Raw genomic sequence first — 103,791 nt, forward strand, 5'->3', positions numbered from 1 at the left:
GGATGTTTTGCTGCCTCTCACAGCAGCTGGAGTCTGAGAAAAAATAACTTCATTCACTGGGCCGACCACCGGCAACTTTTAAGGTGGAACGTTTACTTAATGTTACTCAATGCATGAGTTGATGATATGAATCACTCACAAAGGCATTTATTGTGTAAAACTGAAAAAAAAAATCAAAAGAAATACTAATTAGACAGACTTTCTTGCCTTCTCTTCCAGGCTTTGGTGATAAAATTGGCAAACTTAAACACATTGATATTAAACAACCACTCCAGCTTTAGATCATCTGAGCACCAGAAAATGTCAACGTTTACACAAGCCATTTCATAGAATATAAACTCTTAAATCATCATATGTACAATATAAAAGAAAATGGGACTCACTTTCCATCCATCCATCCATCCATCTTCAACCACTTATCTGAAGCTGGCTCATGGGGGCAGCAGAATGAGCAAAGCACCCCAGATGCCCTTCTCTGTGGTGACACTCTCCAGCTCCTCCTGGCCTGGGAACGCCTTGGGGTTCCCAAGACGTTCCCAGGCCAGATGAGATATGTAATCCCACCAGCATGTTCTGGATCTGCCCCAGGACCTCCTACCAGTGGGACGTGCCCAAAACACCTATAACAGGAGGTGCCCAGGAGGATCCTGATCAGAAGCCTAAACCACCTCAACTGACCCCTGTCAACATATAGCTTCAAGCTCCTCCTCCTATCTCTAAGGCTTAGCCCAGACCCCCTTCAGAGGAAACTCATTTCATGCCATTGTATCGGGGATCTCATTCTAAGCTCATGACCATAAGTGAGGGTTGGGACCAGGCCCAGAGTGGCTAATCGGGAGGACCGGGACAATGTTTGGGCTGCGAGGGCCGGTGTTCAATTATTTTTTTCTATTGGGCCAGTGTTCAGTCATGGCACTGGGTATCACGTATGCTGCTACTGCTATCCCTGGGCTGCCTTCACTGGCGCCCTCCGCGGTGCTCTGCAGTGGCGGTCTGACTGCGCGCACATCTCCAACAATTTGTGGAATTGAATACCGACACGCCTCCTCATCAGAAGAGTGGACAGAGAACTCCGAAGTCTCTGTGGCACCCAAGGTCGAGACAATGGCTCCACGGAGCATACATCTCCAACCACTACCGTTCAAGTTAATTAATCATCAAGTCAATGAATTGTGTGGCGTTGTAACATATAATATAACATATATATATATATATATAATAATAGTATGATGCAACGCCACATAACTGGGAAACTTTGTCTTGTAGCCCCTCAGAAGCAAGATCCAGCCCCAAGCACCAGCCGTGAGCCCACAAGTCCAGAGTGGGCACTACATATTTGAACAGAATATAGATTCTGATATTGTTGAAAAGGATGTTGTGTTGTTAAGAATAATGTTGGAGATATGCATTCATGTTGAAATAAATCTACATTGTGAAGCAACCCTTACTTGCACTAAAGTGGAAATATTTAAAAAAAATAAATAAAACACACACTGAATTACAAGGCTTTAGAGAACAGTGTGCTATTGTAGACTTAACATGTAAGGTTATAATAGGTAGTGATCTAAAGTGGGCCGGTCTGAGGCATGCAACTCCAGGGCTGAAAATGATTCCCACTCTGGCCCTGGTTGGGACATAGATGGACCAGTAAATGGAGAGCATTGCCTTCTGGCTCAGCTCTCTCACTTTCCACTTCACCCAAATCACACAGCTCACATATTCTGTTTTCCTTCTGAATAGTGTTGAATCGCCTGATCTCAGTGTCCAGAGGTAGCAACATAAGATCTTTGGTTTCTAAATGGGATGTTACAGATGGTTTAGGGCCAAACTTCTGTTTTATATGCACATATGTCCTTAATTCAACTTTTTTGAACAGAATGATTAAAAAGTCAGACATCACGGAGAGCAGAACTCAAAAATACAAAATGAAAGACTGAAACTGAACGATAAATGGTCAGTGTACTTTTCTTGCAGACTAATTCAAATTAAATTAAAAGTTAAATGTATAAAAATGTTTAAATTAATAAATTATTTTATTATTAATAACAACAACAAGGTAAGGCAAGGCAAGGCAAGTTTATTTGTAGAGCACAATTCGTACACAAAGTAATTCAAAGTGCTTTACAGAACAAGAAAATGCATTAAAATCACAATACAAAATAAAAACATAAATAATCATTATAAAATGAACTTTAAAAGAGAAGAGTGCAGATAAGATCCTTTCAGTCATATGCACAGTGAAATAGAGCTGTTTTGAGCCTAGATTTGAACATTGTCAGAGTAGAGGCCTGTCTCACATCTTCAGAAAGACTGTTCCAGATTTTAGCTGCATAAAACTGGAATCCTGATTCCCCATGTTTAGTCCTGACTCTGGGCACCAGCAGGAGGCCGGTCCCTGAGGTCCTCAGAGTCCGAGATGGTTCATATGGCACTAACATGTCAGAGATGTACTTTGGTGCTAGGCCGTGGAGAGACTTGTACACAAGCAGAGCAGCTTTAAAGTCTATTCTCTGAGCCACAGGAAGCCAGTGTAGAGACCTGAGCACAGGACTAATGTGCTCGTACTTCCTGGTTCTGGTCAGGACCCGAGCAGCAGCATTTTGATGTACTGCAGCTGTCTTACAGCCCGTTTGGAGAGGCCAGTGAGCAGGCCGTTACAATAGTCTAACCTACTAGAGACAAATGCATGGATCAGTATCTCCAAGTCAGGTTTAGACACTATACCTTTGATTTTGGCAATGTTTTTTAGATGGTAAAAAGCTGCTGATGTTATTGACTTGATGTGGCTGTTAAAGTTCAAGTCTGAGTCCATTATTACCCCGAGATTTCTAACCTGATTTGTAGGTTTTAGAGAGAGAGACTGGAGGTGACTGCTGACACTTTCTCTTTGTTTCTGTGGACCAAATACGATGACTTCAGTCTTGTCTGAATTTAGCTGGAGAAAGTTGTTTTGCATCCACACACTGACCTGTTGGATGCAGTGACAGAGTGAATCCACTGGTCCATATTCACCTGCTGTCAGTGAGACATAGATCTGAGTGTCGTCTGCATAATTGTGGTAGGACACATTATTACTTTGTATTAACTGGCCTAAAGGCAGCATGTTGAGATTGAACAGAAGGGGTCCCAGGATTGACCCTTGGGGCACCCCACAGGTCAAGGCCATGTGGTCTGAGACACAGTTACCAATTTCAACAAAGTGCTTCCTGTCTTCTAGATAGGACTTCAACCAATTTAGGGCAGTGCCAGAGATGCCCACCCAGTCCTCTAGTCTCTGTGAAAGGATCTCATGATCGACAGTGTCAAAAGCAGCACTCAGATCTAGCAGGACTAAAACTGAGACTTTGCCTGCATCAGTGTTCAGGCGAATGTCATTTGTCACCTTAATAAGAGCGGTCTCAGTGCTGTGATGGGGTCTAAAACCTGACTGGAAAACATCAAAGGAATTGTTCTTTAGGAGAAAGTCAGTAAGCTGTTGGTAAACAACTTTCAACCACAACAACAACTATTATTATTATTATTATTATTAGTAGTAGTAGTAGTAGTATTAATACCATTATTATAATTATTATATCATAATTAAAATTGATAAATAATATTTAAAAAAAAAAAAAATCTAAAAGAAAAAAGTAATCAGGAGGATTTTTTAAAATGTATTTATCTATACTTGTGTATATGAAATGTACCCAGCAGGTTCATGAGGTTTCTTATAAAATGTAGTGAAATAACACTGACTGCTGCAGGAGCGCCTTCTCCTCCTTCTTCTTCTTCCTCTGCTTCATGACGACATGTCACGTGACCTGGCTCGACGTCACCTGCTGTTTGAGATTTTAAAGATGGCGACGGTAGGGACGCTGCAGCTCAACCGCATCTCTGCGTGTTTGACCGTTTTTCTCGGTGTATTAAACATATTAAAAACGGGGAATTGCGATGAGCAGGTGCCGCTTATTCTGTGGACCAGCGAAGGGTGAGTCCTGCTCAATTTGTTTGTTTTCTTTCGTCCCACGAAGGCGGTTTAACCGGCTAACGTTAGCGGGTTATTCCCGTCAAGCTAACAGTTAGCTGGGTGTCAGGTGATGCTCTCAGGATGGAAGCTATTACCCTCATAAGACTGCTGGTTTATTAACATCTGAATAAAGACTAACGTTACAGACTGAACAGCGGTTTGTGTAAGAGTTTAAAATAATTAAGGAAGCGTAACATGAGAATTTACTGTAATCCTCACGAATGTTTGTCAGGTGCCACCTTTTATCAGACAAGCCGTTTATTGACGGAGAGATAAGATTGATAAGGGACTGTTCGTTACTTATCAGGGCTATGGAGCACTGGCTCCATGACTAATGGGTTTGTTTAATCTTGTGTAAGGGGAGAAGCATGCAAATTTAAAAGGTAGTCATTTTTTAGTGTGGATTTAAAAGTAAAGAAAATGCAGAAATGAAACCATTTATCACAGCCAGAAGCTGTGAAAACAGAAATTATTGGTAGATTTTCACATTTCTGACGGTCCTCGGACACGTCTTGTGTGACAGATGCGCCAGAGAGTCTGGAGAGAGGACCTACATGAAAACATCAAAATTTAAGACTGGGAGAGGCCAAGTACTAAAGCACAATTACAAGCAGTCAACACACGTCTTAAATTACTGCAGTGTAACCCCAGGAAAGCTCAATAAATGCAAAACATAAATGCTCAGATAAATGTTATACCTGATTTATGTATCAAATGTGGAAGTGAAATAGGTACACTGTTTCACTGTTTTTGGCAGTGGACTCAAATAAAGAAGTTCTGAGAGATCCGGGACATATTATCCATACAAATACCTTTAGCTCCAGAGCTTTTATATAAGGTTTGTATCCAGCCAATCACAACATTAAAAGGAGTTTAATGGTCCTGTTATTGGCTAAAAGAGTTTTTGCTTTGTCATAGAGGAAAGTCAGTAGGCTGAGTATTGGTAAATGGATTTCTGAACTATCAACAACTCAGAAAAGAATTACATTTGCCATCAGAGGTAATCAACTACTCTTTCTAGGGTCCCTCCATGTGTTATCTGAAGAGGACAAACTTAGCCCACAGGGTGGAAGTACCCGAGGATACGCTATAGGTTTACCTCTGCAGTTTCTGAATCTGTCGAAGTTTTTCTTTTCCTGTTAATTGTTGTCAAAATTTGTACATTAATATAACGTGTTCTTAAACTGAAGTGTATTGTGTCGCACTAATCCTGTAAACCTGTAATTTATGACTGTGTCTCTTATTTTTATATATTTATTTTCGTCTCTCATTTATTGATTAATTTTTAATTTATTTTATCTATTTATTTACCTTTAAATTCATTGGGGTGCTGGTGGATTACACATACTTGATTTGTGTATGTGTATGTCTTTTTTTACTGTTGTTAAAACCAATCAGATCAGATACTGTTGGGGGAAAAAAATCACTTAATTCTCATCTCACTTAAAATTTGGCCCAGAATAAACTGTTTGCACAAACTAACCAGCATGCACGTCAAGAGTGGAAAACTGAGGCTTTTTTCAACTCCAGGATTTCTTCTTCAACATTGAACTTTGTTTAAATTCTTTTTTTTAAAGAATGTAAGCGACTCTTATAGAAAACATGTTTTAGTTAAAAATCTATTTTTACAAATACTTCTTTAAAAATGTAGGCACATTTTTATTTATTTTTTTAATAAAAACCCTGCCCATAATTACACAATTTATCACAGCCAGAAACCGTACAAACAGAAATCATTGTTGGACTTTCAAATCAAATCTGAGCTAAAAATTGTGATATTTTATCAACATCACGTCATTCTGCATGTCATTTAAAACATTTAACATGCTTTTTTAAAATGCTTTCTACAGGTTTAAGCAGCAAATAATACAACAGCTGCATAATGGGTACTTTTGCCTTTAAGGTAGTGGAGACATGTCCTGTACATGTGCTATAGGGTTGCTTTTACTTCAGTAAATAATCTGAATACTTGTTCCACTGCTCCTCCAGGATCTCTCTGCCCAGTCAGTCCCCTCCTACAGCAGGTCACATCGTTGGGCAACAGCAGCTGGCCTCTTACCTGGAGAAAGCTCTGAATGTGGGCCCAAGAAATGTTGTGCTGTTCCTCCAGGACAAGGTACACACACACACACACACACACACACACACACACATATTTTTAATGTTTTATTTTGAATCACCAGGGATTTACATAGATTTTATACATTATTTTAGGGTTCCCAAGGTCATGGAATTTCTGGAAAAGTTATGAAATTAGAAAAACAGTTTTCCAGGCCTGGAAATGGTTTGGAATTAAGTGAATGTTCATTAATGACCAGACTGACAACGCTTCCTGGCGGCATTGCCAAGGTCTTGCTCCCCTTTTGGGGAACGAAACATGCTGACACATCAGGAGAGAAACAGGAAAATGCAGAGAAGCTGTTGTGTGGCAGGTTATCAAGTGCACTCTGCGCTGCAAGAGTGTGTGGCTCAGTATCCGAACGGTACATATATTCCGACAGCGCTCCTAATGACCGATTCAGCTCCGAAAATAGAAACTCAAAACGTGGTGTCAGATGTTTAATCGTGGTGGGCTGCCACAAATAAATGAATGTGTGTGAAACCCTGAAAAATTGAAACTGAATATTTACAGAAGACGGGAAAGATATCTGTTGGCTGTGATTGGTTTGTAACCTGTCCCCTGTCTGACTGCTGAGCGTGGACACTTCTGTGTCTGTCTTTTCAGATTAAGGTTTTGATTTATTTTGACAAGGCAGCTACTGAGAGTTTTTGGCATTCATGAACATACACATGTGCCTACGAGCAAATCTGAGTTTTCCACTGGGTTCATGAATTATTTTATTACCAAGGTTTTTAATGTGCAAATGTACTCACAGGTTTACTTACATTTCATATGATTCATGAAGATCTATCTATCTGTCTATCTATCTATCACTTCAACTTTTCATTGTAACTGTGAGTTTCTACTTTCTTTGTGTATAATTGTTACTTGCTTTTTGTCCTTTCTTGTCTCCTCCTCAGATGAGTATTGAGGACTTCACCATGTATGGAGGGGCTTTTGGAAACAAGCAGGACAGTGTTTTTCCCAACCTTGAAGTAAGATGATGATTTTACTGACTACTGTGTAGATCAGTGCAATCTTTCAAGTCCTATTATCTATTACACTTGTCTGAGTTGCCCCTGCTCTGATTCATCCAAATAAGCAATTTCATACAGAATCTAAATTTCTTAGTTGCCCCCTGGAAACCCCTTTTGATTCTTTATTGGCACTCTACCACTGAACATCCACCAAAGAACCCTGAAGACTTTTGGGAGCAGGAATTGGGAATTATCTGACCAGATGATCAGTGGCAGCATATTTTAAGACTAGTCCACTCCTCCATCTGTGCAAGGCATGAACTCTTATCATAACAGATTGTATACAGAGTCTATTACAGTAATGCACAGCCTGCTAGGATTTATCCTGATTTAACAGACTCATGTAGTAGGTGCTGGCAGTCTCCAGCCAGTCACACTCGCATGCTCTGTTGTTGACCGAAACTTAATATATTCTGACCTGAAATCTTTTAACTCAGATAAAACTGGGTATAACTCTGCTGTTATGTCCGGCTGTTTTGAGTCCCTCTATAATCCAATAATTTTTAAAAGGCATGCACCATGTTCTGGCCTTCACCACCCTGTTGGCAAGGAGATTTATTCTTCTTACATGGAAGCAAGCAACCTCCAACTCACAGTCAGTGGGTGAAAGATATTTGTTGTCCATAAGACTGGAGAAACTTAGATTTTCCATCAAGGGTTCCTTAAAGTCTTTTGAAAAGACATGGAGACATCTCCTACACCATACTGAATCTCTGACCTCCTGCCTGGTTGTGACAACTGAACCTTCTCATTTGTTTCTTGTTTTGGTTATTGTATTTACTTACTTATTTAATCAGTATGTCCTTATCTTATGTGTGTGGTGCATTGCTTATTTACGCTGGGTTCAGAAGTGTCAGTAGATGGGCGGAGCTACATTTGATGTACCGCATGAAAACTCTGCAAGTCACTGAATCCTCCACAACAAGTTCCTGCAATTGTTTAACAATAAAAGCCTTTTTATGGAATGAAGGAATTCTCTCAGCTGAAATGATAAGGGGCTTTTAATTTGAAAAATATACAGGACGTGTTGAGTTTGAAATGACGACACTCATTGTCATTCACGATCTGAGCCAACGCCATACAGCGGCTGTGTAAGGCTGTAATCAGGCTGATATCATGTAGTCTAAAAACCAGCATTAGTTGTCGCTGCTGCGCTTAGGTCTTTTTGTTGCTGTTAGTGTGATATGTGTTCTTACTTTATTTGTGTTATGGTCTCTGGTGTGCTGCAGAGTGCTTTGACGTCCTCGTCCTCCCCTCTGGTGTTACCCGCTGTGTCTTGGCCGGCTTCCAACGCAGTGATTGGTCAGCTACAGGACCAGTTGGACACATCCCCTCTGTACATGGACCCTGAGACACTGAGTCAGCTGAGACTCAACGCCTCCTCACCCGCCCTGCTGGTGTTCAGGCTGCCGTACGGCATCGGGTATGTACACTGATGACCAGAGAGAAACAGTATTAACTGAATACTGATTTCAGTAGGTAAATGTGGCTGCTGGGGTGAACTACACTGATCAGCCAAAACATTAAAACCACTGACAGGTGAAGTGAACAACACTGATCATATTGTTACAGTGCAATGTTCTGTGAGGAAACCTTGCGTTCTGATATTTGTGTGGATGCCACCTGACACGCTCCACCCACCTAAACACCAATGCTGACCAGACACCCCCCATTATGGCAACGGCACTCCCCAGCAGGACAATACACAATGCCACACCACAAATACTGCTCAGGAATGGTCTGAGGTACCTGAGAAAGAGCTCAAGGCATTGACCTGGCATCCAAATTCCCCAAATCCCCATCTGATCAAACATCTGTGGGACATGTTGGTACCTCACCTCACAACCCACAGGACTCCAAAGATCTGAAGCTAATGCCCTGGTGCCAGACACTAAGTGACACCCCCCAGAGGTCCTGTGTCCATACCTTAACAGGTCAGAGCCAAGTCCGGTCCAAGGAGCACCCACCATGGATTGGGGGCACCTCTGAGGTACCAGCATGTCCCTCAAATGTCCGATCAGATTGGTATCTGGGGTGTTTGGAGGCCAGGTCAACACCTTGAACTCTTTGTTGCGTTCCTCCAGTCATTCCTGAGCTGTTTGTGTGATGTGGCATGGTGCATTGTCTTGCTGGGGGCCCACTGCCATCGATAAGTGCTGTTGCCTTGAGGGGGTTTATTTTGTCTGCAACGGTGTTCAAGTGGGTGGGAATCCACATGAATGCCAAGACCCAGTTTCCCAGCAGATCTTTGCACTGTAACACGACGACCAATGTTATTCACTTCACCTGTCAGTGGTTTTAATGTTTTGGCTGATCGGTGTATTACTGAGCAGATGATACTAAAGCTTGATTAACTCCTGTGAAGGGCACTCTTTAGCCCCCCCTACTGCACATAAACCAACTAACACCCCGTAACATCTGGCTTTTTTATTTAATGAGAAAAGTTACAATCTGCATTCACTCACAGGTCAAATGACTGCAGTAATCCTCTCCAGCTCTGATCTGCTTCGATCAGCAATGATGAAAATATGACACCCGGGTGAACGTGCCAATTTTAGCCTATTTGCTGGGATGATGCAATGACGGGCTGCCACAAATACCAACTGTCTCCATCCATGCAGCGCTCAAACATCATTCAGAATTAGTCAGCATAGAGTTTAAAAGAGAGACTGAAGAAGTCAGAGATATAAAAATGAGGTAACGACCAAAAGAGGTCGTACACATGCCGCGTCTTAAACTACCAGAAAACCACGAGGTTGGGTGCTGGGCGCAACTCATGTGCCTACTCTGTGCCAACTTTAAAGGGCGCTGAGACAGGTTGCATCTGAGGTTGCTATGTCACCATAACCAGCACTGTATCATAGCTTCCTTACCAGAAATCCTGAGTGCAGAGCTGATCTTCTTCCAGGCACTGTTTGAGTGTAGGTCTATTGTCCGTGGGACAGATGTGATGCTCTGACAGCTCTGCACTAATATGATCAGTCTCACCCAGCGCTATAAATTAACCAAACATACACACTTAAAATCACTGAGCTTAGTGAGAATACAATCACTCCTAGAGAAATGACTCCAGTCTGAGGTGGAGCTGTGGTGCAGTTTACGGTGGTCAGACGGAGAGGAAAAGGAAAAGGAAAAGAGATGAACGCAGAAACTCAAGTACACCTTGACAGGCAGATATCTTGTTGTGCATGAGATCCACTTCAGGGGATGTGTGGACTTTATTTACTCACTCCTTTGATTTGAGTCGTGTTTTTGTGGTTGTCTCATTGTTGCCTCGTCTGACTGTTGCAGAGCTGATCTGATGTCTGCCAAAGAGATTCTCAGTGGAAACGGTGAGTCTGTGTAACTCCTCTGACGAATATTAAACCACGTTTTTTGTTTTATTTAAATGTGATGAATTTACAGTGTAATTGCAAAATGAACCTTTGAGAAAATATATTTAAAGAAAGGTATAACTCACAACAAAAAACGGTGCATTATAAACATGATAACGATGAACCAACTTAAATATATCTACATGTAAATTAGTGATAATGACATTTATAACATTTTACTTATAAGAAACCCTTACCTATGATAAGAGTAAACATTAAATAAGTAACCACAGTTATAGGTTGTTTTTACATTAAAGTCAGTCAGTTATTTGGCATGTGATAATCTGCTCACATATGAATATGTTGTTTTCCAGATGAGGTGATTGGTCAGGTGTTGAGCACCATGAAGACTCAGTCTGTCCCATACACAGCCATTTACACAGCTCTGCAGCCATCAAGGGTGAGTCTGTTGGTGAGAAATCAAGTTTAATTAGTGGCTCTCCACACATGATGTTATGGTATTGCAGAGGTGGAGAAAGTACAGATATGTCAGTAGTTTTAACTTTGCGTGGTCATCTGTTGACGAGCTGCAGCTCAGTGCATCCAGTGTGTGCTTGGAGTGACACTTGACGTGTGTCACACGATGCACCAAGGCGGTGCCAGTGTGCTTTCAGCTTCATTCACCAACCGTTCATGAGAGGAACACAGGTGCAAACAGTTCTGGGGTTAAAGAAACAGAGACTTTTCTTCGAATCTTTCTGAAGAACAAATTTAATAAAGAACTTGAAGTGAATGATGCCCAGTGTTCGCATGTATTAGTAATGTGTCTCTGTTGTTCTGCACAGCACTTTAATTAATGTTTCCTGATTTGATTGTCTGTCTTCGTCTTGTCTCTTTGCAGGAGGCAGCGTCCCTCTCCATGGAAGCAGGTCTGGGTGGAGGACGCTCTCTGCTGCAGGCCAGAGGTGGATATCGGGAGCGGGAGAGAGAAAGGGAGAGGCAGCGCAGGATCAAGGAGAGGGCTGGGATCTATGGTCCAGTGGAGTTTAAGGTGAAATGACTGTTTCATCTGTCTGGTGCTTTTGATTTCTGCTCAGTGTTGCTTTTGTTTCACCGTAAAAGAACTGTGTGTGTATCTACAGTCTCTCTTCTTCCTCCAGACACATCAGTGAGACACACTGTGTCACTGACATGTTTCTTCATAATCACAAAGTCGTTGTAGTTTATTTTGACTTGATCCCACACACACCATCCTGTTGACACAGACACTCAGTAGAGCATCAGATGTGGATAAATCCACCGCAGGAAATAGTCCCCAAGAGAGTTACTATTTCCTCCTATTTGTTTGTTTAATAAAAACTACAGCGATCAGCTGTTTGAGGAAATTAAGAAACCTTTTTTTAAAATGATATGTTTACAGAGTTGTTTTTTTTTAAACATTAACATCTCCAGTAGGAACCAGTGGGCTGTTCAGAGTGCATCAAAGCGTTGAGAGACAAACTACCACATTGTTAGTTTTGTCCTGTCGTGTGATTTGTTAACAATACGGAACAAAAAAAGCAACAACGCCATATTTATCCTTTCATTCATATTTTCCTTGACTTCCCATCTCTCCCCTCTGCTTCTTGTTGTCTCTCTTTCTCTACAGCAAGAAGAAGAAACCTGCATCCTCCTGTGGGCAAAAAGCCTCTCAGTGCACATCCTTCGGAGTGGTCGCTGGGAAGAACATGACCTGACCCCATCTACCTTTGGGGAGGGGGTCAGCCCAAAACTCCATGGCTCAAGCTGCGACAAAACCAAATCAAGGTAGTTCAGTGTACCTATAAAACATAATATATTTTCTTATCTGTCCAAGAACAGAGGGATGTCGCATGTTGTAAAATCTTCTGACGCAAATTGTGATTTGTGATATTGGGCTTCCTAAATACAAATACCCCTTTCGACAGTCATGGTTTGGTTTGGTTTGGTTTGGTTTGGTTTGGCCCGTGAAGGTGTGTCTGGAACTGATAATGGCTTGTCTTGAGTGATGATGTTTAAAAGCAGCGGGCTTATCCACGGCTAAAGTCCGATGTTATTTTGCTGCATGTCTATTTCCATCACACCGCAGGGCAGGTAAAAGAAGTTTACCTGTTGGAGGTGAGCTGTTTGCAGAGGTTCAGTAAGCATCTGTCGTCTGCAGCTCTAAAGCAAAAGTTCAGACCAAAGATTCACAACGAGACGAGTTGAAACGTTAAAGTATTGTCAACGGTCCATTCTGCAATGTTGTAAAAACCTGCCTGTTCACATCAATGCACCACCATGAGACAGTGTATCATCTCTAGCACTCGTTATGATTCTGCACTCTATTCAGATTTTACCTTTTAATTGTAACCTGTCTGCATGTATATGTGTACATTAGCCTCAAGCTGCCTTCACACAGCAAATGCAAACAAATGATGGGATGTTTGATATAATTTATTGTCACGTCTAAAACTTGTAACACTATACAACTAACATTTATGTTAACACCAAAATCAGTCTCATTATACATCAGAGTGGATTCCTGAAAAGGTCTTAAAAGTCTTGAATTTGTCTTTGTATGAAATCCACAGAAATTTTCTTATTTCATTTTTGGTCCTCTGCAGGTTGGTTCTTAATTATGAGAATGTCCTCGGCCACAGCAGCTTCAAACTGATGTGAGTCCACACAACATACATTCTGTTACATATAATTCTGTATTTAATCTCCTGCATTTGATTTAAGCTTTTAACAGAATCAATCATTAATGCTTATAAACATGGATCAGTGTAACCTCCACTAACCCTCTGAACTCTGTGTTTGTAACCAGCTTTGCCATGAGCCAGCGTCACTACAAGGTATCTGCACGCCGCTGGTTCACACTGGACGCTGTGGAGCTGGAGTACGACGGCACCAAAGCCACATTTAACGGCAGCAGAAACATTTACGCCCCTGCTGAGTACTCATACCGCTGTGAGTCTGTCACCAGCTTCCGTTGGCCCCTGCTCGTCCCACGCACCTCTAAAGATCCAGCCAATCAGTGGAGGGTCTCTTTTGAAGACTTTCAGGTGAGAAAGTGATTTATTTTATTTTTTTAAATAATTGTATTTTCTGCTGCAGGTGTGTTCAAAGTATGATACTGTGCCCCCCACTCAGTGACTTAACTGTTGTATTTGTTTGGCACCATTTAAAGTAGAGATGTAATGGTATGAAAATTTCATATCACGGTTATCATTATTATTGTGGTATTGTTGAAATGTGCTCAGAATGTTCAGAAAGTATTTATACACACACTGAAATCATTTAACCAAGTTTGATTAAAAAAAACAAATAGAATAAAGAGCACAATGTACTTCCTGTCTAACAGAAAGTCTAGCATGTTCGACTCTTTATGTCATTCACAATTACTCCCATCACAGCCGTCACTTTGACCAGTAGAAACACAGAACGATCTGCTGCCGTAGACAACTGTACGGCAACAACACCCCAGCGTTTTTAATATTTCTCTAGGGATGTTACCACACGGAGTAAAAGGGAGAAATGATGGTGTGAAACAGCAGAGGCACTTTGTCAACCCGCTGAGTTAACGTTACTGTCATTAGCATCAAGCTAGGAAACAATGGTACATCCTCACGGTCGGACATAAAGTAATAACATTAACAAATAGCGGCTCAAGACTTCCTGAATTTGTTTCAAATTAAAAGCCCCTTATAACCTCGGCTAAGAGAATCTCTCCATTTTCTAAATAGGCTTTTATTGTGAAACATTTGTAGGAACTTGCTGTGGAGGATTCAGTAGCTTGAATGTTTCAAATGTAGCTCCTGCCACCTGCTGGCGTTTTTTACGGTACTCCAACAACATTTCGGCTGGAACATGAACAGACACAGTGACTCAAACAATAGTAAAAGTAATGAAAATAGGACAAGAATAACCTGATGACATCACACACATGTTGTGAAAGACGACTGGGGTTAATTGGTGTGGACCATCGTGTAGTGTGTGATGTCTGTTGGCCAAGTCACGGCACGATTTCATGACTCCACAATCGTGTAATGTGACATAGTGACTTTCAGAACGGGCAGAAAAGTCGTGTATTGTGTACCAGGCACACGTACACTTGCTGTATAGTCGTGGGTTGTGGTCACGGAGATGGCTCATAAAATTTGAAGTGTCACCCCCTTTGCTGAGACTTTTTTCCTTCAGACAGGGCGACTATCTTCAATTAATTTCCCCTCAGCATCCTTATAAAACCCAAAATACGTCCAGACTTCAGACTTTGTCCTTTTAGAGGGGGGAAAAAATCTCCGGAGCACTGTCCGTGCGGGTGCCTTCTGCCATGTTTTCAGAGGCCAAACACTGTAAACTGCACATGCGTGCCTGTGTCTGAGGGACTGCTGCTGCTTTTCCAGGCAATGAGCAGTATCACTGTGAGTTTTTCAAAGTGTGGTAACCAAACACGGTTTTAATGATAATTAAAATTTGAAATGCTACACCCTAATTAAAAGTACTCCAAATCAGTTTTTAGTGGTTCCAGTTTGCAGTGTACCTGTCTTTATACAGGCGATAATCACTTTATTACTCTGACACTGGAGAAAACTTGAAAAAGCAAAGATTCTCAGGCCAGTTCTGCAGTTATGAGGAGCCTCCTTTTTGTCTGTAACTTCTAAACAGATTTATGGGTTTTTATAGACATAAGGATATCCTCTGAAAGCGTGTGTCACCCTGAATTTAAAAATATGTGTATCATGTCTGTTCAGAATGAAAAACTCTCTGGCCCCTCACTGTTTGAAAAACTCTGCTCCACCATGAATATTCTGAATTTTAGTTTTTTAGCTCAACATTTTGGGAGCTTTAGATGTGCTATTAGGTTGGTCAGTGTATTTTTGAACTTGAAGTGAGAGGGCCAGGCTAGCTATTACTTTCAGTCATTATGCTAAGCTAGGCTAATGGACTCCCACCTCAAACTCCACAGTAAGGATGTCACAATAACCTATTTTATTGAATTTAATTGAAATATTTTTAATTGGAGTGAATGTTAAAGTATGTGAGATTAATTGTGAAGGGATTTCCCACACTTTTTTTTTTGTGGCAGCCTACAATACTATACTATGACAATTTTTTTTTTTTTTAAAAAATCGACATTACACTATGACAATTTTATGATATATTTTACTAAACAACCCTATCAGATACCATCTGATCAGCTCTGATCAAGCAGTGGCACAAACACAACAAACTGCTGCTGAGGAATTAAAGAGCTCGTGAAGAGTTCTGCCTGTGCTGCGTTCACAGACCTGCAAAAACCTCTGAATTTAGAGAGCAGACACAGGATGATAAAAAGGAGTAAATTACAAACAAAAATAATGACCCTGCATCATCAGCTACCACCACACATAGATTTTAAGTCTGTGGAAAACAGTGTTGTGACATACCTACTCCACAGTTACAGTACAGACAGGACCGGTATCGATCTTCTCTTCGTAACTCTGGTCTAAAATGTTGAGTAGTTTTTTCAGATTGTAAAAGTAAAGAGATTTAAATGGATATTTGAGGCTTGCAGACAAAGAAGTATCTGCAGCTGTAAACAGACATAATGTTTTTTACCTTTCCCTCCACAGATCCAGGGCTTTAACCTGACTGGCAGTGAGTTCTCGTACGCCAGTGACTGTGCAGGCTTCTTCTCTCCTGGTATCTGGATGGGGCTGATGACCAGTCTTCTCATGGTCCTGGTGCTCACCTACGGCTTGCACATGATCATGCAGCTCCGCACCATGGACCGCTTCGATGACCCCAAGGGCCCAGCTATCTCCGTGCCCCAAACAGAGTAACACACCCGGCTTCACTCATCCGTCTTTCCGCCTTTCTCCTCCTCAAACGCTTCTCTTACTGTAATGCTTCCACCCTCACCCTTTACATTCCGCTCCTGTTCATCTGTAGTTGGGCATTATACAGACTGATTAGTGGTGTTGTCAGAATAAGGGTTTAGTCATCACTGCATATGTGTCAGTTTATACTTCATGTGAATCCTGAGACTGAAGAATCGAGTTTTCAGGTAGCTCCAGTTTGTGTTTCTCATGTATCAGCATTACATTGTAGTCACAGTGGGAAGCAGCCGTCACCCAGAAGGTAGTTTAACAACACTTTAACCTGTTATGAAGGCATTTCCAGAATCCTCAGTCTTTTTTAACTTAAAATATTCATCTGAAAAGATTTTGAACTTCACGTTTTTCAAGTTGTGTCCTAATCCAAAAAAAGATGGGAGCTGTAAATTGCTCACACTGACAAACATTAATGTATAAACAAAACAATGTGAAAGAAAGAAGGTCTTTAAAAAAAAAAAAATCCAGATGGTTAGAGTGCTGTTAAATCGCCTTTATAGGTTTTTTGAACATAATGCTAATAATGACAGAAACTGGATAAATGACCCTCATTAAAGGGACATAATTGTACATAAAGGGACAGAAATAACTTATGAAAAATGAATTTAGAAATGCTATTTATTGGTGAAACTAATTTGTGTATGTGTGTGTGTTTGCAATTGTGTCAGTGAATAGATAAGTTAAATGAAGGGATCATATTTTCTGTATGGATGATAAATGATATTCATAACATATAGCTCAGTCCATTATTCTTGATCAAAGAACAAAGGGACAATTCAGATAAGCTGGTGTTTGAAAGGAGCATGAATATACAGCATTAAAAGTCAGACATTTCCAGTTGTTTGTGAATAACCTTTATGTTCGTCTTATCCAAACATGAGCTTAAGTAACTGTTTTAAGTTTTTGAACACTATTTATTTGTAAAGGCAAGCTTTCCACAACTGATGTGCACTGAAATATCCTCAATGTGAAACAATTATTTTTCTGTTTAATTTATTTTGAAGACTTGCTGTGAATATCGATGATATAAGATCCTGAATGTGGTCCTGTGTTGTGCTGCTACTGTGACCCCACCCAATAAAAAACTCTGTGGAAGTTGAGTTTTTTCTTTTTTTCTTTCCCTATTGACCCTTAAAAAGTATTTAACACCATTTTCTGAGGTATCAAATCTGTACCTTGTTTCAATGTGTGTATTTGTCCACAAACGTTCTTTATGAAGATTTGAATGAATTATTGTGTAGACGCGTGGTGGATTCTGTGTAGTTTATTTATGGACTCCTGCTAGATATTAAATAATCAAAAAAAAAACAACCTTGCACTCACTCACTGCTGCTTCATGACATTAGGCAAACATTACTGCTTAATTACATTTTTAAACATGATTTGTTTGACATACTATACTAAGACAATTCTGACATACTATACCAGGACAGTCTTTTTTTGACATACTATGGCAATTCTTTGACATTCTATACTTTTACAATTTAGATATTCTGTACCATATGCTATACTATGACAATTTTTCGACATACTATACTATGACAATTTTTCAGCATGCTACACTATGACAATTTTTCGACATACTATACTATGACAATTTTTCGACATACTATACTATGACAATTTTTCGACATGCTATACTATGACAATTTTTTGACATACTGTACTGTGACAATTTTTTGACATACAATACTATGACAATTTTTCGACATGCTATACTATGATAATTTTTCAGCATGCTATACCATGACAATTTTTCGACATACTGTACTATGACAGTTTTTCAACATGCTATACTATGACATATTTTTGACATGCTATACTGTGACAATTTTTTGACATACTGTACTGACAATATTTTGACATACAATACTGTGACAATTTTTCGACATGCTATACTATGACATATTTTTCAGCATGCTATACCATGACAATTTTTCGACATACTATACTATCACAATTTTTTGACATGCTATACTATGACAATTTTTCAGCATGCTACACTGACAATTTTTTGACATGCTACAGTATGACAATTTTTTGACATGCTGTACTATGACAATTTTTCAACATGCTATACTATGACAATTTTTCGACATACTATACTATGACAATTTTTCAGCATGCTGTACTATGACGATTTTTCGACATGCTATACTATGACAATTTTTTGACATACAATACTATGACAATTTTTCAGCATGCTGTACTATGACAATTTTTCGACATACTATACTATGACAATTTTTTGACATACAATACTATGAGAATTTTTCAGCATGCTATACCATGACAATTTTTTGAAATACTATAACTATGACAATTTTTCGACATTCTATACTATGACAATTTTTCAGCATGCTACAGTATGACAATTTTTCGACATGCTATACTGTGACAATTTTTCGACATACAATACTATGACAATTTTTCAGCATGCTATACTATGACAATTTTTCAACATGCTATACTATGACAATTTTTCGACATACAATACTATGACAATTTTTCAGCATGCTATAGTATGACAATTTTTCAACGTGCTATACTATGACAATTTTTCGGCATGCTATACTACAACAATTTCGACATGCTATACTATGACAATTTTGTGACATACAATATTATGACAATTTTTCGACATACTATACTATGACAATTTTTCAACATGCTATACTACAACAATTTTGACATACTATACTATCACAATTTTTCAATATACTATACTATGACAATTTTCGACATGCTACACTATGACAATTTTTCGATATGCCTTACTATGACATATTTCTGACATGCTATACAATGACAATTTTTTAACATACAATACTATGACAATTTTTCAGCATGCTATACTATGACATATTTCTGACATGCTATACTATGACAATTTTTCAGCATGCTAAACTATGACAATTTTTCGACATGCTATACTCAGACATATTTTTGACATGCTACACTATGACAATTTTTCAACATACTATACTATGACAATTTTTCAGCATGCTATACTATGACAATTTTTTGATATACAATACTATGACAATTTTTCGACATGCTATACTATGACATTTTTGACATGCTACACTATGACAATTTTTTGACATGCTATACCATGACAACTTTTTGACATACAATACTATGACAATTTTTCGACATGCTACACTATGACAATTTTTCAACATACTATACTATGACAATTTTTGAGCATGCTATATTATGACAATTTTTCAACAAACTATACTGTGATAATTTTTCAACATACTATACTATGACAATTTTTCAACATATTATACTATGACAATTTTTCGACATGCTATACTATGACAATTTTTCAGCATTCTACAGTATGACAATTTTTCGACATACTATACTATGACATATTTTTGACATGCTATACTATGACAATTTGTCAGCATGCTACAGTATGACAATTTTTCGATATGCTATACTATGACATATTTTTGACATGCTATACTATGACAATTTTTTGACATACTGTACTGTGACAATATTTTGACATACATTACTATGACAATTTTTCGTCATGCTATACTATGACAATTTTTCAGCATGCTATACCATGACAATTTTTCGACATACTGTACTATGACAATTTTTCGACATGCTATACTATGACATATGTTTGACATGTTATACTATGACAATTTATCAGCATTTTACAGTATGACAATTTTTTGACATGCTATACTATGACAATTTTTCAGCATGCTATACCATGACAATTTTTCGACATGCTATACTATGACATATTTTTCAACATGCTATACTATGACAATTTTTCGACATACTATACTATGACATATTTTTGACATGCTATACTATGACAATTTATCAGCATTTTATAGTATGACAATTTTTTGACATGCTATACCATGACAATTTTTCGACATGCTATACTATGACATATTTTTCGACATGCTATACTATGACAATTTTTCGACATACTCTACTATGACATATTTTTGACATGCTATACTATGACAATTTTTTGACATACTGTACCATGACAATTTTTCAACATGCTATACTATGACAATTTTTCAACATACGATACTATGACAATTTTTCAACATACTATACTATGACATATTTTTCACATGCTATATTATGACAATTTTTCAACATACTATACTGTGATAATTTTTCGACATGCTACACTATGACAGTTTTTCGACATACTATACTATGACATATTTTTGACATGCTATACTATGACAATTTTTCAGCATGCTACAGTATGACAATTTTTCGATATGCTATACTATGACATATTTTTGACATGCTATACCATGACAATTTTTTGACATACTGTACTGTGACAATATTTTGACATACAATACTATGACAATTTTTCAACATGCTATACCATGACAATTTTTCAGCATGCTATACCATGACAATTTTTCGACATACTGTACTATGACAATTTTTCGACATGCTATACTATGACATATTTTTGACATGTTATACTATGACAATTTTTCAGCATTCTACAGTATGACAATTTTTCAGCATGCTGTACTATGACAATTTTTCGACATCCTATACTATGACAATTTTTCAGCATACTATACTATGACAATTTTTCAGCATGCTGTACTATGACAATTTTTCGACATGCTGTACTATGACAATTTTTCGACATGCTATACCATGACAATTTTTCGACATGCTATACTATGACATATTTTTGACATGCTATACTATGACAATTTTTCAGCATTCTACAGTGTGATGATTTTTCGACATGCTATACTATGACAATTTTTCAGCGTGCTGTACTATGACAATTTTTCGACATGCTATACCATGACAATTTTTCGACATGCTGTACTATGACGATTTTTCGACATACTATACTATGACATATTTTTGACATGCTATACTTTGACAATGTTTCGACATACTGTACTACGACAATTTTTCAGCATTCTACAGTATGACAATTTTTCGACATGCTATACTATGACATATTTGTGACAATTTTTTGACATACAATACTATGACAATTTTTCGACATGCTATACTATGACATATTTTTGACATGCTACACTATGACAATTTTTTGACATACTGCACTGTGTCAGTTTTTTGACATACAATACTATGACAATTTTTCGACATGCTATACTATGACAATTTTTCAGCATGCTACAGTATGACAATTTTTCGACATACTATACTATGACATATTTTTGACATGCTATACTGTGACAATTTTTTGATATATTGTACTGTGACAATATTTTGACATACAATACTATGACAATTTTTCGACATTCTATACTACGACAATTTTTTGACATACAATACTATTACAATTTTTTAGCATGCTGTACTATGACAATTTTTTGACAAACAATACTATGACAATTTTTTAGCATGCTATACCATGACAATTTCTCGACATACTAAATTATGACAATTTCGACATACTATACTATGACAATTTTTCGGCATGCTATACTATGACATATTTTTGACATACTGTACTGTGACAATATTTTGATATACAATACTATGACAATTTTTCGACATGCTATACTCTATGCTCTGCTATAATTTTCAATTTCAATTTTATTTATAAAGCCCAATATCACAAATCACAATTTGCCTCACAGGGCTTTACAGCATACGACATCCCTCTGTCCTTAAGACCCTCACAGCAGATAAGGAAAAACTCCCCCAAAAAAAACCCTTTAACGGGGAAAAAAACGGTAGAAACCTCAGGAAGAGCAACTGAGGAGGGATCCCTCTTCCAGGACGGACAGACGTGCAATAGATGTCGTACAGAACAGATCAGCATAATAAATTAACAGTAATCCATATGACACAATGAGACAGAGAGAGACAGAGAGAGAGAGAGAGACAGAGAGAGAGATGCAGGTAATGACAGTAGCTTACAACAACATTAATGAAAGTAATAATATTATAGTTATAGTTCTGGCTACTGTGGTACAATATGTTGAAAGTATGTATTAATATCTGACAGTATACTTGTGTGACAATAGTCATATGTGTATAATAACAGTAGAAGTATGACTAATGACTAATGATGGCAGCAGCAGCAGGAGGCATCTGGCAGGACCACGGCAGCAGCACAACCACACACGTCACGCTGTCCAGGCACCGCTGTGATATGAGTTAATCTGAGAGACAGTGGAGCACAAAGGCTCCGGAGAAGAAGCCGAGTTAGTGACATCCAGAATGGCCGAGTTAGCAAGATGCAGTAATAGGATGAGAGAGAGAGAGAGAGAGAGAGAGAGAGAGAGAGAGAGAGAGAGAGAGAGAGAGGGAGAGAGAGGGAGCCCGGTGTATTATAGGGGGTCCTCCGGCAGACTAGGCCTAAGTCAGCCTAACTAGGGGCTGGTACAGGGCAAGCCTGAGCCAGCCCTAACTATAAGCTTTATCAAAGAGGAAAGTCTTAAGTCTAGTCTTAAATGTGGAGACGGTGTCTGCCTCCCGGACCGTAACAGGAAGATGATTCCACAGGAGAGGAGCCTGATAGCTGAAGGCTCTGGCTCCTGATCTACTTTTGGAGACTTTAGGGACCACGAGTAACCCTGCGTTCTCAGAGCGCAGTGTTCTGGTGGGATAATATGGCACTATGAGCTCACTAAGATATGACGGAGCTTGACCATTTATAGTTTCATAAGTTAACAGTAGGATTTTAAATTCAATTCTGGATTTTACAGGGAGCCAGTGCAGCAAAGCTAAAACAGGAGAAATATGATCTCGTTTCTTAGTTCCTGTTAGTACACGTGCTGCTGCATTCTGAATTAGCTGGAGAGTTTTTCAGGACTTACTAGAGCTACCTGATAATAGGGAATTACAGTAATCCAGCCTTGAGGTAACAAAAGCATGGACCAATTTTTCTGCATCTTTTCGGGTCAGGATAGGCCTAATTTTTGCAATATTACGCAGATGAAAAAATGCAGTCCATGAGGTTTGTTTTAAAGCATACTATACTCCGACAATTTCGACATATTATACTATGACAATTTTTTGACATGCTATATTAGGACAGTCTTTTTTGACAAACCATACTATGACAATTTTTCGACATACTATACTAGGGTGGTCTTTTTCGACATACTACACTATTTCAACATACTATACTATGACATACTATTTTTTGACATACTATGGCAATTCTTTGACATTCTATACATTTATACTTTTTTGACATACTGTACTCTACTGCAAATTTTTAGATATGCTATACTATGACAATTCATGAATTGTTTTATATATTCCATACTATGGCGATTTTTTTGAATTTTTTTTGACGTTCCATACAAATTTTTGACATACTATACTACGACATTTATTTTGACATGTTATGACAAATTTTAGGACATACTATATGTAGACAGTTTTTTGAGTCATGACAAGTTTTCGACATACTATACTACGACAATTTCGACATGTTATACTATGACAATTTTTTTTAAAATTCTGTACTATGACAACTTTTTGACACACTATGTCATGACAATTTTACGAAAGTTGTTTGACATTCTATACTATTATAGTATAGATAGTATACATTCTATACTATCATAGTATAGAATGTAAAAAAAAAATCATAAAATTCTCATGCTTTAGTGTGTCAAAAAGTTGTCACAGTATTATTATGACATACTATAGTAGGCCAGTTGTTTTGACATGTTATGGCATTTTTTCAACATACTATACTATTATAATTTTTGGACATCCTATACTAGGACAGTGTTTTCACTTATTATGACAATTACTTATTTACATATTTATATCTTTTTGACATACTATAGTATGACAATTTTTTTTACTTACTATACTATGGCGGTTTATGACATAGTATACCAAAAAAAATTTCTGACAATTTTTTGACATACTAAACTATTACAAATTTTGACATACTATACATTGACCATTTTTGACATACTATGACAATTTTAGACATGTTATACTATGACAATTTTATGATAATTTTATTGACATACTATACTATGACAGTTTCATGACATACTTTAATATGACTTTGACTCATTTAGGACATAGTACCAACACTTATGTTTTTTTTTTAGTATTACTATAGCTATAAGCAGATTCCATGGTTTAATCATTTAGTCATAGTCTGCATTCCACTCCCCTGCTCTCCCTGTGTTTTTACACTCAACCTGCCAGCCACTCCCACCTGATCCCCCCCATTCCACTCACCTGGCTTTCCAGCACTTCTTATCTGCCTGATCTCCTGTTTCCAACCCTGCCAGCCTCTGACCTGTCTGCATCATCTGTTTCCCGGTACACTCACCAGCCATCTGTCCCTGACCACGAGTTCTGCCTCAGCGTCTCTGGTTTCCGTCTGCCTGTGGCTGTGTGGTGTTTTTCTGCCATGACGTTTCAGCATGAGTGTTCCCACTTGCTTATCAGTTATCTGCTGTGAGACACCACACACTGCCTTGTGTGTGTGTGTGTGTGTGTGTGTCTTCCACTAACCAACCTGTCAGCTCCTCGATCGCCTGGCCGCTACTTTTGCTGCTCATCCCTCATCGGCTCTGCTGCTTTGCTGGACTGCTCTTCTGGTTCTGGACCCCTCCCTTTCTCAACCGTGCTATCAGTAAGCCGCTCTTTGTTACCTCTCCCTGCTAGCAGACTGAATTGTTCGGGTCCAAGGACGCACTTCTTTGTTTCCCTTTGGAGTTCTGCCCAGTCCATTCCCTGGCTCCTGAACCCAGAGACTGTGTGGGCTCTGAGCCCAAAGAATGAACTGTCAGCTCATGCTCCTGTTACCTTGTGTATATATAGAGCTCATTACCAACTGTCACAGAGTGCTGTATTTGGGTTCAATCACATTTGTTACACATATAATACTAAACCACATGAAAATATACCATATTTATATTTTAATGCATATTAATTTATTCATTTTACAATTTCCATCACAAAGTGATTCAGAGTGCATTACATAAGGTGAAAAAATGCATCACAACAATAATATATGAAACAAAATCAATACAGTTCAACCCAATTAAATGAAACTTGATTAGTTTAACTGCACTTGAGACATTTTGTTGATTGGGTGTTAATCTTCCTCATCAAGAAAACATTGTGATATTACTGTGATTCCAATATGTTCAGACAGGATCTGCAAAATATCAGATAACATTCATGTTAGAATGATAATTTAAGTGGATTTAGAAAACATCTCACTAATATTACTTCCTTATAAACTGTTTAATAATTGTTACCCATCTGCTAAAATTGTTGTTCCCCTTTAAATACAAATGTGGCCTCACTAAATGACTGGATGCTTTTGAATTCACAGATTCAAACCCAAAATGTAAGACTGCCTTTTCTTCTCTTTCTTTTATTTTATTTTATTTTTTTGCAGCACAGTAGTTTGCTTACAACATTATGTAAAACATTTTCTGTATTACTGTTTCTTTTTTTAACCATTATCTTCTTAGTACCACAGAGTAGCCTCAGCATAGTGAAACAGCCCAACAGGGCCTTTGAGGTACGTACATTGACAGATGTAAGCCACCTCCAGGTACTTGTAAGTGCCGACACAGGGGTCTCCAAACACTGAGTTGCTCGCTCTGATAATACAACTGTTTTTCCCATTACAGCTGTGGATGCAGAACAATGTGGGTGAATACAGGCTTAAATGATGTGGGCTGAGGTTTATGAAATCTGGGCAATGGTGGAAGGTAACTAAGTACATTTACTGAAGTACTGTTCTTGTTCAGATTTGAGGTACTTGTACTTTACTTGAGTATTTTCTTTTCACTCAGCTTTCTACTTCTGAATATCTCAGAGGGAAATAATGTGTTTTTTTTACTTCTTTTTTTAAATTTTCAGCTACATTTATCTTACAGCTTTAGTTATTTTACAAATTAAGATTTTTTCATATAAAACATGAATAGTTTGTAAAATATGTTTTGATATAAATTAACTTACCCAACAGTTTATGCATGTGGAACTGAACAATCAGTCAATTTATCAGTCGACTGAAAACAGTTAACTAACTGTGATAAATTAAACTTTTCATTTTTTCTTGGTTCCAGATTTTTTTTCTGCATTTAAGTACATTTTTCTGATAAATCTTATTTTTACTCAAGTAACATTTTCAGTGGAGGACTTTTACTTGTAACTATATTTTTACCATGTGATATTAGTACTTTCACTTAAGTAAAGGATCAGAATACTTCTTTCACCACTGTATGTGGATGGTAATTGCATCATAAATCAGTGCAGCTGTTGTCAGGTTGTAAGTCGTAAGTTAATGAGAACCATGATTTTGATTTCCACAATCTTCAACCTGGAGTCCAAATCAACAACGAATGAAGCTGTACCTTTCAGCCACTTTTCTAGTTGGACTTGAGCAGTCGATCCGTTGGAGCTGAGAGGCAGGTCGTTGGTGGGAGCATGTTGTTTGGTCACGGCGTCCATAATCAGTACCATACACAAATATGACCTGACCTACATCTGAGAAAAATAGGACAACGAGTTGGAAGAATTCAAGGGGAAGGAGAAAATATGAGCAGATACACATTTAACTGAGTGTTAAAATACAGTGAAAATATAATTATACAAAATTAATCTTACCACAATGTAGGATTGCCGAAGTGTGCTCACATATAACAAGGTGAACTGCCGAAATAACATAATCTGATTAGACATAATACGAACAAACCACAAACATGTTACATTTGTCGTGTTTCATTTGTGTACTATCAGTGTTTCTAAAATGATGTAGTATATAAGGCAAGATGCTTGCCAAGCTGCAGAACACTGAGACATAAAAACATCAAACACAGCTGTGTTTTAGCAAGTCTTTTCTCTGTTTCTGGATGCCTCTTAGGCTCCATACATGGGGGTTTAAGAGCGATATGTTGGCGGGGATAGTGTTGGGAAAAGCTGTTGTTTTTTAACAAGACATTGCTGCTTTTCCAGCGGGGATTGTGCCCCCAAAACTGGGTATTTTAAGCCAAACAGGATCTTTTCCTAACCATAACCAAGTGTTTTTCTATCTAAATTTACCCAAACATAAATCACAGCATTGTTGAAACATAAAGTTTCAACGTATCTACAACATAATAAATGTAACATATCCTTGGTTTGCAGATATGTACAATGCCAACATATATTCTGGCGATTGGGTTGGAGTGGCACCTCAGCATTTATCTTTACGTCTTTATGTAGTGGTTGGTGCCACAGCCACATAGACATAGACATAGTGACGATTTACAGGGATATTTCACCAACTGCTTGGTGAACTGTTGTAGTTTGTGAGCGAAACACTAACGATAATCAACCTATTTAAAGAACAATGAATCACTTAATGGGTATAAATGCATAACACATTAAAACAGGACTCTTGTGGAGCTCAGAATGTTGACTGTACTGATATTGGTCTTCACACTTCAGATAATGAGTAACATTAACTGTAAAATAAGAACCAAAGTATATCAGTATACAATTCTTTGAAGCATATCTATAACAGTATAATAGAATTCCTGAAATCCAGTTATGGCTATTGGTTTTGGTGCGCCACCCCAAGATTGAAAGCGGCTTCATCTGGCCACACCTGTGAGAAATCTCTGTTGATAGCGTCCTCCATTTTGAACTCTCAAAGGTTAATGCTGTCAAGACAGTTTGCTGCTGTACTGTACAAATTTGTGTGTTAAAGCTCATCTAAGGCCCCAGTCACACAGAAAGCCTTTCAGCAGCTGGAGGCAGCTTTTCTGGTCATCACAACAACAACTTTATAGTTGGTAAACAATGAAGGAGAAATTAGTGGTGCTCAGTCGCTCTGCAGGACCAATGGACTCCCTGTAGTTAGTATTCATATCTGCTATGCTAGGCTCAGTGATAGACAGCAGGTTGTCAAACTGCCCCTGAGTCGTCCTAAAATCTGCCTGTAAACGTCCATGATGGAGGAGAAGCTCCTGGACCAACTGGTGGTACTCCCCATGATCCAGCCTCTTTTTTAGGGTCTCATGTACCCACACAGATCTCTGTTTATCTGCTGACAGCCTCTCACCCTCAACCAGAGCTACAGACAGCACCCTCTGCCTCAACATGGCAGCAACTACACACTGATTACTGCAGGATAAATTAAAAAAGAGAATTGTTACACAGAAAGGTTAGGTTAAGGAGGTGATGGGGTGGTTGCCTGGCAACAATAAAAAGGCCCAGGAAGTGTTTTTTACTAGTGGCATCAAATATTTTCTGTGCGATCGCGGGCTCAGGCAACATTTCATTGGTTGTTTATCATGTTCTCCCTTGGCACTTGCCCTCGGGGAATCCCCGCTGCCATCATAAGTGCCGTTTCATTTTTCTGAAACATGAAAGTGATATCAACAATGATGGGAGTGAGTCAACAATGATGCTCACTCCAGAGATGTGTATCACCCACGATTAGGGCTGCAACTAACGATTATTTTCATTGTAAACTGTCGATTATTCCTTTGATTAGTCGACCGATCATTTTATCAAAAAATGTGTTAAAATGTTAAAAAATGTCGGTCTGTCTCTCCCAAACCCCAAAATTATGTCATCTAATGTCTTGTTTCATACTCAGGCCAAAGGGATTTAGTTCATCGTCATGGGAGAGTGTGTAAAGCTGCCAATATAGTATAGATAACAGAGTATTTTGGGGTACTTTTACAGTACTTTTCTATGAGAAATGAATCAAACCGATTAGTCAACTACTAAAATAGTCACAGATTATTTTAATAGTCGATTAGTCATCGATTAGTCGACTAATCGTGCCAGCCCTACCCACGATGCATTGCAGGTATGCAACTGATGCAAGAACATACCTCCATGGTCCTGCTGGCAGCATAGTACATAAAACTCAGGTTGCTTACCATCAAAGATGGAGAAGATGAATTAATTACAAAATAAATACAAATAAATTCACTGTCTGACATGTTGGTCAATGGTCCAAATCTGTGTCAAAGTTCACCAAAGTTTTTACTCAATGCAAAACATTTGCACAGATTTACTCTCCATGTTGAAAACAGATTGGTGGACTGATTTTGCTGTTTTAAATTCTGGCTAAGTGAACGTTTAGACCACCTCATATTAGTCACACACAGTAATGACTGACTGACCTGCAGGGAAGCAGGTGTAGTTGGTCTCCAAATATTTAAAGATGCCTCTGCAGGGATCAGAAGTCCGGACGATTTTTGTGTTCAGTTCACACACTTTCTTTCCATCGCACCTACATTAAAAAAAAACAAAACAAAAAAACAGACAGTACAAAACAGGAATACTGTGAGTTATATACAGTTGGAACTCTGACTAATATCTGAGACGTTTGGGGTGTGTACCTTTTCTTGAGGACGTCCACGACGCCCTGCTGAGAGCACTTTGTGTTGGAAAGCTGTTGTGGAGGTTTTCCTTCGCTGCAGGTCTCAGTGTCTGTACGTCCATACAGAGCTGCCTGCACACTGATCACTCCGGCGTCTGTCACAGACAGAGTCACAGTATTTATCATTCAGGTGAACTGTACAAACTAACTGACGCAATCTGTCATTAATAGATTTATTTCAATCTGCTTGTTTCAATCACATTATTACATTTATTTGTAATGGGAAGATGGATTATTGCAGCTGCAACAGAAATATTTATTTAAGTGATGGAACAAGAATTAAAATCCTTCAGTGAAGGTACAACAGCACACTGAAATATCCACTACAAGAAAAAGTACTGCGTTCAAAACCTCACTCAAGTCAAAGCATGTGTTAGCAAAACATAGTTCAGGTACTTTAAATGAAACTATGTATGTTGCAGTAAAATGTTTTCCTTTGCCATCTGATGTTTTTGGATTATTATTCCTGCTGCATTAATGTGTTATTTTTACCCTCAGAGATGCATCATATTCTATAAGATCATCATATGTTTGTAGCGTGGCTGTCCTGAAAACAGCCTGTTTTCAGCTTTGTGATGAGTTTTCCAGCTGATCCAAGAGGGTTTTTAAAGAGTTTATTTTGCTCTCAACACATAAAGGAACACTTCATCCTTCAGTTTATCACATACATTCATTCTGGACAGGAAGAGGATTAAATTTGAAATTAACTGAAGCTGTGGTGCAGTAAATGCTCCTCTAAGGTGGAGAGGAGGAGTGTGAAGTAACATAAAATGACATAAAATATTCAGTAAAATTCACATTGTGAAAACTTTGGTGTTGATTTTTACCACAACTGAGGCGTTGAACACTGAAGCCGTCATCACAGGTGATAACACTCTCTGTGGAAACACCTGAAGAGACAGATATGAAGGTGTGTGTTGGGGGCATGTATGTAGAAAATGTGTAAACATTGTACATCCCCGCAGATATTTACCTGCTGTCAGGAAGGTCGCTGCCAAGACTGAAAAAGACACATCACTGTCAAACTGTGTGTTAGACTGTTTTTTTCCCTCTATGTAAATCCAACCAGTGTCCTGTGAAATATGTCAACAGTGAATTTCCTTCGGGATCAATAAAGTATTTATCTATCTATCTAACAGTCTGAAACATTTTAATCTCTGAAGCAATGTGTCATGAGAGGCAACAGGGGAAGGACCTGTATGCAGACAGGAAGACTTCAGAGATCCATTGATCAAATAAGCTTACAGGGAGGCAGACAGCTGCAGGTTAACATGGCCGGAGAGCAGTGGCATGAAGCAACATAGAAACTATGACAATATGACGGGGTTCCCCAGAGGATGAATCCTCCTGACTTTGGTGATTCTCTGACTTTTCATCTAGCGCCATCACCAGGTCCAAATTGTTTCATCAGTGCTTTGATTTATGATTTAATACCTGCAGAACTAATGACATTCCCGTCACCCTCAGCTGTACTTTGTGCTCAGAGCGATTTAACAAATGCTAAACTACGGTGGTGACTATGGTAAACATTATACCTGCAAAGCATCAGCATGTTATATTTGTCACTGATAGATTTCATACTGTGTGTAACAATCAGATTTAATGAAAGTACTCATCCTCTTCAACAAGAAAGACAAAATCTCATCTAATCTAGATTCAAAGATGCAAACAAAACAGTCATTGTTCCAGTAGTGAGACTGCGCTGTACTCACGCAGTGTGCAGCTGAGGCTGAAGCAGAGCATGGTGTTGGTGGCAGGACGTAGTCGGTCTGATGGAGGTTTGAACAGACACACCTGACTGTATTTATTCTGTTGGATCAAGAACTGTGTTTGTTTTAGAGGAGAAAGAGTTTGACCTCCTGTCACGTCCAACACATTTAAATGCAAGCACACCAGTATTACTTACTTACAGGGTGTAGCAGACTGTGATCAAGATAAAGGAAACTTTACTGAGCTGACATGAAGTGTGTTTCCAAAGTACATTGCTCACTGAGGACCACTCCCTCTGTTCAGACACATTTCCTCAGTCTGACACTATTAAAAGCTTCATGGCTCTGTATAATCACCAGCTTCCTTAAAGGGTGGCTCCATTATTTTCTTATGTTTTTATTTCCCAGTGTGACTAAAAGGTGGCTCTCTTTTAACCTGGCTAGATCGCCATTGTAAGTTCTGCTGCTGCTCCTAACGCAGTCAGGACCAGTTTGGTTCCAAACTTTCAACTTTAAATTGTCTAAAAAGCTTCTTTCACAGCTCCTTTGACTTACATCTTGCTGAGCTGTAACGTTACATAAATGCCACTGACCGAAGCCCTGCGATTACAGTAGCACTTACTGTGTGTATCACGTTGAGTTTTGTTTTGCTTTTTGGTACGAGAACTGACAGTGTATCAATGAAGCAGAAAATCTGAGCAAGATTATTGTTGTTTTTGCTCTGAGAGGAGAAAATGGTAGAAACACAAAGAGGTCAGATAATCCATTGTAATTCCAAACAATGAGACAGTGAGTAACTGAAATGCTACAGATTAGATTGTGAAGTGATAATATTTGTGGTTGATCTCATTTGGGATATGCACACATTTCCCACCTAACAAAATAACGCTATAACACCAGAAATAAAATGATCACAACACTAAGATATCTGAAAAACTGGAGAAATGAAACTTTGGTCCGTCTCAACCTTCCATCAGCAGAGTGATCACACTAACAATGATAGCACTGTCAAGCTCATATTGTGATGCAGTTCATTTCATTTCCACTGGGTGTCCACACCTTACATGCTCACAGAAGGGTGTGTCTGTGACAACCAATTCAATTCAATTTTATTTATAAAGCCCAATATCACAAATCACAATTTGCCTCACAGGGCTTTACAGCATACGACATCCCTCTGTCCTTAAGACCCTCACAGCGGATAAGGAAAAACTCCCCAAAAAAAACCCCTTTAACGGGGGAAAAAAAAAACGGTAGAAACCTCAGGAAGAGCAACTGAGGAGGGATCCCTCTTCCAGGACGGACAGACGTGCAATAGATGTCGTACAGAACAGATCAGCATAATAAATTAACAGTAATCCATATGACACAATGAGACAGAGAGAGAGGGAGAGAGAGAGAGAGAGAGAGAGAGATGCAGGTAATGACAGTAGCTTACAACAACATTAATGAAAGTAATAATATTATAGTTATAGTTCTGGCTACTGTGGTACAATATGTTGAAAGTATGTATTAATATCAGACAGCATACTTGTGTGACAATAGTCATATGTGTATAATAACAGTAGAAGTATGACTAATGACTAATGATGGCAGCAGCAGCAGGAGGCATCTGGCAGGACCACGGCAGCAGCACAACCACACACGTCACGCTGTCCAGGCACCGCTGCGATATGAGTTAATCTGAGAGACAGTGGAGCACAAAGGCTCCGGAGAAGAAGCCGAGTTAGTGACATCCAGAATGGCCGAGTTAGCAAGATGCAGTAATAGGATGAGAGTGAGAGAGAGAGAGAGAGAGAGAGAGAGAGAGAGAGAGAGAGAGAGAGAGAGAGAGAGAGGGAGAGAGAGGGAGCCCGGTGTATTATAGGGGGTCCTCCGGCAGACTAGGCCTAAGTCAGCCTAACTAGGGGCTGGTACAGGGCAAGCCTGAGCCAGCCCTAACTATAAGCTTTATCAAAGAGGAAAGTCTTAAGTCTAGTCTTAAATGTGGAGACGGTGTCTGCCTCCCGGACCGTAACAGGAAGATGATTCCACAGGAGAGGAGCCTGATAGCTGAAGGCTCTGGCTCCTGATCTACTTTTGGAGACTTTAGGGACCACGAGTAACCCTGCGTTCTCAGAGCGCAGTGTTCTGGTGGGATAATATGGCACTATGAGCTCTCTAAGATATGACGGAGCTTGACCATTTAGAGCTTTATAAGTTAACAGTAGGATTTTAAATTCAATTCTGGATTTTACAGGGAGCCAGTGCAGAGAAGCTAAAACAGGAGAAATATGATCTCGTTTCTTAGTTCCTGTTAGTACACGAGCTGCTGCATTCTGAATTAGCTGGAGAGTTTTTAAGGACTTACTAGAGCTACCTGATAATAGAGAGTTACAGTAATCCAGCCTTGAGGTAACAAAAGCGTGGACCAATTTTTCTGCATCTTTTCGGGTCAGGATAGGCCTAATTTTCGCAATATTACGCAGATGAAAAAATGCAGTCCGTGAGGTTTGCTTTAAATGAGAATTAAAAGACAAATCTTGATCAAATATTACTCCGAGGTTTCTTACGGTAGTGCTAGAGGCCAGAGCAATGCCATCTGGAGAAACTATGTCATCAGATAAAGAGTCTCTGAGTTGTTTGGGGCCAAGAACAATAACTTCAGTTTTGTCTGAATTTAACATCAGGAAATTGGTGCTCATCCAATTTTTTATGTCTTTAAGGCAGTTATGGAGTTTAGTTAATTGATTACTTTCTTCTGGCTTCATCGATAAATACAACTGTGTATCATCCGCATAACAATGGAAATTTATAGAGTGATTTCTAATGATGTTACCTAAAGGAAGCATATATAGAGTAAATAGGATTGGTCCGAGCACAGAACCTTGCGGAACTCCAAAACAAACTTTGGTACGTAAGGATGATTCATTACGAACGTCAACAAATTGAAAACGATCAGATAAATAAGATTTAAACCAGCTTAGTGCTGAACCTTTTAGGCCAATTAAGTGATCCAGTCTCTGCAGTAGAATTTGATGGTCAATTGTGTCAAACGCCGCACTAAGATCTAATAAAACAAGAACAGAGACGAGTCCTTTGTCTGAAGCAATCAGAAGGTCATCACATCTGTTAAAAGAATGCATCACACCTAGCAACGGGGTCGACCACACCCCCTCACTGAGGTAAAGGTTTCTGTCTCTGAGTTGCTTTGAGATCTTCCTTTAATCACTCCTGAGCTCAGACTCCTTACTAAAAACTTTTAGGCTAAGTTAGGAGCTCTCTGAAAGTGTTCTCACAAAGTTTGTGAATACGGCCCCTGTAGTCTCATTTTTTTTAAACAAAGTATTTTATTGGTAATTCAGTAAAGATGTACAGAGTATTAATAAACAAACACAGAACCATTAAGGACAAAAAGATAATGTCATCCACCCATCAACCCAGGAACAAACACAAAGAGCCAGACCAGCCGAAGGAAATCTAATAGACAAAAAAAAAAAGATCAAATAAATAAAACATAAATAAAAAAGAATCCAAAAATATGTACATAAAAATAAGAAAATATGTATATTTAAAAGGGGAAAAATGAATTAACTTCTATGACATAAATAGGGGAGTATTACATGTGTCATTACAATTTTTCAGTTTCCATATTTGCCACAAATGTTACATGTTATGTGCAGTTGATCCTTTAATAAAACAACAGATTTTCTCCAACTGTAAATGATACACAACATCCTTGATCCAATGTCCATATGTTGGAGGTGAAGAGTAATGAAATAGATTCAGATATGACCAGAGCATGTGACATAAAGTGGCTGAAGACTACACCTGTCGCACGTAGGCTCAATATCACTGCTAATCTTAGCCAGCCGAGCTCTGGACCATGAGTTGGCGTACGGTCTTAAATTGAACCACAATGTGTCTCAGACAAATAGAGGATGAATCTATTTTTTGAATGCCACAGCTCGTCCGATATTTGCGCTCGTCCGATATTTTCGCCACTTGTTAGCAACCGTCTTCCTTAAGACATAAAAAGTTTCAAAATTCACGAGTGACTTCACATAATGATGTTACAGTTAGAGGAACACTGCTGCCGTTGGTGTATTTACTCATGAAGAACCACCTCTATGTTTTCAACCAGGATGTTTGAAGTTCAACAGAATCATCTTAATTAAACACTCATCTAAGATGACGACAAGTTTAAACTAGAGCTGGGGGGTATGGACATAAATTCATATCTGGGTATTTTCAGGGTGAATGGCGATACACGATAAATATCTCTGTATTTTCTGTATGTTCAGTTACAAGTCAAAGCCACATTTTAAATGTCACAAGCACTTTCATAAAAACAGACTGTGTTTAAAATAAAATGCAAAGACAGGGATTTTTTTCCCCCTGTTTGAAAATTGAAAAAACATTTGCAGAATATGTAAATGAAAAATGATATCAAATAAATAGCAGGGCTGTATGTAAACTTTGTGCACATAGCACTGGAGGTTTAAAGGTTTGCAGCACAGGACACTAAACTATAACATGAGGATAAAAGTATCAAGGAGGTCAAAATCCATTGTAATTTCGAACAATTAAAAAAATCATTGTGGGGGGAGTTAAAAAGTTGTTTACAGAGACAGAGACACTTTGTCCTCGTTATATACGTCTTGTATATGAAACATCTGTGTTGTCGGTGCATTTTTTAAACCCATCTGTCGCCTGCATCCAGGCGCTGTCTCAGTGTCACACATTAGACTACAGCTACCAAGAAGAAGATTTGCTGTGATCCACCTCACACATAAACTAGCAACCAAACACTCAGCTGACACAATCAAACAACTCTGTCTCCCACACATGCAGCGCAGCGCTGTACTGCACGTGTGCTGCTACGGTCGTTTAATTCGTCTCACAGACCAATTTAGCGTAGCATGTGCAACATACAGACCGATGTCACTAATGAACGGACAGATTAAACAGAGGAGCAGCTCTGTGTCTCTCTTATTCCCAGTTAAGACTAAAGATTTATGTGGAGACCAAACAGGCAACTACTTGCAACACGCCATTCTGCAACGTTCTAAACAGCTGCTGGTTCACACCAAGTCAGCTAGATGAGACGGAGTATCATTCGTCTCTAGTCAACAGCTCTCTGGTTTTGGTTCTGTTGAGTCAAAACCATGAAGGGTAGCTTCAGACCAAAAGTACACAAAAGTATGAGGAGATATAGGGTGAAACAAAAATCAAGTTCAACACAGCTGCTGGCCTATTTACTGATCATCTCCATATCTTCAATTAGGCTATTTGAACTTCAACAGACTCATCTTCATTAAACACCCACATGAGTAGCTATCAAAGATGATGACAACAAGTTCAAATTTCTCCCTAAAAAGAATAGTTCAGATCTTTTGAAGTTGAGTTGTATGAGGTACTAATCCATAGTCTGTGTATACGCATAGTAGATGACCCTCAGCACGTCCGCAGTTTGGAGAAGCAGGTTGGAGTAAACAGCTCACCAATGTACTGTTGTAGCAACAAAAGTATTTCAGCCACTTAGAGGTATTAATATCAGTTTAAGTGTACACCTTATTTAGAATATTATTACCGTTTTACCGCATTGTCAGACAGCAATTTCTGACAGGCAGCTGAAGCTGTTTTAACACTCACTCCAGGACTTGGTGACAATGTTAATCACTGCACCACCGATCTGCCATGTATGTGTACAGTACATGAAAAAAATGACAGCAAGTTAGTTAATCTCTACTGAAGTACATATTCTCTGAACTCTCAATATGAGAACTTAATGACACACCACAATACAGAGGGCTGTACAGTATGCAAGTATATAAAACATCATCATCATCTGTTGTAGCACTTTGAGATTTTTCGTTAAATATAAAGTGCGTTACAAATAAAATTTATTATTATTATTATTATTATCATCAGCTACAGTTTGACACTACTGCTGCACCACTGAATGAAACCAGAGATGAAGTGTTCATAAGTCCTCACAGAGTTATTGATATTAAGAAGAGCAGGTGTGGCAGTGTTGAATTCCTGTAGCAGACGCTGCAGCTGATAGCTCAGAGGCTGTGTACATATATAATATATACTTAATATAATACTGTTTAAAATTGAGCGTTGACGCCAAAAGACAACTGATGAATCATTACAATAATTAACTGTATCCTGTGATCAAACAAAGACACGTCACATGTGAGAAGGTATATAAACTGCAGGTTTCCCTCTCAAAGACACCCTGCTACCTGCTACTGCTGCAAGTGCAGCCTCACCTGATCATCACATCAAGGTAAGGCTCTCATTCCTGCCTGTCATCACTGCATCAGCTGTTTTCATTCATATCTACAGGAAAGAGTTTTTATTATTTCATTTTTACATTTGGAAACAAAACACTGTAAAACATACAAACTTTTAAAAAGAATCCGATCTTCCTGTATCATCAAACTACATCACCGTATTTTAATTTTGTAATTTAAGCTCACAGGTCACAGATTCACAAACATATCTGTGGTGCATTATTTCATTAATATACTGTGTCTTTCCACAGATGGCATCGAGTCTTCATTTGATTGCGGTCCTCTGTTTGACCAGTGGACTGTGGATTGGAAATGTGAGTGATATATACATGTATTTCAGAAAGATGTTGGTGCTTTAACACCTGATCTTTAAACACTAGTTTCATGTCTCTGAGCCCAGCATCATGTCTTTAACATATTTGTCATTTCCATATTTTGTCTTCACAATAACTACCAGTTACTGATGACTAATGATGTTTTCTTTATGTTTGCAGGCGGACTGTGATGGTTGGTACTTCTCAGAGTCTGGAGGTGGATGGTTACAATATAGCAGTCGGCACTCTGTGACTCCTGTTCAAGTTTTTTAGTTTGCAATTGATTGTTTTTAAGATTGCTGCTCTCCTGAGCAGACTAGTAAGAGTACAGCCTTATTGATTTATAATATCTATAGACCTCCACTGTCTTCAGGTCAGAACAATGGGCTGTCGGACCAATGGGCAATTCCTGTGGAGACAAGGGTAGAACAGAATTGGGAAATACCTGCTGTTTCTTGGCTGGTTTTGTTGGTGATTTTGCGTTTCTCACTCTGCATGTGGCATTTCACTGCCTTGATTCCAATCAAGCAAAATCCCAACTTAATAGCTGATTGTACCCTGTCGCCCAGGGTACGATGACATCTAGGCAGCAGTCAGTGGATTCTCTACTGTGAGAATCCCAGAAACTAAATGTGATTGTTGTTGGTTCTGCTATCCTAACATGACGTTGATGCATCCCATGTCTCAGCATTATAAAGACTTTTCAAAGAATGATTTTAAACATTTTAATACTGATTAAGGCCTTATTTTTTAAATCAATGAACTCTGTGCCTTTAAAGACTTTCTAAGGATCTGCATGAATCCTGATAGATTCGAATAGATTCCTAGGTTTCTAGTGCCAAGGCACCAGTTTGGATGAGAGGGATGATCACAGGGATCAATAAGTATGCTTAGCATTTGAGTGTTGCATTAAGACACTTGGACACAATGGATCTGAACCTGTTCTTTAAGGATTGACATTGGTCACCTTCACAAACATGAGGAATGTGACTGTAATATTTATCCTGACACTCTCGTATCAGTCTTTGTCTTATTATTTTTCTCATTATCTCCAAAGTAGGCTGGTGTCACTGTGACCACTGCCCTGATGGATGGACTCGCTTTGGACATAACTGTTACCAGTTCCATCATGAACACAAGACCTGGGCTGATGCAGAGGTACTTCATGGAACAATATCTGCTATATTGTCAAACTGTACAATAATTTCTTCCCAATGTCTTTTATCTTATCTTTTGTCACTTCACACTTTGTCTTTCTCATTAGATTGACTGCGTTGCCCACCATGGGAATCTGGCATCGATACATGGCAAAAAGGAATACGACTTTGTCAAACATCTGATCCACGAAGACTCTGGCAAAGATGAGCGAACATGGATTGGTGGCCATGATTTGGCAAAGGTGAGTGATTTAACAATAAACATGATGGGATACATCTGTCCCCTGTGAGCCTGACATTTAATATATGTTGTGTTTTTAATTTGGTAGTTGTATTGATGAGAGTCTGACAGGAGTAATGTGGACTACATGATGGAAAAATATAATTTTTGTGATTGGACTGAACTGACCTTTCAAACTTTCAGGAGGGAGTGTGGATGTGGAGTGATGGTACCCCTTTTGACTTTGAGGGTTTGTGGGGTGAAGGAGAGCCCAACAACGCTGGTCACAGTGAACACTGCCTGGAGATGAACTACAAGGGTTCGTACTGATTACCTGTTATTCATCTGTTGAATTGATAATCTTAAAAAATCACCCCCTGCAGTCCTAATTGTTTATTTGTTCCATTTTAAACTCTAGATCATCCCAACGATGTGAAGTGTGATGGGAAAAAGGCTTATGTTTGTGAAAAACACCTGTGAAGATCTCCAGTATGTGCTGCCATGGTGACGTCACTTCTACCAGGGTGCCAAGCCTCGATGACATCACTGGGAGAAGATAAACTGACAGTGTTGATTTAATATCAGCTGATTCAATAAACAGATAAATTCTGTTCAGTAGTCTGTCTCACCTCTTTATAAAAGCTTAATATTTCCATGTGTACATTTTGGGGAAAAATAGACAAAAAAATGGTTAACTTTTGGTTAAAAATCTATTCAATTAATTTTCCTCTCTGCATATTATCTCTGTGTATACTGTATAGAAGTATAAAATTTTGTATAACCCTAGACGTGAGTGCTTTTACAACCATTTAACTGCCCAAACCAGGGTCGGAAAGCTCGACTATGAAAAGAGACACTTTGGGCCAAGAAGAAAAAAAAAGTTGCAAAACATATTCAAGCCTCACAATGGTGGCAATATAGCCTGCTTAATCTAAATTACCTTATCAACACCACCAATAGGTAGACGTTTCGGGCCAAGAAGAAAAAAAAAAGAGTTATTGACTTGCAGTTTTTATGCCTCTGTGAATCACTCAACCCTTACAGTTTATATGCATGTCAGTGAAAACATGGATGCTTCACACACAGAAGATCTATACAATCAGCACAGGTTCAAGATTAGAGTCACCAATTCAGTATCTGACCAAATGTCTCCCCTTCTGTTCCTGAGATATGACGCTGGGTAATGGCCGCACAGTGTTTCTACAGAACAATATCAATATACAATATCGAAGTGAAGTTAGTCTTTGGCCTTTTGGTTACAAAATGTCATCATTTACTTTGGTCTGCAAATAAAAATAAGGACATCATGTATTAATCTACAAATTCATGTAAATAAAGTCACAGCTTCTCACAGACAAAACATGCCAAACGTTATAATAAGGTTATGTAACATAACTAAGATACATCCACAGTCTGAAAAAAGTGGAGGTTGAAGCTACAGCTTATAACACCTATCCTTTTAACAGCACGCCATATTTAGCAGTCAACAACAAAATAAACCAAAACAGGCAAACAAGACAAAATAGCAACAACAACAACAACAACAACAACAAAAGAAAACTTACAGAGGGCAACTTAAGTTCCTGTACCTAATTCTTCTACATCAGTATTACAGTCTGATCATCCATTCTCATATTTGTTCAGTACGTTATCTTTAAACTTTTGTTTAAACCTACTTGATGTTCTACATGTTTTCAGTTCCTCACTACAGCAGTTCCATAGACTCACTCCTTTAACTGAGATACAATGTAGTTTGGCATTGGTCCTCACCAAAGGTTTTTTGAACATAAAAACACCTCTCAAAGCATGTTGACTTTCTCTCTTTTGAAACAACCTTTGGATAATTTCAGGTAATAAGTGAAGAAAGTCCCTTATGGCGTTCTTGAAATAATGCGTACATGAAAATGGGTCAGACTGACATAGAGATGGACAAACCGACAGATGAAAGGATGGACAACCAAAAAACATAATGCCTCTGAACATGGCTGTTGCCGGTGCAGAGGGATAAAATATCATTCAAAACATATTTGAATCTTACAATTGTGGCAACACAGTCTATTTATACTGAATGACCATATCAACACTACCAGTACGTCTAAATTTGTTTTTACCACCATGTTTTACCACAAGGTGGCGACTCTGCAGTGATCTATTCATCATTCTTTGAAGATGGTTGTGAAGAAAAGTGAGCTTCACCTCTCAGACTACAACCTACAGAGGGTTTCGCAGGGGACACAGCATATCATTAACTACAAGGGCAGCACCAACAGCATCTTTAGTGCCGACGCCTCACTGGCAGAGGAAGTGAACCAAACACAGCACAGAGACGGCACTGGTCAGGGCTGTTAATGACCTGAGGTCAAATATGGATATGGAAAAAACACTCTATATTAGTACTACTTGATCTTACTGCAGCCTTTGATAGAGTCAACCATTCAATTCTTTTAGCTAGACTTCACAATCTGGTTGGCCTCCCTGGTACTGTTTTCAACTGGTTTCAACTGGTTTAAGTCTTATCTTTATCTTATCTGACAGAATTTTATGTAACAATGGGGGAATGTTCATAAAAAGCTATTAAAATGATTGTGGGGTCACCCATGGTTGAACTTTAGGTCCAACACTTTTTAATCTTTACATGCTGCCACTTGGGAATGTCATCAGGAAGCACAGCATCAGTTTCCATACTTATGCTGATGATACACAGCTGTACATCGCCGTGTCTCCTTATGACTCAGGGCCAACTGATGCCCTTTTAACTGTATTTTAGATATCAAGTTCTGGATGGCAGAAAACTTTCTTCAACTCAACCAGGACAAATCCGAGGTCTTAGTTATTGGTCCTGAAGCTCAGAGAGAGAAACTCAATGCAAAACTGCAAAAACTGGCACTAAAACCCTGTCAACAAGTGAAGAACTTCTGAGTTATCTTTGATTTGAATCTTAGTTTTGAACCACATGTTAGAGTTATAGCCAAAACTGGATTTTATCATCATCTTATGAACATTGCCAGAACACACTCGTTTCTCTCCCAAGCCAGGGTATTGTTTTATTGTTTTTATTGTGTGAACCACTCTGTGTTGCATTCTGTTAAATGAAAAGTGCTCTATAAATTAAGTTTGATGATTGATTGATTGATTGATTGATTGATTGATTGATTGATTGATTGATAAAAATGCCTGAGGGAGTCTCACTGCCACCAGCCTCAAGTACCCACACACCCACTCTGCAGGAACATGAAATGAGACGTTTACTGAAGTCAGTGAACCCTGATACCCAGCAACATACTCAAAGCACCTACTGACCAACTCACTGAAGATCTTCATGAAGATCTTCAATATCTCCCTGACACATGCCACCATCCCACCCTGCCCAAAATCAGCTACCATCACCCCCTGAAAAGCCAGTCATTGATGGACTCAACAACTGTAGACCAGTTGCGCTCACAGCTGTGATCATGAAGTGTTTCGAGAGGCTGGTTCTACAACACATCAAAGCCAGCCTACCTCCCACATTCGACCCACGTCAGTTTGCATACTGTGCAAACAGGTCCACAGAAGACGCCATGGCCATATATATTGCACTGAGCCACACAGAACACAGTTGAAGCTACATTACACTGCTCTTAAGAGACTGGGTTCGTCCTTCACCTTCTCAGAATGATCCCACACTTTGGATTTCCTGCCTGACATGTTATTAACTAGCCTGTGGAATAACCGCAGGTACCAGCCCTGGAATTTAGGGGCCGTTCCCATGCCACATCTAACCCAACTGGAAAACACGAGGTCAGGCGCTGGGCGTCTTTTTTGTGCCAGCTTTCAAGAGCACGGCAGCAGGTTGCTTCTGAGATTGCTAACCAACCTCAACAAGCATCATATAGCCTGTTTACCTGAAATCCTGAGGTCAGAGCTGATCTTCTTCCAGGAACTGTTTATAAGTGTGTAGGCCTATCGTCTGTGGGACAGATGTTAAGCTCTGGGTAGCCCTGCACTAACATGATCAACGTCTCTGTGTTTATCAGACTGAATATTTACAGAAAACGGGAAAGATATTGTGGCGTGGACACTTCCTGTGTCTGTCCTTTCAAATTCTTACATGCTCCAGTCATATAGGTTTGGATTTATTTTGGTGCAGCTGTAAGGAAATTGCTCAACTTCAGCAAACACTGAAGTGAAGAGACTTGGAGAACCACGGAGAAAAGTTACAGCCAACGGGATTACTTTATTTGCAAAATACAGCTCAATAGAACAAATTGTAGATCACAAACAGTATGACAGAACAGCCGAAACAGCCTTGCTTATCCAACTTCCAAAAGCCTTTATACTATTGAGTGTGTGGGCATCTGTTCGTTTGTGTGCGTGTGTGTGTGTGTGTGTGTGTGTGTGTGGACAGGTCTGGGCTTAGGACCTAGTTGTCCCTATAGGTTTGATTTCTCGGGAACCCTAAGTGTTCTGTTTGATTTCCGAGAATTGGAACTGCGCACGAATTTATCAAAACAACTCCTTTATCGTAGTTTCCCTAGCATTCTGAACATCACTTAACTCAAAAACGACTTCTTATAAGGATTCGTTCCTATTGTGAAACCTAGCCTATCTGTTCCAACGGTCAGGTCACCCTGACCCCAAAATGTTCTACTCCATTTGATTTCCCAGAGCTTGACTACGCTAAAACTACTCAACTTACCAAAACACCTCTAAGGAGTCCATTTTATTGCCAAATCTGATATTTGATCAACTGCTTCCAAAACCTTGTGTAACTGACCTTATTTTCACCTTTGGTGTAAAATGATCTACACAGCTCCTAATACAGTTTCACTTTCTTTTTGAAAATGAAATCTTGCTGACTAATGATCTTTCTGGTTGACCAAGGTTTGTTCACGTTCCTGGAAACTCCGATTTCTGACAACCTCTCCTGTCGTCTGTTGTTTGTCGAACCACAGTGACTGTCAAAAAGGCACAGCAGTGACTCAATTTGAAGACAAAGCTGCTGGTGGCCTTTTATCATGCAGCATTCCAGAGCATACTGAAAAATCATTGGCTGCTCGCTGTCCTCTTTGGAAGACATTGTCAAATCCAGCTCCATCAGCAGAGCCACTTACATCACTAAGGACTCCACACATCCTGATCACCAGCTATTTGAACTGTTGCCGTCTGGCAGGTGCTGTGGCTCTGTCAAAACATGCACATCCAGATTCAGAGACAGTTTCCCCCCCAAGGTTGTAAACACAATGAACTCAAATAAGCGCTGAAAGACTTCACTATTTATAATATCTATTTCTTCTACTTAACCATGTGCAACACCATTTCATAATGGTATGTATTTCCTTCAGTACACACCGTATTTTTTCTATGATTTTATTCATTTATTTTATGGTGGTGCAGTTTGCATGTTCTCCTTGTGTCAGCGTGGTGGAACCCACGGTCCCACAGTCCAAAGACATGCAGGTTAATTGGTGACTCTAAATTGTCCGTAGGTGTGAATGTGAGTGTGAATGTTGTCTGTCTCTATGTGTCAGCCCTGTGATAGTCTGGTGACCTGTCCGGGTTTTGCCACCAGAAGTTGAACCAGCTGCAGGGATTTGATCCTATTCAGCCACATGAGCTTTAGTGAATACAGCACTGATGTTGTCCTGTTTACACCACCATCTCCCCATTTTCAACACGGATGTTTGTATTTAATCAGAATCATCTTTATGGGTCCAGTGTCATTCTGAGGTATGTCAAATCAGCCTGCTTGACTGTGTCACCACTGATGGAAATTGGGTTCAGGGAAGTGCTGCTAATTTTGGGGGTGCTGACAACCAGCTCTTTTTCCTTATTAGCATTCAGCTGCACTGTTACACCCCTGAATGAAATAAAAGATGAAGTGTTCATAAGTCCTCACAGAGTTATTGATATTAAGAAGAGCAGGTGTGGCAGTGTTGAATTCCTGTAGCATACACTGCAGCTGATAGCTCAGAGGCTGTGTACATATATAATATATACATAATATAATACTGTTTAAAACTGAGCGTTTACGCCAAAAGACAACTGAAGAATCATTATAATAATTAACTGCAATAATTGCACTATTAGTTGCGCAACATATTTGAGCCTCTCAATGGTAGTAACACTGCCTATTTAATCCTTATTAACCCATTAACACTACCAGCAGGTCTGAATGAGTTACCATACTTTGCAGCGTTGCCAGTGAAAGCTAACAAATTTGTCTATGCACTTAGGAAAGTTGCCAGGTCATAGACGTATGCTCACATTTTAGTTTATGAAATCTTAATACAAAAAAGGGGCTGATGAGCCTCTGGTCGCCTACATCCTGACCCAGACAAGTCAGTCCTTTTGAAAAGAATAGAGATATTTCAGCCTGCCTGTTTTTGCTGATATAAAAAGTCAGATAAACTGTACCTCAATAACCTGCATGGTGTGATGAGCATAACAGTACAAAAAAGTTCTGAGTACATTTCAGGCATTTAGCATTTTTATGATGATCTATGTTGTTAAGCAGTTGTTATTTTTGCATTTCATGCTTCAGTTACAGTCATTATTCATTTTCTGTTATTTATCCTTCTCACTTTTTAAAAAGACTGTCACTGATTGTAGTAGTAACTCGTAACATTATAACTGTGCAAAATGTGAGGAAACCATGAGCGCATAACGCAGTAACATTTTTGTGCACAATGTAATAACTTATTACAATATGAGAACATAATAACATTATAAACTAAGCAAAAGATAAGTTGAATCATGTCATAAATTCAGCGCCAAGTCTAATGATTTTAAAAACATTAGTCTCTTTGTCTTCATAAAGCAAAGGAGCCTAATCATTTTTAGTGAAGCAAGTGGAGTCCTTGATTTAAAGGTTTTGTATATGTTACTCAGAGCAGAGGTGGACCCTATGGCCCAAAAATAATATCACGATATTTCATACATAAATTAGCCTTACTGGATTAGTTTGAAGATAAAAACAGATTGAAAACATATTGACTAAAAGGTGACTAAAATGTCATGAATTTTCATTGACTAAAACTATGAGGGATAAAAATGACTAAAACCAATAAAGACTTTTGTCTCAAGACTCAGACTAAATGTAAAATAGCTGTCAAAGTCAAACACTGATATCCATTTGGACTCAAAATAAATAATTATAAATAGACCACCTGACTACAGGTTGTACAGCATGATGGTAAAAACTCATTCAGACCTGTTGGTAGTGTTGATAAAATAATTAGGATTAAATAGGCGTGTTGCCACCACTGTGACACTGTGAGATGTTTTGCTATCCAGGGACTTCTTTTTAATTTATTTTTTGTCCCAAAATGTCTCTTTTGATAGTAGAGTTTTCCGACCCTGGTCTGGGCAGTTATGGAAATACAAAATCTTCATATGTCATACAGTATATGCAGAGATCAAAATTACTGAACCTTTTTTGTTTCAAAAGGTAAACATGGGAATATTGATCTTACATAAAGAGATGAGACAGATTACTGAACATAATTTATCTGTTTATTGAATCAGCAGACATGAAATCAAAACTGTCAGTATATCTCCTTCCAGTGATGTCATCGAGGCTTGGCACCCTGGTAGAAGTGACATCGCCACGGCAGATGTGTCAGCACATGCTGGGGATCTTCAGTGGTGCATTTAATGGTGATCGTGGTGATCGTGGTGATCGTGGTGATCGTGGTCATGGTGATCATGGTCATGGTGATCATGATGATCATGATGATCGTGGTGATCATGGTGATCATGGTGGTCATGGTGATCATGGTGGTCATGGTGGTCATGGTGGTCATGGTGATCATGGTCATGGTGATCATGATGATCGTGGTGATCATGGTGGTCATGGTGATCGTGGTCATGGTGATCATGATGATCGTGGTGATCATGGTGGTCATGGTGGTCATGGTGATCATGGTCATGGTGATCATGATGATCGTGGTGATCATGGTGGTCATGGTGATCGTGGTCATGGTGATCATGATGATCATGGTGATCGTGGTCATGGTGATCATGATGATCGTGGTGGTCATGGTGATCGTGGTGATCATGGTGGTCATGGTGATCATGATCGTGGTGATCGTGGTGATCATGATGATCATGGTGGTCATGGTGATCATGATCATGGTGGTCATGGTGATCATGATCGTGGTGATCATGGTGGTCATGGTGATCATGATCGTGGTGATCATGGTGGTCATGGTGATCATGGTGATCATCTACAACACAGTTGGAGATGATGAGAAGAATGATTACACACAGTGATCCATGTGGCCGACATGATACAAGAGTGTCAGGAGAAATATTACAGTCACATTCCTCATGTTTGTTTGTGAAGGTGACCAATATCAATCCTTAAAGAACAGGTTCAGATCCATTCAAGTGTCTTAATGCAACACTCAAATGCTAAGCATACAGAGACTTATTGATTCCTGTAATTATCCCTCTCATCCAAACTGGTGACCACACTATAAGAAATAAAGCTTTCAGAGTTTCAGTCATTTTAGTTCAAACTCCCTCTTTGTCTTATAAAAACTCTCCACTGCAGTTCATCCACTTGATTTGACTAACTCAGACTGCTGAGGCCTCATATTAGCTTTGGATAAACTTCTGAAGCTTTGCACAGAAGGAGGATGGCAGAACCTGTGAACCTGTCCTTTAAGTGAATAAGTGCCTGAAGACAGTGGAAGTCTATAGATATTATAAATCAATAAAGCTGTGATCCAAAAACAATCAATTTGAAACTAAAAAACTTGAACAGGAGTCACAGAGTGTCAGCTGCTGTATTGTAACCATCCACCCCCCGACTCTGAGAAGTACCAACCATTACAATCCGCCTGTGAACATAAAGAAAACATCATTAGTACTGAACTCAACTTGAGCTTTATTGTGTGTTCAACATTTTATTGCACTGGTAGTTATTGTGAAGACAAAATATGAAAATGACAAATATGTTGAAGACATGATGTTGGGCTCAGAGACATGAAACTAGTGTTTAAAGATCTGGTAAATGTATATATTACTCACCATTCCAATCCACAGTCCACTGGTCAAACAGAGGACCATGATCAAATGAAGACTTGATGCCATCTGTGGAAAGACACAGTATATTAATGAAATAATGCACCACAGATATGTATGTGAAACTGTGACCTGTGAGCTTAAATTACAAAATTAAAATTTCAAAACTATTGAAAAATTCTTCTTACAGTGATGTAGTTTGATGATACAGGAAGATTAAATTCTTTTTAAAAGTTTGCATATTTTACAGTTTTTTGCTCAAAAATGTAAAAATGAAATAATAAATCTCTTTCCTGTAGATATGAATGAAAACAGCTGATGCAGTGATGACAGGCAGGAATGAGAGCCTTACCTTGATGTGATGATCAGGTGAGGTTGCACTTGCAGCAGTAGCAGGTAGCAGGGTGTCTTTGAGAGGGAAACCTACAGTTTATATACCTTCTCACATGTGACGTGTCTTTGTTTGATCACAGGATACAGTTAATTATTGTAATGATTCATCAGTTGTCTTTTGGCGTCAACGCTCAATTTTAAACAGTATTATATTATGTATATATTATATATGTACACAGCCTCTGAGCTATCAGCTGCAGCGTCTGCTACAGAAATTCAACACTGAACAATTTTCATAGAAATAAACTTGGTCCTGTTCACCCTCCTGGGACCCAGAAGAAAAAAAGTTTTGATATCAAGATTTGTTTTATGCCATTTAAGTATTAGACTTGAAAGAAACATTTTGCATCAAAAAAAAAAAATCAAAAATATTATTTATTTATTTTTTATCACGTCCTCTGTAGAGGACATCAGGACTTAGTCGGGTTACAATGGGACTATGGGGTATTTTATGCTTTATCTCTAAATATATAAGCTACAAAGGGACTTTTACTCCCCTGGAATTATTATGTGTCTGTCTTCAATGCTTAACACTATGATGGATAGCTGTAGCAAGGTAGAGTGTATTCTTAATAGCTATACCAATGGGCCTGATGTTGCAGTCAGGGTGCAGGATTGGTACCCTGTACCACTGGGTTTAAGTGCCTAGTGGTCCAGCGGCACTCACCCCTCACTATCTATGATGTGATGAGGTGTAATGCTTGCTATGTAGTCATTCAACACTTGCCCAGGCAATAAGAAGTGATGGGGAGCCCCATAGTTTGACCCATGACCCCTATGTGACAGACCCCGAAGACCAAGTAAACTTTATTGTGTGTGGTGGCCTAGGAAGGGTAAAGAACAGTGGAGTGAAGCTTTATAGATACTGTTGTTATGTGTGAATACACTCTCAGCATGAATTGTCATTGTTTAAAGGAAACAGAGCAAGAAGTTTCTCGAAATCCTCCTTTTAGGTAATATCCTACCATAGATGCACGGGAATGTACGTTCATCTATGGTGTTCTTATTTTCCAATAAACCTCCAAATTCTTGCATACACATTACTTCAGAGTCTCACCCCAAGCCAAATTTCTGCTTTCACACTGACTCATCTTTAAAATGTATTAGAAATTATGAGAAAAAAAACGTCATTCCCTTTAATGGCCTTCTGCCGCTGAATGATGGACAGTGGTTGAAAAACAGGGGGTACTAAGTCTCGATGTCCTCTACAAAGGATACTGAATAAAAGGTGTATTTTGAAAAGGTTAAAATTACTCTGGATTTCCCACGTCTCTCTAAATTAAAGTTAAGACCCTTATATTCAGGAAACAAATTAAATATTAACAAAATAATTATAACTTTTGCCAGAAAATGATCAATTACCACTCTGGCAGCAAAAAACAAGAAAAACGTAATGGCAGCCATTTTGAAAAGGGTGTGTGTTTGCCCTGTTAACCCCACCCACATAATGTCTACATCATTAGAAAGCCCTGGATGTCCTCTTCAGAACACAATTTGACCCAAATGGATAGCATAAAGAATACTTGAGTTACACTAGTTAGACTAATGTCCTCCACAGAGGACAAAAGAATTGTCGGGACCCAGTTACAGTGCTGTATCCAGTTCTCTTTATCCTTCCATGGTTAACAATGATAGCACTGTCAGCAGTTGCTGTTGTTTTCACACTGCTTCTGGAGTTACCAACATTAGCTGGTAGTGACACCTGCCAGCTCATCCACCTCCATGTTGAGAAACGTGTCCAGGCAACTCATGAGCTCAGAATTATGCATTGTGCCATTTTTTTTAAATTTATTTTTTATTTTTTTATTTGCACAGTAAAAAAGAAAAACAAGCAAACAAAACCGACAGAATACAGCAAGCAGATTGTGCAGGTGAGATTTAAAAAACCCCGAGAGGCTTATAGAGGGAATCTCACCATATCAGCATTATGAACATATATTAATAAATCCATAGCAAAAAACAGACAAACAAATATAAAAACATGGAATCAAAAAGCAAAGACAACAACAAATAGAATTGTGAGTGAGAGCATAAGCGTATGTGTGTGTGCATGAGTGTATGTGTGTATGTGTGCTCAAGCGAGCATGGGAGTGTGCGACTGCATACGCACGTGCCAAAGCACACTTGTATTCAGACAAATCAGTCAAATCCTTACAGTGGATAGAGTATGGTCAATTATAGTTAAATGTGATCAGTTTGAAGAGTTTGGTTCATCAGACAGGACCGTAGCCTATATTTGAAACTCTTGAGTGAGGTAGACTGAGATGCAATTTAAATATGACTGTTCCAAAGCTGAGCCCCTCTATATCTGATGGAGAATTGACAAAGCCTAGTACGAAACATTGGAAGATGTAAACATTTGGCATGTTTCGTATTATACTTATGAACATCACTGTTAGTCTGGAAAAATTCTTTACAAGGTATGGAAAATGAAGCAGACGGATGCAAGATTTTGTAAATTAATATACAGGTTTGATATACATTTATTTTAAAAACTGATAAAATATTAAGCTGATTGAAGAGATGGGCTGGGTGTTCTATCCTATTGCTGAAAGTGGCAATTCTGCAGAACTTTTTTTGTAAAATATAAAGCTTATGAAGGTGAGTGGGATAGGTAGCTCCCCAAATAACATTGCAATATATAAGGTACGGATAGATTAAACTATAATGGAGGATTAATAAACACTTTTGATGAACCAAACCTTGAATTCTGCCAATGATGCCAACAGACCTAGATATTTTATTGCAAACAGACTGAATATGAGTCTTCCAGCTTAGAGTTTCATCAGTTATGACTCCAAGGAAACTTGTGAATGAAACCTGGGTAATTGAGTTATTTCCAATGGAAAGACAAGAGTTAGATCTAGAGATTTTTTTGTTTTTTTGAGTAAATACAATAAAATTAGATTTGTTAACATTTAAAGATAATTTGTTTAATAGAAACCATTTGGAAATTCTTTCTAAATCAGTGTTGACTTTGGCCATTAGTACAGAAAAATTAGAATGTGAGACAAATAAATTGGTATCATCGGCAAAAAGTACAGGAAACATGGAGGATAATGCTGCAGCCAGATCATTAATGTAAATGAGGAATAGGAGTGGTCCTAAAATAGATCCCTGTGGGACCCCACAGGTTATAGTCACCCTATCAGATGTCGATCCATAAGTGGTTTATAAGTCATTCATAAGTCCTCACAGAGTTATTGATATTAAGAAGAGCAGGTGTGGCAGTGTTGAATTCCTGTAGCATACGCTGCAGCTGATAGCTCAGAGGCTGTGTACACATTTAATATATACTTAATATAATACTGTTTAAAATTGAGCGTTGACGCCAAAAGACAACTGATGAATCATTACAATAATTAACTGTATCCTGTGATCAAACAAAGACACGTCACATGTGAGAAGGTATATAAACTGTAGGTTTCCCTCTCAAAGACACCCTGCTACCTGCTACTGCTGCAAGTGCAACCTCACCTGATCATCACATCAAGGTAAGGCTCTCATTCCTGCCTGTCATCACTGCATCAGCTGTTTTCATTCATATCTACAGGAAAGAGATTTATTATTTCATTTTTACATTTTTGAGCAAAAAACTGTAAAATATGCAAACTTTTAAAAAGAATTTAATCTTCCTGTATCATCAAACTACATCACTGTAAGAAGAATTTTTCAATAGTTTTGAAATTTTAATTTTGTAATTTAAGCTCACAGGTCACAGTTTCACATACATATCTGTGGTGCATTATTTCATTAATATACTGTGTCTTTCCACAGATGGCATCAAGTCTTCATTTGATCATGGTCCTCTGTTTGACCAGTGGACTGTGGATTGGAATGGTGAGTAATATATACATTTACCAGATCTTTAAACACTAGTTTCATGTCTCTGAGCCCAACATCATGTCTTCAACATATTTGTCATTTTCATATTTTGTCTTCACAATAACTACCAGTGCAACAAAATGTTGAACACACAATAAAGCTCAAGTTGAGTTCAGTACTAATGATGTTTTCTTTATGTTCACAGGCGGATTGTAGGCCTGATGGTTGGTACTTCTCAGAGTCGGGGGGTGGATGGTTACAATACAGCAGCTGACACTCTGTGACTCCTGTTCAAGTTTTTTAGTTTCAAATTGATTGTTTTTGGATCACAGCTTTATTGATTTATAATATCTATAGACTTCCAAATGGATATCAGTGTTTGACTTTGACAGCTATATTATATTTAGTCTGAGTCTTGAGACAAAAGTCTTTATTGGTTTTAGTCATTTTTATCCCTCATAGTTTTAGTCAATGAAAATTCATGACATTTTAGTCACCTTTTAGTCAATATGTTTTGGATCTGTTTTTATCTTTAAACTAATCCAGTAAGGCTAATTCATGAATCACAAATTAAAATCAAGGTGACAGGTTGTATAAAAATTTAATTTAGACAAATAATTTATGCAGACTTCCAAACTGACTCCTGTTCAAGTTTTTTAGTTTCAAATTGATTGTTTTTGGATCACAGCTTTATTGATTTATAATATCTATAGACTTCCACTGTCTTCAGGCACTTATTCACTTAAAGGACAGGTTCACAGGTTCTGCCATCCTCCTTCTGTGCAAAGCTTCAGAAGTTTATCCAAAGCTAATATGAGGCCTCAGCAGTCTGAGTTAGTCAAATCAAGTGGATATCTTCCTTGTTAAACTGCAGTGGAGAGTTTTTATAAGACAAAGAGGGAGTTTGAACTAAAATGACTTAAACTCTGAAAGCTTTATTTCTTATAGTGTGGTCACCAGTTTGGATGAGAGGGATGATCACAGGAATCAATAAGTCTCTGTATGCTTAGCATTTGCGTGTTGCATTAGGACACTTGAATGGATCTGAACCTGTTCTTTAAGGATTGATATTGGTCACCTTCACAAACAAACATGAGGAATGTGACTGTAATATTTCTCCTGACACTCTTGTATCATTGAATCACTCTGTGTGTAATTATTCTTCTCATCATCTCCAACTGTGTTGTAGACCATCACCATGACCACCACGATCATCTAGATCACCATGATCATCATGATCACCACGATCACCACGACCATCATGATCATCATGATCACCACGATCACCATGATCACCACGACCATCATGATCACCATGATCGCCACGATAACCACGATCACCATGACCATGATCACCATGATCACCATGACCACGATCACCATGACCATGATCACCATGATCATCATGATCACCATGATCACCACGATCACCATGACCATGATCACCATGATCACCACGATCACCATGACCATGATCACCACGATCACCATGACCATGATCACCATGATCACCATGACCATGATCACCATGATCACCATGACCACGATCACCACGATCACCACGATCACCATGATCATCATGATCACCATGATCATCATGATCACCATGATCATCATGACCACAATGATCACCACTAGGGTCACCATTAAATGCACCACTGAAGATCCCCAGCATGTGCTGACACATCTGCCGTGGCGATGTCACTTCTACCAGGGTGCCAAGCCTCGATGACATCACTGGAAGGAGATATACTGACAGTTTTGATTTCATGTCTGCTGATTCAATAAACAGATAAATTATGTTCAGTAATCTGTCTCATCTCTTTATATAAGATCAATATTTCCATGTGTACATTTTAAAACAAAAAAGGTTCAGTAATTTTGGTCTCTGCATATACTGTATAACATACGAAGATTTTGTGTTTCCATAACTGCCCAGACCAGGGTCGGAAAACTCTACTATCAAAAGAGACATTTTGGGACAAAAAATAAATTAAAAAGAAGTCCCTGGATAGCAAAACATCTCACAGTGTCACAGTGGTGGCAACACGCCTATTTAATCCTAATTATTTTATCAACACTACCAACAGGTCTGAATGAGTTTTTACCATCATGCTGTACAACCTGTAGTCAGGTGGTCTATTTGTAATTATTTATTTTGAGTCCAAATGGATATCAGTGTTTGACTTTGACAGCTATATTATATTTAGTCTGAGTCTTGAGACAAAAGTCTTTATTGGTTTTAGTCATTTTTATCCCTCATAGTTTTAGTCAATGAAAATTCATGACATTTTAGTCACCTTTTAGTCAATATGTTTTGGATCTGTTTTTATCTTTAAACTAATCCAGTAAGGCTAATTCATGAATCACAAATTAAAATCAAGGTGACAGGTTGTATAAAAATTTAATTTAGACAAATAATTTATGCAGACTTCCAAACTTTCATTTCTCCAGCAGGGTTTGACAGGTCTGATTTAGTCAGACCCAGGGTGGTGCTGTAGCACATGCCCTTTTGGTCTCTGACTGGATGAATGCCCTTTTCGCAAGAGCTATCTTTCAATTTCCATTTTCAGCTGTCCAACTTCTACTTCTTCGTATAAACCAAAATTTAATTCAAAATAATGTTTGCGTCTCCCATGTTGCAGCTCTGATTATTAGTTTAAATAAATCTGACATGTGGTTTGGTGCTGCAGGAACATTCTGTGTGCAAAGAGCGCAGGAGGAGGAGTGCTGAGCTGCAGCTACTGCACATGTCTGCTCTCTGGGATTTGTTGAGAATATTTAAAGTGTATGTAGAGGATGATTATAAGAGTTAGTGCGGTTTTCTCTTAACAAAATTTCATTATCTACAGGTTTTAGGTGGTGGATTGAATTTAAAAAACATGAATTTAATTTTATTTATGAACCAACAGGAAATAAAGCAAACGTTAACTAGATCACAGGTTAAAGTGAAGGGTTCTGATGGGAAAGTGACAACAAATGAAAATATAAAAACAAGCCTTCCAATAAGGCATGTAGAAAAAAAAAATCATGTTTGTAGGAGGATGAATTAAATGTCAATAAACCAAACTTCCCCCCAACTATTTGCTTCCAAGAACACTGTGATCATCTGCTGCTGGTTTATTGGAAGAAGATCGAGGATGCAGCCTTGTTGGTGATGGTGACGGCAGAATGCTGTACAGGATTAATCTGTTTATTGATTCAACTGAAATCAAATCATAACTGTCAAAATATCTTCCACTTCCAGCAGTGATGTCCTCAAGGCTCAACAACCTGGTAGAAGTGACATCATCAGCAGGGATGTGACATCACCGCAGCAGGTGTGACAGCACAGGGCATGGGCCTTTACAGGTATTTGACACAAATAAAGGACCTCTTCAGATTACAGGGGACGTCATTGACATAATCATCTCCTGTAGTCAAACAATAACAGCACATCAGAGGGCTCTGCTGCACAGTTTTCACACTGACATTGTTTGACTTTTATCGATTAAAACTTTCTTTATATAACACTTATAAAACCTGGGTTAGAAACTGCTTCAATGTTGCAAATGAGACCACGTACTAAAAAGACAAAAATGTAAAGAAACAACCAAGAAGCAAAACAAAATCCAAAGTGTGAATAAAAGAAAATACAACACTCACATATGGTTACACCACATGATCAGAAACAACAGATATGTTTTCTATCTGCTGTCAACAGATAATCAGTTTTTACCTCCATAGTTAATCTCCATGCAGTTTTCTTTTACTCCACCGTTGGGCTCATCTTTTCCCCAGTGTTTGAAGTCAAACTGTGGGGTTCTACAGGGATCTGTTCTGGGACCACTGCTATTTATATCATACATCAATGAAATATGTGTCATCTCCAAAATAATGAAAACAATATTATTTGCAGATGACACCAACTTATTGTGCTGTGGTAACAACTTGGAACGACTTCTGGATGATGTGGAAAATGATTTAAAAAAAACTAAAGAGTTGGTTTGACTACAATAAACTAACACTGAACTTAAGCAAAACTAAATTCATAATATTTGGAAATCGTGCAACCTCCACAAGCAAAAAACTCACAACAAATGATATAGAAATAGAAAGAGTAATAATTGACCCCCTTAGTTGGAGTAATAATTGATAATAAACTATGTTGGAAACCACACATTGATTATATTAAAAATAGAATATCACAATCAGTCGCAATCCTTTACAGAGTTAAAGATCTTGTGTGTCAAAAGTCATTATACCTTCTGTAACTGCTCATTTATACTTCCATACATAACTTGCTGTGTTGAGGTGTAGGGGAACACGTACAGTACCAACACCAAATCAGTATTTACACTACAAAAAAGAGCGATAAGAATAGTAAACAAAACCACCTACAGTGAACCGTCAAACCCACTATTTATCAAACTAAAAACACTCAAATTTAAGGATTTAGTCGACCTCAAAACTGCACAGATTATGTATAAAGCTAAAAATCAGTCATTGCCACAAAATATTCACAATTTGTTCCAAGCAAGAGACAAACACCATAACTTGAGAGGATCTGACATGTTCAATAAACCCTTGGTGAGAACCAATTCCAAATATCACAGCATCACAGTCAAAGGTGTCAAAATATGGAATGAATGTACAGATGAAATGAAAAACAGCAGCACTTTAAACAAATTTAAAAGATTGTTCAAAAACAGTAGATTGCATGAATGTGAAGCACAGCTGGCATAGTAAGTATCTTCCTTCCATGGGTATCCAATCCACATTACAACTAGGTTTTCTCATATCTTACGTATAGTCAGAACCAGAAGTATTCCAACTCGCAGTTGTGATTCTATTTCTTTGATTATGTATGTATGCATGCTAATATGCATCTCCGAATCTATATTTAATTGTAGCAACATTACGTGAAATAAGGGGTAGGTCAAGATAAGTGCATAACTTCTACCTACTCCTTTTCCAACGCTAAATATTTACCTCTGTTACATGATTGTTTCTTTTTTATTTTTTGTATGACTGATTACCTTATTGATCACCTACATTTTGTTCTATTTTATTTATGTTCAAAATAAAGATTTAAAAAAAACCCAAAAAAAAAAACCTTTGAGCTGTCACTCCACATCCACGCACCCTCCTGAAAGAAAAAAGGTTCATTTCAGCTGAGTTTTAACTGTGGTGCCTTTTTATCAAAGACTGGTTGCAGTATGTATTGTAGGTGGAATTATGCCATCTAGTGGTCCACATCACACCTGTCAGACTCTATGGAGCACTTTCCATCTCTTTATGTAACTACAGAATTACATACAGGATTTATTCAACATCAGACACACAGCTGCCACTGATGGATTAATGAATCGGCCCACTGGGAAGGAGGCTCCTTGCCTTCACCTGCAAACTGTCACTCAAATTACATGTCAGGAAGAGACACAAAACAACCAAAAAAGAAACAAAACTGCCACAAAAAGACAGAAAATACAAACAAGGAGACACAAAATGTCCAAAAAAGACAAAATCATCTCAAAGAGACACAAAACGACTACAAAGCGAGAAATAAATTATAATAAAAGAAAAGGCTAAATTGCCCCAAAGACACAAACGAGTAACAAGAACAAGTAACACTTGTGCCCCTCCACAGTCCAACCAGGAGGGCAACGTTTGCAGCAGTGATCAATAACACATTTGTAGACGATTAGAAGACAGAGGACAATTAGACAGTAAAGTAAAAAGCCTTAAAGCCACTGGAGGTCTGAGAATATTTTCCCACAGCTCCCAAAGTGCCAGCTTCAGTATTTCATCTCCATCATTCTAAAAAGTACCAACCTGAATGTGCCTCACTTGCCACCTGTGGAAATAAAGACGCAGTCTTTAGTATTATACTAACATCGGCTCACACATCACCCATACCATTATTGCTGTTTTGTTGTTGCTGCAATCAAATATATTTTGCTTTTGGTAGTTTGTTATCACTTGTATTATTTCATGTATTGTTCTTTCTGTACTTTTGAGTTCTGAATTACTCTAAATATTATTAGGTGGAGGCTTCAAAAAAGTCCTCTGAGTTTCCTGTCTCTCACTGCACTGCATCTCATTATTAAGTTTTCTTGCCTTTTTGTGTTTTAATTGTGCAAAAATGATTATTATCAAACTCACCTTGGATTTGCTCCTGTTTGTAGCTTTAGATTGAAATTTAAAAAAATACAGGTGAAATAACGCTCACTTTTATTGATCAAAATGTGTTATGTTACTTGCTTTTGTTGTAAAATGTTAATAAAAAATTCATATTTCAAGTTGAAAAGATGTTGGCCTGGAGGAGCTCTCACAGGACTGGTTTATGTTAAAGTTCAACATCTTTCTAAAATAAATGTATATTTTACTCACATTTGCTCCGATCCACTGGTGAAACAGAGGACCAATGAGAAGAGGACATGATGCCATCTGTGTGAGGACACAGTATATGAATGAAGTAATGCACCACAGAGAAGTATATATACTGTATGTTGGTCTAAATGTGAACTTCAGTTACAAATTTAAAATGGCATTTAAAAAATATATATTTTTTACAGTGATGTTATTTGGTGATAAAGACAGACAAAATACTGTACATATGTACACATACATGAAAAGGGGATTTTCCTTTAAGATGAATACTAAATGTAATAATAAAGTATCTCATCTGTGTGTTGTCATATTGATCTCTGTACATTTATTATATCGGTCTGTTCTGTGCACACAACATCTACTCCAAGTCTGTCCGTCCTGAAAGAGGGATCCCTCCTCAGTTGCACTTCCTGAGGTCTCTATTATGTTTTATTAATTATTAATTTGTTAACCTAGGTTAGGGAGCAGGGCCACGCCTCAGCCACACCTCTACTTGCCTGCCAAGCCTACTTATACCTGAGCAACCCATCCCCCACGCTGAGTCTACCTCTGCCCGATCTCCAGTACATCCTCCCAGATCAGCCTAACAGAACACATCCCTCTTCCACCTTCACCCCCACTTACATCCATTTACCAGTTCTCAACAACTAACACCTCCTGAGTTACAATGAAATATTTAAAAACCATATTGTGGTGGCGTGGTCCTTGCTAGTGAATCCCCTGTTAAAGTTTTTTTGGGGGGAGTTTTTCTTTATCTGCTGTGAGGGTCCAAGCACAGAGGGATGTCGTATACCGTAAAGCCCTGTGAGGCAACTGGTGAATTATGATATAACCATAAATTTTAAAAATAAAATTTAACTGAATTGAAAAGTCTTTTCTGTAGCTATGAATGAAAACAGCTGATGCAGTGATGAAAGGCAAGAATGAGAGCCCTATCTTGACCAGAACTCTGTTTAAACAATGTCACAAAATATGGATGAATGGCCTTTTTAGCTCTCTGCTACAGCACATGTGTAGAACATAATGCAGGGGTATCAAACATATGGCCCGTGTGCCAGAACCAGCCAGCCAAAGGGTCCAATCCGGCCCACTAGGTGACAAGACTAAGAGGTGCCAGGTTTCAGGAGCAAGTTAAACAATGTGTTGCCAACTTCATGGAATATTTTTCACCTAACCAGAGTACAGTTCTCTGATATAACAATGAATACCTACTGTAGCCATGTTTAAAGATTGTTTAAAGATACTGAACACAAAATATTGTCAATCAGCTGCTTCAATTCAAAAGAATCCGTATCAGACTGTGTCACACCTGCATCAGGAAATGTTTGGATACATGCTCATGTAATGACAGTGAGAAGCAGACTGACTGAATGTGGAACAACTGAGACATGTTGTTGAAATTTCACTTATTTTTCTTGAGACATCTCAGACTGTTCATCTGTTTTGTGAAAAGATGAACGTCTACAGAATGTACTTGTAATTCTTTACACAAAAAAGGGGAAACTGTTGGAGCTGATGGTACTTACAGGTCCTTGTGTATTCCAGGCTGTGAACATGTTTATTTCTGCAGTAAAGTTGGGCATTTTAACGGGGGGGGGGGGGAGTCTATGAAGACTGACTCACATGAGAATTCTGGGATGATTAAAGGAATACTTCCCCCACAAGATGACCATTTGTATAACACACACCTCCAAGAAAAAAACTGCAAACATCTTGATTAATTGATTGATTGATGTTAAAGAGAAGCAAAACTCTATCAAAACATCTGTTTATGAATTCTCACACAAATGAGTTTAGAAATTCTGGAAATACCTTCAGAAGAACTGTGTTTCTAAACAACCTTCGCTTGTTAAATATCTTTTGGAGAAACTGATGGTTTCGTCTGTGACTCGAGTGTATGCTGATGCATGAGAGGCACATGCTCTGTCAGTGATCTCAGCATCAGATACCGATGCACAGAGGCACTGTGGTGGTATGACGTAGTGGATGGCAGATATTTTTGATGCTGCCAGCAGCTACCATACTAGAAAGAGCAAAACGTCTGTATTAGGAGGATGAGAGAGGTCAAACAAATACCAGACTTTCAGCTGGAAACCCACTGTTTGTTTCCCGTGTGTGAACAAAAGTCAATTGAGTTATTTCCTCCAGCTGAATGAGGGCAAATCAGAAGTTGTGCTCTTGGGCCCCCTGAGGGATTTCTGACCAGCTCGGTAGCCTCTCTAACTATGTCAAACCCCATGTCAAAAATCTTGGCATGATATTTGACTCCGCCTTTCAATTTGAGAAACAAATAAATGCAGTAGTAAAAGCCAGCTTTTTCCAGCTCCAAAGTCAAGCCATTTCTCTCCCTCAAAGACCTGCAGACAGTCACCCACGCTCTCATCTCCTCCCGTTTAGACTACTGTAACTCTCTGTACACTGGTGTCAATCGGTCCTCTCTGTCCCGCCTCCAGCTGGTTCAGAACGCCGCTGCTAGGCTTCTCACAGGTACCTGGAGGAGAGACCACATCACACCTGTTTTGGCCTCTCTCCACTAGCTGCCAGTAAAGTTCAGAATTGACTTTAAAGTTCTCCTGTGTGTGTACAAGGCCCTTAATGGTCTAGCCCCATCCTACATCTCAGACCTTCTAACCCCTTATTCTATGCCGAGGTCCCTCAGGTCAGCTGTCCCACGCTCCAGACTTAAGCTCAGAGGTGATCGTGCCTTTACTGTGTCTGCCCCCAAACTGTGGAATAGCCTTCCCCTCCCAATCAGATCCACCTCCACCACTGAATCATTTAAGTCCAGGCTCAAAACCTACATTTATTCGTTAGAGTTTGATTCATTAGCGATTGATGGGGGGCAAATGAACTTGAGTTCGACTGAACCGAACCAAACAAGGCCGGTGTGAAAGTACCCTAAACTTAAGGAAGTAAACCTAAAAACAAAGTTTTACTTGCGTTGTATGTTTATTTTGAAAATATGCACATAACAAGCAGAAACTTTTAGAAACATTTCCGGTGAACATAGAAATGGATTTTGAGAAGACACAATGCATGTAACAAGCATCAGCTGAAACACCATTCGTGAACGTCTAAAACTGATGCAGGAGGGTACCTAGCGCATCAAATTTTGACGTGTATGTCCACTGACAAAGCAGCGGTTTTTGACGAGATGGGATGAGGGCGGGAGAATTACCATGCTGAACCATGAAAGAACCAAACACAAACTGCTGATACTCTTGTCTAAAATATCACTGTATGCTGCAGCATCAGGGTCGAGCCCAGACCATGAACAGTCGCCTCAGACTAAAAGTACACAGACATATGTGGACAGGGTTGTCCATGCTTTTACGACCATATAGTATAAAACAGTAATTCATGTTATGATGATGTAATAAGTATATCACTGCTGCTGGCCTATTTACTCTCAATTTTCAACCAGGATGTTTAAAATTAAACAGAATCATCTTGATTCAACACCCCTGAGAGATTTGCTCAGTACAGGTGTCTAGTTTACTTTTCCAAGCTGTATTCATAGAATCCACCCAGGGTCTGTTTCACACACTTTTCAGTACTGAACATTTATCTGCAGCGACAGAGAGGAACGTACCTGTCTGAAATGTCATGCTTGTCTCTGTATGTTGCATTTCTATACCTGACAAACTAACTGTTTCAGACTGTAGGTCCACTTACAGCAGCAGAGTCAGGGAGGTGAAGATTTGGGAGGTGATGGTCAGCTTTTTGTTGATTTTTTAAAAATTTTTTAAGTGCAAAATATGGCCTACTAAATAATTGGTATTGTGTGTGATAGTAATTATAAATAAGAGTAAAAGATTTGACAGTGCAATACGTCTCTGTCACTCTAAAGTCATAACAACATTCATTTTGCACACCTTACTGTAATTAAAAGCTAAAAGCTGCATTAAAGTCTTTACAGAAATTCTACAACTTATAAATGGCTTTGGAGCTTTGGTCATTGGAGCTGTTGTATTCTGATGAATGAATGAAAATTCTTTAAAACATGAAATGATGAGTCTTGGTAATATGTAGTCCTATAAAAAAACATGAAGGTCTGAACCTAATTTCATCCTTCCAAAAGTTGTTGAGACATTCCACTCAAAGCCACAAATGTGAAACTTGTGGGGCTGTAGACTAAAAGTCAGGAGATTACCAGCGTTTTAGGGATACAAGGTCACATGGTTCATCTGTAACCATGGACGTCTGCACCAATCCATGCAGTAGATGTTGAGATATTTCACAGAATTTGTGAAAATGTGGACCTGCTGGTGGTACTAGATGATCCATATGGGACAGTCCTGAGAATTCATCCTATTGGAAACATGCTATACATTCCAATCCCCATACTACCATACAATATAGTATGTCAGGAAAAGATTTAGTATGTTCCAATACATAGTCTGTCAAATGCAGTATGCCAAAGATAGCAGGATGTTCTACTACATCTGGTCACAATTTCCAGTTTGCAGGTCAGCATGCTTTTCTGGCTATTCTGACCCACAATCCGCAGATTTATCACATCGACTAAGCCGCACACAAACGACAGCTTGACAGCCGATGACCACAATGACAGGTGACACCGCATTCAAGTAACTGATGATCATTCATTTTCAGTAACCGCTTATCTTGTTGGAGGTCGTGGGTGCGCTGGAGCCTATCCCAACTGACACTGGGTGAGAGGCAGGGTTCACCCTGGACAGGTCTCCAGACTATCACAGGGATGACACATAGAGACAGACAACCATTCACACTCACATTCACACCTACGGACAATTTAGTCACCAATTAGCCTGCATGTCTTTGGACTGTGGGAGGAAGCTGGAGCACCTGGAGGAAACCCACGCTGACACGGGGAGAACATGCAAACTCCACACAGAAGGGCTCCCCCACCCCAGGGTGCAACCCAGGAACCTCCTTGCTGTGAGGCAACAATGCTAACCACTGCACCACTGTGCCGCCAACACTGATGTCCAATTGAATAATATTAATTGGAATATTAAATGTTTAAATGAACAGAAAGATCACCAATGAAAAAAGTACATTAATACACAAATAAGTTGAGAGAAATACGTACATATGTAATTTTACTGTATTGAATTTGTTAGAACCTACAATGTATGCAGGTAGAACTTCAGACTTACATACATTGCAAAGCAACAACAGCAGAGCTATCCGGGTTGACCTCCATCTCTGGCGAGCTCAGCAAATGGTGTTTTGTTTTATATTCAAGGTAATGAATATATGAGCAAGTGGGTCACCCCAGTGCACGCTATTATGTTGGGCCCTGCGGCATGCTAGTTACTTATGTGCCTTAACTAGCTACTGTATAATCTTATCCTGACATGATCAAATAGAGACTTGACACTGGATAACACCAGCATCCATATCCCCCAGAAATCATCATCGCATATATGTACAGGACAAAAGTACCTCAGAAAATAAGGAATTATTTGTTCAATTGAATAGTTTTTAGCATATAAGCATATATTTCATATTTTACAACATTTTTTGTTAAAGATCACTACTGGCTATTTTACCAAAGAAAAAAAGAAAACCATGATGCAGATGGGTTTCTCTTTTCAAAGGCATGTAAAGAACACAGCACCATTTGTAATAAAATGTGAGTTTTTCTTTGAACACAGGCATATTTCTAAGGTGCCAATATAACCTACTCAAAGGGTCTTCTGCCTAAGCTATGGGCACCCTCACCCAATGGGCCCCAGTGTAACTGCCCTGCCTGCACTGTCTATATTTACGCCCCTGGTCATATTACTTTTTATGAGACAGTAATATGTCCCAACTGGTTGCGTACTGCATGCAGCAGTAAGTCGTTTTTAATTGCAGCTGCACTGGCTCCTAAAAGTAAAAAAGAAAAAGCACCCCTGAATGTCTGAACTAAATGTAACTGCAATCCATGCTGTCGAGATGTTTCACTAAAAACAAAGATGTAAACTTGCTGATGTCAGTAGGTTTAATCCTCTCCTGAATATAAATGTCTGTACCCGACTGACCAACAGTCAGACAGAACCTAATTCTCATGAGGCGACACAGGACAGGGTGATCAACTCATAGGACAGACTCAAAAAGGCAGAGAGTAAAACATTTGGCATTGGATATTTTCAGGTGCAAAACAACTGCTCCACAGTGCTTGGCCAAAAACAAACTGAAATGAAAGAACAGGGTGCAATACATTCTTATTATCTTATTTAATCTCCTGTCCATGCTGTAGCTGCAATAACTGTTATTACTAAACATGACATAGGCCTATGCAGCTGCCTTGGGCGGTGCTATACAGCTAAGAGCTAAAAAGGCAATAAATCCATCATTTCTAACTTTCTTTGAAGAATAGTTTTTCCTCAAGCCTCAGCCAAGCGACTACTCATTTTTGATTACAATAATCAAACAGTATCATGTGATCAAACAAAGACATGTCTCATGGGAGAAGGTATATAAACTGTAGGTTTCCCTCTCAAAGACACCCTGCTACCTGCTACTGCTGCAAGTGCAACCTCACCTGATCATCACATCAAGGTAAGGCTCTCATTCCTGCCTGTCATCACTGCATCAGCTGTTTTCATTCATATCTACAGAGAAGACTTTTTATCTGTTTATTAGGGGTGGGGAAAAATCGATTCAACATAGTGTGGCAATATTGAACAAATACGAATGAAACTTTAGGTGTCCTACTTGAATAATAAAATCAGTGGTGTTTTTAGTCCACTAGATACATTTAGCAGCAAATACAATGATTAAAATGAGATGAACAGACTGCAAAACTTTATTTTATTAGATAACACAGATGCTGACAAAGTTTTCCTTCAGGGACATAATTTACAGTATTAAAAAGGTAATAAATCACAATATATTTTATCACAACCCGTTTAGAATCACATTCACATTGTATCATGACTTAAGGATGGTGATAATATCATATCATGGAGCCTCTGGTGTTTTCCACCCCGACTGTTCATTATTATTTTATCACCTCGTAAGCCTGGGAGGGATCATGTGTTTGGTTGTGTTTGTGAATGTGTATGTGAGTGTGTGTATCTGTCTATTTTCACAAACTACTGGACCAATCAGCCTCATGTTTTGTGTGCAGACTTATGACTGTATGCTCAAGGATCTCTCATGGTTGTGGTGTTTATTCACAGTTGAAAAACCTATTTAATTGACAGTTATACACTGACTGCTGACGCCTCACTCCTCTTAACCAGCCGGTGGGGGCAGCAAGTTTTCCGGTAAACTGCCATCCCTTGAAAAGTTTGGTCTTATTTTGAACTGCAGTACCTGCAGATTATTTCCAAACCTGATGTGTTATAATCCACCAAATTAGGCACAACATGAAATTAATAATACCTCCTGGCAGAGATCTGCATACTCTTCTAGTCTAATTAAGTGCTCACATCAAGGGTGAATGCCCTTTTCATATGTAGTTCTTGTATTTTTAATCTTCCTTAATCAAAAAAAATAACAGCGCTGTAAAAACAATTTTTCAAATTTTAATTTTGTCATTTAACAGTTAGACAATTTATTTACGTATCTGTGGTGTATTATTTCATTAATATACTGTGTCTTTCCACAGATGGCATCAAGTCTTCATTTGATTGCGGTCCTCTGTTTGACCAGTGGTTTGTGGATTGGAGCAAATGTAAGTAATATATACATGTATTTTAGAAAGATGTTGGTGCTTTAACACTCGATCTTTAAACACTCTCTGAGCCCAACATCATGTCTTCAACACATTCTGTCATTTCTATATTTTGTCTTCACAATAACTACCAGTGCAATAAAATGTAGTGAGTAAAGCTGTGGATAAAACACAGTAAAACACACAATAAAGTTGAGTTAAGTAATATCTATTTTTCTTTTTTTATGTTCACAGGCGTACTATGAAGGTTGGTACTTTGGGAGGTGGACGGTTATAATACAGCAGCCAGCTCTTTGTGACTCCTGTTCAAGTTTTTTTAGTTTGCAAATTGATGATTTTTAAGATTGCTGCTCTCCTGAGCAGACAAATAAAGCTTTATTCTCTTTATTATTATTATCTATAATATCCATAGACCTCCACTTGAGGCAGTGGAGGGCCTGAAAAATGAAGCCAACACAGAAGCAACAAAACCTGCAGTTCCTCTAATGTCCACTTGGCTCCATGAGTGAGTCAATACCAAATGACACCAATATTAAAATGTTCAACTTTAGAACAGAAATAAACATGTTTACGTACCTGGTGTAAAAACAGCTTTTGTCTTTATAGCTGATTTCAACATTCTTGACAACTGTACAAAAATAACTCACCTCATCTATGTTTTATTAAGTCCTTGAGTTATGCATATTTCAGGGTGGGACTGCTTGAGTGACAGGCAGTCTGCTGATAGCGTCCTCGGCTTCTCAGTCAGATCCACCCCTCACTCCTCCACAGCTCCACCCTCTCGCCCAAATATGCTCACTTCTGACTCCAAAAATTTGAGATAGCCCCTGCCAAAATTCCAAACTTAAGGCTTCACAATGGGAGTCCACAAACCAATGGGTGACATCACGGTGGCTACATCCATTGTTTTTTTTACAGTCTATGGAGACTGACTCGTTCTTGGAGCCAGCCTCAATCGGCCATTAGAGGAGCTACATTTTTTGGTACCTCAGTGTTGACTTCATTTTTTTAGCCCCAGACGTTGCTGCTTGGTAGCCTGGAAATCCAGACTCAAATCTAGAAAGGTTTTGAGTCTGGCCCTCACCGATACACCCTTCCTACCCAAGGGGTGGCACTAACTGAGGCATATTAAATGCCGCCGAATGCAGTTGGATAGCACGATGGCCAATCAGAGCAAAAAAACAAGGTGACGTATTCACTAAGCCCCATTTGTTTGCTGACCAGTGGGGCTAACTGATATATTATCCTTTTGCCGTATCCCGTCAGCAAAACGTCAAAAACGTCCTTCCTGGAAGCGAAGGCCTCTATGGCAGTCTTCTGTTCCTCTCTCATGGAAAAAGATAAGTGTAGTTGGCTCAGCGTTTCTTCCAAAGCTAAATTGAATGGACGTGGTCCTTCAGCAGCTGCCATCTTGGCTGTTTACTGTCCGACTCCTGCGGCGCAGCGCTGTCTTCATCATGTTACGCCCGCCCAGAGCCCGCCTCTGTCAGATAGACTGATCCGATTGGTCTGATAGGCGATTCAGTGGGCTCTGCTCGTCGGGGCCAGATCCCCGTGCAGTGCAAATTAGAATTTGCTGGGGGCGGGGCATCTGGATTTCCAGGTTAGCTGCGTGGTTCATTCTGACCATTAAAAGATTCCTTCTTACTGCACTTACAGTCAGTGATGGTAGATAAAATCCACTTTCCTCCTTCTGTGCAAAGATTTATTATGTTCATTATATTAATAATTCTAAATAATGAGGTCTGTAGATTTCCTCCCATTCTTTTCACTGGACATCCTCTCAGATCAGACAGATGACTATAGCAAACAACTCTCAGTGTACATTTGAGTTTTGTATCAAAACACTGGAATAAATCTGAACCTATGACTTAAATCATGCCAGCCAGATGAACCAGTCATAGTGTTTCTATTTCTCTAATCATCTTCAACTGTGTTGTAGATGTATGCTGTGACCCCTGTAAGGTCTGCCCTCCTGGTTGGACTCTGTTTGAAGATCACTGTTATGTGTACGAGCATACTGCAAAGACCTGGGGTGATGCAGAGGTACTTTGTGGAACAATATGAGTTAGAACTGCCAAACCCATTTCATTACTACTTTAAACCAGCTCATTCTTACAAGAGTCATTCAGTAAAGGAAGCCAATACCTCTTTATGTCCTCATTTAACTCATTCCATCTCTCAATGACTTTCTCTTACTCCCTTTATCTTTTTTACCTTCACACTCTGTCTTTGTCATTAGGCTTCCTGTATTGACCAAGGTGGGAATCTGGCATCGATCCCTGACAAACACGCGTTCGAATTCATAAAAAAGATAATCCACAGAGCGACAGGCAAACATTCTCGTGCTTGGATTGGAGGACATGATGCACCACAGGTGAGTGACTTAACAATTAATGTGATGCAATGCAATGATCCCCTGTGAGCGTGATACTGGTTAGATATTTTGTTTTTAATTTGTTGTCTTGTTGATGAGAGTCTGACAGGACAAACCAATGATCAACAGCAACTGTTTTCTAAAGACAGTTTGCTTTTATTTGATACCACATAGTAAAGATGCAATGGGAAATTTTCTATGCTCCATACCGCTGGAATAATCTACAGGAGTCACTGAAACTTAACAAACTCATTTCAATAGAGGCTTTCAAAGCTCTACTTAATGTCGCGGTCCCGAGCACTCAGTCATGTTCTTGTTATTCCTAGTCTGGCTGTCTATTTTATTCGGCATTTTATATTACTGTACTCGTTTACTGCATTATGTGTTGTGATATGTATTCGGGGGGGGAGGGGGGGGGGGGGGGTCAATTTATTGACCAAAGTATGTCCAGGTCAACGCCCGGGATGGAAACTGTGGAGCATGCTCAGAGCATCTCGGCCAGTTTGGGTCTGATTGACTGTATACATGCAGGAGGAATTCAACTCCCAATCACATTATCTGGGTGTGTTAGTCTGACTTTGAGAAATTCGATTAAATACGGTTTCAGTCAAACTAACATGTTTACATGAATTTCAAAAGTCCCATTTTAGTCAGACTAACATGATAAATCGTTTTTCTCTGATGTAATGTAACTGTGTAATAGCCCTAGACCAACAGGACACCGAGTCTGTGCATCATCTCAACAGAATGAGACATTCATTTTTTGTTTCAGTTGGACAAACAAAATTATGTTCTGCCTCATCGTGTTAGAGTGATGGCTGGTGTCTCAGCTGCAGATATTTCTTCACTATCGGTATGGTGAGATGCCACTGGAGGTAAAACTATATTTTTGTGATTAGACTGAACTGACCCTTAAAATTTCTCCTTTCAGGAAGGCAATTGGCTTTGGAGTGATGGTACCAAGTTTGGCTTTACATCCTGGAATGCCGGGCAGCCCGACAACTATCAACAAAAAGAACACTGCGCCGAGATAAACCCTGCGAGTATGTGCTCAGTTGTTGAACTGAAAATGTTATCTTTTGTAACTGATTATCGGATATAACCTGGAGTATGAAAAGTTGTGGCAGATAGCGCTAAAGCAGTGGTCCCCAACTGGTCCAGCCACAGGTTTCAGGTTTCCAGATTTCTCCATGGTCATTAGTTGAAAGTTGAAACGTCGACGCGCGTCAAGCCGCCGCCGGTGTGGGTTTGTAAATAGAAAATAATGAGGGCGGCTGTTTTGACACTCGTCGTACGCCGCTGGTGTGTTTTGGCTTTTAGAGTTTGTTGTGTGTAAAGCCAAAACTATGAGTTAAGTAATCTTCAACTTCTTTGACAGAAACTGAATATTTTGGACTTTATGAGCAAAAGGTCCAGTGAAATGGAATGGAATATAATCAGTGTGTTTCTTTAGTGTTTAATCACCTGAAAATGAGTATTGCTGTGTTTTCATAACCTCAGAATGAACTGTTAATATTTACATGGGGAGCAAGTCCTCATCTACAGAGATTGCCATGTTTACCACCATGTTTTACAGTAACCCAGAATGGACAAACCAAACACTGCTGTCGAGGGGCAATCACGTTTTCATGTTTTTGCGTCGGCTATCGTAGTTAGCAGCCCCTGTAGTTCGAGTGAAACTGTTTAATTCAGTGTTTTTACTGGTTTTAATCCAACTCAGTCTGACTCCAAAGTTGCTGAAATCCAGCACTTGGTCAGTGATTTCTGGTGTGAGACACCAGTGAAAAAGTCATCTTTTCACATCTACATGATACCCGTCTGGTTGCCGTTATCGTTGAACAGGGCCTGGTGGCATCAGGGTGAAAGGCAGCAGGACAATAACAAAAGTTAAAGCGGTGAAAATCCGAGTAAGGTGGCCGGGACAGTGCTTAATGGGTCCAACAACCACCGACCTTTACCTGGGAGGGTGGTGTTCGCTTCCTGTAAGATTGTAAAAACCCTGTTCTTTTTCCCTAAACCCAACCACATGTGTGTGTTGGCAAAACGTAACGTGCATTTGCTGTTGAAGGAAAAAAAAATCATCAAATTGCGGTGTTGTACCGATGTAGGACATTTATTTTGAAAGAGATTGTATGTTAATGGTAGCCTGGTTCCAGACCATAGACCCCGCCCACTCAACTGAGTAGGCTTGCATCTCTGGTCTGGCATACTGCAATGAATTTGCAATTTATCTCGTCCAAACGATGGACGGACCAATGAACGCCGGGGGTGGGGACGAATTTAGCGATTAGCCAATCAGCGCCACGCTGATGTCAAGCTGTGTGCCGGTGGGTAACTGGTGAGGATAGCAACAATGGCGACCGCTACAGATCCTACAGACCACATTAACGATGCTATCGAGGTATTTCGCCACTACTCATGTTAATGGAGGACCAAATTAAGGAAGCTGCTAAACTGGATTTAACGGTGATGCAGCTGGGCGTGCACGACGACGGAGACGTTTTAAATGGGCAATGCTCGCTTGTTTTCGGCACCCCCGAGGCATGGATACTAATGACGTCAGATTCTGGGTGAGTCATTTATCTCTACTGATTGGTTAGGGAAAAAATCAAATTCCCTCCTCCCCCTTGTAAATCGCCTTCAGTGGAAGCCATGTCAGACTGAAGGTTCTGGGAGCTTCAGTCAGACACTCAGGCTATGTTAATGGTACATTTCCTGAGAAAAAGAAGTGTATTTTTAAAACAGACAATGCATGTAACAGGCTGAAGTTGACATGACATCCCAGAATGTCAACAACCAACACACCCAGGGTAGCTTACATGTCGTGTCTGAATGTGGAAAGTCCATGACCAAATGTCTCCGCTGCAGGTAAAATCCTCCTGAACAATGAACTCAAACAGAATCCTAACCAGAACTTGGCACATGGGAGAAGTTTAAGCTGGCTGCAATCTGCAGTCCTCACTGCTAGATGCCACTAAATTCTACACACTGCTCCTTTAATACGTCAAATTTGGCTTTAGGAAACTGGGACAACTTTTGCCTACACCAAATGATGAATGAATCAAATAATGAGTACGATATCATCATAACTAAACTAATCATTCTCTGCAGCTCTAATAGTTTGTTTGTTATCTTTTGAACTCTAGGTATGTTCAACGACCTGCCTTGCTCATTTAAGAATTCTTATGTTTGTGGCAAGCACGTGTGAAGATCCCCGTCATGTGCTGACACATCTGCCATGGTGATGTCACAACCCCACGGATGATGTCGCCTCCACCAGGGCGTCAGGCCTTGATGACTTGATCAGTGCTGGAGGACCTATTGAATGAATTAATTTTGATTGATTCAATAAACATAAATCCTGTTGAGGAATCTGTCTCACGCTCAGTATTTCAATGTGTAATATCAATCAATCAGTCAGTCAGTCAGCTCATTAATCATCTAGTCAATCAATCAATATTTTACCTGTTCATATATCTGCATATACAATGGAAAATGATAACATTTTGTATATCTGTAGCTATGAGCTTTTTTACAACCATTAAATGGCATAAACAAATCAATCCATTTAAAGGGACAGAGATAATCCATCCTGCCTGTTTCTGTTGATATAGAGTCAGATAAATTTGACCTCATTAACTACAAGTCAGAGCAGATGGCCATGACGTGGGGTCCCACAGGGATCCGTCACTGTAATGAGCAAATCAATGATTGGATGCATCAAAAAAAAAAAAAAAAAATTCAACTCAACAGAGATAAGAGTGTCAGTTCCACAAGAAACCTTGGTGTTATCCTGATTTCACTTTTGAACCTTATCTGATTATGTTAAGACCTGCCGAAAGAGTTTGTTTGTCTAAGTTTCGGTGTGGAAATCATAAGTTACCTATCGCTGAGCACAGGTATGATTGTGAAAATGTCCCCCGGAAATGTACTCTTTGTTTGACTGGCAATCGAGGAGACGAATATCATTATGTACTTGTGTGTTCTTTTTTTGATAAAGAGAGAAGAGAGTTGGTCGGACAGTTCTACAGAGCAAATCCAAATATTTATAAGTTTCAAAAGTTGATGTCATCTCGAAAAGTAAAGGTCTTGTCAAATTTGTTGAAACTTTTAAAGAAAATCTTGAATAGTTTCTCTTGATTTGCTTTGACTTGTATGTATGTACACAAATTCTGTTTTATTTATTTTGTTGTGCATTGGCTGCCGCCTGTTCTGATTTGTTAATGTTATTTTTTGTTGTCTGCCCCCGGGGAGGGGTCAAAAGGAATAAATGAAATGAAATGAATCCTGGACTCAGATTTAAATTTCCACAGCCACATTAAATCCAAAACGCCATCTGCCTACTACCATTTAAAAAACATTGCTAGAGTCAGAGGAATAATGTCAAAGTGAAACCTTGAAAGGCTCACCCACGCCTTTATTTCCAGTGGAACGGCAATTGTCTGTTACTAAGACTTGCAAAACTGTTTGGCAACTTCAGCTTATTAGGGTCCTGACAAAAACTAGGAAATATAGCCCCATTTCCACCGTCCAGCACTCGCTGTATTTCCTCATCAGCGGTGACAGATGGAAGTCTGCACCTGGTTTATCGTCCACAGAACGAGGCTGCACGCCCACATTTTCACAACAAAATAGAACAGGCTGCAGTGAGAGCCTCTCTCCATGGGATATTTAAAAATAGCAGCTTTGTGCATTTAGTCCTTCTCAGGCAAGCTCAGGGGTTTAGTGTTGTCAGAGCACATGCCAAGATGCGCCGCAGCACTTTTTTCTCGCCAAGTGAGGATTAGAATATATAGAGTTCACAGAACCAGGTTGAAATTAATATATATAAACGCTTGAAGATCCACTCATTACTAAAAGTGTCTGTCACATAAAAACTAAAGTGATGGTTAAAGTTGTCACAGTGATTTCTGTGACAAGTTTGACACAGAAATTTAAGGTGTGTTGATTGATTCTTGTCATCAACTCATGCACTGAGTAGCATTACAAGTTAAAGCTCCACCTTAAAGTCGCTGGTTAACGCCCCAGTGAATAAAGTTGTTTTTTTTCTCAGACTCCAGCTGCTGTGAGAGGCAGCAAAACATCCTTTTATTTTATAGTTACAGTTTACTAATAAAACTCTCCACAGTATGAACAGTGGTTACATGAGCCTCAAAACCAGACACAACTCAGCCCTGAGCAGAGTGACCAGACTGCAGTGTTCACAGCTCCACCTTTTACGTAAGATCGCTACTAGGGTTGAGATTTTCATGGTACAATAAGGATTATAATTATCAGTCAGAATGACCCTTAAAGGGATGAAAACAGAAGGGTTATTGTTGGTTAAACAAACATATCATCACTAGAATTAAAAGTTGAATTCATTAAGATAATGGAAGTAAAAAGTCTCCCCTTAGAAAATAATTACAAAAAGGGTGAGATTCAACATCCAGTTACAAACTTGCCGTGCCTAAAATGCATGTGAAAATTCTCATGTAATATGATAGTGTTCTATTTTGTCCACAAGGGGGCGCTCTTAGTTGTGTGGTATTGTATCTGGCCCTCTTGGCTCTTACTGACCTGCACTCTGATGTCAGATAAATTGGGGATGCACCGATTTTGAAATTCTGGGTCAATACTGATACACATGTTTTTATATTGTTGTTTATGTTGTTTTTGTTATTTTTTCCCCATTTTGTTCGAGGGAAACAAAGAAATGTACACATTAAAAATAACTTCTCAGTAATTAAGCCCTTCACTACACTATCTTTGAATGAGCACGCGTTTTATTATGCAAAGTTATGACACAACCTTTTATTTAATCTTTCACATGGAAAAACATATTTTTACAAAAAACTGCTTCAAAATATTTTTACCAGAGGTGGGAGGAAGTCACACATGTGCAAGTCATAAGCAAATCTCAAGTCACAACCTTGAAGTCTCAAGTAAATCCCAAGTCACTGTGGTGAAAATCAAGCAAGTCAAACTGAGTCCTTGCTCGTCAAGCAAGTCGAGTGAGGGCATTGGTCAGGTCAAGTAAGTCACGAGTCAAGTCGTACTCACAAACTCATCAATATAATATAAAGTGCACCCAGTGGTGGAATGTAACTCAACATATTTACTCAAGTACTGTCAGTACAAATCAGAGTCTGTTCTTCTCATGTCACCATCTACCTTATTATCTGACGGTTTTAGGAACTAGTTACTTTACAAATTAAGATTTTACACTCAAAACACATGAAAATGTTCAAGCACAGCTGGAACTATGAGTCAGTTTTTGAACTGACAGAAAATAAATGTGCCACTGATTATCATCTGACTCGTTTTTAATGCAAAACATTTAATGGCTCCAGCTTCATAAATGTGAGAATTTTTTTCTGCTTTTGCTTTTTATTATTTTATAATTAACTTTTATGTTGAGGTTTGAACTGTTGGTTGGACAAAACAAACACAATGAAGGTGTCACTTTGGGCTATGGTTCAGTGTGACGCTGTCTCCCACTATCTCCTATTTTTACAAACCAAACAACTGATCAATTAATGGAGAAAATAATCAGCACATTAACCAATTAGCGGAGTATTTCTACAGGGTGGTATTGGTTACTTTTTCAACATTTAAGGATATAAACACTTCTTGTCCTGCTCGGAGCCCTCTGATCAGGGTGAAAGACTCCACTCAAATAACACACCTGCTGCTGTCAGACAACAGCTGAAATAATAACACACTGTTAAAATCCCCAAATGCAAGCTGAGCAGGAAGGAGAGGCCAAAAACAGTCAGTGGGGAAACTATGTGATGGTGTGGCGATGGCCCTTTTCTTTTTTTTCTTTTTCTGAAACTGTCAAATTTTGAAATAAAAAAGTAATCTTGCTTAAAATATTAAAGAAATGTGTCATCTTTAACTTCATGCCTTTTGGAGATCAGTTCATCTTCTACTCACTTAACTATTCACAGTAAAGTATTTTTGATCAGGAGTGCCCAAACGTTTGCATACCACTGTACTTTTTTCTGTTTCAGAGCTGAGACCACTACAACAGAATAAAGCTCATTTTGGTATTGAAAAAAGCAAAAGCAAAGCCTAAACCAGTCACCCATTCATCATCTGTGGAGCAGCTGCAGACTTTTTTATTCCATCACTGGCATCACAAGTTTGAGACTGAGTAATGCATCATAAATATTGACTGAACTTTCCACAACCACGGAAATCAAATATTGGAATTCTTAACTTTGGTGGCACTCCAATTTCAGGACAGCACTGCTACTGGCCTGTTGGCTCATGCTGATCCTTTAGTTCTAAGTTAAACAGAACCAACTTAATTCAACACCCCTGAGGGATTTATTCAAGTCCACCGATTACCTTTCCAGCTGTATTCACAGAATCCACCCTGGGTCTGTTTAACAGGATTTTCAGTACGTAACATTTACCTGCAGCAACAGAGGCTATGAAATGTGTGATCAAACAAAAATGGATTATAATAGAGGTTTGGGAAGTGATGGTTACAGTGTATAAGAGGATGGGGTGAACATTTTAGCTCTTGGTTGATGTTGTATGGGTCTGATTATGGATATTGTGTGTAATTATAAAAATAGTAAGAGATTTGTTTTGTTTATATGACAGCAATTATCAGCTGACTACAGATCAGATGAAAACATGGTGACTTTTATCTTCCATATTCTCACACTTCCCTTAATCAATATCCACCAACATACAGAGGAGCATCTCTTTGGAACTACCTCCTGTCTTTTCTATATATGTATGTTCAAATAAGAGCAGGCTTTACTGTACATCAGCTGTCTCCGAGCTGCGTACATTTTGCACTGCAAAACATTTAATTCACATTCACTCTCAGCACATAATGGTGATGTTAATGAGTTCACACAATAAAACATTCAAAAGTGCTGAGCTTTTGACCCTGAGCACCATTCCAGGAACTGCTTGGTTTCTTCCAACTTAAAAGCCTCTGCACCAAACTCCCCTCAGAAAACCTGAGTAAATCTTACAACAGTTTTGGCGCTTTGATCATGTGAGCGTTTTTATTCTGTGAGACAATATAAAATCCAAATGTTTGGATGGAAAATCTATAAAACATAAAATGATGAGACTCACTCATATGTAGTCTTAGGCCCCGATCACACACAAAGAGTTTCAGCAGCTGGAGGCGGCTTTTGTAATTATCTTTTAATGATAATCAAACTCACTGTTTTTGCTACGCGCCTCGTGTTTCTGCGCTCTAGGTGCCTGGTGTTTTTGCCAGAGCGCTCTGAACTCCTCGAGCCGAAAAAACTTCTGTGGTCTTCTGTGGTGGTCACAACAACAAGTTTACAGGTGGTAAACAGGAAACTGGTGTTAGTGGTTGCTGTATACCCAAAGCTATATGACTTTACAAACCGCAATAGAAAGCAGCAGGCGTGGAACCATGTAAGTGCAGTACTGTAAACATCCATGATGGAGGAGAAGCTCCTGGACCAACTGGTGGTACTCCCCATGATCCAGCCTCTTTTTTAGGGTCTCATGTACCCACACAGATCTCTGTTTATCTGCTGACAGCCTCTCACCCTCAACCAGAGCTACAGACAGTACCCTCTGCCTCAACATGGCAGCAGCTACACATTGATTACTGTCAGTGTTAAGTGTAAAATTATGTGTTACTTCCTTACGTACTTGATCATCTATGTAATATATATTAAAGGGAAATTTCGTTTTATTTCAACCTGTCTCCTATCGTCCTAAATTTGTTTCAAGTGACTAGTGACATAAAAATAATAGTTAGCATGTTAGCCGTTAGCCTAGATACAGCCGGGGCGCATAGTAGCGTCAGACCTGTTAAAAGGTAAGTGAACGGGCAACCTTCAAGTGCAAAGTTAGTCCACTAAACAAGCTTTTTTTCCTGCCTTTTCGTGCCTGAAATCTCGCGAGAACAAGCAGCAACAGCTGGAAGGCAGAACCGGACAGTAGCCTGAAAAGTTCATTCATTTATTTTATGAAAGATTTATAGAATAATGGCTGACTTTTTGCCAGACTTCGACTTTGTGGAGGAGGAATTTGATTTGATGGCCGCCCTTATTTATTTGAGCCAGAATACACTGACGAAGAGCTTCGTGAAATTGAAGAACGGAGGAGGAGAGAGAGAGAGAGAGGTGCAACAGGTAGAGGACGAGAGAGGAGGAATGGCTGCTGCAAGGCTGCGTAGCTCTGGAGATTGGTGGTGTACCTGTGAATGCTGTGCCCCAGTGCCCACAGAAGAGGAATGCCTCTGTTGCAAGGAATGGGACCGGTTGCAGCCTTATTTTCAAGGTCTGGATGTGACCGAGGACGAGACACCTCCACCTGGAGTAGTATCCAGCTGGGCTTTATCTAGAGCTGGCGAGATATATTTCGGCCACGCTTTGGAAAGCAGAGCTAAATGATAAACAAACATGGCAGCACACTGGTAAGGTAAGACAACACGTTTACATGTTGTTTTCTATATGTTCTCTGACATTTATCCTAACGATATGAGGCGGTCTTTGTGGAGAAAAAGCTTGTTTAGTGGACTAACTTTGCACTTGAAGGTTGCCCGTTCACTTACGTTTTAACAGGTCTGACGCTACTATGCGCCCCGGCTGTATCTAGGCTAACGGCTAACATGCTAACTATTATTTTTATGTCACTAGTCACTTGAAACAAATTTAGGACGATAGGAGACAGGTTGAAATAAAATGAAATTTCCCTTTAATATATATTACATAGATGATCAAATACGTAAGGAAGTAACACATAATTTTACACTTAATTTCAATACCCATACAGTGATGCAGACAAGGGTGTCATTTCATTTGAACGTGGCAGAGGTCCCATATTAAGTTAGGGGGTTTGGAGTCCTCCCTCAGGAAATGTGAGCTGCAAATACTTCGTTTCCTGCATTCTGTTATTTTTTTCTGCATCAAAATATGGTGTAAATGTCTTGATTTATGTAAAAGAAAACACAAAATTCAGGCTGCAGATGACAATTCAAAATAAGACGGAACATAAAACAGGTTACAACTGGTATCATCATAATGTTATGCTGAAATGTTTCCTTTTGTATCTTTCAAACAATTCCCATTTGTTTCAAGGTAATACTGCACAAATTATATGTTAGGACGGATGTGAATGTTAGGACGATATACAGTAAAGGGCCATAGGCTGGAATCAAACCCTTTGCCATTGCGGCAAGGACAGTGCCTTTACACATAGGACACCCACTCTAACCGCTGAGCTGCTGATTACCAGTTTTATTTTCCGTAGCTGCTTATCCTGTTGGGGGTCGTGGGGGGTGGAGCCTATCCCAGCTGACATTGGGTGAGGGGACGCCAGACTATCACAGGGCTGACACATAGAGACAGACAACCATTCACACCTATGAACAATTTACAGTCATTAATTAACCTGCATGTCTTTGGACTGTGGGAGGAAGTTGGTTCAAACCAGGAACCCTCTTATCGTGAGGCAACAATGCTAATCACTGCTCCACCTTTACGCCCTTCCAGCTTTAAGCTCCAAGAATTTTCATGTGACGTTGAAGGTATTAAACATATAGTAGCCCATAATTTTGTGATTTTTTTGTTAATATTGACATCATGTAGAGTGTTGCACTTTTCTGTACATCACTCAGCGTCATATCTCAGGAACAGAAGGGGAGGCATTTGGTCAGATACTGAATTGGTGACTCTAATCTTGAAACTGTGCTGATTGTATAGATCTTCTGTGTGTGAAGCATCTATGTTTTCACTGACATGGATGTTGAAAAAATTTCAGAGCTGATGATTTTATAGCTGAAGAAGACCTCAGGAAACTTTGCTGGATCAAACACAGTATTTAATAAAGACCCGACTGAGGAGAATCACAGTTGAACATACAGAGTGTAACACAGTGTGTCCTCGCCCAGTTCTTGCATTTAACCTAAACAGTATTCTCTTGCGAGTCACTCCATGTTCCTAAATAAGGTAAGTCTGTCCCAATCTATGGTTTTAGGAAGTTTCTATTGGTTACTGACTTTAACCAACAAACACGCTCACCTGGCTCGCTCTAAATTACCTCAACTGTCTCTTACAAAATAGACATTTCTAAAATGAGACTCTCGTCTGTTGAACCTGGAGCACAGGGCAATCTCCCTTAAACTTGGAAGCTATGGCAATGGAGCCAGCCAACAATGGCCACGTTTCCCAGTTAAGAGAGATCTTAAGACTTAAGAGCACAGTTAAGGACGTCTTAGCTAAGAAGGGTCGCTAAGATAAGAGTGTTTCCCAGATGAGTTCTTAATGCCCTTCTTAGGATCGCTCTTTAAGATGCTCTTAACAGGAGCTGTCCACTACCGCGGTGCTGAAACTAAATCAATCAATGTCAGGCAAATCGATCACCCACCACTTCATCAGCCATAAGTCACACACAGCGCTGCTACCTAACGCACTAATTCCCTGCTGCTCGTGTGTAAGTGTGTTCTAATAATTCTAATGAAAAACTAAGACATAAATATTTGTTAATGACCTATTTTCATGATGAAAACAAGAATACAACTAAATAAGAAGTAGTCTTGGTAAGAGAATCATGAGGAAATGTATTAAACAAGAAAACACAGACGCCTTGCTGAGGCCGGTGCCGTCTCCCACCACCTCCAGGAAGCTCCCCACTGCGTAAAAACGCAGCGCAGCCGGGCACTGCACCTCCGGGCTGAGGGTGAAATTGTACCGGGTTGCCCTCCGGATGTGTGGAGACACTAGTTGATGAGGCGTTGTATCTCACACTTGTTATTCCTCATACTTATTTTTCTTATTATTATTATTTTTCTTCCGCCGGATTTCGGTGCGTAACTTGTGCCACAGCTTTGAGCGCACACAGGGTCTTCATAAAACATATAGATTCAAGATTCAAAGTGTTTATTGTCATATGCACAGTAAGGACACGCGTTTCCCTGCAGAATGAAATTCCTTCTTTTCTGTCACCAATTAATGCTAAACAATATAAATCTGAAGTATAAAATAGATCAAAATATATACGCTGTGCACTGTTTTAACATCTCCTTGCTTAGTGTAATATTAATTTGCTTGGCGTGGCTGGATCTGTGAGCGTTTGGTCGCTAAGAAGATTGTTAAGAGTGGGTCAGCTCGATCTTACAACTCCTTCTTAGTGAAAGATCTTCTTAAGCTAAGAGCGATCTGGGAAACGCGTTTTTCTTTCACGGGAGGCTTAAGAGCGTTCTTAAGAAGCTCTTAGCGCTAAGAGCAATCTGGGAAACGCGACCCTTATCTGGGCAGCTGTACTCCCTCCGCCACAACTGGGAGACAATAGATGGAGCGCATACATACCAAAGGTCATGTAGCCTGACCTCGAGTCCTCTTTTAGGCCTCCTGCTGACCTGACTGTCACTTTAAGCATAACTATCACCCATCTCCTTTCCTGACCACAGCTAAAGGCTGTAACACAACAAAATTTCTTCACAGATATAAACTGCAGGAGAAACCTGACTGGTGCACAGAGGCATATAACCGTGGGGCTGTAATTCTAGTGTTTTATTTGTACTGATAAATATTATCAGTGTTCAATTATTAGTCTAAGTCTTTTTATCCCAACTCTTAATAGTGTCTGCCAAATTCATGACCCTTGTTGCGTCTGTTTTGTACATGCTGGCATGTGGTTTTATGTTTATGCTCTGTAAAGTGACCTTAGGTGTTTGGAAAGATGCCTAATAAATAAAATGTATTGTAATGATTTTGTTACTAATTTTCTTGGAAGAGCGTTCCAGGTTTTCCTCAAGTTTGAGCCAAGACATTACTAATTATTTATTACAATAATTAAACATTACATTGTGATCAAAACAAAGACAAACCACAGGTGTTGGAGTCAGAACACTCGCAGAGAAGATATATAAACTGTTTCCCTCTCAAAGACACCCTGCTACCTGCTACTGCTGCAAGTGCAACCTCACCTGATCATCACAACAAGGTAAGGCTCTCATTCCTGCCTGTCATCACTGCATCAGCTGTTTTCATTCATATCTACAGGAAAGACTTTTTATCTGTTTATTACATTTAATTTTCACATCAAGGGAAAATCCTCTTTTCAAATAATGTTGCTGCAAGAAGAATCTAGCAAATTTTAATTTCGTAATTTGAATTCACAGTTTGCATTACTAATATACTGTGTCCTCACACAGATGGCATCAAGTCTTCTTCTCATTGTGGTCCTCTGTTTGACCAGTGGGCTGTGGATTGGAGCAAATGTAAGTAATATGTATATTTGGTTTAAAAAGATCTCTGGTGTTAAGACACCTGAACCTTAACATAAACCAGTCCTCCAGCCCAACATCATGTTTTCAACATGAAATATGAATGTTTTATTAATATTTTGCAACAGGGAGGAAGTGAACAAAACACATTTTGAGAAATAAAAGTCACCATCTGTATTTTTATATTAAAATCTAAAGTTACAAATAGAAGCAAATCCAAGATGAGTCTGATACTAAAGATCGTGTCTTTATCTCCACAGGCGTCATGTGAAGGTTGGTGCTTGGTGCTGGTGAATGGTGGAGGTGACATCCTGTAGCTGCCACTTTGTGACTGCTCTTCAGTTTATTGATAAGACTACAAAAATGATTTTCAACATTGCTCTGTGCTCAAAAGCTTCTGTCTATAAAGATTGAGTTGAGGGACAATATTCTCACAGCTCCACTGGATTTGGACCATTGGAGGGTTTTTCCATGATTGTCTTTCTAATCATCTTCAATTGTGTTACAGATGAGTGCTGCAGAACCTGCCCAGATGGTTGGACTCTGTTTGACTTCAGGTGTTACCAGTTCCACAAAGCTCCAAAGACCTGGGCTGATGCAGAGGTATGTCTTGAAATGATGTCATTTCTAACTGACACACTGTATTTGTGGTGTATGCTTTAAACCAGCTGCACTAGAATCACTCAGTAGTAAAAGTGCTCATATGAACATTTTTATATGAGTGAGACTCTCAAACAGCTTCACAATTATCTGTGACTGAATCTGACACTTGATTGGTTTGAAATACACAGAATTTTATTGCAGACTATAATTAACGCCCGCAGTGTCATGCCTTTGCGAACCAGTCAAGTTTCTTCTACAGTTTACATCCATGTCTACAAAAACATGGACGCTTCACACTAGGAATGCACAATAGATTGGGTACGTCATCTGTATTTGCCATCATCGGCTCTAAAATGAGAATCAGAATCGGGCAACATGCTTTTTGTTATTTTGCACAATGAATGAATATTACATACACTAAAAAGTATTGTCTCCATCTGCTGGTGGGCCGTCACGATAAGAGTATACATGGATAATATGATGTTAATTCCACTACAGAAGAGAGTTGATGATCACTAAAATTAGATGGGGAAAAAAGTGGATATGTCAATACTGGTATCGGCCAAATGAGTTGTTATACATCAGCATATCTGATATCGGCAATGAATCCAATATCAACATCCCAACTTCACACACATCTTCCCCCGACAGCACAGAAGATCTATACAATCAGCACAGTTTCATGATTAGAGTCACCATTTCAGTATCTGACCAAATGTCTCCCCTTCTGTTCCTGAGATGCAACGCTGAATAATGGCCAGGAAAGTATTTTATGCTAAACATTACGATGTCACAGTGAAGCTGACCTTTGACCTTTTGGATATAAAATGTCATCACTTCATCATTTTATCCTTTTTTTCCCTTTGTGTGAAGTTTTGTCATAATTTATGCAAGAATTCTTGAGTTATGGCCAAAAACACGTTTTGTGAGGTCACACTGTTTTGACCTTTGACCATCAAATTGTTATCAGTTTATTTTTCAGTCGAAGTGGACGTCTGTGTCAAATTAGAAGAAATTCCCTTAAGGCGCTCTAGAGATATCATGTTCACAACAATGGGACGGGTGGACAGACAACACCAAAATGTTTGCTCCACGTCTCTTTTGCTCCACACTGTGTGCGTCACACTCAGTCTCTGTCACATTCTCACTTTGTCCCCAACATAATGTAACTCTCTCTGTGCTCATCCAACTTACTTCATCTCTGTATTATTTTTTCTCACTTTGTCTTCTTTCTCTCCACACTTTATTCTCCTCATCAGCATTTCTGCACCACTCTTGGTGGAAATCTGGCTTCCCTCCACACCCAAGAGCAGTACAAAGCCTTCAGACAGATGATCCTGAGAGTGACTGGCACACATACAAACACTTGGGTCGGAGGCTACGATTCATCAGGCGTGAGTCCATCTATTCTTTAACGTACATGCTGTAAACAGTTAAAACATAACTGAAATACATCAAGCTGGATTTATAAATGAAGTTCATGGCTATGTAAAAAACCTTTCTTTCAGGAGGGTGTGTGGCTCAACAGTGACGGTTCACTGTTTGACTTCAAAGGCTGGGCCAAAGGGGAGCCCAACAATGTTGGCGGAAATGAAAACTGCATGGAGATCAACTTTGAAGGTTAAAGTTCATCATCTGTTGTCTTTTAGATTGGGATTTTTGTTTAAATTGAAAAGTAGTGTGGGAAAAAAATATCAATACTTAAGATATGAAAAGGATCTTTTGTAACTCATAATGTGGTGGAACCTTACATCATTATTGTGTTTCATTTTTACTTTGGATCTGTTTTGTTTTGTTTTGGATTGTTTCCAATGTTGCAAACTCATTAAGGAAGTTTCCACCCTTGGCCCAGAAGACTTTTTTTTTTTTTTAAACATCAGCATTAACACATGGATTTCCAGACAATTTCAGCACAATGATACTGGGGGAAAAAAGTTGCCCTAGAATTATTGGAATCATACTGCTACAAAAGTACCTTAAGGGAGACATCAGTTCAGGGCACAAGAGAGGGCACAGCTGGGTCCAAAATTGTATAAAAGGACATTGTTCTACATTGCAGCTGTAAAAATGTATTTGGTTCTTGCGCTTCACTTTGCTACTACAACTGCTGTTGGTCAGTTAAAGACAGGGATCAGATATGAAGATTATAAACAGATTTTACAAGTACTACAACTAAAAGAAAATCTGACACAATTCAGCTTCTGTCATTTTCAGTGAGCTTGACATTTGCCCCTTTCTTAGGCAACATGATTTAACACGTGTTGTGTTTAACTACATCACAAGTAACGTAGGTCCATTTAGCTAATTCCCAACATTTCGTCATTTATATTAGGGATGACTAACTGTGAATTTCTGGGCCAATACCAGTGGTTGTTTTGTTGTTATTTATTCCCCCTTTTGTGCCAGGGAAACAAAGAAATCATTCAAGTCATTCAGTCCTTCGTCAAACTGCCTTTAAATGGGAACTAATTCAGTCATACAGATTTCTGAAACAACCTTTAACATAACCTCCTTTCACATGAAAAACATTGTTTTTAACAATTGCTTCAAAGGCCTTTTTACTAGATGTAATATATCACAATTCCCTCTCTAATATCTATTTTATATGGCTGTGAAGACACAAATTACTCCTTCAGCCTGAATTTATTGATGTTTCTCGTCCATAACTACATTTTACAAGATTACGTTACAACCCAGCCAACTTTTGTATGCAGGGCCCATGAGGGTAGTAAATGGGCTGAAAACTGGGCCTGATATGAGACTGTTAATGGCTTCCATAATAGCCCCATGCCAGTTGCCCACATGGATGGGTTCATCTGTGGGCCCAAGATTAGAAGCCCATTTTGGGCTCATACCCACTTGGTACCCATGTAGCTGTGCCATTACCCATGTGGGTCCCACAGGTGAACTCATCCGTGTTGGCATGTGGCATGGGGCCGTTATAGGACCTGTGGACAATCCCATATATATATAAACTACCCACATGGGCCCCACATACAAATGCTGGCTTGGAATTAACCTTCACTCAGTACTCATTTTTCATGAATAGAGCTTGAATGCATCGTCATGTAACTCAATGCAACCAGTTGGTTTCAGCTGAATGCTTCCAGCAGTTAACTGGCTGTCCTCCTGATGACGTCAACAGCTATTTGTCGTTCACGATGTGACATCATCAGAGAGGGTTACTGATTGGCTCTTCTGATCAGCCTTCAAACTATTAACTGTTCTATTGAGAATCCCTGCTCGGCTGCTTCAAGTGGAGACAGTGAGTTCATTCGGTATGGGGAGATTACAGTCTGCAGGCTAAATGACAGTCCCAGATTGACACATAGTCATATTAGCCAAGTAAAGTTATCATAACTGAAGGCATGAGGGCAAACACAAACCTATTTTGTATTCAAAACAGCAACAAGTTTGCACCCCTGGTTTCTTTACGGTTTTTTAAATATGTGCTTTCATTTGCAACAGTGAAGCAGTTTATAACTCAGGTTTTGGAGAATGTTATAAAAAGAAAGTTTCACTTAATTGAGAAAAGGCAAACAATGTCAATGTAAAAAACGCATAGCAAAGCCCTCTGACGTGCTGTCATTGTTTGTCTACAGGAAAGGATTTCGTCAATGACATACCCTGTGATCAGAAGAAGGCTTTTGTTTGTGCCAGAGACCTGTAATCACTCCCCTCCATGACACATCAGCTGTGGTGATATCACATCCCCACTGATAATGTCACTTCTAACAGGGAGTCGAGTCTCGACGACATCGCTGCTGGAAGATCTCTTGACAATTCTGAATTGATTTCAGCTTCATCAATAAACACATATATCCTGTTCAGCAATCTGCCTCACCTCTTTTTATTACCATCTCATGCATAAAGCTCAGTGTTTCCAAAAAACTGTTCTGAAACATTTTCACATAACATCTCTGAAGCACAGTGTTGTAGGAGCAATACCTTTAGAAAATGTCTGCACTCGTAATAAAATTTGGGGCACCACCCTCCTATGGAGGGAAGCAACTAATCAAATTAATAACTTCGAAAACCAATTATTGATTCGTCAGAACACTTATCAATTATGAATCAATCTCAATATCTGGATTATGAATTCTCCATACGGTGATCTTAGTTCCTGCTCAAAAGAAATATTCACAGACAACGTCTTGGCGATAAAAGAAGATTTATTGAGGGGTAAATGTTTTAACAACTGAGTAAATGAACAGTAAATGAGGACAATATGAAATAACACAAAATCGACAGTATGTATAGATGGATTAAGACAAGAGGTAACACTTGTGTCAGTATGTGACTATAGATAAATTGGGGACGCAGGGATGCGCAAAACCATTTACCTAACGAAACCTAAATTAAGATCAGAATAAATAAGTCCCCTATTTGACATCAACTCTGATCACAACACAGCAGCTGCATCAGGTGAGGGGGATTTGGCCGACTTTGAGAAGAGATGACTCAGCCGGATGTTTCTCGGGGACCCTGGACTGCCGCTGTCGACTCCCAGCTTCACTTCACAGCCTTCCAGCAGGGTGATACAAACTGGAACACAGCAGTGAGGGGCGGTGGAGCCTGAAGGCAGTGTCCTTTATGTGGTCCTTACACGTCGGTGATTTTAGGAGGCGGAAAGTCTCTTGTTTCGACCAAAGAGTCCCTGCTCTGCAGACACTTGGACAAGTGGCTGGCAGCCGCTGGATCTGATGAATCTTTGACGGAGTTGCAAGCCGAACAGAAACTCATCTATTTAGCTATGGCTACTCGCTTATAATAATGGTGAAAACAATCTAGTTGGCCCTTTGATATTATTATCAAAGTTATTATCAACGCGTTTAAAAAAACATTGTTGCAATCGGCTGGCTTCGTCGCTTCAGGTACAATGTTACTGAAGGCACAGACAAAAAGAAAGAAACCTCAGGAAAGACAAAACAATCCTGGATGTGTCGAGCAAAACTTAAAAGTTTAAAATAATTTCGATCGTAAGACAAGAAAGAGTTATGCAGGAACCGAGTTTAAGAGTGTAACAGGAGGGCGTAGGTGCAACTGCAATTGTATCAACATACTACCACCTCAACTCCAACAGTAAAATCCTGCTGTGACATGAATGACTCAGAATACCTGATGAGATCAGATACAGTCGCAGACTACACCAGTCACAGGGGACATTTTACAGTACTTTTACTTGTAAAACTTTAAGTACATTTTTCTGTTTATACATACACACTTTTACATACGTAACATTGTAAATGCAGGAATGTCACTTGTAACAGTATTTCTACAGTGTGGTATTGGTTACTTTTTCCAACATTTAAGGATTTAAATACTTCCTGTCCTGCTCCCAGCCCTCTGATCACAGTGAAAGACTCCACTCGAATAACACACCTGCTGCTGTCAGACAACAGCTGAAATAATAACACACTGTTAAAATCCCCAAATGCAAGCTGAGCAGGAAGGAGAGGCCAAAAACAGTCAGTGGGGAAACTATGTGATGGTGTGGCGATGGCCCTTTTCTTTTTTTTCTTTTTCTGAAACTGTCAAATTTTGAAATAAAAAAGTAATCTTGCTTAAAATATTAAAGAAATGTGTCATCTTTAACTTCATGCCTTTTGGAGATCAGTTCATCTTCTACTCACTTAACTATTCACAGTAAAGTATTTTTGATCAGGGGTGCCCAAACGTTTGCATACCACTGTACTTTTTTCTGTTTCAGAGCTGAGACCACTACAACAGAATAAAGCTCATTTTGGTATTGAAAAAAGCAAAAGCAAAGCCTAAACCAGTCACCCATTCATCATCTGTGGAGCAGCTGCAGACTTTTTTATTCCATCACTGGCATCACAAGTTTGAGACTGAGTAATGCATCATAAATATTGACTGAACTTTCCACAACCACGGAAATCAAATATTGGAATTCTTAACTTTGGTGGCACTCCAATTTCAGGACAGCACTGCTACTGGCCTGTTGGCTCATGCTGATCCTTTAGTTCTAAGTTAAACAGAACCAACTTAATTCAACACCCCTGAGGGATTTATTCAAATCCACCGATTACCTTTCCAGCTGTATTCACAGAATCCACCCTGGGTCTGTTTAACAGGATTTTCAGTACGCAACATTTACCTGCAGCAACAGAGGCTATGAAATGTGTGATCAAAAAAAAATGGATTATAATAGAGGTTTGGGAAGTGATGGTTACAGTGTATAAGAGGATGGGGTGAACATTTTAGCTCTTGGTTGATGTTGTATGGGTCTGATTATGGATATTGTGTGTAATTATAAAAATAGTAAGAGATTTGTTTTGTTTATATGACAGCAATTATCAGCTGACTACAGATCAGATGAAAACATGGTGACTTTTATCTTCCATATTCTCACACTTCCCTTAATCAATATCCACCAACATACAGAGGAGCATCTCTTTGGAACTACCTCCTGTCTTTTCTATATATGTATGTTCAAATAAGAGCAAGCTTTACTGTACATCAGCTGTCTCCGAGCTGCGTACATTTTGCACTGCAAAACATTTAATTCACATTCACTCTCAGCACATAATGGTGATGTTAATGAGTTCACACAATAAAACATTCAAAAGTGCTGAGCTTTTGACCCTGAGCACCATTCCAGGAACTGCTTGGTTTCTTCCAACTTAAAAGCCTCTGCACCAAACTCCCCTCAGAAAACCTGAGTAAATCTTACAACAGTTTTGGCGCTTTGATCATGTGAGCGTTTTTATTCTGTGAGACAATATAAAATCCAAATGTTTGGATGGAAAATCTATAAAACATAAAATGATGAGACTCACTCATATGTAGTCTTAGGCCCCGATCACACACAAAGAGTTTCAGCAGCTGGAGGCGGCTTTTGTAATTATCTTTTAATGATAATCAAACTCACTGTTTTTGCTACGCGCCTCGTGTTTCTGCGCTCTAGGTGCCTGGTGTTTTTGCCAGAGCGCTCTGAACTCCTCGAGCCGAAAAAACTTCTGTGGTCTTCTGTGGTGGTCACAACAACAAGTTTACAGGTGGTAAACAGGAAACTGGTGTTAGTGGTTGCTGTATACCCAAAGCTATATGACTTTACAAACCGCAATAGAAAGCAGCAGGCGTGGAACCATGTAAGTGCAGTACTTTAAACATCCATGATGGAGGAGAAGCTCCTGGACCAACTGGTGGTACTCCCCATGATCCAGCCTCTTTTTTAGGGTCTCATGTACCCACACAGATCTCTGTTTATCTGCTGACAGCCTCTCACCCTCAACCAGAGCTACAGACAGTACCCTCTGCCTCAACATGGCAGCAGCTACACACTGATTACTGTCAGTGTTAAGTGTAAAATTATGTGTTACTTCCTTACGTACTTGATCATCTATGTAATATATATTAAAGGGAAATTTCGTTTTATTTCAACCTGTCTCCTATCGTCCTAAATTTGTTTCAAGTGACTAGTGACATAAAAATAATAGTTAGCATGTTAGCCGTTAGCTTAGATACAGCCGGGGCGCATAGTAGCGTCAGACCTGTTAAAACCTTCAAGTGCAAAGTTAGTCCACTAAACAAGCTTTTTCTCCACAAAGACCGCCTCATATCGTTAGGATAAATGTCAGAGAACATATAGAAAACAACATGTAAACGTGTTGTCTTACCTTACCGGTGTGCTGCCATGTTTGTTTATCATTTAGCTCTGTTTTCCAAAGCGCGGCCGAAATATATCTGGCGAGCTCTAGATAAAGCCCAGCTGGATGCTACTCCAGGTGGAGGTGTCTCGTCCTCGGTCACATCCAGACCTTGAAAATAAGGCGATATTAGGACGATAGGAGACAGGTTGAAATAAAACGAAATTTCCCTTTAATATATATTACATAGATGATCAAGTACGTAAGGAAGTAACAGCGTTTGGTCGCTAAGAAGATTGTTAAGAGTGGGTCAGCTCGATCTTACAACTCCTTCTTAGTGAAAGATCTTCTTAAGCTAAGAGCGATCTGGGAAACGCGTTTTTCTTTCACGGGAGGCTTAAGAGCGTTCTTAAGAAGCTCTTAGCGCTAAGAGCAATCTGGGAAACGTGACCCTTATCTGGGCAGCTGTACTCCCTCCGCCACAACTGGGAGACAATAGATGGAGCGCATACATACCAAAGGTCATGTAGCCTGACCTCGAGTCCTCTTTTAGGCCTCCTGCTGACCTGACTGTCACTTTAAGCATAACCATCACCCATCTCCTTTCCTGACCACAGCTAAAGGCTGTAACACAACAAAATTTCTTCACAGATATAAACTGCAGGAGAAACCTGACTGGTGCACAGAGGCATATAACCGTGGGGCTGTAATTCTAGTGTTTTATTTGTACTGATAAATATTATCAGTGTTCAATTATTAGTCTAAGTCTTTTTATCCCAACTCTTAATAGTGTCTGCCAAATTCATGACCCTTGTTGCGTCTGTTTTGTACATGCTGGCATGTGGTTTTATGTTTATGCTCTGTAAAGTGACCTTAGGTGTTTGGAAAGATGCCTAATAAATAAAATGTATTGTAATGATTTTGTTACTAATTTTCTTGGAAGAGCGTTCCAGGTTTTCCTCAAGTTTGAGCCAAGACATTACTAATTATTTATTACAATAATTAAACATTACATTGTGATCAAAACAAAGACAAACCACAGGTGTTGGAGTCAGAACACTCGCAGAGAAGATATATAAACTGTTTCCCTCTCAAAGACACCCTGCTACCTGCTACTGCTGCAAGTGCAACCTCACCTGATCATCACAACAAGGTAAGGCTCTCATTCCTGCCTGTCATCACTGCATCAGCTATTTTCATTCATTGCTACAGAAAAGACTTTTTATCTGTTTATTACATTTAATTTTCACGTCAAGGGAAAATCCTCTTTTCAAATAATGTTGCTGCAAGAAGAATCTAGCAAATTTTAATTTCATAATTTGAATTCACAGATTGCATTACTAATATACTGTGTCCTCACACAGATGGCATCAAGTCTTCTTCTCAATGTGGTCCTCTGTTCGACCAGTGGGCTGTGGATTGGAGCAAATGTATGTAATATGTATATTTATTTTAAAAAGATCTCTGGTGTTAAGACACCTGAACCTTAACATAAACCAGTCCTCTGAGAGCTCCTCCAGCCCAACATCATGTTTTTAACATGAAATATGAATGTTTTATTAATATTTTGCAACAGGGAGGAAGTGAACAAAACACATTTTGAGAAATAAAAGTCACCATCTGTATTTTTATATTAAAATCTAAAGTTATAAATAGAAGCAAATCCAAGATGAGTCTGATACTAAAGATCATGTCTTTATCTCCACAGGCGTCATGTGAAGGTTGGTGCTTGGTGCTGGTGAATGGTGGAGGTGACATCCTGTAGCTGCCACTTTGTGACTGCTCTTCAGTTTATTGATAAGACTACAAAAATGATTTTCAACATTGCTCTGTGCTCAAAAGCTTCTGTCTATAAAGATTGAGTTGAGGGACAATATTCTCACAGCTCCACTGGATTTGGACCATTGGAGGGTTTTTCCATGATTGTCTTTCTAATCATCTTCAATTGTGTTACAGATGAGTGCTGCAGAACCTGCCCAGATGGTTGGACTCCATTTGGCAAAAAGTGTTACCAGTTCCACCACGCTCCAAAGACCTGGGCTGATGTAGAGGTATGTCTTGAAATGATGTCATTTCTAACTGACACACTGCTCATATGAACATTTTTATATGAGTGAGACTCTCAAACAGCTTCACAATTATCTGCGACTGAATCTGAAACTTGACTGGTTTGAAATACACAGAATTTTATTGTGGACTTTCATGATTCATTTAAAAACTATCCGCTAAATCCATTCATCCATGAGATATATAATCCCTCCAGCATGATCTGGGTCTGCCCCGGGGCCTCCTACCAGTGGGACGTGCCCAGAACACCTCTAACAGTAGGCGCCCAGGAGGATCCTAATCAGATGCCTGAACCACCTCGACTGGCCCCTTTTGATGCAAAAGAGCAGCGGCTCTACTCTGAGCTCCCTCTGAATATCCGCAATCCTCACCCTATCTCTAAAGGCTGAGCCCAGCCACCCAATGGAGGAAACTCATTTCGGCTGCTTGTATCCGCAATGTCATTCTTTCAACCACTACCCAAAGCTCGTGACCATAGGTGAGGGTTGGGACCTAGATGGACCAGTAAATGGAAAGTTTTGCGTTCTGGCTCAGCTCCCTCCACACCACAATGGTACGGTGCAGTACCTGCATCACTGCAGACACCGTGCCAAACTGCCGATCCATCTAACGCTCCATTCAACCCTTACTAGTAAACAAGACCCTGAGATACTTGAACTCTTTCCCAATCCAGAGGGGGCAATCCAATCCATTTCAAGCAGAGGTCCATGGCCTCAGATTTGGAGGTGCTGACTCTCATCCTGACTGCTTCACACTCGACTGCAAACCACCCCAGTGTGTGCTGAAGGTCACGGTGTGATGAAACCAACAGAACCACCTCATGTGCAAAAAAAAAAAAAAAGGGGAGGCAGTTCTGAGGTCCCCAAACCAGACCTCTTCCTCCCCTGGCGGTGCTTTGAGATCGTGTCTATAAATATCACAAACAGGATCTGTGACAAGGGACAACCTGGCTGAGGCCCACACCCACAGAGAACACGTCTGACTTAACATCGAGTATGTGGACGCAGCTGTCACTTTGGTCATACAGGGACCGGATAGCTTGTTTCAATGATCCCAGTTCCCTGTAATTCCGTAATCCGCAGTACCCTCCACAAGACTTTCCAAGGGATGCGGTCATAAGCCTTCTCCAAGTCCACAAAGCACATGTAGACTGGATGGGCAAACTCCTACAATCCCTCCAGCATCCCGACAAGGGTGAAAAGCTGGTCCATTGTTCCACAGCCAGGACGGAATCCACATTGCTCCTCCTAAATCCGAGGTGTGAACGGTTGGAGTTTCCTTTTCAGCACCCTGGAGTAAATTTTCCCAGGGAGGCTGAGCAGTGTGTTACCCCCATAATTGGAGCACACACTCTGGTCCCCTTTTGTAAAAATAGTGACCACAACCCCGGGCTGCCACTGCACAGGCACAAAACCCAGCCTTCATGCGACACTGAAAAAGCATGTCAGCCAAGACAGCCCAACACTGTCCAGAGCCTTCAGCATCTCAGGGCGAAACTCATCTGCACCCTGCGCCTTGCTGCTGGAAGGTTTTTAACTACCTCAGCAACCTCTGCCAGGGATATGGACAAAAGTTCCCCAGTCTTCAGGCTCTGCCACCTCCACAGAGGGTGTGATGGTTGGGTTCAGGAATTCCTCAAAGTGCTCCTTCCACTGCTCAACATTATCCTCGGTTTGATTCAGCAGTTCTCCTTCTCTGCTGAGCACAGCCTGAGACAAGCCCTGCATTGATGCATTCCTTTCAATAGGTGTCCAGTGGTTTGCCAGAAATTCCTTGAGGCCAACTAAAACTCCATAGCCTCCCTGAACTCCTCCCACAGCTGGGTTTTTGCTTCAGTGACCGCCATGGCTGCAGCCCTTCTGGCCCACCGGTATCTGTCTGCTGCTTCAGGAGACTCCTGGGGCAGCAAGACCTGAGAGGCCTTCTTCAGCCAGATGGCCTTCCTCACCACTGGTGTCTACTGGGTTCTTAGGCTGTCACCACGACAGGTCCGCTAAAGGCCAAAACACACCAGCAGGGAATGCTGCGCATCAAAAAATATGCCCCAATTAATTTATAATGTACGACCCCACACCAGTGGCAGCAAGATGCACCGCCCAACAGCACTTCACGCTACTCTTCTATCTCCAGTCTCACCACCCCCCAGAATTAAAAAATATTTCTGCCACTCACTCTCTGCTCGTACATACCAGCTCTCGTAGCAGCTCATTTCTCTGCTCCTATGGCAGCTCTACTCCTCTCCTCACCATTGATGCAAAGAGAACTTTGCTGTTGCTGTGTCTCTTGTGTGACAAAGAATGGATGATGAGAGACTTGTTGAGGTCAATAAATAAATAAAGACATAAAATAACTCACAATACCGTCATTATAAAGACAATGGTCAAAAAGATACTTCCTGGCGAGTCATAGCAATCGAGATCTGCTGTTCGGTTGAGAAATCAAGTTTAATTAGTGGCTGTCTACATGTGATTTTAAGCTAATGCAGAGGTGGAGGAAGTACAGATCTTTCTGTAAAAGTTGTAATAACTGCATTGTCATCTGTTGACGAGATGCAGCGCAGTGTGATGCAGTGTGTGCTAGGGCAGCACTCTTGGTGGAAATCTGGCTTCCCTCCACACCCAAGAGCAGTACAAAGCCTTCAGACAGGTGATCCTGAGAGTAACTGGCACACATACAAACACTTGGGTTGGAAGCTACGATTCATCAGGCGTGAGTCCACCTATTCTTTAATGTACATGCTGTAAACAGTTAAAACATAACTGAAATACATCAAGCTGGATTTATAAATGAAGTTCATGGCTATGTAAAAAACCTTTCTTTCAGGAGGGTGTGTGGCTCAACAGTGACGGTTCACTGTTTGACTTCAAAGGCTGGGCCAAAGGGGAGCCCAGCAACAGTGGTGGAAAAGAACACTGCATGGAGATCAACTTTAAAGGTTAAAGTTCATCATCTGTTGTCTTTTTGATTGAGATTTTTAGAAATAACTTTTCAGTACTAAAGACATGAAAATGATCTTTTGTAACTCATAATGTGTAACCGTACATCATTATTGTTTTTGTTTTATTCATACTTTGGATCCGTTTTTATGGTTTTGGATTTGGTTGTGTCTTTTTTTTTTAAAATACATGCTTTCATTTGCAACAGTGAAGCAGTTTATAACTCAGGTTTTGGAGAGTGTTATAAAAAGAAAGTTTCACTTACCTAATTGAGAAAAGGCAAACAATGTCAATGTAAAAAACGTAGCAGAGCCCTCTGACGTGCTGTTATTGTTTGTCTACAGGAAAGGATTTCATCAATGACACACCCTGTGATCAGAAGAAATCTTTTGCTTGTGCCAGAGACCTGTAATCACTCCCCTCCATGACACATCAGCTGTGGTAATATCACATCCCCACTGGTAATGTCACTTCTAACAGGGAGTCGAGTCTCGACGACATCGCTGCTGGAAGATCTCTTAACAATTCTGAATTGATTTCAGCTTCATCAATAAACACATATATCCTGTTCAGCAATCTGCCTCACCTCTTTTTATTACCATCTCATCCATAAAGCTCAGTGTTTCCAAAAAACTGTTCTGAAACATTTTCACATAACATCTCTGAATGAAGATCTCCAGTCAATGTGAGAGCACCATCTACAGGACAAACTGTGCTACAGCATGTAAACTGTCAGGGTTATTAGATGGGGAGAAGATCATCATGAGTGCTTGTCATTATATTTTTTGTTTTACACTTAATGGACAAAAGAGCATGGGCACAGTTTGAGGTTTAACCAACGTTGTTCCTGAATCAGCCATTTTACACCATATCTGTGCACACTGAGCAAGTCTGATCAGTTTCCCATCACTTCTTCACTCTTTCATTCCGAGCCCCACTTTATTTATAAACTCTTCCTCATTAACCTGCATGGTGTGATAATCACTCCACATCACAAAACTTCTGAGTATTTTTCAGGCATTTAGTATTCCTCTGATGATCTGTGTTGTGTAAAATGGTTATTTTGCATTTCATGCCTCAGTTATCCACTTAATGCAAGACCTTTTCAGCCAACCACCATTGTTACATACAGCAAACAAGTAGGTAACACCTCAACATGTGCACTCGTACCAACAGATATAAGGACAGTAGTGCCCACACTATAATACGATCTGGATGCTAATCTGGGAAGCAGATACATCAGATGTACAAACACAGTGACAGAGCTGTGACACTGTGTCCCAGACTTCACTAGTATATGTGAAACTGTTTCTAGGCAGCAGCATTTGATCAGGTCACTACACAACTGTTGTGTTTAAGAAGTTAACTCACTTATACAACATACTGTATGTTTGTAAAGCAGAGATTCTTGTGATGTGAATAAGGCCGACCATTTCAAGATACAACAACCACAGCAGGTTCAAACAATGCTCCTGTCAGACAAACAACAAACAAACTGTTAGGTCGAGATGATCAAAATCCGGTAAAATATTCAGTTCAAACACATTATTACATACATAAAAAGCCCCAGACTACCACTGCATCCTTTGAAATATCTGAACTCTCCAAAATGGTCACCAAATTCTCACCTTTTGATTGACACCTCATGTGACCCAACAGGAGCATTCATGTCCTGCCCACAGCCATCCATAACCAATGAGAGCCTGTGTTGTCAGGAAGGCCCTGCTCCACTTCATGTTGGGGGAGATCCAGCCAATAGCAAGCGGTTGTGTTCATGACTGATGCATTTTAGAGTCAACATAAAACATCAGATTAGAGCTCATTTATTAAGAAAGTACCAGGGGAGGACCTCCTGGCCCCCGACAGACGTTCAGGCTAAGCCTCAAATGTACTCAAATCCTAGAAATGCCCCTGTGTACACCTGATGCGTGCAGGTTGTCTGTGCAGGGCTGTGACTGGATTTGCTTGTAAAAGATGAGAGAGGATAGCTTTTTTTTATTTGTACTGATAAATATGGATCTGTGGAATATGGATTATGGTGATATTATCTATAGGCATGCTGCTGCCTCAACTTTGAAGTGTCTGGAATCGGTCTATCATTCAGCCCTTAGATTTATTACTGGTGATAAATATGATACTCACCACTGTGTTCTGTATGAAAAAGTTGGTTGGCCCTCTCTTGAGGAAAGGCGCAAGAGGCACTGGCTTTTATATATTTTTAAGACCTTTCTAGGCAAATTACCACCGTATATTGCAAATTTGTTGGAGTGGAACTCAGGCACTTACATGACCCTTTCAGCTGAATTGCTGCTACTCAAAGTTCCTCGAGTCTGTACAAGTATTGGTAAGACTGCCTTTTGTTATGATGCCCCTAGCTCTTGGAACGCACTACAATACATCCTGAAATTAGACACACTCCCTTCACTCACAGAGTTTAGGATCTTAATCATAGATAACTGTGTTTCTAATTGTAATTGTTTAAGATGACTGTCTTTCTTGTTAAATGTATATTGTTGTGTGTAATCACTGTCAGTATTTTAATGGCTTGTCAACTCGACGGCATTGAAAATGAGGGTAACCTCAATGTCTCTCGAGAATAAATACAGGTTATATATATATATCATTAATGTTTGGTTATTAACTAGCCCCTGGCATTCTGTCATTTTGCAAAAGTGGCCCCTGGGCAAAGCAAGTTGAGTATCCCTGCTATACAGTTGTACTGTTTTTATCCCAGCTCTTAATAGTGCCTGCCCAGTTCATGTCCCTTGTTCCGTCTGTTTTGTACATGTTTGCATGTGGTTTTATTTCTATGCTCTCTAAAGTGACTGTGGGTGTTTGGAAAGGCGCCTATTGAATTTAATGTATTATAGTTATTGTTAATATTAACTTTCTTAGAATGAGCGTTACAGTTTTTCCTCAAGCGTCAGACAATATTTTACTAATTATTCATTACAGTAAGTAAACAGTATCCTGTAATCAGAGACAGGCACGCCTCAGGTGTTGGGAGTCAGAACACCCCCAGAGAAGGTATATAAACTGAAGACACCCTGCTACCTGCTACTGCTGCAAGCGCAACCTCACCTGATCATCACAACAAGGTAAGACTCTCATTCCTGCCTTTCGTCACTGCATCAGCTGTTTTCATTCATATCTACAAAAAAGACTTTTTATCTGTTTTTCTTTTTTTTTTTTAAGATATTTTTTGGGGCATGTTTTAGCCTTTAATGGATAGGACAGACAAGTGTGAAGGGGGGAGAGAGAGAGGGAGTGACATGCAGCAAAGGGCCACAGGAGTCGAGCCCGGGCCGCTGCGGCAACAGCCTTGTACATGGGCTCTACCACTAAGCCACCGACGTCCCCTTTTTATCTGTTTATTACATTTAATTTTCACATCAAGGGAAAATCCTCTTTTCAAATAATGTTGCTGCAAGAAGAATCTAGCAAATTTTAATTTCGTAATTTGAATTCACAGTTTGCATTACTAATATACTGTGTCCTCACACAGATGGCATCAAGTCTTCTTCTCATTGTGGTCCTCTGTTTGACCAGTGGGCTGTGGATTGGAGCAAATGTAAGTAATATGTATATTTGGTTTAAAAAGATCTCTGGTGTTAAGACACCTGAACCTTAACATAAACCAGTCCTCCAGCCCAACATCATGTTTTCAACATGAAATATGAATGTTTTATTAATATTTTGCAACAGGGAAGAAGTGAACAAAACACATTTTGAGAAATAAAAGTCACCATCTGTATTTTTATATTAAAATCTAAAGTTATAAATAGAAGCAAATCCAAGATGAGTCTGATACTAAAGATCATGTCTTTATCTCCACAGGCATCATGTGAAGGTTGGTGCTTCTCAGAATGGTGGAGGTGACATCCTGTAGCTGCCACTTTGTGACTGCTCTTCAGTTTATTGATAAGACTACAAAAATGATTTTCAACATTGCTCTGTGCTCAAAAGCTTCTGTCTATAAAGATTGAGTTGAGGGACAATATTCTCACAGCTCCACTGGATTTGGACCATTGGAGGGTTTTTCCATGATTGTCTTTCTAATCATCTTCAATTGTGTTACAGATGAGTGCTGCAGAACCTGCCCAGATGGTTGGACTCCATTTGGCAAAAAGTGTTACCAGTTCCACCACACTCCAAAGACCTGGGCTGATGCAGAGGTATGTCTTGAAATGATGTCATTTCTAACTGACACACTGTATTTGTGGTGTATGCTTTAAACCAGCTGTACTAGAATCACTCAGTAGTAAAAGTGCTCATATGAACATTTTTATATGAGTGAGACTCTCAAACAGCTTCACAATTATCTGCGACTGAATCTGAAACTTGACTGGTTTGAAATACACAGAATTTTATTGTGGACTTTCATGATTCATTTAAAAACTATCCGCTAAGTCCATTCATCCATGAGATATATAATCCCTCCAGCATGATCTGGGTCTGCCCCGGTGCCTCCTACCAGTGGGACGTGCCCAGAACACCTCTAACAGTAGGCGCCCAGGAGGATCCTAATCAGATGCCTGAACCACCTCGACTGGCCCCTTTTGATGCAAAAGAGCAGCGGCTCTACTCTGAGCTCCCTCTGAATATCCGCAATCCTCACCCTATCTCTGAAGGCTGAGCCCAGCCACCCAATGGAGGAAACTCATTTCGGCTCCTTGTATCCGCAGTGTCATTCTTTCAACCACTACCCAAAGCTCGTGACCATAGGTGAGGGTTGGGACCTAGATGGACCAGTAAATGGAAAGTTTTGCGTTCCGGCTCAGCTCCCTCCACACCACAATGGTACGGTGCAGTACCTGCATCACTGCAGACACCGTGCCAAACTGCCGATCCATCTAACGCTCCATTCAACCCTTACTAGTAAACAAGACCCTGAGATACTTGAACTCTTTCCCAATCCAGAGGGGGCAATCCAATCCATTTCAAGCAGAGGTCCATGGCCTCAGATTTGGAGGTGCTGACTCTCATCCTGACTGCTTCACACTCGACTGCAAACCACCCCAGTGTGTGCTGAAGGTCACGGTGTGATGAAACCAACAGAACCACGTCATGTGCAAAAAAAAAAAAAAGGGGAGGCAGTTCTGAGGTCCCCAAACCAGACCTCTTCCTCCCCTGGCAGTGCTTTGAGATCGTGTATATAAATATCACAAACAGGATCTGTGACAAGGGACAACCTGGCTGAGGCCCACACCCACAGAGAACACGTCTGACTTAACATCGAGTATGTGGACGCAGCTGTCACTTTGGTCATACAGGGACCGGATAGCTTGTTTCAATGATCCCAGTTCCCTGTAATTCCGTAATCCGCAGTACCCTCCACAAGACTTTCCAAGGGATGCGGTCATAAGCCTTCTCCAAGTCCACAAAGCACATGTAGACTGGATGGGCAAACTCCTACAATCCCTCCAGCATCCCGACAAGGGTGAAAAGCTGGTCCATTGTTCCACAGCCAGGACGGAATCCACATTGCTCCTCCTAAATCCGAGGTGTGAACGGTTGGAGTTTCCTTTTCAGCACCCTGGAGTAAATTTTCCCAGGGAGGCTGAGCAGTGTGTTACCCCCATAATTGGAGCACACACTCTGGTCCCCTTTTGTAAAAATAGTGACCACAACCCCGGGCTGCCACTGCACAGGCACAAAACCCAGCCTTCATGCGACACTGAAAAAGCATGTCAGCCAAGACAGCCCAACACTGTCCAGAGCCTTCAGCATCTCAGGGCGAAACTCATCTGCACCCTGCGCCTTGCTGCTGGAAGGTTTTTAACTACCTCAGCAACCTCTGCCAGGGATATGGACAAAAGTTCCCCAGTCTTCAGGCTCTGCCACCTCCACAGAGGGTGTGATGGTTGGGTTCAGGAATTCCTCAAAGTGCTCCTTCCACTGCTCAACATTATCCTCGGTTTGATTCAGCAGTTCTCCTTCTCTGCTGAGCACAGCCTGAGACAAGCCCTGCATTGATGCATTCCTTTCAATAGGTGTCCAGTGGTTTGCCAGAAATTCCTTGAGGCCAACTAAAACTCCATAGCCTCCCTGAACTCCTCCCACAGCTGGGTTTTTGCTTCAGTGACCGCCATGGCTGCAGCCCTTCTGGCCCACCGGTATCTGTCTGCTGCTTCAGGAGACTCCTGGGGCAGCAAGACCTGAGAGGCCTTCTTCAGCCAGATGGCCTTCCTCACCACTGGTGTCTACTGGGTTCTTAGGCTGTCACCACGACAGGTCCGCTAAAGGCCAAAACACACCAGCAGGGAATGCTGCGCATCAAAAAATATGCCCCAATTAATTTATAATGTACGACCCCACACCAGTGGCAGCAAGATGCACCGCCCAACGGCACTTCACGCTACTCTTCTATCTCCAGTCTCACCACCCCCCAGAATTAAAAAATATTTCTGCCACTCACTCTCTGCTCGTACATACCAGCTCTCGTAGCAGCTCATTTCTCTGCTCCTATGGCAGCTCTACTCCTCTCCTCACCATTGATGCAAAGAGAACTTTGCTGTTGCTGTGTCTCTTGTGTGACAAAGAATGGATGATGAGAGACTTGTTGAGGTCAATAAATAAATAAAGACATAAAATAACTCACAATACCGTCATTATAAAGACAATGGTCAAAAAGATACTTCCTGGCGAGTCACAGCGATCGAGATCTGCTGTTCGGTTGAGAAATCAAGTTTAATTAGTGGCTGTCTACATGTGATTTTAAGCTAATGCAGAGGTGAAGGAAGTACAGATCTTTCTGTAAAAGTTGTAATAACTGCATTGTCATCTGTTGACGAGATGCAGCGCAACGCGTCCAGTGTGTGCTAGGGCAGCACTTAACGTGCGTCACATGATACGCCATGCTGCGGGTGCCGGTGTATTTTCAGCTTAAGTGTCAATTACTAATTAAACCCTTGTTGGTTTTTCTGTTAGTACACAGGGTAACGTTTACGTAGTAATGTGAGGAGTTCGACACACTCAATCTCTGTCACATTCTCACTTTGTCTCCAACATAATGTAACTCTCTCTGTGCTCATCCAACTTACTTCATCTCTGTATTATTTTTTCTCACTTTGTTTTTTTTTCTCTCCACACTTTATTCTCCTCATCAGCATTTCTGCACCACTCTTGGTGGAAATCTGGCTTCCCTCCACACCCAAGAGCAGTACAAAGCCTTCAGACAGGTGATCCTGAGAGTGACTGGCACACATACAAACACTTGGGTTGGAAGCTACGATTCATCAGGCGTGAGTCCACCTATTCTTTAATGTACATGCTGTAAACAGTTAAAACATAACTGAAATACATCAAGCTGGATTTATAAATGAAGTTCATGGCTATGTAAAAAACCTTTCTTTCAGGAGGGTGTGTGGCTCAACAGTGACGGTTCACTGTTTGACTTCAAAGGCTGGGCCAAAGGGGAGCCCAGCAACAGTGGTGGAAAAGAACACTGCATGGAGATCAACTTTAAAGGTTAAAGTTCATCATCTGTTGTCTTTTTGATTGAGATTTTTAGAAATAACTTTTCAGTACTAAAGACATGAAAATGATCTTTTGTAACTCATAATGTGTAACCGTACATCATTATTGTTTTTGTTTTATTCATACTTTGGATCCGTTTTTATGGTTTTGGATTTGGTTGTGTCTTTTTTTTTTAAAATACATGCTTTCATTTGCAACAGTGAAGCAGTTTATAACTCAGGTTTTGGAGAGTGTTATAAAAAGAAAGTTTCACTTACCTAACTGAGAAAAGGAAAACAATGTCAATGTAAAAAACGTAGCAGAGCCCTCTGACGTGCTGTTATTGTTTGTCTACAGGAAAGGATTTCATCAATGACACGCCCTGTGATCAGAAGAAATCTTTTGCTTGTGCCAGAGACCTGTAATCACTCCCCTCCATGACACATCAGCTGTGGTGATATCACATCCCCACTGGTAATGTCACTTCTAACAGGGAGTCGAGTCTCGACGACATCGCTGCTGGAAGATCTCTTAACAATTCTGAATTGATTTCAGCTTCATCAATAAACACATATATCCTGTTCAGCAATCTACCTCACCTCTTTTTATTACCATCTCATGCATAAAGCTCAGTGTTTCCAAAAAACTGTTATGAAACATTTTCACATAACATCTCTGAATGAAGATCTCCAGTCAATGTGAGAGCACCATCTACAGGACAAACTGTGCTACAGCATGTAAACTGTCAGGGTTATTAGATGGGGAGAAGATCATCATGAGTGCTTGTCATTATATTTTTTGTTTTACACTTAATGGACAAAAGAGCATGGGCACAGTTTGAGGTTTAACCAACGTTGTTC

General features: G+C 39.7%; 7 protein-coding genes and 2 long non-coding RNA genes across 10 annotated transcripts; 7 read left to right on the plus strand and 2 right to left on the minus strand.

The window, feature by feature from the left end:
- The first annotated feature begins 3,773 nt into the window (after nt 1–3,773).
- Nucleotides 3,774–17,434, plus strand: atp6ap1a (ATPase H+ transporting accessory protein 1a). The gene is made up of 11 exons (XM_033629543.2): nt 3,774–3,967; nt 5,996–6,122; nt 7,028–7,102; nt 8,374–8,567; nt 10,436–10,476; nt 10,833–10,918; nt 11,360–11,509; nt 12,107–12,264; nt 13,083–13,133; nt 13,286–13,523; nt 16,074–17,434. Exons 1-11 carry the CDS (start codon nt 3,789–3,791, stop codon nt 16,281–16,283), a joined length of 1,509 nt encoding a protein of 502 aa, XP_033485434.1. The 5' UTR covers nt 3,774–3,788; the 3' UTR covers nt 16,284–17,434.
- Nucleotides 17,435–25,229: 7,795 nt separating this feature from the next.
- LOC117258543 (L-rhamnose-binding lectin SML-like) lies at nt 25,230–31,640 on the minus strand. The gene is made up of 9 exons (XM_033629551.2): nt 31,437–31,640; nt 30,698–30,724; nt 30,552–30,614; nt 29,684–29,819; nt 29,465–29,574; nt 26,952–26,996; nt 26,699–26,831; nt 25,869–25,972; nt 25,230–25,488 (listed from the first exon to the last, which is right to left on the minus strand). The coding sequence occupies exons 1-9, from the start codon at nt 31,465–31,467 to the stop codon at nt 25,478–25,480; spliced, it is 660 nt and encodes a 219-aa protein (XP_033485442.1). The 5' UTR covers nt 31,468–31,640; the 3' UTR covers nt 25,230–25,477.
- A 5,986-nt stretch (nt 31,641–37,626) lies between these two features.
- On the plus strand, nt 37,627–40,019 carry LOC117258546 (galactose-specific lectin nattectin-like). Of its 2 annotated transcripts, none has more exons than XM_078169716.1 (7): nt 37,627–37,710; nt 37,969–38,031; nt 38,212–38,248; nt 39,089–39,189; nt 39,296–39,430; nt 39,613–39,727; nt 39,827–40,019. In XM_078169716.1, exons 2-7 carry the CDS (start codon nt 37,969–37,971, stop codon nt 39,886–39,888), a joined length of 513 nt encoding a protein of 170 aa, XP_078025842.1. In that variant the 5' UTR covers nt 37,627–37,710; the 3' UTR covers nt 39,889–40,019. The 2 variants fall into 2 exon arrangements, with proteins under 2 accessions (XP_078025842.1, XP_033485446.1); XM_033629555.2 differs by having other exon boundaries at nt 37,630–37,710; nt 38,212–38,224.
- A 6,861-nt stretch (nt 40,020–46,880) lies between these two features.
- On the minus strand, nt 46,881–48,824 carry LOC117258548 (uncharacterized). Its single transcript, XM_078169717.1, has 4 exons — nt 48,770–48,824; nt 48,424–48,486; nt 48,221–48,233; nt 46,881–47,615 (listed from the first exon to the last, which is right to left on the minus strand). The coding sequence occupies exons 3-4, from the start codon at nt 48,221–48,223 to the stop codon at nt 46,959–46,961; spliced, it is 660 nt and encodes a 219-aa protein (XP_078025843.1). The 5' UTR covers nt 48,224–48,233; nt 48,424–48,486; nt 48,770–48,824; the 3' UTR covers nt 46,881–46,958.
- A 3,369-nt stretch (nt 48,825–52,193) lies between these two features.
- On the plus strand, nt 52,194–54,445 carry LOC117257994 (uncharacterized). The gene is made up of 4 exons (XM_033628445.2): nt 52,194–52,304; nt 52,588–52,650; nt 52,841–52,859; nt 53,825–54,445. Exon 4 carries the CDS (start codon nt 53,861–53,863, stop codon nt 54,365–54,367), a length of 507 nt encoding a protein of 168 aa, XP_033484336.2. The 5' UTR covers nt 52,194–52,304; nt 52,588–52,650; nt 52,841–52,859; nt 53,825–53,860; the 3' UTR covers nt 54,368–54,445.
- An 11,030-nt stretch (nt 54,446–65,475) lies between these two features.
- Nucleotides 65,476–67,167, plus strand: LOC117258545 (uncharacterized). Its single transcript, XR_013491910.1, has 3 exons — nt 65,476–65,538; nt 66,593–66,658; nt 66,893–67,167. It is a non-coding gene; the product is annotated as an uncharacterized LOC117258545 (long non-coding RNA).
- A 14,724-nt stretch (nt 67,168–81,891) lies between these two features.
- LOC117258547 (galactose-specific lectin nattectin-like) lies at nt 81,892–86,690 on the plus strand. Its single transcript, XM_033629558.2, has 7 exons — nt 81,892–81,974; nt 82,186–82,251; nt 82,518–82,530; nt 82,766–82,860; nt 84,120–84,254; nt 84,369–84,480; nt 86,463–86,690. Exons 2-7 carry the CDS (start codon nt 82,186–82,188, stop codon nt 86,528–86,530), a joined length of 489 nt encoding a protein of 162 aa, XP_033485449.2. The 5' UTR covers nt 81,892–81,974; the 3' UTR covers nt 86,531–86,690.
- Nucleotides 86,691–92,424: 5,734 nt separating this feature from the next.
- On the plus strand, nt 92,425–96,049 carry LOC144464107 (uncharacterized). The gene is made up of 4 exons (XR_013491911.1): nt 92,425–92,521; nt 95,093–95,246; nt 95,361–95,472; nt 95,818–96,049. It is a non-coding gene; the product is annotated as an uncharacterized LOC144464107 (long non-coding RNA).
- A 2,440-nt stretch (nt 96,050–98,489) lies between these two features.
- On the plus strand, nt 98,490–103,520 carry LOC144458275 (galactose-specific lectin nattectin-like). The gene is made up of 7 exons (XM_033629556.2): nt 98,490–98,571; nt 98,979–99,044; nt 99,311–99,323; nt 99,554–99,648; nt 102,583–102,717; nt 102,832–102,943; nt 103,289–103,520. Exons 2-7 carry the CDS (start codon nt 98,979–98,981, stop codon nt 103,354–103,356), a joined length of 489 nt encoding a protein of 162 aa, XP_033485447.2. The 5' UTR covers nt 98,490–98,571; the 3' UTR covers nt 103,357–103,520.
- The last annotated feature ends 271 nt before the right edge of the window (nt 103,521–103,791 follow it).

The sequence above is a fragment of the Epinephelus lanceolatus genome, chromosome 8, assembly GCF_041903045.1.
Source record: "Epinephelus lanceolatus isolate andai-2023 chromosome 8, ASM4190304v1, whole genome shotgun sequence".
Taxonomy (NCBI): Eukaryota; Metazoa; Chordata; class Actinopteri; order Perciformes; family Serranidae; genus Epinephelus; species Epinephelus lanceolatus.

What these genes read in the sequence shown, in the direction of transcription:
- LOC117258546 (XM_078169716.1), top strand. Translation starts at nt 37,969, where the DNA reads ATGGCATCGAGTCTTCATTTGATTGCGGTCCTCTGTTTGACCAGTGGA. An exon ending in GTGGCCATGATTTGGCAAAG is followed by an intron (nt 39,431 to 39,612) that starts GTGAGTGATTTA and finishes TCAAACTTTCAG; the next exon opens with GAGGGAGTGTGGATGTGGAG. An exon ending in CCTGGAGATGAACTACAAGG is followed by an intron (nt 39,728 to 39,826) that starts GTTCGTACTGAT and finishes TTTAAACTCTAG; the next exon opens with ATCATCCCAACGATGTGAAG.
- LOC144458275 (XM_033629556.2), top strand. Translation starts at nt 98,979, where the DNA reads ATGGCATCAAGTCTTCTTCTCATTGTGGTCCTCTGTTTGACCAGTGGG. An exon ending in AGACCTGGGCTGATGCAGAG is followed by an intron (nt 99,649 to 102,582) that starts GTATGTCTTGAA and finishes TCTCCTCATCAG; the next exon opens with CATTTCTGCACCACTCTTGG. An exon ending in GAAGCTACGATTCATCAGGC is followed by an intron (nt 102,718 to 102,831) that starts GTGAGTCCACCT and finishes CCTTTCTTTCAG; the next exon opens with GAGGGTGTGTGGCTCAACAG.
- LOC117258543 (XM_033629551.2), bottom strand. Translation starts at nt 31,467, where the DNA reads ATGCTCTGCTTCAGCCTCAGCTGCACACTGC. An exon ending in AGCGACCTTCCTGACAGCAG is followed by an intron (nt 30,615 to 30,697) that starts GTAAATATCTGC and finishes CTGTCTCTTCAG; the next exon opens with GTGTTTCCACAGAGAGTGTT. An exon ending in CTACACCTGCTTCCCTGCAG is followed by an intron (nt 26,997 to 29,464) that starts GTCAGTCAGTCA and finishes TTATTTCGGCAG; the next exon opens with TTCACCTTGTTATATGTGAG.
- LOC117257994 (XM_033628445.2), top strand. Translation starts at nt 53,861, where the DNA reads ATGATCATCATGATCACCACGATCACCACGACCATCATGATCATCATG.
- atp6ap1a (XM_033629543.2), top strand. Translation starts at nt 3,789, where the DNA reads ATGTCACGTGACCTGGCTCGACGTCACCTGCTGTTTGAGATTTTAAAG. An exon ending in CACAGCAGCTTCAAACTGAT is followed by an intron (nt 13,134 to 13,285) that starts GTGAGTCCACAC and finishes GTTTGTAACCAG; the next exon opens with CTTTGCCATGAGCCAGCGTC. An exon ending in TCTCTTTTGAAGACTTTCAG is followed by an intron (nt 13,524 to 16,073) that starts GTGAGAAAGTGA and finishes TTCCCTCCACAG; the next exon opens with ATCCAGGGCTTTAACCTGAC.
- LOC117258547 (XM_033629558.2), top strand. Translation starts at nt 82,186, where the DNA reads ATGGCATCAAGTCTTCTTCTCATTGTGGTCCTCTGTTTGACCAGTGGG. An exon ending in AGACCTGGGCTGATGCAGAG is followed by an intron (nt 82,861 to 84,119) that starts GTATGTCTTGAA and finishes TCTCCTCATCAG; the next exon opens with CATTTCTGCACCACTCTTGG. An exon ending in CATGGAGATCAACTTTGAAG is followed by an intron (nt 84,481 to 86,462) that starts GTTAAAGTTCAT and finishes GTTTGTCTACAG; the next exon opens with GAAAGGATTTCGTCAATGAC.